This window comes from Schistocerca americana, chromosome 2, assembly GCF_021461395.2.
Source record: "Schistocerca americana isolate TAMUIC-IGC-003095 chromosome 2, iqSchAmer2.1, whole genome shotgun sequence".
NCBI lineage: Eukaryota > Metazoa > Arthropoda > Insecta > Orthoptera > Acrididae > Schistocerca > Schistocerca americana.
In genome coordinates this window covers 302,840,824-302,985,002 of record NC_060120.1, presented here as the reverse complement: position 1 = coordinate 302,985,002, position 144,179 = coordinate 302,840,824, and the positions used below count along the sequence as shown (strand labels likewise).

Here is a 144,179-nt window from a genome sequence, read left to right as displayed (position 1 = left end):
TGTGTAGGAAGCTAATAAAATAGTGTATGTTACTAAAGGTGAAACACGTGTCTTGAAGATTTATTTATGAAGAGTTATGTGAACGGATTAATAATATATTTGACAAGATTATTGATTTAGACAGCGTTGGCCAACACTTTGAATCTAAAAAGTTTATTTAATATGTGATTCTGATATCGATTAGATCAAGATAACGTGTGTCGATATAATTTTCTGAGGAAAAACAAACGAAATTTAAATTGGGAAAAAGTTACGAAAACCAATTGGCCCAAGTGATGTAATTCTTTGCATACGACTCAACGGATGTTTTACAGTTTCGTTCAAGAACCATCCTATGACAATTTAAAAGAATATGAATCATTTTTGAAAGTGGGTTGTAACTGACGTAGGTGACGAAGTCTGCACATGGTCATACATATATCAAACGAAAACCTAATACGTCGTTACACCGCACCGTGGCGACCTTAGAAACAGGACTTGTGTGCAACTAAGGCACACAGGTACGAAACAAAACATCAAGAGTCCTTCGGAAGTCAACGCGAGTTTTCGTGGAGCCTTCACCAGCCAGCGGCGACTTCGTGGGTGTGGGCATCTGACGGAGTGCAGCCAAGCAGTACGGTCACGCAGTTGTTCCACGGGAAGGCGCGTCTGTTGGGCAGCAGCTGAACGCTGCAAAACCCGACAACCTTTTTTCTCCCTAAACTAATAGGCCCAGTACGTCAGCTGCGGGGCGTTCCTCCGGCTGGTATTAGAGGTGTTGCTGAGGGCTTCGCCTGTCTACGGCGGTGCCGGGCGTGGTTGCAGCCAGCGACGTTTCCGGTGTTCGACTCAGCGTCCTGCCAGTTGCGGAAACGGGGTCGCAGCATCTCAGCGGCTGCATCGACGGCTGTTACATCTGCAGCCCATAGCAGCACACTGATCATCGAGAACTACAAATTACAATATTAGTGTCCGGTGAGTTTGTTTCAAGTTGGAAGTGGAGTGTTGTACATAGGGAGTGTGCTTTTATAGGATTGTTGATTACAAATCTGCGTGTGTAAATAGTTAATATCTTACAATAATGTCGGGAAGTGAAATGTCAGACGAAGAGCAATCTATGTCCGATAGGAGCATGAGAGCCCTTTTTAGGGCGATCGCTAAATTAAAACAATCTAACGAGGAATCTACTGCTAGATTAAAAGAGGAATTGAAACAATCTAACGAAGAATCTACTGCTAGATTAAAAGAGGAATTAAAACAGTCTAACGAGGAATCTACTGCTAGACTTAAAGGGGAGCTAACAAAATCAACAGACAGGTTGCAGGAATATCTTAATGAAACCAGTCGAGAATTAAGTGATAAAATAGAGTCTTCTAAAGTTGAAATGCAGGAAAAACTAGTAGGACTTAGTAATAAGATTGCTGATAATTGTAAAAGGTTGGAAGAACATATCCAGGAATCGCGCGAGGAAAAAGCTCGCATGCGACACGATATTACTGACTTAACCGACAGACTAGATAGTGTCAATATCTCAGTTGTAAATGAAATACAGAAAAATAACGATATGTTACGAGATGAATTTTATATGCAAACAGAAACTGTTCGCAGAGAATTATTGAAATCTATTAAAGAGGTCTCTACCAAACCTGTAGAGATTTCTTCAATAGATAATGTAGAATTAGAGACATTAACTCATCAAGTAGAAAAGGACCATACCGAAATCGAAAACATGAAATTTTTAATTACTGAGATATGCAGCAATCTTGAGACTGCCAAAGATAGTAATATTGACGAAGGTACAGAGCGTTCACATCGTGAACACAGTGAAGAGTCGATATTAGCTAATCGCGTATCCAATACAGAAATGCGGATACAGGAAATTACGAAACGGTTATCGGAATTAGATAATAACGAGGACATTTCAGGTAGCAGAGGTAATAACATAATCAGAGACAACAGTCGCATCGAATTTGCTAGCACGGATGGCAACAATATGAATAAGGCAGTCACGGCAAGCCAATCCGATGCAACTCCGTCTCTGCCAGCTAAACAAAATCCGACTATTTCTCTCGCAGAATGTCTGGATGACATAACAACAAATTCAAATGTAGCAAGTCGATTTCCTGTATTCAAACCAGGAGGCGAACTGCACCCTATAATCTTTATAAAAGCTTTTGAAACATCATTATCTCCTAAATGGAGTAATGAAAAACGCATTCAATTTGTAATAGGACATTTAGAAGCAGAAGCTGCGGAGTGGGCAGTACTGCATAGAAATGAATTCAGGGATTGGGATGATTTTGTTAAGCAGTTTAAACAAAATTATTGGTCAAGACGAAAACAACAACACTTAACTTTAGAGTTGATAGCCCCTCCTCCATATTCTAAACGGTGGAGAGGTTATAGGAATTATTTTGAATGGAATTTAAACCGTGCTAAATTAATTGAAAGTCATCTAATGCGAGTACTAATTAGTGGATTACCGTATTACATAAAGGAAAGAAAAATGTTATTCTACGAATTATACAAAACCTTAATAATGGGGACGAAGCAGTTAACACCCGGGGTGTGTGGTTATATTTTAACGACTTGTTGTGTTGGAAAGCACAGAGGGAACACCAGAGATGGAAAATCTGCATTCCGAAAACTGTTGTGGACGAGTTAATTACTTATATTCATGAAGGTTACGGGCATTTTGGAATTCATAAATGTATTAAACATCTAATGAAGTATTATTATTTCAAAAATATGTCCCGTATTGTGAGAAGTATTATTAGGGCTTGTGAAACCTGTCAAAAGGTTAAAGTTAATAACAAATCCAAGCGTTATAAATTATATGCTGTAATTCCTCGAGGTTTGTGGGATCTACTATCATTAGATTTTTTCGGCCCTCTGCCTCGGAGTTCAGGAGGATTAACATATGTGTTTGTTGTAATGGAATGTTGGTCCAAACATGTGAAACTGTATACTTTGAAACGAGCGAATACAGCAAGCGTTATACGCTGCCTCACCCGAAATTACTTTGTTAACTGGGGCATTCCTAAACGACTTATGTCTGACAACGGTAGTGCCTTTATTAGTCAAAGATTTCAAGATATGATAAGACAATATGGAATCAAACATATATTAATTTCGAAATATCACCCTCAAAGTAATTTAGTAGAAAGAGTCATGAAAGAATTAGGACGATTATGTAGAACTTATTGTGCACATAAACATACTCGGTGGGCCAAACTAATGCCTGAATTCGAAAAGATATTAAATGAATTGCCTCACCTAACGACGGGATTATCACCTATAGAAATTTTAGGCAAACGAATTATAGGTGAGCCTTTACTAGCTGCTTTACCTTGGCCACCAGTAAATGAGATACAACAAGATATTCCAGACGAAAAAGTTTGCGAACAGATTGTAAAAAATGCCGAACGGAGAATTAAAAGTTATAATCAACAGGCTGTAGAACCCTCATTTCAGGTGGGAGATCTTGTGCTAGTACGATCTCATCCTAAAAGTTCTAAGATCGATAAGGAATGTAGAAAATTCTTCTTTATCTTTGAAGGTCCATATGTTGTACGTAAGATTGTACATCCCAAAGCATTACTTCTTATAGAACCTTCATCAGGTGTAATTAAAGGATTATATAGTGTTGATCAAATGAAACCCTTCATTCCTAAATAAGTTAATATTTAGTATATGTTATACACGGAAGAGCGTTCACAGTTTATTCATGTGAAGTTTTTCGTGATAGTTACGTGTTATTTTAAATAAATGACAGAAAGCTTAAACATGTGTTCTACAATAATCTACTGGTACTTCAAAAAGAGAAAGATAACCCAAAGGGGGATTTATATGGAAGAAACTTTGCTCTTAGGTCAAAAGGAATTTTGCATATTTTAAATTTACTCGGATAGTAGGAACCAAAGGGGATGGTTAATAGTTTTAGGGACCATGGGCGTCCAGAGCTATATGGCTCACGAGAACATAGCAGAGTGCCTTTAATAGAGGTTTGCAATAGTGTTAATATAGAACACACCAAACGGGGCTCTCTCGCTTGTTTCTCCTAAATAAATGGCCATTACCCAACAAGGTGTCCGAAGGTAAAGAAAGCCGTGCCGAGATTCTAAAGAGAGTTTTGCTGGATTTCTTCTTGACCTCAGGCATAAATAAGGCATTAGGGAAGAGAATGACGTAAAGTAAATAGTACTATTAGTTATTGTGAGAAACTTATTAGTAATATACATTCTTGAAAAGAATAACTCTAGTAAATAAATGAAACTGAAACTAATCTATCACAATTTGAACGCTCTGTCCTAATGTACAACGTTAAAGAGCGTACTAAATTAGTATTTATTAGCAACTATTAACTGAAGAGGAGCAATCTCCCTATATTCGGTTACGAATTACCATAAGAGCACAATTAAGAGTAAATGACAAATAGTCACAACGATATCGTATTAAAAGGATTAAATCTATCTAATAGCAAGGACTCTAGGTTACGTAAAATGTGAGGAAAATGTATTAACAGTTAAATATTGTATATTGAACAGTTTTAATTCCGGTTAAAACCTGACAAACTGAGCTTGTGGGTGGGGTATGTAGTGGGACGAAATTAAGCGTCACCCATCCACCAAAGTCAGCCCAGTTTGCAGGTGACTATAAGTTTAATTTAGTTTTTTGTTTATGTGTTTTCTTATTATTTGTAATAAATGTGAATTATCTAAAAGTTTGTATTTTTTTATGTGTTTCATGTACGGAGAGGTCGGCGCAACGAACGGGGACAGCATCTTCGTTGCCGCGACCAGAGAGGAAATTGCTGGCCGCTATACGTCGCGGGTCGACAGCCAAGGAGCAACAGAAGATCCTGGAACCGAGTTGTTGCGTCGTGCTTCTAAAAATTAAAAATGAAGTTTTATACTCTTTTTGTACAACAATGACATCATGTAGATCTTAATCTTATTGAAATGTTAGTCACTGTCTGTCAACGCTCAAGTTCACATCTGTATGTGTAGGAAGCTAATAAAATAGTGTATGTTACTAAAGGTGAAACACGTGTCTTGAAGATTTATTTATGAAGAGTTATGTGAACGGATTAATAATATATTTGACAAGATTATTGATTTAGACAGCGTTGGCCAACACTTTGAATCTAAAAAGTTTATTTAATATGTGATTCTGATATCGATTAGATCAAGATAACGTGTGTCGATATAATTTTCTGAGGAAAAACAAACGAAATTTAAATTGGGAAAAAGTTACGAAAACCAATTGGCCCAAGTGATGTAATTCTTTGCATACGACTCAACGGATGTTTTACAGTTTCGTTCAAGAACCATCCTATGACAATTTAAAAGAATATGAATCATTTTTGAAAGTGGGTTGTAACTGACGTAGGTGACGAAGTCTGCACATGGTCATACATATATCAAACGAAAACCTAATACGTCGTTACACCGCACATGCTGGATCGCACAAAGTAATATTTGGTTGAAATTCATGATTTTCTGTTTTTGTGTTCTAAAAGTACGAAAGCAAGATAGATTAAGTAAGTGATTAGATAAAGCTAGGATGTTTAGATTTAGGTAGAATGGAGAGACGCTATAATAACAAAGACGTGAGAAGTTTCCAAAAGGTAGCTATAAAATATAGCGGTAGTGTCTCTCCAAATGGCAAGTTCAGAGCTCATCTATTACGTGCAGTGCAACTAAAATAATTCTCTCGCCAAAAGTATTTAACCTAGCCACATCAGAATTTTATTATGGATACTTACCTGTGTGCTAATGGCACAATTAAATTGAGAGCTTCATCGGCCTTCAGCTAATGAAGCAATTAATTATTTAGTAACTTCAAGTGGTGCTCTACTAGCCCCAGCGGCTAGTCAGGAAGGTAAATTTGGTTGGCTGCGCCTTTGGCGGTCCGCATCGCTGCTATATAAATAAGAGCGCTGCGAGCTAGTCAGGCCCCCAGTTCTCTTCTAGATTCATATCAGCGCGCACTCTTGTGTCGGAAGCCCCGTCGCGTCTGTGCAGTTGCAACGAACAGCCTTGGATGACATATTACGTAACTCAGTATGCTCGTAACGAGTTCGCGTTGTGGTAAAGTTTTAATTGTGGAAGGACTTCAGTGAAGTATTCTCAATCTGCGTATGTCGTATTTTCACATGTCGTCGTAGGACAGACCTTCTACCATTACTAGTGTGGCGTTTGATGAGTATTAACATCAAATTTTGGCGAGCATTCATTTTGAACATTTACATTGATAACGATTATTGAACAGTTTCGTTATCTAGGGATAGTAGGATCCACACAATAGACTCTGAACAGCTCTGATAGTACTAGAGCTGATAGTAGCATTGCTTGGGTAAACTTCTGTCTGGAACTTTACGCCTTATCGTTTTCAGAATGTAGTGAATATTGTTATAGTAAACTGCATTTTCTATGAATCCCAGACATCATCCTAAATCCTCAGTGTAATGAACTTCAATGGTCAATAACTTTATTTCTCCATCAGAATGGGCACATTGAACGGTAATTACAGGCACCACGTTTTTTGCTAATCACTTTCTGGTTGCCAACGTTGTAGTCAGAGAGCCTGTGTTGAGAACGGCAACAACAGAAAAATTTCCACCTGCCGCCCCACAACACGTTGCCGATGCGACCATATCCGCCTCGCTACGGCGGACCTCTCCACCCGCCTCTCCCCGCCCATTTCGACGGAACTACGTGTGGGAGTGAACCACTGCTTCTACCTATGCAGGCATCAACCGTCAGGATAGACCTTGCGCAGTATATCGACAGCAGCAACCACAAAAATGTTTTATCTGTAATGGAGAATCATTATCTTCGTTCATCTGTTGCTGTACAGGCATCTAGGGCTAGCAGAAATGGGGACTGTCGACTACCGAGCAATCTGACAGATGTCTCTACGGTCACAGTGCCATGATTCCTTGCGAGTTAAGGGTACTCGTTTCTGACCACTACCGATGTATCCAAATGGTGTCTCTACAGTCACGCCACCATGATCCTTTGCAAGTTCAGGCTGCTCATTTCTGCTATTCAGCTTGGGAAGGTGGGAGACGCCAATTCAAAACAGCGACCCGTTGAAGATTAGTCACAAACACGTTTTTGCGAGATCTTCGTCAAAGATTTTGTCAAAATACTTTACCAAACTACTCCACTGGAGCTACACTATCTTAAAATTTTTCGTAAAGTTGCTCAGAAATGGTGCTGAACAGTTAGTCATCTGTACAACAGCAATTAATTTAATGTTGGGGACGAGATCATTTCTTGGAAAGAAAGAAAAATGGATAAATTGTGGACGACACCATGGACAGCGAGTAGAACACAAAATATACACCAAAATTCGCTCTACGAGCAACAGTGCAAGGACATAAAGAACTACGAAATCATTTGAGAATGGGCGAATAAACATTTCAATTTGCCCATATGAAAGTTGTCCCCACATTTGCAAACAAGATACCCATTTAATAAATGTCATTTCTTAATTTCATTCATTATAATCGAAGTTTTCGGAAGGCCTGCAACTGTCATTCATGAGTTAAATAATGCAAGACTGCACGATGTGTTACGAGGAGTTATTCTCATTATGAAGAGCAAATATTTACATAGGTATTTTGTGTTATGTTTATATGGGCGTTGTATTGCCTCTCACACCTTACCGTTGTCTTGTTTCTGGTCTGCAATCGGGGAACAGACAGATTTATCACAAAAAATACATATGCAGATATTTTTACTTGATTATGAGAATAAACGCTTTAAATGCGTCGTGCTAAGCATGAAAAAATACGTAACTGGTTACAGTGCTTGTTTCCTCTTTCAAACCGCGAATGCCATTTCTGCCAATGATCGTCTCGTGGTTAGATTAAGATTTTTAGCAACAGACGAAAGCTGTTCCAAAAACATGACCTGAAATGTAAATCACTTAACGAGGAATTTGTGAAGGTTAGATTAGGTTATTTAGCGTACAAATAAATACATTTCTTTCACTTATGTGGCCTACAATGTATTGATAACACTTGACGTTCCACATCCCTACAATTTAATTTCTTTATTCAATCTTCCTCTGTGCACCCACTTTGTATACTGTTGACTGCTGCATTTATTTCTTCACAATATTGTAATTACGTATTGGGGTTTTTGTAATGTGTGCTTTGTGTTGTGAAGACGTTGACTTGGCTCCCTGACTTCACGAGCTGAACAGTAGCGAGAAATGGGCACCCTGAACTCACAAAGGATCACAGTACCATGACAGTAGAGACATGTGGGATTACTCGGTAGTCGAGCGTCCCCATTTCTGTTATTCCCGGACGCTTGTATCAGTTGCCTGCTGCCGCTTGTCTCTTGAGTACTGAACATCGCAGTTACACGTTTTGTATCTGTGCAGTATGTAACAGTGAGAATAAAGTGTGGAATTCTTCGCCAAAGTATCTGTACATCACTTTACTGCACCTCAGCTACGGAGGATTCCCACAAGCGTTCCTCGCCCTTTGAAGTAAAATATGACTTGATCGTAGGCCAGGAGTCTACAATTCTGTCAATTACAAGAAGTAGCATCCGGTACAAACGTGTCATAATACTTACTTAAACTCTATCTCCACAAACTCTCAAAAATCTTTCAGTCACTGAACATTTGATACAGAGAGCCCAAATTTACCGCAGAGTTTGAGAACTAACGTCTCTACATCGTAATGAAATGTTTTAGGACCATATTTTACAGTATTATTTATGACATGACAGTTGCAATTAGCTCTCAAAACTGATGGATTTTCGTTTCCCAGTAAGACAAAAACCCAATGGTTTTTGTCATTGTTGACTGGAGCTGTCAGCACTATTTTAGATGCAGTATTACTCTGTGGAAACAGGGTATGGTGCAGTTTTATTTGGTGATCCAGTGACGTGTAGTTAGGCTCTGTCGTACACTGTGATAAACAGATGCAATGGCAGCATCTATTGCAGCATCTTTTTCAGGCATATGATTCTTCGCAAAGAAAATTGTAATTGTTTTATTTTTATGACACAACTATTACAACTGTATGTGTTTTTGTGTCTTATGGTAATCCAATACTGCTTTCCTTTCCTCAAATTTTATCAAAAAAAGTTCAAATGGCTCTAAGCACTATGGGACTTAATATCTGAGGTTGTCAGTTCCCTAGACTTAGTACTACTTAAAACTAACTAACCTAAGAACATCACACACATCTATGCCTGAGGCAGGATTCGAACCTGCGACCATAGCAGCAGCGCGGTTCCGGACTGAAGCGCCTAGAACCGTTCGGCCACAACAGCCAACTTCATATTTTATCAAAACGTAGTGGTGCAAATCACAAACAACTGCGTAAAGTCGTTTTCTTTTATCAACCATGTAAGAAACCTTCGTTTTCTAACCAGTCTTTGATAAAAGCCGTATATCTTTAACTTTCTTCTTCAGCACAGACGAAATTGACGAACAGCTATCATCATTAGAGGAAGGACGAAACATTTTTTCGAAACGCCGATCCTTTCCAGTTCTGAAATGCTCAAATTGAACGTGAAATGCGCTGGCAATAATCTCTAATTTAACAGATAAATGTGTATTTTGCATCGTGTATAGTGATTGGGAGAGCAAATTCACACATCATTCTTTCTCTTCATTCGCTTAATTAGCAGATTCGGTACAGGCGGAGAAAAAGTGTGTCCTGAGTCCCTTTATTGTATCCACAAACAAAGTTGACACTTAGCACGTGGTGGTTGCTGGGAGCGACCATAAAGGCATTTGCCATACACAGTAGCTCCCGTCAGACACCGCGCCGAGTGTCAACCTTGTTTGCGCGTATGATACTCGGGATCCTGGTCAATATTAAAATTCCGTGACAATCTACCCAAAAACAGCATGGTTAGCAATGCTAGTCAGGAGCCTCTAATCTGCACTACGCTGTTTTACAGTACTGAAAATAATAGTACTGGTTAATATTATGTGTGCATGATTGTGTAGTGTTTTTAAAACAGTGAAAATATAAATAATGATTTAAATAAAGCTATGTGTATTTTCACATTATTAAAAAATACATTTCTTTTATGTATGACGAAGTAGATCAATTGCTGTTTCATTCCACTGCAGTCTGCTGTACATTTTTAAGAATGTTGACTATAATACAGTTTTTTATCCATATGGAGGTTGCAGGGAATGAAGGAAGAAAGCCCAGCTCCCCACATAGGCCACCACGGAGTAAGCAGTCATGTGCGGGGAGCAAGTCCCACCTGACTCCATTGGTGCAAAAGCCTAAGTCACACATAAAGATATACATCACATAAATGTTGTGCATTTTCAAAATTGGAATCGTCTTCAGCACTGACACACTTACTAAACATCATAACTGCAACAATTACATACATGTATCACAAGGAAAGGAACCAGTATGAAATAACCTAGAATGAACACAACTGTATTTGTTGTGGTATCACAGTCCCTTAGAATTTTTAAATGACTTCATATTCGTCATTCGGTGTATTGTGTATTACAATACCCAACATGACAGTTTTGACCTTAGGTCGCTTCCACGCAGTTTCAGATGCTGAAAACACAGCAGTAGTCAACATTAATAAATAGAATAAAAATGTGAGCCACTATAGTTAACACTGTGCTACAGTAGTTCAACGTTAATTACCGACAAATGCAGAAAGCATGTATCTAGTTTCATGAGTTTTTACCCCATTGCCATGTATCGATGATGTTTATAACAAAGGCCGATATGACCATAGAGGTTAGCGTTTTTACTCTTTTTTATTAATATTGACTACTGCTGTGTGAAGAGCACTTGTAACAACTTGAACAAGACCTAATGTCGAAATTACAATAGTGAATATTGTAATTAAAGTTACAGTCAATGACAAATATTAATTCATTTAAAACGAGTTAGAGTGAAGTACAACAAGGTAACACAGCAAGCAACAGTGGCTACCCTGCGAAGTACTGTCAGCTAGGAAACGTTCGTAAAAATAAATTACTACCAACAGAAGCCTTCCGAATAATACCAATTCAGGACCAGATAGCTAATCGACCAACTTACAGTTAACATATGTTATTTTTGTCGACAGACACTCTTCGCACTACGTTGTTGTCAAAGTTCGCTAAAAATCATTTCAGAAGTACCCTCACACCATACGATGTAGGCAACTAAGTGTATCAATCGCATAACCCAAACATCACAGTCTCAGAGATATTTGGTTGAATGAAGGCTAGTAAAATCTAGTTCATTTAGTGTTTTTGCGATAATGTTTATGTATTCAGACACAGTGATGTGCTCATTCCCTCCTGCCAAATGGCACAGTATTTGGTTTCGAGCTTCCACCTCCAAGCGCTATTTGGATCATACATTCTCAGCTGATGCATCACCACAGTATTTCACTTTATGTCATAGAACAAAGGAGCATCTACCAAAACTTCCTTGTATCCGAAGGTTTAAGCTTTATAATTTTATAGTAAGATGCATTTTACATTGTACTGTGAGCTGTTATAATTTGTAATTTCGATGTACACATAGACTGTACAAATTAGAATCTGGAACAGCAAGCAACTGTGTGATGGTACAAACTGGTAATAGTATTGTAATCTTCATATTAACTGAAAACAAGAGTAAGAACACTCGAGTCACTTGGCAAGTTTCATTAATGGCCAGCATGGGTCAGTGTTTTTTCTGTTTTAAGATGGATGTGCTCATAGTCGTTATTCATTAAAGGGAAGCTGGATAAACTTTTTAACCGTTCCAAATGCCAATAATGTGAGTGAATATTGTGATTCACATGAACATTTTGAAGAACATGCCGTATATCACAAATATGTTAAAAAGTTGTTGAAATGAATTAGTTTTTAATGTAGAACAGTTGTTTAATATTTTTCTGTTTGTATATGCAGAACTGAGGCTTACATAGCCCACCATTAAAAACTGACTTGTCTAAACAGATGTGTTTCGTATCTACATGAATAGAGTAAAGTACGGCAGATAATTTGAGTGTCTTGACTAATGATTATTATGTTGGTCACATAATTATTCAAAAATCAAAGTGAATGATATATGCTAGTGATTATAATGTGGATTCATGATGCAAACTTCATGAGTATTTGGAAACTGGAAGCGCTATTACTAGTTGGGGAAAGTCAATTTATTTGCGATCAATGGCAAAATTTTCTGACAGATACTTACTTCTAATTTCCGTACTAAAGTGAAGTCAGTGGAACGAGTTTTGGAGAAGATCATTTTGTTTGAGATACTTCAATATGCTTGATTTCAGAATATGTTCTAGGACTCTACAACAGATGGACATCTATGACATTAAATACTAGTTCTGAGGATCATTTTTGCTATCCTTTGTATAGAAAGCGGAGAAGTATGTACATGCTTCCATACTTCCAGTCACTGAGAGGTATGCAATATATACACACCAAAAAAGGTTTTGCATGAACTCGGTTGCGAGAGTTCCAGAACCTGTACAGAAAATTAGAATAGAGATCAACATAAACATCATTTCCGCCCTTTTTATTGCTCATGAAAACCACACATTGCATGTCCTACCACCATACAGCGAGACTCTCAGAGGTAGTGGTCCAGATTGCTGTACACACCAGTACCTCTAATACCCAGTAGAATGTCCTCTTGCATAGATGCATGCCTGTATTCGTCGTGACATACTATCCACAAGTTTATCAAGGCACTGTTGGTCCAGATTGTCCCACTCCTCAATGGCGATTCAGCGTAGATCCCTCAGAGTGGTTGGTGGGTCACGTCGTCCAGAAACAATCTATCCTAGTCATGTGCGATAGGGTTCGTAACTGGAGAACATACTGGCCACTCTAGTCGAGCGATGATACTGAAGGAAGTCATTCACAAGATGTTCATGATGGGGGTGTGAATTGTCATCCATGAAGACGAATGTCTCCCCAATATGCTGCTGACATAATTGCACTATCAGTCAGAGGATGGCATTCACGTATCGTACAGCCATTATGGCGCCTTCCATGACTACCAGAGGCGTACATCAGCCCCACTCAATTGCACCCCAACACAGCAGGGAACCTCCACCTTGCTGCACTCGCTGGACAGTGTGTCTAAGGAGTTCAGCCTGACCGGGTTGGTTCCATTCACGTCTCAAACGATTATCTGGTTGAAGGCATGTGTGACACTCATCGGTGAAGAGAACATGACGCCAATTCTGAGTGGTCCATTCAGCATGTTGTTGGGGCCATCTATACCACACTGCAGAGTGTCGTGGTTGCAAAGATGGACCTCGCTATGGACGTCGAGAGTGAAGTTCCGCATCAAGCAGTCTATTGTGTACTGTTTGAGTCGTAACATGACGTCCTGTGGCTGCACGAAAAAGCATTATTCAACATGGTAGCGTGGCTGTCAGGTTCCTCCGAGCCATAATCCATAAGTAGTGGTCATCCACTGCAGTTTTAGCACTTGGGGAGGCTGAGTGAGGCATGTCATCAACAGTTCCTGTCTCTCTATGTCGGAACAACATCACTTTGGTTCACTTCGAGACGCCTGGACACTTCCCTTGTTGAGAGCCCTTCCTGGCACAAAATAACACTGCGGACGCTATCGAACGGTTGTATTGTCCTTCTAGGCATGGTTGGACTACAGACAACGTGAGGTGCATACTGCCTTCCTGGTGGATTGACTGGAACTGATCGGCTGTCGGACCACCTCCGTCTAATAGGCGCTGTTTATGCATGGTTGTTTACATCTTTGCGTGGGCTTAGTGACATCTCTGAACAGTGAAAGGGACTGTGTGTGTGATACAATATCCACAGTCAATGTCTATCTTCAGCAATTCTGGGAACCAGGGTGATGCAAAAACTTTTTTTGATTTGTGTATTATGGTTAAAATAGGAACTGACTGAGATGAACATTTCGTCTGGCCTATGAGTGTGGTTTTGCCTGTTTCTCAATGAGAATGACACTTATGTTTATTGTCAGTGAACCAGGGCAGTATGTATGCACCTTCCTTAAAAATAAGAACGTTTTGCAATGTGTTTCAAAATTTCTGGCTTTGCTTTGCAGCTCTCATTTTCAGTTGCTGTCATCTATGCATTTTCAAACACTAGCTCTGATACCATTGGCACCCTTAACCTGTGACAAAAATTTCTTTGAGTTTTAGGAGCGCTCTTCCGACAGGATTCTGCCACAATAGTCGTTGAAGGATTCACATGTAGTCTTCTTGACAGCGAATTTCCCTTTTCATGATCTGCTCTACCTAGGTACATATATATCCATTATTCTTTGAGATATGATATGTCTGCTTCTTTAACTTATTGAACATGTAAATCTTCCGACCTGTTTTAACTGACCTTTTTACTTCATTAATAATGGATTCTACAGCTGTGTTATGGCCTCTGATACCAGTTTTAATATGAACTTCTTCAATTACATCAGCTTTATTTGTTGCCATTAGTTTTCATATATTTCCATCATGGGTAACATGCTGAATTATCTGCTTCAGTTAGTTTCCAGAGAGTACTTTTTACGTTAACACTCGAATATTTATTTTTGAGGGAGTCGATAACACTGAAAACTTTTTTGAAGATGTAAGATGAGGTTTGATTTTATCTAACTTTCTTTGGAAGTCTTTTCTTAGGAACTTTACGCTGCTGATAAGTAAGTATGGAAACATAAGTTACCTGTGACTGAGAGACAAAAGCAGTTAACAGTCTCTGCAATTTTAGGGCTAAGTTTTACATTCAAAGAAATTTCTTCATTTCCTTGATTCGTTTTTCCTGTCTTGTGTTGTATAAAAAGGCAAGGTACTGAAATATATATTTGTTGTCAAATGGGATTCAGAAACACATGTTATATTTTTTATTTTTATTTCACACTTCTAGTTCCATTAGACCAAACTGAGGAGCTAACCCAAAGGCATGGAATGCGTCAGTACATGAAATTACAACAAAAAGTAATAATAGCTAAAATAAAATGTTTATGAACGCAAAAAAGATATGCGATAAATTTAAGGAAACGCAATCAACTGTGTAACGTAGGATTCAGCTTAATTTTTCAAGGAACTCCTCGACAGAATTGAAGGAGTGACTCAAGAGAAAACTTTTCAGTTTCAATTTGAAAGCACATGGATTACTGCTACGATTTTTGAGTTATTGTTGTAGCTTATTGAAAATAGATGCAGCAGTGTACTGCACACCTTTCTGCACAAGAGTCAAGGAAGTGTGATCCTAATGCAGATCTGATTTTGGCCTTGAATTAATGGAGTGAAAGTTGCTAATTATTGGGAGCAGGCTGACATTGTTAACAAGGAACGACACTAATATATATATATATATATATATATATATATATATATATATATATATATATATATATATATATATATAGACTGCAAATAGAGCAGAACCTCAATGGGAATATCCACTGCCTAGTATTAATAAAGAGTCTTTGTTCAACTACTTTTGTAACATATATATTCATATAATGGAAAATCCAGAATGGAATGTAACAATATTATGAGAAGGAAAGTTCGCATATAGGCACAACAACATTGTGAGAGTCTATTTGTCGTGCCTATCTGCAACTCAGTATGTCCGCTATGTGGTGAGTAGCAACTTTCCTTCTCATAGTCTTATATGAATGTCCCTTATCTTACCAAAATTTCTCTTTCCTGAAAGATAATATAACATTTGGACAAAAATAGCCTTTACAAATGCCTCAGAGAGTTTACATAAATAGAGAAAGAATTCAGACAATTGATACACATGTATTGAGCATCATGAGTATCCTATCAGAGTACATCAGTTCCAGACAGTATCTCAGACTGAATTACATAAGTTTCTGGTGGCAACTCCTTCTACTCCTCTACTTACACGTAAATTCAATCTTTAGATTATTGTATAATTAGAATTAACACTGTGATAAACAGTTTTTGTAATACTAAGTCATTTTATGGTAACAAACTTAAATAAATTTAAATGTGCATCATTAACTGAATTTTCTATCTATGCCTGGTAGGTAATGATAGCAATATGAAATGGGAAACACTTCCTACTGTTCTGCAAAATTATATTCCTTTCGTTATGAACTAGATTTCAGCTTCTTAGGGTATTGTCCAGGATTTGAGGTTGGTTCATAAGCAAATACATATAATGAGGAAGTGTTTCCTAATTAATATTATTAAATGTATTCAATAGACTTATTTCTTACAAACATGAGCTACACAATCTGATTTCAATAGAAAACAAGCGTTAAATGAAGTAATAATTGTACCATGTCATATGCCACAAGGCAACAAAAACATTTAGTTCAAGAGGGGACACTGACTTTGCTGTTATTTAGTTCTTGTTGTGTCATTTATTGTGTCCTCAACACCGGTATCAAAATTTTTGTCCAAAATATAGACAGTCTGTCAAAGTGCCTGTACTTATTTGGATATAAAACCATAAAATTTCAATTTTTGATGGTTTAAATACTCCTGTGATGATAAAAATTCTAAGGCCAGAAAATTAGAGGACACATAAATTTTTGTTCCCTTAATAATAAAAGATACTTTTTTACTACATAGTGACATATGTCATTATGTTCAAAATGCAAATCTGAAATACCCTCTATAAATGCCTCAGAGAGATTACATTAATAGAAAAAGAAGTCAGAGCATGGAGAGGATTAATCAAATTTGAAGATGGCAATCAAATGTCAAAAAGAGTAATGTGAACATTGTAATTATTATGTGATCTTGATGTAAGAAAATATTATATCAGTAACAACAGTTACAATATACATGCCTCCATCTGGTAGTTTTGAATTGTATATACGAAATAACTTTATGCATTATTAAATATTTTGACTTTCAAGTGGAATGAGGTAATATTAAATTGAGATTTCGTTTTTAATTTTTTAGAGCATAAATATTCCATAATTGCATCTGAACCAGCTGTCATTTCATATAACCTAGCTCCCCTCAATACTTTGTAACTGGGTTAATGGGAACCAGCAGCAGTGATACTGATGAAATTTTTAAAAATGCATTAACACTGCAAAGTGATAATGTAATTCCCATATTTATTACCTCTCAGATCACAATGGTCAATTGCCAACGTTCAGTGTCAGAGTGCATGACATAAATAAAAATCAGAAAACTCCAAGGGTAATAACTGAAAAAAGAATTCAGTAATTCAAGAAGAATTTGCTGAATATTTACAGGAAAGATGTCCACAACACCTGCATTGTGAATCTAAAATGTAACTTGTTCTGTAACAGAGTCATAGGCTAACTTGAAAACTGCTTTCCTAAGAAATTAACTGTTGGAAGCAGTTCAAATGCACCTAAACTGATGATCACAAATGGATCAGAATTTCATTGGGAACTTGGAGAAGAATCTATTTGGCACCAAGGGACATGGACGACGACAAGGTAACTCATCATTGAGTAAAAGACTGTTCATTGCACAAAAGCATGTAATCAGAATAATTGCTGGAGCTCATCCAAGATCATCCTGCAGACACTTATTTAAAGAGCTAGGGATCTTCACTGTAGCCTCACAATATATATATATATATATATATATATATATATATATATATATATATACGTATGAAATTTGTTATTAACAATCCGAACGAATTCAAAAGTAATAGCAGTGTACATGGCTACAGCACTAGGAGAAAAGGATGATCTTCACTACTCAAGGTTAAATCTAACTTTGGTTCAGAAGGGGGTTAAATTATGCTGCCACAAAAGTCTTTGGTTACTTACCTAATAGCATCGAAAGCCTGACAGATAGCCATATAGCATTTAAAAGGAAATTAAAAGAATTTCTTAATGGCAACTCCTTCTACTCATTAGATGAATTTTTGGATATAGTAAGTGGGTAATTTCCCCAACACCCCAAAAAAATATTAAAAATATTAAGTGTCATGTAATATTTTGTGTAATGTAATATCTTGTATAGACACCTTTTATTAACCTTACACATTCCACATCATTACAAAGTGTTGTATTCATCACCTATGGAACAAGTACTAATCTAATCTAATCTCTGAAACAAGGTTAAATCACATTACAAACTGTGCTGCAAAATTCTAAACAAAGTCATCAGAGAATTAAAATGCATGCAGTTTCAAGAAAAGTAAACTCCTCCATCATTTAAAAAAGCTATTTTGAACATAGTACACAATGAGATAGGAAAAACAAATCAATAAAATGAATAAATTTCTTTAAAGGTAGAAAATAACCTTATCAAAGATAGCCCTAAAATTACAGGAACTTTTATAACTTTTTCTGACAGTATCAAACAATTTAAGTTTGAACACTTCTTTAGCAGACAGCCTACAATTCCTAAGAAAAATCTTACAAAACTAACAAGATAAAATTCAACTACATCCATTACTCCAAAAGGAATTTGCAGCGCTATCAACCCTCATAAAAATAAATGCTCGAATGATCATGATGAAATCAGAAGTAAAATAATGAAATGCTGCTCTCCTGAGCTCAGTGATATATCGAATTATTTGTTTCATGAATCACTCCATAGCAGCACTTTCCCAGAGAGAATTAAACATTTATTTTAAGTCGCTTCATAAAAAGGGACAAAACATTCGAAACGTTAATACAGAGTTCGTCAGCAGTGTCATAACTGCGAGTATTTTCAAATGTTTTCAAAAAATGATGTGCAATGGAATAATTAGGTGCTGGCAAAAGATGTTTCTGCAATACACCATGTGACATAATGGAATTGCATGATATAAATTTAAAATAGTGATACAGTCATGTTTGTTCCTATAACACAAATTACTTTTCTCATTTTCAACAGTTTCATAAAGTAGTTGTTGATGAATCTGTCAACAGTTACAGTGCTTATATTGGGCGACTAATTTCAAGCCTTATAGGTTCATTTACTTATTTATTTAGTGCCTGTATTATCACATTCATGATATTGGACTTGTCAAAGGACAGACCAGTATAAAATATTTCATATTTACATTGTGTACAAAATCTTATCATTGGTATCAACACATCTTTGCAACAAAAACATTATTCTGCTTACATACAGATAGAAGAAAAGTTTGCAAAACCCTTTGGTTGACTTTACTAATACTATTAAATACCAGTACTTTAATACATATGTCACAAAAGATAGGTGCATAATTATATACATGCATGAATGAAAGAAGTTTGGTTTTATCTAGGTATAGTTGATAATTATGAATTTTAGTTTAGAAAGTTATGAAGTAGATCTACAGATTCGAGCAAAATTCCAGTTATTTGTTAATGCTGTAGAAGCTGTTGTTTATTAGTAGATTTTTTAGTTCTTTTTTGAATGTATACCTGTTTTGTATTTTTTTGATGCCATCTGCCAGCGCACTGTACGGAATTTTTGGTTTGTAAACAGCACTGCCCTGATATATTGATTTTCTTTGCACAGACCTATGATAAGCATCCCTGTTCCTTGGTTGATAATGTTGGATCTCACTATTCAAAGGTGAAACTTGATGGTTTTTAATGAAGCATATGCTTTCAAATATAAATATAGATGGTAAAGTCAAGATTTTTAATTCTTTAAAGATACCTCTACATGGTGCTCTGTAAGCAACATCACTTATTAATCTTAAAGTTTTCTTTTGGAGCTTAAAAGACTGCTTTTCAAAAGAGACACTTCCCTAGAACACTATTCCATTCTTCAGTGGACTATGCATGTATGCATAACAAGCACTTAACACTGTTTCAGTATGACAGCAATCTTTGAGCACTCTTAATATGTAACAGTACTTACTTGATTTTTGTTAAGCATTTATACATGTTTTCCCATCTTAGAAGCTCATCCACCCATAATCTTAAACATTTTGTGTGATTCTTTTGCTGAATTTGGCTATTCGATAATGTGCATTTTACATTGGTCCTATTTTTGTTCCTTATTTGGATTGAAGTTCATCCATACAGTTTTCGTGTCATTGACGACTAGATAGTTATCTTTAAACCATTTTTCTGCCACTTCTGCTGTTTTGTCGATTTTTTGCCGCATCTTGTAATCATTCTGTCCTTTTATAATGAAGCTGGTGTCATCAGCGAATAATATGGTATCAGCAGTTGAAAACTGTTGAGGTAGGTCATTAATAAAAATCAAGAATAACAATGGTCTCAATACTGAGCCCTGGGGCACCTCATAATTAACTTTTTTATATTGAGAATGGTACACATTTCCACCCTGAGTACTTTCTACTCTTCGTTTCCTTGACTTGAACTGCTCATAGGAAATACCACAGACACCATAATTATACAGTTTTAACAGCAGTAGATTATGATTTATGAGATCAAATGCTTTGGAAAGGTCCAAAAACAACTCACAGATCAGTTCTTTGTCCTCAATAGCTTTGTAAACAAGTTTTAGGAAACTGAAGAGAGCTGTTTGTGTAGGTTTGCCTTTTCTGAAACCATTTTATACATTTACAAGAATTTTATTTTTGTTTATGAAGTCTGACAATCCGTCATATATTATTTTATCAGTTATTTTCGAAAATACAGATAGTAATGATAGAGGTCTGGAATTTTTAATGTCAAACTTGTCAGCTCGTTTGTAGACTGGTATTATTGTTGACTGCTTAAATTTACTTGGAAACACACCAGTTTCAAAGGAGTCATTGTTTATGTCCACAAGTGGAGAGACAACATTATAAGTACTATTATTTAATAATTTTGTCAAGGATAACATCAAATCTGCAGGTCATTTTATTCTTTAGTTTGTTGATAGCCGATTGTACTTCTTTGGGTGTTACGGGATATAGGTAGATTTTCCTTTCATTTATTGGAGTTGTGACCATTATCTCTGGATTATATTTAGTGGTGATCAGGTTTTGGGCTACATTAATGTAATGATCATTAAGTATATTAGCTATTAGAAGTGGATCATCAATAATTTCACTTTTGTGTTTTATGATGATTTTATTACTTGCACTTTCATGTTTGCCTGTATGATTATTAATAACTTTCGACATAGATTTCATTTTGTTGTTATCCTTTCTGATATATGAATCATTGTGCTTCCTTTTTGCACTAATTATAGCTTCCCTGTGCTTGGCATATGGTTTCAAGACAGTATTTTGCTTTCCACACTTACAGTATATAGCATTCTAAGACTTTCTGATGTCTCTTTGGTTTCACTTGTTATCCATGAATTTGATTTTTTGTTTATTTTCATTCTCTTCAGAGGCAATGAAATATCATAGCAGTATTTATAATTTGACAAGAACTTGTTGGATTTTATAACTATAGAACTATTGCTTTCCATGTCCCAGTCTACATTTTTAACATTAGATTAAAGACCATAATGCTGCCATCATTAATTCATCTTCTCTCAATATGTCTCCTGTTGTCACTTAAGTGCTTGATGATCAAAGAAACCTGTATCCACTACCTCAGATTTAAAGCCACATTTTGATTTGTCAGTGAATATGTGGTCTATAATACTTTCACTTTATCTGCTGTATCTGGTGGTATCTTCCACACACAAGTCCATATTGTATGTTTTTAGTAGATTAACAAGTTTTTGCCCTTTTTTACCGTTGTCCTTGAAATTAATATTGTAATCCCAAAGACTGACTGTTTAGATAGTTTAGAAGATTTTCCAAATTTTCAGAAAATAATTCAAAATTGCCAGATTTGGACCTATATATACATACAATTATAATTTTACTATCTGTTAGTTCACATAAACAATATTCAAAATATTTTTCAACAAAGCAGACATTTTGAAGCCTGATTTCCTTTGATTTAATACCTGTTCTTACATATATACATGTTCCACCCCCTCTGTATATTTTCCTGCAAAAGCTGCTGACCAACTGGAAGTCTGAAATCCTAACTGCACATTTTTGTAGTTCTTGTAGCCACTGTTCAGTTATACACAAGCTAGAAATCTCCTTCAATGAACCATTCAAAAGGACATCTAGCCCATAAAAGTTATTGATTAAGCCCTGTACATTAATAATTTTTCAGTTCTATGAGAGGTATGTTTCTTGCTTGGTTACTTCTTTGAAGAGTAGCGTCTAGTCTTTTCGTTTCTGACCTGCTTTTCACCTCCTGGGGCCCTGGACTTCTTCTTGGTTGTTTTCTTCTGCAGTGGATTGAGCCATAAAAGATCGTTCATATGTCGTTTGGATGTTACCTTCTGCCTGGTGCTTTGTCGTGATCTGTTGTTTTTAATTTCTGTCCACTCTGGTACGGCTTCTTCCTCAAACATTTTACATGGTGATATTGTCTTCTGTGCTGTTTCCCTGCCATTCGTTCGTACCACTGTACGCATATTTACTGTTAACCTTTTGCTTCTCCTTCTGTTATTTTGTATACTGTGGTGATACTGTCTTCTGTGTTGCTTCCTTGTTACTTATTCGTTCCATGGTATTCATATTTACTGTTAAATTTTTAGTTTAGTCTTCTGTTATTTTCTTATAGTGTAAGCATATAGTTTTGTTGAGTGACTGATCTGCCTGTTGCAAGGAGTTAACAGAGATCAGTGACGGTGTGGTGGGATGAATCATGGCTGAATAATAAGGGTTCCTGCATAGTTTTCCCTTCCCTTTCAGCACCAAATGTAGCCCATGCTTTGTATAATCAGGCCTCCTTAAAAAGCGATTTACATCCAGTAACTTAGCGTGACTGTACTGGGAAACATATTCCACCGAGAACGTGTTTATTTTTATATTTTGTCGTTCCAGTCCGCCCTGTCATATCTGTAAGATACTGTACACAGGATCACTTTAGTGTTCGTAGATTTTGTGAGTACCATGTTCACAGTGCGTTGTTAATCCTTGATGTCTGATACTACATCATCTGTCCAAGTTAGAACAATAACACAGTCAAATTTACTGAAGTCCTTTACCTTTTTTATCAATGTTACTAACAACATTTTTCAACTGTGCGTTTGGTTTTACAACAGACATCGCAAAATATCTTGGTGGAAGCGCCTGATTTAATAAACTAGCGCAATGTTGTCCATGACTATCATATAGAAATAAAATCTTGTGTCTTGTATCTACACGCTTTCCAGTATTTAAACTTTCTTGTAGCTGTCGTTATTTATTTTACGGGAGTTACTAAACACACTTCTTGCCGATGGAAGAGCACTTTGTTTACTTGTGGAGTTTTCGTAATTTATCGTAGATAACACATCACAGCCGTTGTTGTGCACTAAATTTACACTGCTTTCACACTTTTTTTATTTCCAACACTCTGTGAACTTTTTATGCACATATCTTTTGTCAACTTATCCGAATAAGTCGAGTTTTCTGTCGTCGTTTCCTCCTTCAACATCAGCTCACGTTTTTCTAATGTAAGTTTCCTAATATCCACTTTCAGTTCACTGATCATGAGTTGTAATTTAGTAACACAGTCATTTAGTTTCAATATTTCATGTTTATATTGTACACAAAGTTTAGTTTTACCAACAAAATTGGCCCTTTTTTGACGATATACACGCTAGGCTTTTACACTGGCCGCCATCTTTAACTGTGTCTCACACCTTTTCTACTGAGGCTGCTTTAAAAGGGCCAGATCTTAATAATAATCAAATTGCAACACAGACATGTTTGCAGAATGAATATCACAATCCACCTGTGCTTCTTAGCAAGCTAAAATAAAACTCAGCCACAGTAGGACAGGTTTGAAAATGAGTTTGTAAGGCTGAGTTTACAAGCGCAACAAAAGTGCCGCCACAGGTAAATAGTAGCATACTGCAGTTGCAATGCAGCTGCATGTGTGAATTCCCATTTCTTAGAGGGGCAACTTAAGAGACGCAACTTTTGTCATGCGACAAAAAGTTGAACTTGGTTGTACTTTGTTGCGCCACTTTCCTTCCAACACTCCTCCCAGGTGGCAGTGTTTCAGAACGTGAGCATTCTGTCGCAGTTAACATGAAGTAATAACTGCTGTGCTTCATTTGATTTCAGTGTCTTTTCGTTTTATTACTGAAAAAATTGAAAACAGTCATCGGCAGGTATACTTTCCTAGCTTCTAGAATTACAAGAACAGCAACCTGTATTTGATTCTCTCTCTCTCTCTCTCTCTCTCTCTCTCTCTCTCTCTCTCTCCCTGTGTGTGTGTGTGTGTGTATGTGTGTGTGTGTGTGTGTGTGTGTGTGTGTGTGTGTGGGCAATATTTGCAAACTAATGACACCCCCAAAATCTTAAGAGATTTTTAGATGAATTAGTAAACAAACTTAATGTATGTAACCAAAAAAGGGAGTCTTATAAACTCCATGATTTGTGAGACCAAGCACTGGATAAATTGTGGATTGTATGCAGGAAATAGCTATCTTGCTTGACGTGGCAGCTATTAAACTAAAAAATTTGTTATTCGAAATGAACTCATAGTACAAAGATGTTCCTCCTATATCAAAGATACCAACCACTTCCTATGTCATCTGAAATCCGTGCCTGTACCACTCCCACCACACATGCTGTTGGCCACCATTGATGCTATCTACCTCTATACCAGCATTCCCCACACACATGGTCTGACTTGCTGAACATATCCTCAGACAGTGCCCAACTGATTCCAAACCTATGACATCCTTCCTACACCCCTTAATCAATTTTATAATTACCAACAACTACTTCACCTTTGAGGGCAGACATACAAATAGACCAGGGGTACAGCCAAGGGAAACCATGATGGCTCCTTCCTAGGTCAGTCTTTTGATGGGTTGCTTGCAGGGGGCTTTACCAAGGTCCATAAGCCTCCAGCCCCTGGTTTTGTTTCGATACATTGATGATATCTTTACCATATGGACTCATGACCTGCTAAAATTCCTGGAATCTCTGATTACCTTCCCCCATTTAAATTTCACATGCTCTTATTCCGAATCCTGTGCCTCTTTCCTTGATGTTAATCTCGTCCTCACTGAAGGCCAGTTACACACTTCTGTCCACACTAAACCTACTATCAAACAACAGTACTGTACTTATATTTTGACAGTTGCTACCCTTTCCATGTCAAACGTTCACTCCCAGAAAGCCTTGGAATTTGAGGCCAATATATTTGTTCGGAGGCAGACTCTTTACAGCAATACACCATCATTCTCACCTCAGTCTTCACTGGATGTAATTACCCAAACGTCTGGAATTTATTAATCAGCTACTTTGACAAGACCATGACTTCCTAATATGATCCCCTGAAATGAGATCCATCCCCTCTGAGATTTTGCCCATATTTTGAAATACTTTGCAGCTTACAAGGTTTTATTTATTTATTTTATCCATCTTTCAGAATTAACATGCAATCGATGTTGTCAGAAAAATTACAGCTATTTATATGTTATTTTTTACATAACAAAATATTACATGGTAAAAATATAGCAGTGTTGTACCATGTTAGCTTATCACTGCCTCTACACATATATCTATACATAAAATACACAACAGTAAACCTTAATTTATCAGCATTAACATGCAATCGATGTCGTCAGAAGAATTATAACTATTTGTACACTATGTTTCATATAACAAAATATTACATGGTAAAAAATATAGCAGCGTTGTACCCTATTAGCTTATAGCTGCCTCTACACCCATATTTATACATAACAGTAAGCCTTAATTTATCAATAAATTAGGTCAACTTTACAACTATTCTGAAATTCTTCTATACTGTAGAAAGTATTTTCCTTCATCCACACATTGGTTTTAGTTTTGAAAATATTAAGTGAAACCAATTGAGCCTGTACAGATAAAGTGTTGAATAATTTTATGCCTATGTATTCATAGCTAGATTGGGTTTTCTTAAACCTGGTTTTGGGTATATCAGTCATATTTGTTTGTCAAGTATTGTGTTGATGAACAGATTTCCTTATAGTGTAGTGGTTTAAATTTTCTTTTATGTTTAATAGACAACAATATATGTAAAAAGATGGGACTTTGAGAATTTTTAAGCCTTTAAAATAAGGTCTACACTTCCGACTGGGGAAGACCTAGAACGACGAGGAGACCTGCAATGGACGAGGCAATTCTTCGTGCAGTTGATGATAACCCTAATGTCAGCGTCAGAGAAGTTGCTGCTGTACAAGGTAACGTTGACCACGTCACTGTATGGAGAGTGCTACGGGAGAACCAGTTGTTTCCGTACCATGTACAGCGTGTGCAGGCACTATCAGCAGCTCAGGGTTGGGTTGTTTGGGGAAGGAGACCAGACAGCGAGGTCATTGGTCTCATCGGATTAGGGAAGGACGGGGAAGGAAGTCGGCCGTGCCCTTTGAAAGGAACCATCCCGGCATTTGCCTGGAGCGATTTAGGGAAAACACGGAAAGCCTAAATCAGGATGGCCGGACGCAGGATTGAACCGTCGTCCTCCCAAATGCGAGTCCAGTGTCTAACCACTGCACCACCTTGCTCGGTTATATCAGCAGCTGATTGGCCTCCACGAGTACACTTCTGCGAATGGTTCATCCAACAATGTGTCAATCCTCATTTCAGTGCAAATGTTCTCTTTACGGATGAGGCTTCATTCCAACGTGATCAAATTGTAAATTTTCACAATCAACTTGTGTGGGCTGACGAGAATCCGCACGCAATTGTGAAATCACGTCATCAACACAGCTTTTCTGTGAACATTTGGGCAGGCACTGTTGGTGATATCTTGATTGCGCACCCTGTTCTTCCACCTACGCTCAATGGAGCACATTATCATGATTTCATATGGGATACTCTACTTGTGCTGCTAGAACATGTGCCTTTACAAGTACGACACAACATGTGGTTCATGCACGATGGAGATCCTGCACATTTCAGTTGAAGTGTTCGTATGCTTCTCAACAACAGATTCGGTGACTGATGGATTGGTAGAGGCGGACCAATTCCATGGCCTCCACGCTCTCCTGACCTCAACCCTCTTGACTTTCATTTATGGTACCCCGGTACCAAATGTAGAGACTCATCGTGCTCGTATTGTGAACGCCTGTGATACAATACGCCATTCTGCAGGGCTGCATCAGCGCATTAGGGATTCCATGCGACGGAGGGTGGATGCATGTATCCTCGCTAACGGAGGACATTTTTAACATTTCCTGTAACAAAGTGTTTGAAGTCACGCTGGTACATTCTGTTGCTGTGTGTTTCCATTCCATGATTAATGTGATTTGAAGAGAAGTAATAAAATGAGCTCTAACATGGAAAGTAAGCGTTTCCGGACACATGTCCACATAACATATTTTCTTTCTTTGTGTGTGAGGAATGTGTCCTGAAAGTTTGGCCGTACCTTTTTGTAACACCCTGTATAAATATTAGATGGCCAAGCACTGAGCCCTGAGGAACACCTCATTTTATACTTAGAGTCTGTGACTTTTGGCCATTATGCTTTACAACTTGTTTTCTATTGCTGAGGTATGATTCAATTAGTGTGAGTTTCAAGTGTTTGATTCCATAGCAACATAGTTTATCTAATAATAATTTGTGGTTAACTGAGTCAAAAGTCTTACTCACGTAAATTAGAATGGCTTCCGCAGATAATTCTGACTTGAATGAGCTTAGTACAAAAGAGATAAGGTTTTCAACTGCTTTGACTGTTGTTAAGTTTGACGTAATCCATACTGAGAATCATTTAATATATTATTGTCTGATAGGTGTATGCATATTTGCTGCAGTATGAAATACTCTATTATTTTTAAGAGAATAGGCAGAAGTGAAATTGGTCTATAATTATTGATACAGGAATTGTCACCCTTTTTGTAAAATGGTATGACAACTGTCTTTTTGAGACATTCTGGAAAGGTTGCATCATTGAAAGTAGCAACAGTATCATGCCTACCAAAGTAAAGCATTTCAGTTCCAGCAAACACAGTCTCGGGGTTTCTTGACTGTATAACACTATTTATACTTTCATTGAGGTTTGGGCTTTTTCCATAAACACACTTTTCCAACAGTTCGGGTTCTGAAAGTAGGTTCTACCACCTCCATCACCGCATCAGGCAGACTATGCTTATGAGAGTACACTTTACCAATTAGCAATTCTTTGTTGTACTCACACCAACTGTTTTCTCCTTTGGGACACAAGTAATGATGGGAACTTTCATCAACTGAAAAAGCGAAAGACTCTCTTTCTCACTTTCATTGCAATGGGCAGGTGTACCAGCAAGGTTAAGTTCATACACTTGGTTATTATTTTATTGTTTATGGTAAAACACCTACCTTTGTCTTCCCAAAATTTCTCCTTTTCTTAGAAGCTTCAAAGGATTTCTAGTCACTTTACGTTTACCTATGATTCTCCTTCAATAAAACAGAGACTTCAATGAACAGAATTTACTATTAACAATTTCAGGATTACAAAAGAGTAAATAAACATGAAACATATGACAATTGAGTGAATGATATATATTTAAAAGTATCACAGGTTAGCCACAACACTTATTTTGTAACACTTATGTGTGATCTGAGGTTTTCCCGGTATATGGAAATCTTGAAAATTGCTCAGATATTCAGCTGAGCGTCGTCGTCCAAAAGACAAGACATTTTGGCAAGCTGACTTCTTGCCATCTTCAGGATTTCCTGGAGTTCTATTTATTTATTTATTTAATTTATTTTCTTTGCAACACCCTCACAGATGGTGGTGGCTGTTTAAGACTCAACTCCTTCTCAGTCTGGGGTTAGTTGGGGCACCATTTATTTATTTCATGGGGGAGTCCTACCTACTTGGGTTGGTAGTGCTATTCTGCCTCTTGCCATTTTGTTAGCAGTCTTTGCATAATTCTGTGTGGTGGAATTCTTCATTCTGGTATTCACCTTACAACTGGGGGAAATCAACAAAACCCCAGTCAGGATGGCGCTGGATTTTCTGTTCATGGCAAATTTCTCTTTTTGTTTTGTAGCTGTTACTGTCTTTTCGATAGACAGTCAGATTTCATGCAAATTTCTAAAGTTGGAGATCTGTTCTGTTGGTTGTTCTAGTGGTATGTGGACGTTATTCTGTTACTTATTGAGCTTGGTTCTTGGTTCTAGATTATTCGTACAATTGGGATTTGCTATACTGGCTGAATATGTATTTATATTACGATTTGGTTTCTTGGCTAACTCTATTCCTAAGCTCTGTAAGTGGGAAGATTGGTCAGGCCAGCTATGATGAGTCATTGCACTTCACTTCACTATTTTGTGGGGATGGGAGTTGTGTGTAGCACTTCATTTCACTGAATTCTTCTCTTTCTAACTTTTAAATTAGCTCCTTATTGTTGGGGAACGTCCTTTGAAGTGAGTGTGCAATAAAGTCTGTGGGGGTAAGGGCATCTGTATTTGGTTATTTTAAAGTCATAGATTGCCTACAGATCAGGTCTTTCATTATCCCTTCCCTATCTCCCCTGTTCAGTCCATATTTGACACTTTCGGGTGTTATCTTATCCAGGATTGGTCAGTATTGGTGTCCTCATAGGCTAGTTTGTTTGCCATGGTGTAGTGTAGCTTTCCTTCTAGCCTTAAGTTTTGGCAGTTGAATGCAGCAATACTGGCATATTGTGCTTTGGAAGCTATTCATACTCAAGAATTGGTCTTACGAAAGTTCTATAAGTGTGTAGCACTGCTTCTGGGCTAGCACCCTCGAATTTAGTACTGATTAGTTTCACTAGTTTCATCCTTCGTTTGGACTTTATTATCTCGTCTACGTGGTGTTTCCATGTCAGTGTGGAGTCGAGTGTCATCCCTAAGTATTTGGAACTCTGGACAGGGTCCACATTCTTCTGCCGTATAGTTATGGAGAGGTCATTAGGCTTTAGCCTGGCACATTGTGTTAAATTTTGATGTCTGAATAGCAGCAGCTGGATTTTTGATGGACTGGGTTTGATATGCCATTTGGCCATCCATTGTTCTAGCTATGGGATGTATGATGCCGTTAGCTTTTCAGTTCCTCTTCCGAATGTGCTGTGCACCAGCAGGCAGTGTCATCTGCCTAGAGGACGAAATGCTCGTTCCTCCTGTTAGAACATGGGATGTCTGCCGTGTACAGGCTGTAAAGCGTGGGTGAGAGAACTGCTCCCTGCGCTACTCCTACTGTGGGACAGAATTTGTCGATACCGCCACTGTTCTGTTGGTTATTATAGAGTTTGTGAGGTGTATAAAGTGTGGAGGGAAATTTTGCATGGCCATTTTGAATGCCAGTCCGCAGTGCCACACCTTGTCAAATGCTCGTTCGATGTTTAGGAATAGTGCCAGTATGCAATATGCTGTTTAGGCTTTCTCATGTGGTGCTGATTAGTCTAATGATAGGGTCCATTGTCGAGTGTTCTTGCCAGAATCCGGCTTGCTCAGGTGAAAGAATTTTAAATTTGTTGATAAATTTGTGGATTTGTTGTTTATGATTATTTCGAATGTCTTGTTTATTACTGGGAGGAGCGAAATTTGGCAGTAGGAGAGGGTTGATTCAATGGCTTGCCAGGTTTGTGAATCATGATAAGTTTTAGTGCTATTCCTAGTTTAAGCACTGTGTTGAAGAGGCGGCTTAAGGTTGGAAGAAGGATGTGGGGCGGAGTAGTTGTAACCATTTCCTGGTGATTTGGCCCTGCCAGGTGCTACGTTCTCAAGATCTTCTTAGATTTTTATAGCGAACGCGCCATTGAATAGAGGATCAGTGGGGTGGATATGGACCTCCTTTAGGATCTCACTGAACACTTGCGCTTTTTGGTGGGCGTTGGCTGCAAGGCCTTGTGGGGTGACGAGAGTTGCGCTGGGAGGTTGCTGCCAGGAACTCCTGTTATTTGTTTGAATGTGCTCCAAAATTTTTCTGGCTCTCTGTGGTTTAGTTTGTCACATTCCCTTTGCCAGCAATCCCCGTCCAGCATTTCAGGTTTTCTTCAACAGAAGAGTTGAGCCTATTCCACTCAGTCTTTAAGGTAGGGTCACCTGACCTTTTAAATTGCCTCAGTAGTTGTCTCTTTAGTTTTATAGTGGATAAGATGTTTTGCGGCATTGCCTCTCTTTTGTTCCTGATTGTATTGGTGGGGACAGCTTCCTCGATATACAGTTCATATGCTGAAACTATTTGGTCATTAAAGTTGTGTAAGTCATCCACCGAGCTAATGTTCGTGGTGGGGAATTGTCCCTTTAGACTGTTGACGAATTTTTCCCACTTTGTTTTCTTATAGATTTTGATAGTTTTTGGGGTGTCAAATTTGAATTTTTTGGAGCCGAGAGCCGTTGTGTCAAATAGAAGGGGAATATGGTGACTCCCAATGCTTGGGCCAACTCTGCAGGCGGTACAGTAATTCCCCAGGATGTCACTGCAAAAGATGTGGTCCGGTATGGAGGAGTCTACATGACTGATGTAGACGGGGGAGTCATTATGCAGCCACACTAATGGCGATTCATCAGTGTCCTGCCTTTTGCTGTTGTGATTGTCGCCTAAGACTTGGCCTCTGACGTTGAAGTCGCCCATTATGATGCATTTGCCGTGGAATACTATATGGCTTATGAGTTCTGTGGGGAGAGGGTCGTTGGGGGGGGGGTGAATAAAAGGTCGCTACAGTTACTGTGCCGAGTTTTCGCGTGTCTATCCTTATGGCCACGATGTGAAGATGGTTGAAGTACTCTTGGGAGATCAAGATGTACTGCTGGAATATCCTTGTGGTGAAAGATTGCGGCTTCTCCAAGGATCGAACTAGTCTGCTGCGATCTGTGGCATATCATATTTTTTTAGTTGTTGGATATTCTGGCCTGCTCTGACCTCTGTGATTCCTAAGATGTCGACCCATTCTTCGTCCACCAGGCCCTGTATCAGAGGCTGTTTCCTGTTGAACCTGCAAACGTTTACGAGTGCAACAGTGACTGACGCTAGTCACCATCTTGTTGCACAGTTCCTAGGCTGGAGGGGGAGGCGACTGTGGGTGTTACTCTTGGTTTGATTTTGACGAGTAGTATGTGGGATTTGTTGTTTGGGACACTGACAGCCATTTTACTTCCGAAGAATTGCTCGGGAACTGAGGTCATGGCTTTTGTGATTAGCTCCTGTCTGTCTGGAAGGATGTTGTGGAGAGCAGTTGTGATTGCTCGCACCATGTCCTCCACGTGAATAAGTTCTTCAGTAGAGGTTTCTGGGAATTTCAACTTTAGTGCCTCTGCCTTGGGGGTATCAACACATTTGATTAGTTCTGTGGTTTGTAGTGATAACAGCTGCTTTGGCCATTGGGGGCATGCATGGGATACTGATAGGTGTTTGCCCCCGCAGTTCGCGCACTTTTCTTCTTCAGCTTGGCATTCTTTGGCGTCTGGCACATTTGCTGCATTTTAGTTGGTTGTTGCAGGCGTCTGTGGAGTGGTCATTCTCTTAGCAACGATTGCACTGGGTGGGTTGGGCTACTCTGTGTGTACATAGTTGTGTAGACGCCCCAGTGGTCCACATCGCCTACGGTGGACGGGATGGCCGAGCGGTGACCTCTCCAGTTGTCAGGATGCTAGGAAATGACTGTGGGCGCGTCAGAGACGCCAAAGAAACATTATTAATTCATAACATCCTTATTCCTGCCGAGTACAACGTGGCTTGGTGATATCAACGACCTTCCCCGAGTCCTCGCTGACTCGCAGCGATGACACCAGCTCTGGGCACTTTGACATGCGTAATCATCTTTAATGCCCTTGTACGTGGTTCAATTGGTGGCATTTTAGCAACAGATGCACCTCGCGACGTAGAAACATTTACAGCTGTTGTACCCATTGAAAACAAGTTTCCACTAAGTTCAACTGTAAGCTGTGAAAGATTAATTTTGGCATGGTGTTTATCGTGGAAGTCCAGTCCGAGAATCACAGAATACCCTTGTCCCACAGTTGGCAACACTTCCATTTGCTCTCCGAACTCTGCAGTTCCAATCTTAAAAACGAGCTGTGTTGTACCCAATGATTGCAACCCATTATTCCCTACTCCACGTAATCTATACCTAGGAGTACCTAGTCTTCTCCTACCCACGAGGCCTAGACTAGCAGGACTGATGACCATAGATGTTAAGTCCCATAGTGCTCAGAGCCATTTGAACCTAGACTAGCAACAGATACATGTGGCCCTGTATCAATCAAAAACTTACATCTGTTATTCCTTACAACACCCATCAAGCAACAATCCGTCTCTGTACTAGTTTTCACCATACTTCTGTTTACCGGGAATGTCTTCCGATGGACGAAACACTCCCGTTCCCGTTTAACGCCTTTTCCTGTTTATTCCCGTTACCATTCTGCTTACTACGACACTCATTCGCCTTGTGACCGTAGCGTTTACAAGCATAGCACTGCGGCTGTCTGCATTGAGACTCCACGTGACCTTTCCTCCCACAACGGTAACAATTCCTCTCCGACGCAAAGATACGTTTATCATTGCGAACCATTGTTGCAATGTCCATCTCCTGCTGATACGTTGCAATACGCAGTGCTGCAGTTAAATCGTCTGGATTCTCCTTCCTAACCCTACGAGAAAATTCTGCAGGAATTCCCCTGAGGAATACATCGAGGGCTCTGTTTTCTGCCTCTAGTAGTAACACACAATTCGCATCAGGATTACCTGATAATTCATAAGTCTGCGAATTAATTTTCCGTATCCTATCTGAAAAAGACTCCACTGTCTCAATGACCTTTTGTTTCAAATTAGCTAACTTCTCCCTAAAAAATCTTGTACTATTCTGCTTACGATATCTTTGTCGTAACCCATTTGCCAATTCTTCAAACGTGTTCGCCTTACTAAGCGTCTCATGGTACATCACGAACATCTTGGCTTCCCCCGCAAGTCGCAAATTTGCCATACGTAACGTAGTTACGTCCGACCAATTGCTCATTGCAGCTGTGGCCAAAACATCGTTAATGAATGCTGTGACATCCTCTGTTGTTTTACCCTAGGAAGGCGTGATCAAGTTAGCTACTGAAGGATATATTGCAAGGTTGGACATTGCTACTGACTTGCACTCACTTGAACCCGTTTGCGACTCTTGCGCCGAACGCAAGGTCTCCATTTGCGTCATTAATTCTACATGACGTAACTTATGCTGCGCATTCTCTTCTAACAATTTTAAGATTTGCTCCGTCAGAGCAGCTGTACTCACTTCAGTAGTAACGGATCTTGTTTCCGGCATGATTTGGGCAAATTACCAACAACTTACTCTATACTGAATTTACTCCTCAGAACAATAACTACACCAGCTATTCAACTCCTTTGTCACAGTTGAGCACTACACACAAGAAGACAAACAAGACTCACAATGCACAACTAAACAAAATTAATTCTTCCGCCTTGTTATTGCCCAGCGACACTCTCTACAACTGTGCGCTGCGTGACCAAACCGTCTACAAATTGAACATTCTACTGGTACAAACTTCGTGCATGGCTCCCCATGCCCCGTTTAATTACACACAGTACATCTGACTGGTACCAAGTACGTTTCCCAACTGTTTCCCTTAAACCCAGATAAATCTGCTGTTTCCGCAGGTCTCACAAAGTGCACTCCCAACAAAGAACGTGCATCCATAGTTATTAACAAAAATCGCCTCGTGCACTTACCACTACACCAAATCTGTAGGCGGTGGGCGCGAGGACTTCTGACACTAAATCTGTAGGCAGTGGGCGCGACCACTTCTGACACCAAATCTGTAGGCGCCCCAGTGGTCCCGGTCGCCTACGGTGGACTGGATGGCCGAATGGTGACCTCTCCAGTTGTCAGGATGCTAGGAAATGACTGTTGGCGCATCAGAGACGCCAAAGAAACATTATTAATTCATAACATCTTTATTCCTGCCGAGTACAATATGGCTTGGTGATATCAACGACCTTCCCCGAGGCCTCGCTGACTCGCAGTGAAGTCACAAGCTCCGGGCCGCACGTCTTGCTAGCGCAGCGCCGCGTGCTGTGACGTATTGGAGGAATGTCCTTACTTCATACTTCAGCCGCGTGTGGCTGGTGGCATCTGGCTGGCCGGCCGGCTCGACGGCGGACAGCAGGTGGCCTCGGGTTGGGCACGAGAGGCGTTCTCGTAGTGCAGAGTGTACTCTATCCCACCCTGTCTTCTTCCCTGCTCTTCCTGGTGGCTCGTCCGCTGTGGATGGGCGGAACGGGCTGCAGTCCCCCAGCATCGTCGGCTCACCCCGTTGTGATGGCAGATGCACAGGGCCTAGGCCCCGCACGATCTCGACGACGGGTCGCTGATGTGGTCAGCATTGGCGACGAGCGAGTCTGCCGCGATGTCTGCTAATCCTGGGTCGATGATTGACAGTGGCAGCAGAGAGGACCAGAGCTGGTACTGTCCCGTCACGTCTGCTGCTGAATGGGCCGCCCTTACTGCAACATCTCCTTTGTAAAGATTAACATGTCGATCACCGAGCTGAGCGCTACGCAGCGACCCAGTACACATCTAACTGCAAGGCTAACTGTGAGTGCAAGTGCCTTGTTGCTATCAAAGCTGGCGTATTTAAAGGAAGCACGAGCGATGTCCTGACGTCATGCTCGTTTGTAATGAACGCACTCGTTCCACTTATACTGCTGATTCATGTGTCGTACTCGCCCCTTAGGTGTTCTTGCGACAGAGTTACGTGTTGTTACGGCAGACTTACGCGAAGTTGTGAACTGCAGTACAGCTGATGCTATACCTCTGTCTTGCACTCTATGACAGTCTTCATCTAACACAAACCCGCGTGCTAAGCAATTCTCTCTCGCCTGTTGTGTGTAACCAGGCCATTGCCCCTTCGTGACGACACATTCCATACATGTGCAATCCTCTTACCTCTTGGCTAACCTACTGCGTCTGGCTCTTGGCATAGACAACGAAACTTTGTCAATATTCCACGTTTCCAACTCTTTACTATTCCGCAACACTACAGTAGTTAAACCTGAAGTGGGGAAGGATCAGATCGTCATGCGTGTATTGATCGTGTATAAATACTAGTATCATACTTTTTGGCTTGTTATCGCTTCAGCCAATGACTCTGGTCGCTTTGATAACGGAGTAGCCTTGGAGTTTCCATTCTTCCGTAACTTCGGCGCCCGAAACTTCGCCATCGACGTTTTTGATGACGACAGTTAGGATTGGAGAGCTTGTTTCCCTGGGTAGCCTAGCCTGGTTAGGACTTCGTGGTGGTAGCAGCCTTATGTGCGCCCCTGGAAACTATTTTTGAGGAATTTCCACTGTAGGTATTCCTTGAGGTCACTGTGAGCGTTTTTTATAATAGCATCACCCTTTCGTGTCGTAATGACATCGGTTATTTCTCCACCAAGAGCCGTCCTTTTTAGCGCAGATGCTACCTTGGTTCTGGAGGTACCTTTTGGGAGGTTGTGTAGCACTACACTCGTGCATTCCTGGTTAGAGTTTTGGGTTGGGATTGTCTTTGTGTTGGTTGGAGTTGGTGGTCTGTTTTGGTATTTCCAGTTGTGGGAGATCTATAGGGTTCCTTCTTCGGATGGATGGATGGAGTTGCTGCTGGCGACTTCGGCATATGACGCTTTTCTTACGCCATGTGTGGCGGAGAGAATGGGTGGAGCTATGTCCTCGACTTCATCCCTTTCATTAGTGGGGACGTTGGGATTGCTAATGTTTTCAGCTTGGGTTGTCAGTGCCCGAGTTTTAGGGCCCTTGGGTTTGGAAGGCCTTTTGGTCTTGGACTACATGTCTTCAGTGTAGGGACACGTGTTTGAGTGGTGGATGAAGTTGTCTACCTATCTCCACCTGACTGTGGAGAATAGGCTGGTACCCTACTCTGTGCCTTTGCCTCGATGAATCCGGGCTTGTCTGACCACAGTCAGGGCCCTGACTCGCTAGATTCATTACCTATCAGTCCCTGAATATGGCTGTCTAGAGATGTCACCTACTTCTATGTTCGTCCTAATTTCAGCAGTTATGCTTGTTGGAACTTGTAGGCAGGGCTGCTTTTTAGAGTTTACAGCAATGGCTGCATGGCTGTCGCGATGTGCCAACTTGCACCCTCATGCAGCGACACTGAGACTGGCAGTGGTAGCGGCAGAAGCAGCAACAGCTCACAAAGGCAGTAATGGCAGCCACTGCACACATCCTCTGGTAGATGGGCAGGAACTACAGGGGCAGCAGCTGAAGCAATAGTGTGGCAACACACACACTCTAGCGGTAGTTCTGGAGCTACCTACACAGCTGCAATGGGGATGACAGCGAGCGGAGTGCATAGCCTTCACCTTCATGTGAACACAAGAATGATCTGTTTGATCGATCTGATTGATCTCTGATGGATTATGGCTTTATATGAAGTTTACTCCCCTCCCGCAGCCTCTGTCTTGGCACTTCCGCATGGTCCATAGTCTGGTGGGGGTAGCTTGGCGCCAGGTGATGGGGGAAGCACAGCGCCCCATGACAGATCGTGGACCAGAGTTCTTTAGTGGCCATGGCTGCATGCAGAACACTGCCGTTGTGGTGACAATACATATTCTTCTTCAGGTGTCCTGCAGGAGCCGATTTTCATGTAGACTGTTGTTGTGTTTTAATCGTGTTCAAGGCTGGATCCCAGGCCTTGCTTAACTGAAAACTGCTGTCATTATTTATCAGTTCGTCATGCAGCCTGATCTCCACTGCCTCTTTGAGGATACAGTTCCAGAAGGTGTTTGACAGCTGTAACATCTTTGTGCCATCATAGTTCACGAATGTCCATGTGAGATGCAGTGCTCTGCCACGATGGACTTGGTCGGCTGTGCATTGTCTGTGTGACGGTTATGACCACTGCATCTCTCCTGTACCATCCTGATGGTCCGGCCTACATATATTTTTCTGCACTGGCAAGGGATGCAGTAAACGCCCAGTTTCTGCATTCCTTAGTCATCCTTGCCAGATCCTAATTGTGGGGTCCTGCCCACTCATCTCTTATAGGGTGCCTAAAGGATGCTGCTTTCTCGGACAGCTATACAACAATTCAAGCAAATCATATTAATGGTGTTTATTACATTAAAGTAGACTGAAAATACTTGACTTTGGTTTACAAGAACATGTTGCAAGCGATTGGCGTCATGCAAACAATCAATTTCTTTCGCTGTTTACAATCTCCATGCAAGTAATGGATATGGATCACAATTCCGGGTCTACTAGTGTCTGTCTTCTACTGTCCGCCAAGGCTGGCAGGAATGGCACTTATATTCTTTTCGTATAGAGGCCACGCCTGTCGTGGTGCGGGCCTAGTCAGCGAGCTATTGGCTAACGTCATCTCACAGCCTTCTCTGCTCTTGCATTCTTCAGCTTCATGCTGTCGTTTGTAATTACACCGGAACACTAAGAACGTCTTCATTTTGGCCACAGTGGGTACACCCATGCAGAACGTATTTCAAAAATATTTTAAAATAGTGGTTGTCTTCTGAACTGAGTAAAATATATGTCAGTTGAAAGGGAGAAGTTTGTAGATTTTTAAAATCCAAAAAAAGTATAAGTTGAACATTTCATTGTTTGAACCTTCCTGGAGCCCCTTAAGTGATTACTCTAGGAATATACTACAATCCCTTACGTATCGCTCACATATGGATCATGAGGATAAGATTAGAATAATATTTCACACACAGAGGCATTCAAACAATCATTCTTCCTGCGCTCGATTCGTGAACAGAACAGGAAGAACTCTAATAACTGGTACAATGGGACGTACCTTCTGCCATGCACCTCGCGGTGGTTTGCAGAGTGTAGATGCAGACGCGGGAGGACGTCTTACTCGTTGACTGGGTGGTACATGTGGGATCATAGCCGCCTCAACTGCCGCAGCTCCAACTGATGACGCGAAGTTTTCCAGCCAGTCAGTTTCGTAGCACTTTACTCAGTCTGGTCGCTCCGTGGATCCTACCACGGGTCACGTCATATGTAATCTGTGGAAGAACGATAGATCTTATCGGAGGTGCTGGCGGTTCGACTTAAATGTGAAGATCATATGTTTACGTAAGCACTAAACGAATGTTATCGGCGCTGATGTTGAGAGATGTTGCTGATTACTGGGCGTGATAGTGTTGTGTGTGAGAGATTCATTTCATACGTTTGCAGCATGTGTTGTGTTAAAGAGACAAATAATTTTTGAAGATGAGGACGTACACACAAGCTCTTACGTTAGGTATTCGGAATTATGATGTACGGTCGTTCAGTTTTCTCCGTAGTGTTCAGCATTTTGCTGTTCACGGAATTCACAGCTGCTACAATAACAGAGTACATCACGAAGATATATGCGGCGTCGAGAGCTGAAGTGTGCAATTTAGTTGACTGTTGCCATGCTTCTTGGGAATATGCAAATATTGATCGTGAGTATACCCCTCAGTGTACTTTTTTTGTCAACAGTTCTGTGCGATGTATGTATTCGTAATGCAACTGATATTGTTTCATTTATCTTCGCATGTAGGGACCAGATAGGTGATTTTTGTTCACATTGAGCCCCCCCCCCTCTCCCGACACACACACACACACACACACACTCTCTCTCTCTCTCTCTCTCTCTCTCTCTCTCTCTCTCTCTCTCTCTCTCTTCCTGCCCCATTTATTTTGATGACTCATGCCACGCTTTGTGTTAAACTTGCATGATGTAGCAATTTACGTTTCCCACGTTAACATGGAGTTTTTTTTATTAAAATAATGAGATCTGCCGGCATCGCATTCACGCACATTTTTACACCAGAGATCGTAGGTAAACCGAACCACTTACACAAGTGAAATACACTTAATGCGCCCCTTTATTGAAACAACTTTGTGTTGTAGCAACCCGCCCCAGCAGATTCGAAGCAGTTATGGTGTAGAATACGATACAATCCGACTTGTACGACCAATGACGCTATCAGTCATATGGCGAGGCGACTGTGCTGTTATGTAGTTACGTTTGTAGTAACTATTAAGCTACCTGGACCTCATAGAGAATATGGGGGTTTCGAACGGGTATGTTCTTCGTAATGCTGTCTTCAAATTGAGAATATCAGACCACATTACGATAACAGTACTGTTCTTCAGCAGCATAACGCGACATGTAAACGTAAAAGAATACTGTAGTCACACATTCATTGGCTTCGCCAACCAACAGCAGCCAACTTCCGACCTAACATAGACCTTGGGATACGCATCAGATCAGCCTACCAGCACAGCATTTGTTTAGTACTAATGGTGATGGTTGTCAAAGTAGAACAGTTATATTGAAAGCATCAGTTCAGTGAATTATAACATAACCATGTGTACAAAGTCTGAAAAAAATTTATTTTAGAGTTCTTTTATTCAAATGATCACACCTGTCATCCCTGAATAGTGACCACGCCTCCTGTGACACCCTCTATAGCTCAAATGAATTCCACTGCACCATAAAACTGCAACTTCTTCCAAAAACTTGGCAAAACTAGCTCAGACAAAGTCCTCAATACCACAAAACTACAATTTGCTGCAAATACTGATATAAGAAAGTTCATTTGACCTATACTGCTAGAATAAAGCCCGTTATACAAATAATAATAACAATAATAACTTGCTGACTAACTCTTATTGAAAACCTGACTTAACTGAAAGAGCCAGAATAAACTCTGTGATACCTTACAATCTAAATTAATCCCTAACTGTAATGAAAAGCAAAATCACAGATCCATAAAAAATTCCGTTAACATCAGTTTCCATATACCGTCAAAACGCAGTCATGTTCAAAGATTAAACATACATACCATTCCTCTTACAAATGAAGTCTACAAAAGGGGTTACAGGCCACTTCTGTGCGGGACTGAGTGGTGACAGTTGGTGATGGCAAGAATGCTGGCCAATGGGAACTGAGGTAAATTAAGTTAACAAGTGAATCACGCTACTAGAATCCATGCAGCTATACTGCAATGCGATAGTGTGAAAGCCATGCCGCTTCACAGCGTGTGGAAGCTGGAGACCAGCTGGCAGGTCCTGATGTCTGACCCCTGGAATGCTGAAGCCCGTAACCAGCTAGCAGCATGCAATTGTTAGGCGTGTTGGGCTGCATGCAGGCAGTGCCTGTAGTGCAGGAGACAACTGGAACACTTGCAGAAGATGCCAGCCCTATGGTGGGAAGTCCTGTCTATACAAGTGGCAGCGCAGATGCCGTGGTGCCTGTACCAGCGTAGAAGGGAGAGAGGCTGTATCACCCTGCTCATGACTTCCTGCTCTCTGGGCAGGTGTCGAGCTGCTGCTGGAGTGAGCCTGGAAGGGGTCTATCGCTGAAAGGGCACCAAGTCCTGGAAGGACGCATGGTGCCAGAAGTTGGTGTGGCAGTGGCTGCTGTCCAGGATCATAGATGCTGCTTGCTGCCCCACAGTGAGGCAGTGCCTGTTGTAGCCCCCTCCTTGTTTTGGGTCTGCTAGGCTTTGAATATCTCTACTAAAAATTGACGTTTGTATATATACAGAGTAGTGGCTCATTTGTTGGCTGATGCACTGCTTCCACTCATTTTCCTGACAGCATTTCTACAGCCAATTGGTGAAGAAATCACTTGGCCCATCCTATAAGACTCCTGTCTTACTGCTGTGTTGGCAGGTTTGGGGTGGTGGGCCTGGTCTGTCTCACAATGCGTAAACAGCTTTGTTGCTGTAACCAGCATGCTGACATCCTGCACTCACTGATTTCCCATGGCTTCTGCAGTGTTGCACTGCTACACTTCCACAGAACCGTAAAAAAATAGTTAGTTACTTCGTGTGTGTGTGTGTGTGTGTGTGTGAGAGAGAGAGAGAGAGAGAGAGAGAGAGAGAGAGAGAGAGAGAGAGAGAGAGAGATCACTGACTTTGGTAAGTAACTATTTTTTGATGGCATATATAGAATTCTTGGAAATACAGAAGCGTCCAATCCCGGCCGTCTGCTTTGACCCATGACGTCACAAATATGGCGGAAACAAAAACAAACACACACACTTTCCACAAGAAGCCTAATGACACTAACGGGACAAGTGCGGGAAATGGGGTGTTTTGGGTGGGGGGCAAACTAAATATAAACAAATTTAGACACCTTGTGTAGCTACAACGTGTAAGTGAAGACAGCCATGCATGAATACCCACCCACCTCCCCAGGTGTCGTAACCCCTGCAACCCATAGAAGATAAAGATGCTTCAGTAGCTGATAAGTGTTTTTTGTCTTTAAAAAAAAAAAAAATCTCACGGGATAGAATGAACAGATCAGAAAGATAAATATAATAAACTAAAACAGAAATTGGAGGAAACAGATAATTAAAATAAGTAATAAGTGTTTTTAAATTTAAAAAAATAATCTTACGAGATAGAACGAACAGATCAGAAAAGTAAATAAAATAAGATAAAACAGAACTGGAGACAGCCACACTCAAACCAAACTCCGCGCCGTCATGACGTCACACACGACAACACCCTTACGTCACGAGTCAAAGCCGACGCGTGGGATCGGACGCTTCTGTTGACCCGAATTCTTGAGCCAAACCTCCGTCCCCCACCCCACTGAAAGGATTGCCAAACACTGTCACGGTGACAATGATACATATTCATCCCTTGACTGAGACACAGCAATGTTCTTTAACTTTCTGAATTCCCTGCAAACATGGCACCTGACATTCTTGGCCAGCAGACCATACAACTGGAGGAACTTTATTGTTGTCACAATACTGTCACCCATTATGTAAGCAACAACCTACTAGCAAATTTCTTCATCGCACCATAACTAATAACAAATACAAAACAAATCCATAGCGAATAACTATTGACACTATGGTAACTCAGTACAAAGCTCCAAACACCCATTTCTGTAATACAAAACACTCTTTTCAAACACAATCCATTTTCGATATGCCACACAACAGTGCTGTCACATAACAAAACACAGTTACATCATGAGCCAAATCCGGCAAATGGTACCACACATTTCGGTTGACGCCACTCTACAGAGAATCTTACTTTTGCTGATAAACTGAACTGTTCATTCATTAATTCATTCTCTCGGTGTGTTCTTCAGGGATGTGGAAGAAGTCAGATTGTACCATAACAAGCAGAAACGGTCATAGCAGAATACTTTTGTGAAGTATACTAACAAATATTTGTGACAAATGCTAATCTACTTACAGTGATAATTATAGGAATTGCTACTAGATTACTTTATGTAGTGTATGTATACATAAATATTTATTAGCATAACAGCTATTTTGAATTAAACCACAAATCTTCCTTTTACACTAATCAGCTGCTGTTGTTATTTAATCTTAAAACAAAGGCCATTATTTTTCAAAAACATATGAAAATTGTGTGGGCTTGGCAACTGATTGTAATAAATAAGTGCCATAATACCATTTATATAAGTACCATATGTAAATGTTACTGGAAAGAAAAATGTCTTATGAAACTGATAAAATTGCTTTTGCATCTGTGTGCTGTAACTTCTTGTGTAGAAGAGGCTCTCAGTATTTTACTTGGATGTTGTCAGCCCTATGTCAAATTTTGCTAGCCATCGCCATGATCTAAGAATTTGAGTTACATTGAATTCAGTAAATATTTGTTAAACTGCATCTAGTATGTTTCACAGTGATTATTGGTTTGAGCTGACTACTTCACTTTTCTTGGGTATGTTTATGAAATGATTACAGAAGTGTTCATTAATCTTTGGCCATAGGAACTGATCCTCTGTCTCCTCCCCCATCCCTTCTTCTTTCCCTCTCAGCCTAAGTCCCCTCTCCCCCACCCCTGCCGACACCACCCACCTCAGAGTTGTGTGTGTGTGTGTGTGTGTGTGTGTGTGTGTGTGTGTGTGTGTGTGTGTGTTCCATTATCATTATATGATTGTTTTACATATGCTGTCATCTGTCATTTAGTAATGTTTGTAATCATCGTACCTTACAGTAGATACTTTTCTGTATTTGAATTTTCAGAGTTGACAACTACATTGAAAAGCAGAGTGTATGGTCAGCATATTGCCATTGATTATATTACAAGTGCATTGAGAGGCCACATTAAGGGGAACAATGAGAAACCTTTGGTTATGAGTTTTCATGGTTTGCCAGGAGTAGGAAAGAATTTCATTGCTAATTTCATCAAGAAAAACTTATTTAAATATGGTGAGGAGGATTCCCACATCTATATGTTCTCTGGAAGACTCCACTTCAGATTTGAAAAAGATGTAGAATTATACCAGGTAATAATCAGTAAAATAAATAATTCAATGTTTTTCTGTAAGAGTTATTTATTTTTCATTGTCACTTGTGCAGAGAATGCTGAACAGCTGTATTACTTGACTGACACAAAGATGTTCTTTGACATTATAGTGTAAATTTGATGATGTACTAGTTATGTAGATATAATAGGTTTGACAAAAAAGAAACAATACTGTTGGTATTAGTAACGAACTAATTGTTATTGCATGTCGAGCTTCATGATCTTGAATTGTGCTCTTGCTGTGGGGAGTTTCATGAATATTGACGGGCTTAGTGACAACAGATTAGCAATGTACTAGATGCACACAGAAATAGAGTAAACAAATGCAGATGGATAAAATATTCTTAGTTTTCAAGCCACGTCAGTTACAACAAAATTCTCAAACTTTCTGTGGCTAGCTCTGCCATCATCGTCAGGATTAAAACTACTGACTGCCGGGGCTGGCGCTATTTCCCACTTAAATACGGCATAATGCATATCACTTCAGGCAGGGGGAGTTATCTTCTTAGTCTCTGATGTTATTGAATTTAGCATATGTTAAAATTCAGGAGTAAGTAAGAAACACACATTTTTTGTTTTCCCCAAAAAAATTCCTGCCCTGAGATACAGACCTTCGAAGATGACACTGTGAACACCATTCTCAAGATGTGAATGTTGGAAAAATTTGTAAAATGCTGTATCTCTGTAACAGTTCTAGCTATTTTGTTAGAGTTTTTTTTTTTATTTGGAAGATAATTGCTTTATGATAACAATGGTATCCTCCATTTGGACATATCTGTCGAAATTCTTTTACTGTCGCCTTTTGAATTTTTTTTTATAATTTAAAGAATTTTTTTTTCTAAAATGCCAGTCCAGAAAAGTTAGATTATTTTCTGCTGATTAGTACCACGTAGTACTATATTCTCTGTAAAGGAGAGCTTCCACTTTTAAGTTGAACAGTTTTTATTTTAAAAGAAATCAATTTTTTTTTTTTTTTTTTAACTTTCAAGTGTAATGTATATCTTCACTGAAGTTGTTTCTTACTAATTTCTTTGTTACAATGTTTATTTCTATTGTCTTTGTTGTAGTTATTTCTTATCACTTTCATTGTTGCAGGTATTTCTTAGACTTTGTAGTTTCTTGTCAGTTTCTTTGCCGTAGTTGTTCATTGCAGGTTTCTGTATTGTAATTGTTCAGTGCTAATTTGTTTACTGAAGAGGCTTCTAAGAAATCTGAGACCATCCAGTAAGATCTGTGTTTTCGTGAGGAATTTGCCAGTTGACAGTTGCGATGTGTTTTGTGAAAAGGACTATTCGAAATGTCTTCTGACTGGGGCCACAGGAGAGTGAAGTGTGCTGACTGCTTGCCATAAAAGAGCTATATATAAGCCAAACAGAAAAACAGACTTTGTTTAGGTTAGGAAAAAGTGTTTTCATTTGAAGATTCTGTTACGAAGTGAAGATGTTTCCAGTGACAACTTTTTGTGTTCTAAATGTTTCGTCAGAGTAACAACAATGATAGTATATGAACAAGGTGAAGCCTCTGATGTTGCAGTGTTGCAGATGATGCAGATTTTGCATCAGAGGAGGGAGAATTAAATATCCTGAATCAGTCAACTACAGAGGTAGGTGTTACTCCTGTTAAGAAAGTGTGGTCAGTGAAGTTGAGTCATAAGCTCTATGCATCAAGAAAATGCAGAGAAATTACTAACGCTATGGATGAATATACTACAGCAAAACTGACCACACTCTTCAAAGTAGAAATTCCATCTTCAGAAGAAAATCAGCGAAAGCCCTCTTGCACCTCTTACCAGGAATTTTTCACAAATTTCAATTCGGCTGTTGTTGAATATTGTGCATCCTACAGAGAAAATGTGCAAGTTTTAACTATTATTCCAGAGACATTTTCAAAGAAAACAATTTTGAACCACATTCCATCAATATCAAAGTATACAGTAGACAAATCAAGAAATGTGAGGTCTGTAAAAGGAATATTTGGAAGACGAGATCCCTATTATGGTCACCCTGTAGAAGCAGCTCAAGTTCAAATAGTGCAGTCATTTTATCTGGAAGATAAATGGGACTGTTCTCACCAGAGTGCCAACAAAAAAGACACTGTAACTGTAACAGTAGAAGGTCAAAAAGTTGCGAAAGTGAAGAAGTACATGACTTGCAGTATTAAAGAAACTTTTGCAATTTATAAGAGCAACTGTACAACTTCACATATTGGAAGGTCAAAATTTTATGCACTACGACCTAAGTGGGTAGTTCCACACCCACCTAGAGATGTCTGTTTATGTCTGTTTATGTGTGTTCAGTACGAATTTTGAACTTTGTGCGGTAACTGTGAAGAACCTACTGGAGCACGTGACATATGACACCTTGGTTGGACATGTGAAGTCATTAGTAGACTGTGATGTAAAGCGAGAGACTTGTTTGTCTCAAGAATGTCGTGACTGCCCTGGAAAGGGAGGATTGTCTTCACAGACACTTTGCCTGGAATATGTAGCAGATAACTCCGCAGAAATTACATATGCGACATTGGAGGAAAATAAACGAATTAAGAAACGTGTTGCCTTTGACAGTTTCATTATGAACTTGGTAAATGGTCAGTGAAAGCAGTACTACACCAGCATCTGAAGAAATTGCAACAACACCACATTGCAGAAGTAAAAGGTTATGTGCAGGCAGGAGAACAATGTTTAGTGCTTCACTGTGATTTTGCTGAGAACTGGTCTGTAATTCTCCTACAAGAAGTAGAAGGGCATCATTGTAGTAATGACCAGGTTTCAATTTTTACAGGAATGACAGATTTTCAAAACAAGACCACAAGGGTTGCAGTTATAAGTGATGACACAGGACGTGTCTCAGCATGTGCTTTGCTAGCAATGCACAAAATCCTTCAACTGCAAAAAGGAGCAGAGAAGATAATCTTTATTTCTGATGGTGCTCCTAGTCATTTTAAGAATCATTACCAGCTGTTTGAATTGAGTAAGTTGCTTGTGCCGACTGACTGGGTATACAGTGCCACTGGTCATGGGAAGGGGCCTCGGGATGGTGCAGAGGCCTCCTGAGGCATCTTCCTACAAAACATAAGCTTTCCAGACCAAATACAGCTGTGGCTCAGAATGCTGAGGATTTTACTAGAGTCATAAAATCTTACACATCCACAGCCCTCATTCTTTTGTCCAAAGAGGAAATCGAAAAATTCCGTGAGCCAAAAAGAGAACAATGGTCCAAACAAACTACTCCTGTGAAAGGAATTCAGAAGACATTTTTGGACTCAAAGTGATGGACGAACTCATATTGCACACACTTTAAAGAGCAAGAAACAAGAAATTTTACTCATTCGGTCAATACCTCAGAAACAGCAGGATAATATTCAGATTCACAACCGTAGAATGGGGATGTTTGTGGTGTGTGTGTGTGTGTGTGTGTGTGTGTGTGTGTGTGTGTGTGTGTATGATAGTGACTGGTGGATTGCAGAGATTATAGACACCAGTTTGAGTTAAACGAAATTGTAGTGAACTTTATGCCACCACATGGACTAGCTGCTTGATATAGGTTTCCAGCTGAAGGACAGCAACAACGCCATCAGTGCTCACTTTCTATTCATAATGTTTTGAAGATTGTAAGTACTCCAGTTCCTATTGGTTCAATAGGAAGGTATCACTCTATATGAAAGGAAGATATTGAAGCAATGGAACAAATTTTTAGTTCATTGACTGGCTAATTTCGGTACTAAACAGAGTGCACAGAAATTGTATAAATTGAAACCTTTCAGTCTTTGGACCTTTCACATACATTTTGGAAATGCTTGAAAAATGAGTCTCTTACTCATCTTTCAAAACCAAAATTATGTTACATAAGGCCAGGTTTTGATTTTTATGAGCCTGTTATGCAATAATGTGGTAGTTGTTTATAAAACCTGGTCAACCTAAAAGTGGAAGCTCTCTTTTTCAGGGAATGTAGAACTATATGGTACTAATCAGCTGAAAAAAATCAAAATTTTATGGATTGGCATTTTTGAAAACAAAAAATTCCATAAATTATTTTAAAAAATTCATAATGCTATAGTAAAATAACTTTGACAGATAAATCCAAATGGAGGATTTCTTTGTAATGATAAAGCAATTACCTTTCAAAAAAAAGTCTAGAATTGTTCCAGAGATACAGCATTTTAAAATTTTTTCCAAAATTTGCATCTTCAAAATGGTATGCGCAGTGTCTTCTTTGGAGGGCTGTATCTTGGAGCAGAAATTTTTTTTGAGAAAACAAAAAAATATGTGTTCCTTACTTAGTCCTTTATTTGAACATATGCTAAATTCAATAACATCCGAGACTACGAAGGTAAGATTTTTTCTTAGCGCAGCTGAATTGATATGGACTATGCCATACCAACAATTACGGTTGCTGGTACCAATCAGAGGGGGCCAAAATGACACGTGCGTGGAAGGCGAGTTGGGCAGCTCATAGCAGCTGTGGCCCACTGCAGGTCTGAGCGATGTCAAGTGGCACGAGGGGCCGGCACTACGTTTGAAACTGCTGCTCCTGCCTCCTTACAAGCGTTAAGCATCAGCTGTTGCTTGCTTTCGACATCCAAAGACCGCCCCCACACCTGACTCATTGTGTAGCCCTGGTCTCTGTTGAAGTTGTTGCTGTTCATTCTAATCTCAGCTGCCTCTTTTGTAACACAGTCAGAGTATGTTGATGCATGAGTCAAGACTATTGTGCTCTCAAACTGCATTTTGTGTGCGTTTTCGAAGCAGTGCTCAGCTATGACCAACTTGTCAAGCTATCTTTGCTTAAAATGTCTCTTGCTCGGTACAATACTCTGCAACTGTGTGAATTTTCTGGCCTATATAGATGCTGCTGCACTCGCAAGGGACACTGTACTCACCGGGCACACGAAGACCTATGTTGTCTTTAACAGGGCGCAACATATCTTGTATCTTGGGGGTGGGCTGGAACACTGGTCTCAATCCATGTCTCTGCAGTATAAGTCCTAAGTTGCTGCTCATTGTCCCACAGTATGGCAGGAAAGCCACTGGCTTGGCTTCTTCTGCTGATCCACAAGGCATCCTTCTTTGGTGTCACCCGAAAGCATTTGCAATTTCTCTTTCACTTTAGCCATTCTCCCTGAACATGTGCCTCAAGTGCTGCAATTCAGACTATAGGTGGTTGTCGTCAGAAATAACTTTGGCTCTGTGTACTAATGTGTTCAGGACCACTTTCTTGTGCACAGAGTGGTGAAAACTACCAGTGTTCAAATATCGATCAGTGTGTGTTGGTTTCCTGTACACCGAATGACCAGGGTGGCCTCCTGCCTTCTGCTCAACTAAAACATCTAAGAATGGTCGCTTGAAATCCTTCTCCATCTCGAATATAAATTTAATGTTGGGATGGACACCGTTCATGTCATCCATGAACTGCTGCAGTGTACTTTTACCAAGAGGGCATATCAGGAAGTCCTTCAACAGAAGTAGGACACACACACACACACACACACACACACACACACACACACACACACACACATTGCCACTGTTGTCTCTGGGAACTAAGGCCCGACTGCATCAGAGAAGCGAGCAGCAGTGTAGCTGGGGTGGATTGTGGGGGATGGTTGGTTGGTTGTTTTGGGGAAGGAGACCAGATAGCGAGGTCATCGGTCTCATCGGATTAGGGAAGGACTGGGAAGGAAGTCGGCCATGCCCTTTGAAAGGAACCATCCCGGCATTTGCCTGGAGTGATTTAGGGAAATCACGGAAAACCTAAATCAGGATGGCCGGACGCGGGACTGAACCATCGTCCTCCCGAATGCGAGTCCAGTGTCTAACCGCTGTGCCACCTCGCTCGGTCATTGTGGGGGAGGGAGTAGCAGGGTAGGATGGGGAAAGATGGTATTGCAATGGAACCATCTAGGGACATGGTGGGTACATTAGGAGCGGCTTCAAGAGGCTGTACTGGAGTGGCGAGGGGGCGGAGGGGGGGGGGGGGGGAGAGGTGAAAGGAGAGGAGAGAAGTGGGAAGGAGACAGTGTAGATGTGTTGGTGGAATGGAAGGTATGTGAGGTAGTGGAATGGGAGCAGAGAAAGGACAGGCAGGTGGAGAATAGGAGTAGCTAAAGTTGAGACCAGGGGCATTATGGGAATGAAGGATATGTTTCAGGGAGAGTTTGCACCTGTTCAATTCAGAAAAAGCTGGTGCTGGTGAGAAAAATACAGATAGCACAGGCTAAGATGCAGTTGTTGAAGTTGGTCTCATATTATTGTGTGTCATGCTTGGCAACTAGGCGATGCAGTTGTTTATTGGCCACAGCTTGGTGGTTGCCATTCATGCAGACAGACAACTTGTTAATCATCATGCTCACATAGAAAGCAACACATTGATTGCAGCTCAGTTTATAGGTCACATGACAGCTTTCATTGTTAGCCGTGCCTTTGATCGAGTAGGATGAGTAACAACAGGAGTGGTCCTTTGTGGTTGGATGGTGGGTATGTGGGAGGAGGTAGATGATTGCAGAGACAAGGCACAGGAGAGTAGTTTCTGACAAGGTTGGGAACATTATTTCCTTTTTGTGAGACCCTACCTATATTTGGAGGAGGACTGCTTTTCACCACAGATGCGCTGACCACAGGTGGCTCGGCTGTAAGTAAAGTACTTCTAGGTATGGAATGAGTGGCAACTGTTGAAGTGGAAATATTGGTTGTGGTTGGTAGATTTGATGTGGGCAGAGGTATTGGTGTCACCATCCTTGAGGTGTTGGTCAAAATCAAGAAGGATGGTTTGTTGGGTTGAGGAGGACCAGGTGAAGTAAATGGTGGAGAAGGTGTTGAGTATCTGGAGGAATGTTGATAGGGTATCTAATCCCTTGGTCCAGATCACAAAGATGCCATCAATGAATCTGAAACAGGTGAGGGGTCTGGGATTCTGGGTGGTTAGCGAGTGTTTTTCTAGATGCCTCCTGAATTGGTTGGCATAGGATGGTGTTATACAGGTGCCCATTGCTGTGCCCCAGATTTGTTTGTAGGCGATGCTGTCAAAGGAGAAGTAATTGTGGGTGAAGATATGGTTGGTAATTGTGACCAAAGAGAAGGTTTGGTTTAGAGTCAGTTGGTTGTTGGTAAAGGTAGTGTTCAGTGGCAGCAAGCTATGGGCGTTGGGGATATTGGTGTAGAGGAATGTGCATAAACAGTTATGAGCAGGGTATCATGCTATAAAGGAGCAGGAACTGTGAAAAGTTGATGAAGGAAATGATTAATTTCTGTTATATAGGAGGATAGGTTACAGTAATAGACTGGAAGTGTTGGTCCATGAGAGCAGGGGTTCTCTCAGTGGGGGCACAGTAACTGTCCACAGTGGGTCATCATGAGTGGTTGGTTTTACGTATGTACATTAGGAAGCATGTAGATGGTAGGAGTGTGGGGAGTGGTAGGGATGAGGAGATGGGCAGACTCAGGAGTGAGGTTCCGGGAAGGACCTAAGGATTTCTGAAGAGACTGAAGATTCTGTTGGTTTTGTGAAATGGGATTATTGTGGCAGGGTTTGTAGGTGGACGAATTTGTCAGCTGGCATTTGAAAACCATAGTGATGGAACATGTGTTGACGTATACGATTATGAGGTCAGAATCAGTTTTTAGGTGGTGGATTGCAGTTCTTTCTGCAGATGTAAAGTTGGTAACCATATTGAGGGATTTGGGGCACGATGGTAAGTTTTGAGGTTCAGTAATTCTGGAATGTGAACGGGGTGTGGTTTGAGGCAGTGAGGGTTGATAACAGTTGGAAGGAGAGGTGAACTGAGTTAGGCAGGGTTCAATATTGATTTTGGGTTGAGTGTGATTGGTTGGGTTGTTGGTGACAGTGTTTCCACTGTAGGGACCGGGAGAAGGAGACAAGGTCCTAAACAAGTCCAGCATACTATATTGTACATAGTACTGCTGCAGGTAAAAAAAGTACATTGTTAATATTCAAGAATCTTCAAACCATTTTGTACTAAAGAAATTCTTATGAATTTAAGAGATTCACAGTGAATGATTACTCCTCAAGCCACATTAACTGTTATGTAGTTCATTATAGGAAACACTATTAGTTTCACACCATTACAAGTGCATTCTCGGGTGATGCAATGATTAGCCCTCAAACACCAGGAAGTTATGATGTTCCCATCGAAAATATTGATCCATTATAGCCTGTTGTCAATAGTAAAATTGGTATTAAGCCCCAAAAGCTGAATGTTAGACTGAATGGATGGGATGGTTAGGCCATTAAGCAAGTGTGAAAACAGTGACTGTTTGTTATGCTGGTGCTACGGCCTGGTAATTGGCGGTGTTGTACTAGAAGCTCATCTTGGCAAACGTTCATACCAAGTTTGATACCATGAATCGGGTGATTCCCAAGGATTTTTTCCGAGGTGCCTTAATAAAAATCATGAAATAAGTAAAAGCATCCCATAATATGTGTTTGCTCTGGCAGAAATAGAACCAGTAAGGGAAACATCCATAACACAGCTGTTGTACGTCGTGTGCAGCTAAATTGTTCAAGACTCCATCAACCACAAGCAAACCATAACAGCTGCGCTGCAGATGTTTCCTGTAGTGGTTACACATCTTCTGGGGCAAACACACATTATATGATGCTTTTACTTATTTCATGCTTTTTATTAGAAAAAAAAAAGCCTTGGGAATCATATGGTCTACGATATCAAACATGGGATGAATTTTTGCCGAGATGAGCTTCCAGTACAACACCACCAATCACCATTCCGTAGCACTGGCATAACAAACAGTCATCATTTTCACAGTTGCTTAATGGTCTTGTCACCCCTGTGTGTTCAGTTTGACATTCACCTTCTGGTGCTTAATTCCAATTTTAATATTGACAACAGCCTATTATGGATCAACATTTTCCATTTGCAACAGAACTGTGGGACATCACAGCTTTCTGATAGTTTGAGGTCTCATCATTGCATCACCTGAGGATGCACCTGTAGTTGTGTGAAACCAGCAGTGTTTCCAATAAAGAACTACATAGCAACTAAAGTGGCTTGAAGAGTCTTCATTCACTGTGAATCCCTTCAATTCCAGATTGCTTTTTTAGTACAAAATGGTTTGAAGATTCTGAAATATTAACAAAGTTTGGCTCGATTCCTGGCCGGGTTGGGGATTTTCTGTGCTCGGGATCTGGGTGTTTGTGCTGTCCTCATCATTTCATCATCATTCGTGAAAGTGACTAGATTGGACTGTGTGAAGATTGGGATTTCATAGGGGCGTTGATGACAGCACAGTTGAGTGCCCCACAAACTAATCACCATAAACAATAACATTCAGCACGATTGAATGTGGGAGTGGGGCAAAAGATAGGGCCTTTGAAAGGGACTGATACTTCTGTGAGACTAAGGCTGTTGGAGGAAAGGCCGATAAATGTTTCATGTCTGTTTAGGTTCTGGGTTCTGTATTGTGGTGATAGGGAAGAAGTTTTGGAAGATGTGGTAATGTAGTACATCTTTGAGGCAGGGTTTGTTGTTCTATGAGAGGATGCGGGCAAGGTTGCACATGCTGCTCTATTTCCTGGAGGACAAGACTTTATTGGAGAGGAGTTATTGCAAAAAGGTTAGGGTCTGACTTACATGGTTTTGCAGGACTAGTTTGGTGAGGGCTTTGGACTGAGTAAATTGAACAGATAGAGGTCTTTGTGGAAAGAGAGGTTGCAGTCGGAGATGGATAATTTGACTGTCAAGCCATTTGGGAGGATTCCTTGAGGTAGGCAACAATGCAGGAACAGTATATGGGGCTGGGTTCTGGCTAGGGGCAGGAAAACTTTTCTGTATTGGTGAAGATGCGTCCTAAAGTCCATAAACCCACCCATCCAGGATGCCCCAGAGTGGCCAATTACTGTGCCTCCACAGAGAGAATTGCTGCTGTTATGCACCAACCTCCTCTGTATATACCTTTGAAAGCAGTCATGTGATTTACAAACTAAGGTGCAACCACTGTGCCGCTTTCTACATAGGCTTCATGACTTTATAAAAAAAGTCAACCATTTCCTCCCCCGACTCTCCACAGTTCCTTCTTCTTTACCATATGGTGACCTGCTTGTCACTGGTGATGCCACAGCCCTCTGCACTAACATCCCCAGTGCCCGTAGCCTTGCCACTATTGAACACTACTTTTACCATCACCCAACTGACTCCAAAACTACAACCTCCTCCTTGATCACCATGACCAACCATATCCTCACTCACAATTACTTCTTCTTTGAAAGCACCACCTATAAACAAATCCATGGTACAGCATTGGCACCCACGTGGCAACATTATGAGCCAATCTGGGGCTTCTAGACGAATCCTTGCTAACAACCCAGAATCCCAAACTCTTCACCTGATTCAAATTAATTGATGACATCTTTGTGATTGGGACTGAAGGTGAGGACACTATACATGTATCCTCCAGAATCTCAATACCTTCTCCTCCATTTGCTTCACCTGGTCCTCCACACACCAACGCACCACCTTCTTCAATATTGACCTCCACCTTAAGGATGGTAACATCAGTACCTCTATCCATATCAGACCTACCAACCACCAGCAATACATCCACTTCAATGGCTGCCAACCATTCCAAACCAAGAAGCCCCTTTCATACAGCCTAGCGAGTGTGATCGTCACATGGTTAGTGATGAGCAGTCCCTCTCCAAATATACCAAGGGTCTCACTGAAGCTTTCACAGAGGGAAATTACCCTCCTAATCTCATACAGAAACAGATCCCCCATGCCTTGTTTCTCCAGTCACCTACCACCTCCCACATACCTACTGTCTGGCCACAAGTGAGCACTCCTCTCATGACCCTATAAGTATCTTTTTGTCTTTAACTGCTACTGATGCTGAGGCATATCCATTCCAACCATCGATCCCATATAACCATCAACTTCACTATGTCTAGCTATATCATACAGTAGTAGATGGTTTACAAGCTGCTGCTACAGCTGATGGTAATAGGGCTCGACCCAGCCCCACTGAAATGGGTCGCTTCATCCATTAGGGTCGCTTCATCCAGTCCCTGGGCCGTAGCATCGGTTCACATCGGTGCACCACGTACCTAACCAACCACTGGGTATGGCTGTCTGTCTGATGGACACTACGTGTTAGTCTTTTATTTGCAAGGCAGTTGCTGCCACTTTGCAGAGGCAGCACTCAGCCGCCTCTTGTACTCACACTGCTGGACCCAAGCGCACTGTTGTATGCTATGCTGGTATAAAAACTGCTGTCTGGGAGACTAAGCTGCTGTCATCAATCACTGTACGAGTTCTTACTACACAGAAAATGCCACCACAACTATTGGGGAGCTAGTTGTACACAACCCACTGTCCTGCACCCACTATCATGAGACAACCATCGTAGCATTTAGTGGAGTCCACACCTCCAACACTATTACGTACTGAAAGTGCCACTCTGTGGCCCTGGAGCAGCTATTGCCATTTAGTGGTAATTTATTATTCGCATCTATTGTGTCCCTTGTTAGGCTTCTATATGCAATCTCGTTTCCGATGCCCTACTCACCGTCATTTGCTACACTGCGAGTGGCGGCACTCATGTCATATGTGGCCTGGCCAACCGCAATGGTAACACGACCTCCCCATTTATCCCAGACTCATGTCACTGCATATATTTCTTCCAACTCGTGTGGTTCATGTGGCTCCCACTAGGGTTTTAGGAAACTCTGCCCATATTTTTCTTGATACAGTGGGCGGCAATTCACCAAAATTTTATCCAGTGCTCTTTGTTCTGCCTCTTGCAGCTGTACCCTATCATTGCTTTCATTAAACTCATACATATTGACTTTAAGCTTTCTAATCCTGTTCATGAAATTTTCAGTGGACTCATCATGTTTTTGTGACACATTCTTTAATTGCTCCCTGTAATACCCACAGTTATTCTCCCCCCCTTAATACCCACAGCTATCCCCCCCCCCCCCCTTTCCCTCATATCACTGTACCAAGTCTCTCCTCAGAATTGGAAATGTCTAAGTGTCCCTCAGTTCCTTGTGATACATCATGTACATTTTGGCATCTCCCATCAAACATATCTTGCCCATATGCAACAACTGCTCCTCTGACCAACATCCCGACATCCTGGCACAACTTCTGTTAATAAGTTGTCTATAAATGTTAACATATCCTCTCCAGCCTTACCTGAAAACGGAGAAAGTAGGGTAGCAGTACTACCGCCTAGGATGGGTACTGACATAGCAGATGAGGACCTAGTCTCTCTTCATGCATCTGACTGCTTATGCATCTCTGCATTGTGTGCCTGAATTTGTACCACCTTATTCGGCAAAGTCGGAAAGGATTCTGTAATGGTAACCCACTCTACTGCTGGTTCAACCATTGCAAAGTCCATCCTCAATAAAAGGAAAAATATTATATGAAAGAAACCAACACCTTTATCACATTTCTTGACACCGAACGCCACTATAATTCCTGTATCTGGCTGCCAACCATGAGCATTCTCTCCATTCACTGGCATATTGTCCACAAGTCATTGCAGATGATTGGGCACATGGACCACAGTGCCCCACACATTGCACTGCATACACCTAATTGGGTGCAAACTGCCATCTGTTCCTATATCGTGCCACCTGAGGTCACTGATTGAGTACCGTTCCAACAGTTGAACCAACCATCCAGCCCTCTCTTCCAGGTGAGTGGACATTGCATAACCAACACAATAACATGGGAAAAACTAAATAATAGTTTCGTACAAATGCATGCTCTCGTAGTGGTATCCATCAATAAAATGTTCTCAGGTTTCAAGCTGTGTCAAGTTGTTAACTAGCCACGAGCTTTCAGCAAAGATCTCCTGTGCCATTGTCAAGTGGTTGACTGCCATGTGGATGCTGTTGTCATGTGTATATAGCTGCGCTGTTGCCAGTGACGTCTCTGGTGCTCAGTCCCGCACCATCTATAGTAATGTTTTGGTGGCATGACGACCACTCCGACTTCATCTCCTCAATCGCAGAGTTCCATGTCGAACTCAGCTGCAATCCTCTTTTGATCTTTGTTTATTGCAATATCCCAGAAGCCATTAGTCCATTTAATAATAGAAGTCTTGTTGAAAGCAATTCAGTGCCTATTTTCCAATGCATATTCTGCTACAACTGCTTTTTAGAGATAGCTTAGGCAGAAACACCTTACATGTTCTACGCAGCACTGTTCAATAGTGCAGATAGTCTGACATAAAACTGCCCACACCCACATAGCATTTTGTACATGGGGGGCCTGAAGACTGTAGATTTTATGTCTCTTCAAGAGCCCTCTTATCTTCTCTGTTATTTAGCCACAAAATGGTAAAAATGCACTCTTCTTTGTGTCCTGTTCAGAGACCTTCTGTTTTCATGGCTTAAATGAAACTGCTTGTGCAATTTGTCTGTTGTTGGAACCATTTCTCTTGAAAACTGGACATAAGTCGCTTAGTTCCCTCAGCAGGTTTTTGGCATTGATACAGTTTCAGCTTGATGTATTAAGGTTCTCAGAACAGACCGTTTCTGCTGGGTGGTGGTAGCTGGTGCAGATACTGATCTGTGTGGTTGGAGTTCTGATAAACGCTATGACCAAGATGCCCCTTGGATTTAAGGCAGACAAGGACTTCCAGCAATGGCAAGGAACCATCCTTTTCTACTTCCATCATGAATGTTACATGGTAGTCGATGTTGATGTGTTCCAGGAACTCTTCCAACTTCTAATGTCTGTGAGGCCACATGACGAAGCTATCAGTGATGTAGCGATAAAAAAAAAACAAGGCTTTGCAAGAGTCATGACCAAGGCAATGTCCTTGAAATGCTTCATCAAGAGGTTGGCTACAGCTGACATTAATGAACTCTCCGTCACGACACCTTTCGTCTGGTTCAAATATTTTCCACCATGTAAAAAATATGATGACATCAGGTTATGTTTAAATAAATTTACAATGGTGTCCTCAAAGATCCGGGACAGCAAGTTTAGAGTCTGTGATGGGCACATATGTGAATAGGGAAAAAACATCAAAACTAACACTAATATCTCCTTCTCCAAGGAGTAGATGTTTAATGCGATAGGTGATGTCTTCTGTATTCTTTATATAGTGCCCACAGTGCCCTACATGGGTCAAGAAGAGGCTGGCCAAATGCTTTGCAAGTCTATAGGTTGGTGATCCCTGGTGCTTACTATAGGTCTTAAATGTGTGTCCTTATATACCTTTGGCAGATTGTAGACTGTGAATGGTCTGTGTGCCTGAGGGAGGAGATTCTTGACAATACACTCTTCCAGTGATGACCATTTGAGAAACATTGAAGTCTTCCTTACTTGTCTGGATGTTTGGTCCCAAGGCAGTTTTTAGTATGTGTCATCCTCCAGCATCCGTCAGATTTTCGCATTGTAGTCAGTTTGTTCCATTGGAATGGCAGCATTGCCCTTGTAAGCTGGCAGGATGACAATGAGAGGATTGTTGTGGAGAGCACAGAGGCCATCTTGTTCAGTTCCAGTCATGTTTTGTGCTGGCAGTTTGGATTAAAAAAAAAAAAAATACAGCTCGTATCTCTACGAATTTCTTGTGCTGTTTCACTGGGAAATGTGTGAATTGCTTGTTCAACACCACTTAATATGTCAGCAAAAGGGATGCTTTGTGGTGAAGGAGCAAAGTTAAGTCCCTTCTTGCTTAGATGACAAACACATAGAAGTTTCTTCCTGTCATGTTGATCACAGTATGTTACACAGTTTTTCATTCTGCCCCATGTCGTTGTTGTGAAAGCCAGCTGAATTTGCCTTTCTGCTCTGATGATGTCAGTAACAGGTGAATGGCTGAAAGCTCATGACCATTTGAGTCCAGCAGTTTCCTGGTAAAGTGTATTCTCTCCTGCAGCAGGGTGAAACTGGCACAGTGAAATATTACTCTGGTTACTGCAGTGTCAATGTAATGGTTAATGATGACAAATCATGGGATAGTTTATTTCCACTCACTACGTTGAAATGAGGCTACCAATTATTGCTCTGTGATGCCACTCATTGTTATTAGCGCTTCTTCTGACACCAAATGTAATGGTGTTGGCAATTCAGACATCCATAGTAGTCAAGAAGGTTGCATGTGCACCAGAATGGCATTTGTGAAACTGTGGCTTGCATTCTATTAATACCACAGTGAACATGGAGTCAGGAGAGCTCATTCAGGATAAACATTCTTTTTTCAGTATTTCTTGCACACCGGCAGCATATGTGGTCTTTCAGTAGCAGTGTGCTACCTCAGCACATCTCGCTGCACAGCAGCGGGTGTGTACATTAGACAGCAGTTTGCTGTGGCCACACTCTGGTGAGGAAAACCCTGTCCTACCGGATATGCCACGCTATGTACAAGCACATGGTGCAGAGCAGTGCAGAATGGAGCAGAGTGTTCATATGTGCACAGTAATGATCAGGTGTGTGCATACGCATGTCATTAAAATTGGAAAACAAGGAACACCGCAGATCCATGCAGTTTGATGTCTACACTGTCTGTGCTGCGCTGCACCAAACCTCTTTTCTTAGTTTCGCGCAGTCGGTTTGGGTGTAACTGAGGACATCACCTGGCAAAAAGCAAGCTCATGCTGGTCTCCATCTAGTTACAAACAGCTGATGAGCCACACTGATGCCTGGTGCTGAGCCCAGAGTCAGTGTTGGACATTTAAACCCTAGGCATGGCCTCCATCTGGTGGCACTGACTTGAGTTCTCAAGTAATTCAGTTGTAGCTGGGGGCTTACAGACTGCTGGCTAGCTGATACCACTGCTTGGTGAGGTGGATCTGCTGGATCCCACATCGGACTGACGGCTGGTGTAAAGACAGTTACTGTGTTGGCTAAAGTCAGAAGTCCAGGACATGGTCAAAATACAAGTACAAATGATGCTAATAGCTGATCAATGAGCATTTATAGTTGGTCTGGCCAGCAATGTTTTGATGGGAGCCTGCCTCCTGTCATGCAGGTAACTATGGAAGTGTAATGTTGTGCTGTGGCTTTTGGAAACCCCGTCCGCTGCTGTGACAAAGTGCTGTATTGAAGAATGCTGCAACAGCAGTGTTCTGTTGCCCAGCACCAGGATTTTGAAGGCAGGTCATCTGCACACCTGTTGAGGGGTTGTGAGGTCTGGTATGTGGTTGATTGCTGCAACAGTGCATTGTAATGCATACCCAGAAGCAGATCACAATTTAATAATGATCAAGAGTGGGATGAAATTGAAGTTAATCATTAGGAAGAATCAGTGTGGAAAGAAGTAGAAAACTGTAGTGCTAAGGCATTATTAGGTGTGTTTGAAGTCGATTAAGGCTGTAGATATTGCTATAATGAATACCACTGTAGGTGATTCACAGGTTGAGTCTAAAAGGACTTTACATCTTTGGAATGATATAGAAATTTTTCGAGATAACCTACAGAATTGGTAGATGTTTCATTTTGTAGCAAACAACCTCAGTTTTGATTCACGTAATGCATCAGTACCCCATTCTGCCCCTAGGAGCACCAGCATAGTGCACAGTTAAAATGGCTTCCTTCACTGGTGCGGAGTGTGCTTCTTGTATATTTTGGTTTCATGAAATGAACTCTACAACAACTGTTCATGGTAAATTTTGCACCAGATGTGCTAAAGAACCTCCAAGCAGGCCTACAATTTACTCTTGGCACAAGAACTTTGTTGAGACAGGTTGTTCACAGATTACCACGTTGTATGCGTGTTGATGATTACGTCGGACATGTTAAGGAGAGCTTTGTCTGCAGTCCACAAAAATCAATGTGACGTGCATCTCGTGAGACCAGCAATGCACAAAAGACTGTTTGGTGAGTGCTGCATAGATCTTGCAACCATAAAGGTTCACAGTGGCACATCACATTAGTAATGCATATAAGGTTGCTCTTGGGGAATTCTGCGTGGAAATGTTTCATTGGATAGGGATGAAGAGACATTCCTCAGTGCATTACCGATGCAAAGAAGGTTGCTTGTGGGGCATTCTATGCAGAAATGTTGCATCGGAGAGTAGGCAACAAGACATTCTTCAGATATGAGTCAATTTCATATCATTTGCATGGTGACCACCCACAACTGCAGAATATGGGACAGCAAACATCCACATGCAACCCTGGAACATGTTTGTGACAGCCCCAGAGTTAATGTGTATTGCGCCCTTAGCAGACTGAAAGTGTATGGCCCTTTCTTCTTCATGGACAAAACTGTCACTGGTATTGTATATCTGGATATGCTTGAAAACTTTTTAACTCCACAGATTGATGAAGGTGACTGAGCAAGACGGTGCACCACCTCATTTCACAGAAGTTTGAGGTTTCCTCGATAGCTTCCCAGGTCGATGGATTGGTCGTGAAAGCCCAGTTGCATGGCCACATTGCTCCCCAGACATGACACCTTTGGATTTCTTTCTGTGGGGCTTGTTGAAAGACCATGTGTGTGTTCCTCCCCCTACCAAAGAATTTAGCCAACCTGAAAAATTGAGTCTACGCTGCCATTGCACAAGTTACACTCAATTTGTTGCAAAAAGTCTGGGAAGAATTTGATTACTAGTGAGACATTTGCCACATCACAAATGGTAGTCACGTTGAACCAAAATGACACTTGACTTTTTTATGCGAAACTTGAGCTTTTTTGTTTTGTAAAGCCTCTTTGCCAGTTTTGTAATGGCCTTGTCACTTCTGCTGTGGAGGCAGAGTTGCCACTGTTATTAAGGTAGGCCAAGTTTGTTAGTTTGTGAAATGGCTTCTGGCACAGTACATTGCTAAGACAATTTCTCCCTGCGACGGTTACACACCTATGCACCAGGGTCAGGTAACTGATTAGGAGAACGGAGGTTCTACAACACTCCAGCAAATTAGTAACAAAGCTATACAAATGAGTTAACAAGGTTTACTTATCTTGGTGACTAGATGGGTAATGAATTCTGCAATACTGCTTGTAATATAACACAAAAAATGTCCTCTATGGCTAGGTGCAAATATTCATAGGTAAACTTCACAGTATGTAGCAAATGCAATTTACAACTGTATGTTCACTATATGACATTCCCTATCTAACTCAGCCCTGGATGATGATCTATAATCGAAGTGGGCAAGAGCTGCTCTTCTATCTTCAGAGTAGGCTTCATCCTCAGTGCCGCCTGTGGAACTTGCGCAAGTGGCAAGTCCCTATGGCACTGGCACCAGCTCGCATCTTTGTGCATGTGGTGCTTTTGCCCTAGCTGTGTCTTGTTCAGACGACACAGCAGTTCGTTACAAAATGACACATCTACCGATTCTGTAAATTATCTCAATAAATTTCTACGTCATTCCAAAGCTATAAATTCCTCTTTGACTCATCTTGTAGTTGAAGAGGAATGAACATCTCTGGACAGGGCAATCACAGAAGCTGAGATACATATGTAGGCACAAAGAAAGCAACTGTGAAGAAACTTTGGGTAACAGAAGTAACACTTCAGTTGCTTGATGATGTATGGAAACACAAAAATATTCAGAAAAAAGGGTATAAGACAGGGATGCAATCTTTTTCCATTACTATTCATTGAAGAAGCAATGACAGAAAGAAAAGAAAGGTTCAAGAGTGGGACTGAAATTCAGGGTGAAAGGATATCAGTGATAATGTTCACTGATGACACAGTTATCCTCAGTGACAGTGAAGAAAAATTATAGGACCTGCTGAAGAGAATGAACAGTCCAATACAGGGGTTGGCAACCATGAAATCCTCACTATCTACTATTGCCCACCAACATATCAAAGGGGTGTGCTTCTTTTAAAAATGCAATTACTGTTACATTTTTAACTTTAGGGTACTGTAAAACAAGTATTTAACAATAATAGTTTCTTTCAAAACAAAAGAATTTTATTTCATAATATTTTACTAATATATTTTTATTTGCATAACACAAGAGTTATCTTATATGTAATGTGGAACTTTAGTAGATATTCTGTTAACAATGTCCTTGAGATTAGGTGTATAACTTGTTACACATTATCAAGTACAGGAGTCCAGGTGTCCCTCAATCAACCTTGTTTTGTGCTTATTTTCAATAAACTTTGTATTTCAAAATACGGTCTCACAAATGTAAGTAGAAACAAACAAGATGTTTATCCTAAGTGCTACATTAACTGATGTAGGGTATTTTTCCTAAGGGCTGGGTTCTGCAACACTTTCAAGATACAAATTATTTTTGAAAGATGTTATTTAAAGTTCAACAGCTGCCCTATCTGTGAAGAAACATTTTCAAAGGAAACAGATATACCAGTAATTCAAGGTTAGGCCAAGGGAAATATACAAACTGGGTTACCACTGAAATCTTTTTATAATCAGTAAACTGGCCATTGAAATCATCCCTCAAATTGGAGATCGTTGTTGCATGACATTCTCTATCATAAGGTATCCACTTTCCTCTGCTTGGGTGTTCTGAGTTGAAAAGTATCTTAATTTACGTCTTTTATGGCAACACTCCCATAAATGCAATTTAGCAGTAAAATAATTTACTTCAGATATCACATCAGCAGTATGTTTGTCATTACCTTGAAATTTCAAATTTATCTCAGTAAGTTTTTCTGTTAGATCAATTAAGAAAGCAAACTTTATACACCAGAGAGGATCTTCAATATGAGCTAACAGAATATTCTCTTCTAGTTCTTGTAAAACAGTTTGATAACCAGTAAAAGACTGTGAAAAGGTTGAAGTACTATTGCTTTACTAAGCCAACACACTTCAGTCTGGAGTAGTAAATCTCCATTGTGCAGTTCCAGTTCATCTGCTATATCTTTGAAAAGTCTTCTTTGAAGAGAGTGAGACCTAATTTCATTGACTATCTTCACAACAGTTTTCATAGTTTCATTCAAATTTAAAAACTTTCTACAATGAACTGCTAGTATAAAATATAGTGATACATTAAAAACTGTGGGAAACTTTCATCTCTTCAGCACTGAGCAAGAAAGCCAGTTTTAGAACCTCTTAAGGCTCGAGTGCCATCTGTGGTAATGTTTACAAACTTTTGGATAGGTATTCTCTCTCAGACAGGATGAATTGCTTCTTGGAAAATGCATATATTCATTGTACAAAAACTGGTAACTGAGCAGTGCTTGTTGCATCATCAGACTCATCTAATAGTATTGTAAAATAAAACACTCATCCAAGTCTGTCCTCAATTCAGAAGAAACATCATTAGATATTGTTTAAACTTATCTTGTGACTGTTCTTGACAAAAGTTGAAGGTATTCAACGGCAACCACTATTTCAAGACTCATTTTTACAATTTTGAAACAGCTCATCAGCAGCTTCTCGAAATGCTTCTTTTATGAATTCACTGTCTTCAAAGGGTTTCGTCCTTTTTGCCAGTACATTTGAAACACGATAAGAAGCAAGAATGGCAGCAACACTTTTATCCAGCAGTTTTGTGAACTGATTTTGCTGAAAACTTAATTGATTTGTATGATGGAAACTTGGCATTCACACAGTTTTGAAATGTCTCCCATGTTTATCTTTTTCACAAATACAATAGCAGCTTGACACAATAAACAAATGCCGTGCCTTTCTTTCTGATACAAAAAAATTCATGTTCCTATTCTGAATGAAAATGATAAATTTTATGTTTCTTTGATACACCACTCATTATGCCTGAAATCGTTGCGCTGCATATTATATCCTTGATATAAGATTGCATTTGAAGATCTTATTCACAAAATCTCCCTGATGACCAAACATGATCTTTGAGATAACATTCACTTTGTTGTGGTGAATTGTGACAACATTCTCACAAAGTGTGTCATCGTGTATACATGCTCAGTGCTGACAGCAAACACAAATTATTTACAGCATTCTACCTCTCTCCGTTCCACACACTATTACAGTGCAAAAGTTGGTAGTGCACCACAACAGCATGTAACTCACGGACTTGTGGCCAACATCTCTAACTGGTTTTTGCAGATTGCCTGTAACTGCAATGTTGTCTTTCTGGATGGTTGGAGAGACAACACTGCGGTTACAGGTGATCTGCAAAAACCAGTTATAGATGTTGGCCACTGATGCAGTGTGTATGTGGATGGTGTGAACCTTCTTGGCACCAGCTAAGGCCTGAAGATAGTGCATTGAAGTGCCAAAACTGGAGCCATACTATAAATGGCGTCATAAGGACAGCTGTAGGTGTTTCATTTTCTTACATAGTGGATGGCCGAAGTCCCCCAGACCTTCGATCACAAGGATGGACATACAAAAACTTCAGATGAGTAGGGTAGCAGCAAGTACTCTTGATGTATGGTTACTTTAGGCCTGTAACATTGTCTTATTGTAATAGTAGCTTTATAAGATGAATCCCCAGATCCCCATGTACCGCAAGCAACTACCTTTTGCTGTAGCTGAGCAAACGTTGTCTGGCATTATGTTCTTGCTTCTCTGCCTTCCATGATTCACTTTTGTTGCACTGTCCTTCATCTACAGAGACTGCTATATTGATCCACTGCACCTTCAAAACAGGAAACTTAGTTTGCTGCAGTAGTTTATTTCAGTCAAAGGGTTGATATACTGATGAGCTCACTGTGACTGTAAAGATTTAGCAAACTTACCTGACATTTATTTTTGTGTTTTTATGTTACTCTGTAAATGCTGTAAGTTATTCACAAAGCTACTATCACTTAACTGGCATCATGTGATGAGATAAATTTGTAAAATAATGCCCAGGATGGAATAATAACAATATGAGAAGGTTAGATTGCTACTCAGCATATAGACAGGTTGTGTCACAGGCAGGCATAGTGAAAAAGACTGTTAAATTATTAAAGCTTTCAGACAGTCCTTCTGCAATAGAAAATACACCCACAGTCACCCAACCACAAAAAACACACACACACACACACACACACACACACACACACACACACACACACACACACACAGATATGGCCACTGTATTGGATAACATCAGATAACAAATAAATCACACTCTCTGCCAGGATTTCAGTTATATGTCATTGTGCTCTGAAATGAGGAATATCCTCCCCACCATCCTCCTCAGTCCCTACTCCAGCCCTATTCCCAACCCCTTGCCTCATGCTCATATCCCTGTAATAACCTAGATGTGAGATCTGTCCTACGCATCCTCCCATTACTACCTCCACACCTGTCATAGGCATCTCCTACTCTGTCAAAGGCAGGCCCATATGTGAAAGCAGCCATGTGATCTACCATTTAAGCTGCAAACACTGTGCTGCTTTCTATGTGGGCATAATAGTTAATGGTCTATCTGTCCACGTGAGTGGCCACCACCAAACTTTAGCCAAGAGACAGCTGGACCACTAAGTTGCAGAACATGCCATCCAACATGAAGTGCTTCTCTTTAATGACTGCTTCACAGCCTGTGCCATCTGGATTCCTTCTACCAATACAAACTTTCCTAAATTGCCCTGCTCCCACTCCAGTGCTGTGCACATCTATACCCCCAGCACACCTACAAGTCCTTTCCCCTATTCACCTACAACCACACCATACTCCACAAGCCACAGAATGGTGTATGGTACTTTTGTACCACTAACTGAGCCATCCAACCTTGTTCTACTCGAGTATAGTGCATGAGAAGAATGATGGTTGGTAAGGCTTTGTATTGGCTCTAATTTCTTGAATTTTCTTCTCGTTACCATTATGCAATATGTAATATGTTGTCCAACTCTTCCTGGAAAGTTCTCCCTCAAAATTGTAATAGTAAATCTCTCTGTGAAGCACAATGCCTCTCCTGTAATGTGTGGCAATGGAGTTTGTTGAGCACCTCCGTAATGCTCTTGTGCCAGCTGAACAATCTCGTGACAAAATGCACTGCTCTTTGTTGGATCTTCTCTATCTCTTCCATCAGTCCTGTCCAGTAGGGATCCCAGGTAGATGAATAACACTCAAGAAATGGTTGAACAAGTGCCTTATAAGCTACTTCCTTTGTGGATGAGTTACATTTCCTTAAGATTCTTCCTATGAATCTGCACCAGCTATTTGTTTTATGTGGTCATTCGAACACTTAAGATTGCTTTGGATAGTTACTCCTAGATGTTTTACGGTAGATACTGTTTTCAGCAGTTTGTCATTAATAGTGTAACTGTACAGTAGTGGATTTCTTTTCCTGTTTATGCCAATATGTTACATTTATTTACATTCAGGGTCAGCTACCAGAGCCTGCACAATTCATCAATTCTCGGGAAGTCACTCTGCAAATCATTACTATCTTTCGGTGTTGCTACTTTGTTATAGACAACTGCATCATCTGTGAACACCCTCAAAGCCTATCATACTTCCTTCAAATACTCCAGAAATTGCCTTTACATCTGTCGATTTTGTACCTTAAGAGCATATACAGGGCCTCCGAGGTCCTTGTATGTCTTCATTTTTTTAAAAATTCTGTAATTTTTTGTTTGATTTCAAACTGCTTTCCAGTACTCTTTCACTAACACTGTGACATTCCTCCTATCAAGTCTGAACAAGAAATATTTTTAAGTTTTTTGTATAATTCAATACGTTTACCCATACACCTTGAATGCATATGCGGGGCTTCAGAAGCCCTCACACATTTATAAATGTTCTTTAGCCTATATTGTCTTCAACATTTGTTTGGGAGCAGTTATTAATTCAACAATAACTGTAGTGGTACTTCCAGCAACAGGAGTGCCAATAGCAGCAGTAGCTGTAGTAGTAATAGTATAACTAAAAAATAATACACACTACTTTCACATATTGGCGATGTCGGTGTATTATTGATCTTTTTGCTATCAAATGTTTTATTATTGCATAGTATTGTTATCCTGTGCTGCTCTTGTCAGCCTCATTGTTACTGTAGTTTGTTTGTTGCTGCAAGGCCCATATTGTTAAGAGTATGACTCGTTTAGTGCTGCACAAGCTGCTGTTCGAGAGACATGCCTTTTGCTATGGCTTCAACATACAAAGCAAGAGAGTCAGTATGTGCAAATGCAGCTAATTTTGAAAGTGTTGTGGCTCGGTGGTTTGAAGAAGATGATTCTTACGAGGAAGGAAATATTTTTGAAGATGCAAGTAGTGAAGAATCAGCGAATGAACCTACAGATGTGAATACTGAGGCAGATGACAGCCCTTCCGATAATATTACTTCATCAGAGTCTGAAAATGAAGAGCCACTACAAAAAGGTATAGGAGACAACACATACATTAGTCGGAATGCAACGATTTGGAAATTAGATCCTCCTGCAACTTTTCGTACGCCTGTCCATAATATCGTATAGCAGGTACCTGGTCCTGCCCGTGGTTTGAAAACCTGTAAACATAAGGATGCCTGGGACTATTTCATCTCCAAGGAAATACTAGAGGAAATCACCAACTGCACAAATATTTAAGGCAGAAGAGTGGCTGCTTTACGTGGTAAAACATGGAAAAACATTTCACTTGCTGAAATGGAGGGTTTTCTTGGTCTTTTACTGCTTTCTGGTGTTGCGAAGAGTTGGGAGAGTTGGGATGTCCTTATTAGAGAATTATTCTTGGATGAAAAGGCAAATCCTACATATAAGGCCACTGTATCAGTAAATAGAGTCGAGGATATAAGGAGAATGATTAGATTTGATGACAGGCATACCCGTGAAGCTCGATCTGCAGATGGCAAACTTGCAGCTGTTCGCTACGTATGGGAACTATTTCTTGACAAGTGTAGAAATAGAATGATTCCCAATGATTCACTCACAGTTGACGAACAGGTAGTCCCATTCCGTGGAAGATGCATCTTCACACTCTAAACCAGCCAAGTATGGCATAAAATATTTTGTTTGTGTGATGCTACATCTGCATATGCTTTAGACGGAATTGTTTACATGGGAAGGAAGCCCCATGAATCTATTCAGAAAAATCTTGGATAGAATCTGGTGAAAGATCTTGCTAAAAGCATTGAAGGATCATCAAAAAATATTACTGTTGACAACTTCTTTACTAGTGTGCAGCTGGCAGAAGAGATGCTTCAGAAGCAAATTACAGTGGTGGGAATAATCAAACAAAATGAACCAGAAATTCCTAATGAGATGAAACCATCTGCCTCAAGAGCGATTCATTCCTCTTTGTTTGCATTTAGAGGTGACATTACAATGGTGTTATGTTTCCAAAAAGAAAAAGTATGTAGTTCTCATGTAGTTCTCATTAGCACAATGCATCACGACAGAAACATTGATGAAACTTATGCAAAAAAGAAACCAGATATAATAAAGTTCTATAACTCTACGAAGGGTGGAGAAGATCAAATGGTCCAGAAAATTCGTTATTACACTTGCAAGAGACAAACAAAAAGATGGTCATTTGCATTATGGATGAATATGATGGACGTAGCAAGCAATGAACAGGGAAATTTTATTTTTCGCCCAACATCTGACATACCATAGTGGAAGAAGCGATAAAAGGCGTTTGTTCCTAAGAGATTTAGCAGAGGAAATCGTAAGACCACTACTGGAACTTCGTATTCAGATCCCTAATCTTCCAAAGAAAATCGTTGATGCCATGCAAAGATGTGGTGTTCAAAAGATGTCATATTGCCGAAAGAGAAGAAGATACAATTATTGTCCATATAATAAACATAGGAAAAGTGCTATGACATGGATTAAGTGTAAAACCAACATCTGTAAGGAACACAGTGGCGTTCTTTGTGCTTCTTGTTTGTCACATGTTGAAAACTAAGAAAAATGCAATTTTATGTGATCAATGAATAATAACTTTTTGTCAAAATATTGCCTATATACATAATATTGTGAATAATGAGTATGTTTTAATTGACGAAATTGGTTGTAATAAATGTTATAAAATGAAAGCTGCAACTTATAAGTGAATTAATAAAATTATTTGTATATGTTGTATGTAAATGGATGTAACTAATAAAAATTCACTCTTAAGAGTTTTTTTCAAAAATTAATAAAATGTTAATCAGGCCCACCAGATCCTGTTACGGTATCTTAGGAATCTTTCAATATGACAATAATTTGACAGAAATGAAATTAACTCCAAAGAATGATTATACGAAAAGAGGAAAATTTTTAATTAGGGCAGGGCCTTGGAGGCCCTGCATATGCATTCATGTGTGTTTTCGGCACCATGCATCCTGGGGTTAAGAGCGACATGTTGAGCTCTATCTGCATCTGCAAGTAAGTCTTGAATCCAGTCACAAATGAGCTCCAATGCTTGATAAGCTCATTTTTTTTGTCCCCCCTCCCCCCCCCCCCCACTAAACGGCAGAGTGGGTCAAGTGCCTTTCTGAAGTCAAGGAACATGGCATCAACTTGAGTGCCATTGTCTACGGCACTGTGAATCTCATGGAGGAACAAAGTGAGCTGAGTTTCGCAGGATCTCTGTTTGTGGAATCGACGTTGATTTTTATAGAGGAGATTTTCATTCTCCAAGAACATCATAATTCTTGAATTAAAGCTTGTTCCATAATTCTACAATAGATTGATGTCAACGATGTAGGTCTATAATTGTGTACATCTGTCCTACTGTCCCTTGTAAAAATGGGAATGACCTGGGCATTCTTCCATTTGCTAGGTATCCTTCATTGCTCAAGTGATGTATGATAAATCACTGCTAGAAGGGGAGCAAGTCCTTTTGCATAATTTTTGTAGACTCTTATAGGTATCTCATCTGGTCCTGACATCTTTCCAGTAATAAGCAATTTTCGTTGTTTTTCTATTCCGCAATTGAGTATCTAAATATCTGCCATTTCAATGTTCATACAATGATTGAAAGAAGGGACTGTTTTGCAATCTTCAGCGGTGAAACAATTTCAGAAGGCCGAATTCAATATTTCGGCCTTCTCTCTTATCTTCCATTTCAGTGCCAGTGTGGCCACTAAGTGAGTGAATAGATGATTTTGACCCACTTACTGATTTTACATAAGACCGAAGCCTCTTAGGGTTTGTACTCAGATCAGCTGACAAAGTTTTACTTTCAAAGTCATTGAACACTTCTGTCATTTATGCTTTGTTTAGCTTTTGTTTGTCAGCTAGGCTTTTACTTCTCTTGAATCAGAGATGAATTTCTCTTTGTTTACATAGCACTTTTCTAACGTGACTATTAAACCATGGTGGGTCTTTCCCATCCCTTAAGACCTTACTCTGAACATATGTGTCGAGGTCATGTTGCTCAATTCCTTTCAATTTTTTCCGTTTGTTTTCTACATCTTTGTCCTCATCACCGAATATTTGATGCTGACATCTCAGATACTCCGAAATTTGTATCCTGTGACTCTTGCTAAGCAAAAATATTTTTCTGCCTTTCTTAACATTCTTTGTAAGACCCATTGTCATAGATACTGTCATAGCCTTATGATCACAGATACCTTCCTCTGCGTTAACTGATTTGATAAGTTCAGGTCTGGTTGTTTCCAGGAGGTGTAAGAAATTACCCTCACAAGTTAGTTCTGTAACTATCTGCTCAAAGTAATTTTGGGACTGGACATCAAGAACAATGTCACATGAATCAGTCTTTGGCACCAGTTTTGGTGCTCATTTTCTGATAGTCCTTTTTTTTTTGCCTATCTGTGAATGACACCCAAACCTCCAGATCTCAGACACTCAGATCTGTACCAAACACTGATTTAGTTCATGCTGTGTGCTGTCATCCAGTAGCAGATGTGTAAATGGTGATTAAAACTAACACCAGAACTATGAAGTATAGGAAAACCTTATCTGTGAGCTGCGAATGTCAAGATTATTGATAGATGAGTTGGTAGAGCGTCACATCATTGTACTAAAGGTCCCGAGTTCGAAACATACTAATGGCAATTTTTTTTAACAGTTTACGCATGAAATTGCTGTATGGGAGTTTATGCGTGAAATTGTTATATGGGAGAACATTTTTTCTGACATCAGAAAGGACGTTTCGGAGTTTGTAGCACGGTTCTTTTGGCAGTCTGCTTTCACGTCATTGGTTGAAAGTAGCAAACCTATAGCATACATTTGTATAGATAACACCACATCTGTGTGTACAAATGTACTGTACAGGTTTGCTACTTTCAACTAATGAATCGAAAGCAGACTTGCAGAAGAAAAGTGCTACAAACTCCGATGCGTCCTTTTAGATGTCAGAAAAATGCTCTCCCGTATAACAATTTCATGTGTAAACTGTTGAAAAAAATTCGCCATTGGTGTGTTTTGAACTCGGGACCTTTAGTACAAAGATCTGATGCTCTACCAACTCACCTACCAGAGATCTTCCCATTTGCAGCTCACAGATGCGCTTTTCCTATACTCTGTAGTGCTGGTGTTACTTTAATTTACAGATGTTCTGCTGGACGACAGCACACAGCACAAACTAAATTGGTGTTTTGATTGATACTCTATCGGCACACATCATTTGGTACCGATCTGAGTGTCTGACATCTAGATGTTTGGGTGTCAGCTTCTCCTTTAGATGGTGAGTACCAATTATCCTTTTCATAATATATGGATATGGATGATATGATTGCTCAACAGAAATTAGGAAAACAATTGCAATGGCAAAAGAAGGATTCAAGAGGAAACAGAAATTACTTTGTGGACCACTAGGCAAAGATCTGAGGAAAAGACTTGCCAAATGTTACATCTGGAGGGTTGCACTGTATGGTGCGGACACCTGGACATTGAGGAAGGAAGATGAAAGAAGATTGAGGCACTAGAGGTATGGATATGGATAAGAATGGAATAAGTGAAATGGGAAGACCCAGTAAGGAATGAAGAAGTATTAAGAAGAGTTGGGGAAGAAAGAAACATGCTGAAAGTCATCTGAAAAAGAAAACGGAACTGGATTGGACATTGTTTGAGGAGAGACTGTTTATTGAAGGAAGGAATAGAAGGAATGGTGGAGGGAAGAAAGGGAAGAGGAAAAAGAAGATATCAAATGCTGGACAATATCAAAGGAGACAAATATTCAGAAATGAAAAGACTGACTGTGGACAGACAAAAGTGGAAGAGACTTAACCCATGACAAGACCTGCATTAAGGCAGAACACCATACTACTACTACTACTACTAGTTTTCATAATATTGTTACATTCCGACCTGGATTTTCCAATGTTTGATAAACTTTAGTAAGCGATACTAATTCTGGGATCTTTTCGTGGATGTTCCTACAGTTTTCTAAAATCGTATTAACCTTTTCTAACTCTGATCTGTGCAGGGATGAACACTCTCTGAGGCTATTGTGGCTAATTTATCAGGAAAATCTTTTTTGATCCCAAGGAAGGGTTTCTCTGATCTAAAAAAGCCCCTTGTGCACACCACATCTACTTTGTTATCTTAGTAGCTGCTTCCTGTGTGTAGTGCACACCTGACATATTAAGATGCATACTACAATTCTGCTCCCGATAGCAGAATTCAAGAAATTCACATCCACTACCATCGCAGAGTCATCTGAACCTCTGGTTTAGATCTTCCACTTTGCTCCAAACCAGAGGACTGCAATCAATCCTGGGTGTACGGTGCTACAACTAAACAGCTTAGCCTGCACCTCACATGCAGTGCTGGTTGCCTCCACCAAATCAGCCATCTACTGAAAGGAGCCGAGGATGCCCTCAGAACTCAAGTAGCAGGTGTCATTCATGCCACATGTGCCACTATGTGCAGCCGGTTGCACCCAGTGCAGTCGATAGCCGATGACAGGGCCTCCTCTGCATCACAGATGAGTCCTCCCAGCAAGCATACCAAGTGCACACTGGCAGTCCATTTCTCTCCTCCTCCTCACCCCTTCTCCCTCACCTTCTCCTGAGCACAGCTTCCTGATGCTTACCCTGTCCCCACCCACCCTGCTGGGCAGCATTAGCATCTTCCTCCACCTGTACACTACTGTCCCTCCCTCTCCCTGCCTCATGACTCCTGTTACCTCCACCACCCATCCCTGATTGTTGTCCTGTCAGACACAGTTGCAGTCAGGCTCTAGCACCCTGAAACAGTGACCATGTGTGTGGGATTGTGCTTGTATGGATGTGTCTGTTTTCTACTGCAGGAGGAGGACCTTGTTCAAAAGCTTTAATATTTTAGCAGTCTCTTTAATTGCACTTCTCTGTGACTCTATGGTAACTAGCAATATATCCTTTCCATATTATAGATACAGAAAAAAACATTTTGTGTTTTTTTTTTTAGTGGAAGGTGAGAATTTTGAGTAACAGTTAACTTCTGTTTTCCATGTAGTGTTTTATTCAAAAGTACAGTTATTTATGATGTTTGCTGTACATAACATGGAGTTCGGTTTAATATCAGAAATTACAGTTTCCTTGACAGTAAATTAATAGCTAATTACTCTTACAGACAAGTGAAAAGAAATTCTCTGAATAATTCCATGTGTTGTGAGAGTTATGTAGAAGAAAATCCAAATTTGTAGGCATTGGTCTTCACGATGACCTTTTGATAAAAACAACTCCCTACGTATAGGTATAGAACATTTTGATTCCTAAGTGTACTATATTGGGTTTTATAGTATAAACATGATATTCTACAGGAGCAGTTAGCATCTTGGGTCAGAGGCAATGTGAGCAACTGTGCTGCATCACTATTTATTTTTGATGAAGTGGACAAAATACCACCAGGAGTATTAGATGGTATCAAACCTTACTTAGATTATCACAACAACATTGATGGAGTTGACTTCAGGTAAATTTTCTGTGCCATAGTAAGTAACACACTAAACTTCCTGTGGCTCAAGTTATATATAAATAAGTGAACATGGTTGTCAAAGTAATATAGTATACTATGTATTATGATGCACAGCATCTCTGATAGCAAGTAACATTTTTGTGTCTTGATTATTTTTGGAGTGCAGGAAATTGCTCAGTAGTATATGTGTCACATATAGTGTTCCACATACTGTTGCAGACGAATGTGAAGAAAATGTTAAGATCTCTCTGCCTTTCAACAAGGGGAGGCCACTGAATATGGTTAGTTTGACTGGAAGAGAATAATTTGGTTTGAGTGCCTTCTATCAACTTGATTCTAGTATCAGGTTAGGTTTATGTAGAAAGTTGTTTATCTGATACTTCAACTCTCTCCATTGATGTGGGGATTGACTTCTAATTGTACAGCCTTCAGTGTGTGGTGTTCTGTTGTTTATGTAGTTATTACTGTTGAACAATGAAAGAAGGCAATTTATGGAATGGCCCTTCTAAACCTCCGATGGTTCAAAGGCCCAGGCCCATGTAAAAATGAGCTGCGTGAAATTTAGACTCAGTAGGATAAGGGGATGGGGAATCTCTGACACTTCAAAATCAGAAAATCCACAAAAATAAAACCATCACCTTTGAAAAATATTGCTTCTGCATGTTACACATAGTTTGGGCAGACCGGCTAGTGGAAGTGTTTACCTTCTGGTGACAGTAGGCTGTGCAGGCGAACCTCACCGAGCATATTGTGCCACGTGTTGTGCCAAGTGCTTAGCTGTTAGCCGTCAGTGCCAGCCATGTGTTGAGCTCTTCCTCTGCTCATCTCCACATTCCTCTTCGTCACCAACCACATGCCATTGATTTCTTTATTTGGCCCTCGTTACAATCTGCTGGAAAGGACTGCCCATCGGTTTCAGCACTGGGCCGTCTTTTTCAGTAAATATTATTATGACATTTGTTACCACTCCACCATGGCTACCAGTGGGGCCTGATTCATAGTTCTGTCAGCAGGAGGCTCTTGTGTTCGCATTAGATTATACCCCACAGCGAACTCTGTCAGGCTTTCCATTGACAGCACATGAATCCACAACCACCAAGGCGACTGATCTGTTTTTGTGGTGTACCATATTGGCGATCCGGTTGGGTTGGCCAGAGCAGGTCTCTTTGTGCAGGGATTGGGTGCAGCATATGATTTTCCTCCTACGTGATCAGCTCAACGTTGTCCAGGGGGTTGTCATGCTTGCCACAGAGAAGAAATGCTGTCTTGTCTTCAATTAACCAGCATTGCATCCTTGCCTACTCCAGTTGCTGCATGTGTCTCACAGGGGTATGACTCATATGAAGACACCGATGTGATGTCAGGTCTACTGGCCAATGATTGATTGTGACAATGAACATCTGGTGCATTCTTGGAGGGCTTGTGCACAGAACCAGACTGCACTGGCATGCTAGTTCTCTGCTTGGCCAGTGTTGATCCACCATTGAGACAGAGTGCACGTCAATTTTGCTGGCTCCTTTTTTGACCAGCATGTTGCTGTAGGTAGTCGATTAGTTATCCAATTTTCCGTACATAGCCAAGCTGTCCTCCGTGTCATCAACTGCCACAGTTTGCACATTGTTGGTAATTTTTGCCAACAAAGGTCAGCAGTTTGTCTCATGGAAGTTTGATGACTTTCATGGCATGTAATCTGGTTTTTAACCTTGATGGCTACCAGGTGTTGTGATGGGCCTGCAAAAATCGGAAGTTATTTGTGGTGGGTGCTGGTAGGGAGCAGCTGACCCACCACGCAAATAAACTATGCCCATACCCCATTTTGACATCACTGCCATGGTGTGCTGGTGTGCTAGGTGGCAGTTTCAGTCACAAAATTGTTCTTGGTGAGGGCTCCCACTTAAAGCGGTGTGATTCCCCATTGTGGCCCCTTCCTGCACTCCGCCATCCTGGATTTTAATCCACCCTCCTCCTCCTCCACCGCACCCCACCTTCCTTTGCCAGAAGAGGTGGCATAGCCTCCATTGCAGTCAGTGTACACCCCCAGTCCCCTCGCTGCCACAGCTTCCCTGCCTTTCTACTCTTCTGTCAGAACCATAGGCTTTGGCATTGCCTCCTTTGATGGCTGGTCTGCTGTCGGGTTCTCCAGGGGCCTCTTGGGTTCTGTGCTGGAGGTCGCACTCAAGGCTGTTAATTTCTGGCGCTGTGTGGTTTTTTTCAGGGAGAGGGTTTAGTAACCCCGTCAGACATCAAGATAGAGGCAGATGAGCTGGTGAGCTGGCATGGGTAGCACAGTAGCATAGTGCGGAAATCTGCCATGAAAGGCACATGCGACGCATAGTACGGGCAGACATGTTGGCGGAGGTGTTTAGGTGTGAGTGGCAGTAGGCTGTGCAGGCCAGTGCTTACTCAAGGTTCGTCCACCATGAACCTCACCTGGTATATCATGTCATGTGTTGTGCCATGTGCTTTGCCATTAGCTGTCTGCACCAACCGTGTGCTGAGTTCTTCCCTTGTTCATCTCTAAGTGGGGCCCAACACTCTGCTTCCAATAGATTGACTCGCGTGATGAATTCATTTCTCTCTTGCATGGTTCTGTTTCCTGGGTATAATGGAGCACTCTCATGAAATGTAATGAAGCGGCCTTGTCATGCGTGTTCAGACACTAAACAACCCAACTCAGACCGCCACACTAGTGTGTCACCTTTGAGGGAACGAAGCAGGGTTGATGCTCAATGTCATGGCCTACAGTTTGTATACTGGAGAAAATTATTTACTCATGTGGCACTCTCATGAAATAACAGGAAGCAAACTACTGTCTGTGAAATAAATATTAATTGTTCTTTTCCACAGGTTGTGGGTGTGTAAATTAACCATGTGTCACATTGCCACTCTACTTGTGTGGAGAGTGTTGGTTTATTGGGAAAAAGAATGAATTCTGATACAGTAATTGAAAACTGCATTCAAAAATTAGATAGGTGGTATCAACAATGGAGGCAAGTACAAAAACATGGTGAAAGACAATTGACATTTTAAGCCAAAAAGAAACAGACTTTGTTCAAAAAGTTGAAGACTTTTTTTACACAGGCCAAGCTTATCCTTTAAATATCGTTACTATTTAGAAGAAAAACGGTTTTTGATCAACCAGCGGTTGAAATGACAGCCCCAGGCTTCATGAATGAAATTGATTGTCACCTCTTGAGAAAGAGAGAACAACATTTCAGTGAGCAGAGGTAGCTGGGAAGTGACGAGAGCAAATTAAGGTCATTTATTTATGGATATATAACAACTGTAAATGCATTGAAAATAAAAGAAAAGAAAAATTGACTACTCATTTAGTGTTGATAATTTTAATCATATTTTGTTCATAGTTTTTTTTCTCAGACCAACTTGTTGAATTGTGACATCAAGATCAAATAGCTTTGAATTGGAGTTACTTTATTTCAAGGAACATTCACAAATATTGACTGATAACACTGTCTCAAAAATTCCATCACCGCAATTAAAAAAGAAAAGAGGATGTAAAGCAGTAATGACTCCCACACTTGCTGCTGACTTTGATAAATGTGGGATTGGTGACAGAGAAGCAATTCACATACCGACCATTTTGCAGGCAGCAAGCATTCTGCTCACAAGCCCTGGGAGGAAACATATGAGAAAAGGTCAATTTAAAGATAAGAAATTCCAGTAATGACTCCCACACTTGCTGCCGACTTTGATAAATGTGGGATGGTGACAGAGAAGCATTTCATATCATGGTAGCTACAATCAAAGTGCTAGATCAAGGTACTGACCATTTCACAGTCAGCAGGCATTCTGTTCAAAAGCCTTGGGAGGAAACACATGAGAAAGGGATACTAAAATCTAGAACCAATTTAAGGATAAATTGCATACTGTTAGCATAGTAAACTACTACCAGCAATAGCAGGTAACAATATGAGAAATATTTCATATGATTCTTCCAGGTTGGATATGGGTGCTAATGACCTTTCTGTCATGCCCCCACATCACATCATCATCATCCAAATTGTGGCAGATTCTTGGCATGCCTTCATTGCAGTCTGTGACTAGAGTGGAACTGTTTACAGCTGTGTATGTAACTCTCATTGAATGTGGTCTTCAGTCTTATATTGAAGCATTAGTTGTTGACACAACAGCATCAATTATGTGAACTTTTAGAGGTATGCAGGTTTTGATTGAATTATTTTTTTTTAGAAAAATACCTTTTGTTCATACCTCGTGGGTAAAACCAGTCTCAAGTGTTTCTGAGGAAAAAATTGGCCGTAGAAACACAGGTCCAACTATCACAATCTTTCAAAGCATTGAAAGTACTTTGTGCTGAATTGACAATAGTTTCCTCAAAAATTGATGTTTTCTGAAATTTTACATCCAGCATGGTTTAAAAGATACAGAGAAAATTTTTTTATATCTACATCGATATTCCGCAAGCCACTGTACGGTGCATGGCAGAGGATACCCTGTACCCTCTATTAGTCATTTTCTTTCCTGTTCTACTCGCAAATAGAGCAAGGGATAAATGACTGTCTGTATCCCTCCGTATGAGCCCTTACACTTTTTTTTTTGTCCTTGTGCACAATGTGTGTTGGCAGCAGTAGAATTACTTGGCAGTCAGCTTCAGATGCCAGTTCTCTATGTTTTCTCAATAGTGTTTCTCAAGAAGGACTTCACCTTCCCTCCAGGGATTCCCATTTGAGTTCCCGAAGCATCTCCATAACTTTTTCATGTTGTTCTAACTACTGGTAACAAATCTAGCAGCCCACCTCTAAATTGCTTTGATGTCTTCCTTCAATCCAACCTGGTATGGATCCCACTTACTCACACAGTATTCAAGAATAGGTCTCACCGGCATCCTATATGTAGTCTCCTTTACAGGTGAACCGCTCTTTCCTAAAATTTTCCCAACAAACTGAAGTTGATAATTCGCCATCCCTACCGCAGTTCTCACATGTGCGTTCCATTTTAGTGTAAAATACAGGGCTATTACAAATGATTGAAGCGATTTCATAAATTCACTGTAGCTCCATTCATTGACATATGGTCACGACACACTACAGATATGTAGAAAAACTCATAAAGTTTTGTTCGGCTGAAGCCGCACTTCAGGTTTCTGCCGCCAGAGCGCTCGAGAGCGCAGTGAGACAAAATGGCGACAGGAGTCGAGAAAGTGTATGTCGTGCTTGAAATGCACTCACATCAGTCAGTCATAACAGTGCAACGACACTTCAGGACGAAGTTCAACAAAGATCCACCGACTGCTAACTCCATTCGGCGATGGTATGCGCAGTTTAAAGCTTCTGGATGCCTCTGTAAGGGGAAATCAACGGGTCGGCCTGCAGTGAGCAAAGAAATGGTTGAACGCGTGCGGGCAAGTTTCACGCGTAGCTCGCGGAAGTCGACGAATAAAGCAAGCAGGGAGCTAAACGTACCACAGCCGACGGTTTGGAAAATCTTACGGAAAAGGCTAAAGCAGAAGCCTTACCGTTTACAATTGCTACAAGCCCTGACACCCGATGACAAAGTCAAACGCTTTGAATTTTCGGCGTGGTTGCAACAGCTCATGGAAGAGGATGCGTCCAGTGCGAAACTTGTTTTCAGTGATGCAGCAACATTTTTTCTTAATGGTGAAGTGAACAGACACAATGTGTGAATCTGGGCGGTAGAGAATCCTCACGCATTCGTGCAGCAAATTCGCAATTCACCAAAAGTTAACGTGTTTTGTGCAATCTCACAGTTTAAAGTTTACGGCCCCTTTTTCTTCTGCGAAAAAAAGCATTACAGGACACGTGTATCTGGACATGCTGGAAAATTGGCTCATGCCACAACTAGAGACCGACAGCGCCGACTTCATCTTTCAACAGGATGGTGCTCCACCGCACTTCCATCATGATGTTCGGCATTTCTTAAACAGGAGATTGGAAAACCGATGGATCGGTTGTGGTGGAGATCGTGATCAGCAATTCATGTCATGGCCTCCACGCTCTCCCGACTTAACCCCATGCGATTTCTTTCTGTGGGGTTATGTGAAAGATTCAGTGTTTAAACCTCTTCTACCAAGAAACGTGCCAGAACTGCGAGCTCGCGTCAACGGTGCTTTCGAACTCATTGATGGGGACATGCTGCGCCAAGTGGGGGAGGAACTTGATTATCGGCTTGATGTCTGCCGAATCACTAAAGGGGCACATATCGAACCTTTGTGAATGCCTAAAAAAACTTTTTGACTTTTTGTATGTGTGTGCAAAGCATTGTGAAAATATCTCCAATAATAAAGTTATTGTAGAGCTGTGAAATCGCTTCAATCATTTGTAATAACCCTGTATGTAACAATAATGGTATAATAATAACAATAATGGAAATTCCCCCCCCCCCCCCCCCCCCCCCCCTCATTAACCATGGACCTTGCTGTTGGTGGGGAGGCTTGTGTGCCTCAACGATACAGATAGCCGTACCGTAGGTGCAACCACAACGGAGGGGTATCTGTTGAGAGGCCAGACAAATGTGTGGTTCCTGAAGAGGTGCAGCAACCTTTTCAGTAGTTGCAGGGGCAACAGTCTGGATGATTGACTGATCTGGCTTTGTAACACTAACCAAACCAGCCTTGCTGTGCTGGTACTGCGAATGGCTGAAAGCAAGGGGAAACTACAGCCGTAATTTTTCCTGAGGGTGTGCAGCTTTACTTTATGGTTAAATGATGATGGCGTCCTCTTGGGTAAAATTTTCTGGAGGTAAAATAGTTCCCCATTCGGATCTCCGGGCGGGGACTACTCAAGAGGATGTTGTTATCAGGAGAAAGAAAACTGGCGTTCTATGGATCGGAGGGTGGAATGTCAGATCCCTTAATCGGGTAGGTAGGTTAGAAAATGTAAAAAGGGAAATGGATAGGTTAAAGTTAGATATAGTGGGAATTAGTGAAGTTCGGTGGCAGGAGGAACAAGACTTTTGGTCAGGTGAATACGGGGTTATAAATACAAAATCAAATAGGGGTAATGCAGGAGTAGGTTTAATAATGAAGAAAAAATAAGAGTCCGGGTAAGCTACTACTAACAGCATAGTGAACGCATTATTGTGGCCAAGATAGACACGAAGCCACGCCTACTACAGTAGTACAAGTTTATATGCCAACTAGCTCTGCAGATGACGAAGAAATTGATGAAATGTATGATGAGATAAAAGAAATTATTCAGATAGTGAAGGGAGACAAAAATTTAATAGTCATGGGTGACTGGAATTCGATAGTAAGAAAAAGAGAGAAAAGGAAACTTAGTAGATGAATATGGATTGGGTGTAAGAAATGAAAGACGAAGCTGCCTGGTAAAATTTTGCACAGAGCGTAACTTAATCATAGCTAACACTTGGTTCAAGAATCATGAAAGAAGGTTATATACATGGAAGAAGCCTGGAGATCCTAGAAGGTATCAGATAGCTTATATAATGGTAAAACAGAGATTTAGGAATCAGGTTTTAAATTGTAAGACATTTCCAGTGGCAGATGTGGACTCTGACCGCAATCTGTTGGTTATGAACTGTAGATTAAAACTGAAGAAACTGCAAAAAGGTGGGAATTTAAGGAGATGGCACCTGGACAAACTGACTAAACCAGAGGTTGTACAGAGTTTCAGGGAGAGCTTAAGAGAACAATTGACGGGAATGGGGGAATGAAATACAGTAGAAGAAGAATAGATAGCTCTGAGGGATGAAGTAGTGAAGGCAGCAGAGGATCAAGTAGGTAAAAAGACGAGGGCTAGTAGAAATCCTTGGGTGACAGAAGAAATACTGAATTTAATTGATGAAAGGAGAAAATATAAAAATGCAGTAAATGAAGCAGGCAAAAAGGAGTACAAATGTCTCAAAAATGAGGTCGACAGGAAGTGCAAAATGGCTAAGCGGGGATGGCTAGAGGACAAATGTAAGGATGTAGAGACTTATCTCACCAGGGGTAAGATAGATACTGCCTACAGGAAAATTAGAGAGACCTTTGGAGAAAAGAGAACCACTTGTTTGAATAACAAGAGCTCAGATGGAAACCCAGTTCTAAGCAAAGAAGGGAAAGCAGAAAGGTGGAAGGAGTATATAGAGGGTCTATACAAGGGCGTTGTTCTTGAGGACAGTATTATGGAAATGGAAGAGGATGTAGATGAAGATGAAATGGGAGATATGATACTGCGTGAAGAGTTTGACAGAGCACTGAAACACCTCAGTCGAAACATGGCACTTGAGTAGACAACATTCCATTAGAACTACCGATAGCCTTGGGAGAGTCAGCCCTGACAAAACTCTACCATCTGCTGAGTAAGATGTATGAGACAGGCAAAATACCCTCAGACTTCAAGAAGAATATAATAATTCCAATCCCAAAGAAAACCGGTGTTGACAGATGTGAAAATTACCGAACTATCAGTTTAATAAGTCACAGCTGCAAAATACTGACACGAATTCTTTACAGATGAATGGAAAAACTGGTAGAAGCTGACCTCGGGGAAGATCAGTTTGGATTCCATAGAAATATTGGAACACATGGGGCAATACTGACCCTATGACTTATCTTAGAAGATAGATTAATGAAAGGCAAACCTACACTTCTAGCATTTGTAGACTTACATAAAGCTTTTGACAATGTTGACTGGAATACTCTCTTTCAAATTCTGAAGGTGACAAGGGTAAAATATAGGGAACGAACGGCTATTTACAATTTGTACAGAAACCAGATGGCAGTTATAAGAGTCGAGGGGCATGAAAGGGAAGCAGTGGTTGGGAAGGGAGTGAGACAGGGTTGTAGCCTATCCCCGATGTTATTCAATCTGTATATTGAGCAAGCAGTAAAGGAAATAAAAGAAAAATTCAGAGTAGGTATTAAAATCCATGGAGAAGAAATAAAATTGTAATTCTGTCGGAGACAGGAAAGGACTTGGAAGAGCAGTTGAATGGAATGGTCAGTGTCTTGAAAGGAGGATATAAGATGAACATCAACAAAAGCAAAACGAGGATAATGGAATGTAGTCGAATTAAGTCGGGTGATGCTGAGGGAATTAGATTAGGAAATAAGACGCTTAAAGTAGTAAAGGAGTTTTGCTATTTGGGGAGCAAAATAACTGATGATGGTCGAAGTAGAGAGGATATAAAATGTAGACTGGCAATGGCAAGGAAAGCATTCCTGAAGAAGAGAAATTTGTTAACATCGAGTATAGATTTAAGTGTCAGGAAGTCATTTCTGAAAGTATTTGTATGGAGTGTAGCCATGTATGGAAGTGAAACATGGATGATAAATAGTTTAGACAATAAGAGAATGCCCCTTGGCTCTTATAACTACCCTCTGGTTTCTGTACAAATTGTAAATAGCCTTTCATTCCCTGTATTTGATCCCTGTCACCTTCAGAATTTGAAAGAGAGTTTTGCAGTCAACGCTGTCAAAAGCTTTCTCTGAATCTACAAATGCTAGAAACGTAGGTTTGCCTTTCCTTAATCCATCTTTTAAGATAAGTCGTAGGATCAGTATTGCCTCACATGTTCCAACATTTCTACAGAATCCAAACTGATCTTCCCCAAGGTCAGCTTCTACCAGTTTTTCCATTGGTCTGTAAAGAATTTGTGTTAGTATTTTGCAACCATGACTTACTGAACTCATAGTTCAGTAATTTTCACACCTGTCAACACCTACTGTCTTAGGGATTGGAATTATTATATTCTTCTTGGAGTCTGAGGGTATTTCGCTCGTCACATACATCTTGCTCACCAGATGGTAGAGTTTTGTCATGGCTGGCTCTCCCAAGGCTGTCAGTAGTTCTAATGGAATGTTGTCTACTCCTTTTGTTGTCTTTCAGTGCTCTGTAAAATTCTTCACGCAATATCATATATCCCATTTCATCTTCATCTGTGTCCTCTTCCATTTCCATAATATTGTCAAATTCTTCATGCAGTATCATATCTCCCATTTCATCTTCATCTGCATCCTCATCCATTTCCATAATATTGCCCTCAAGTACATCGCCCTTGTATAGATCCTCTATATACTCCTTCCTCCTTTCTGCTTTCCCTTCTTTGCTTAGAACAGGTTTTCCATCTGAGCTCTTGATATTTATACACATGGTTCTCTTTTCTCCCAAGGTCTCTTTAATTTTCCTGTTTTTGTTTATATGCAATGTTAGTTTGGTACATACGGTCCAATTGTAAACATTTCGGAAGGTTTCATTTGCTTCCTCTAACTGGAGTTCCTGTGTTTTTTTCAGTGACTATAATAATGCTTTCATCAACAGAGTGAACTTTTTTCCCTGTGTTATACTATCTGGGAAGTCTATGATATATACTAAGAGCAGAAATGGACCCAATACACTACCCTGAGGAACACCTATGTTATATGTTTCTTATCTGACAATTGTTTTACTAAACAATACCAGAGAAGGAAAGTTGCTACTCACCATGTAGCGGAGATGCTGAGTCGGGATAGGCACAACAAAAAGATTCACATAATTATAGCTTTCGCCCATTAAGGCCTTTGTCAGCAGTGGACACACATACACACATGCGTACATACAAACACTCACGCAACGCAACTTGCACACACGTCTGCAGTCCCAGAGAACTGAAACCACACTGCGTGTAGCAGCACCAGTGCATGATGGGAGTGGCGACTGGGTGGAAGTAATGAGGAGGCTGGGGCGGGGAGGGGGAGGGATAGCATGGTGGGAGTGGCAGACGGTGAAGTGTTGCAGTTTAGACGGAGGGCAGGAGAGATTGTGCGGAGGGGGTAGGGGGGTATGTGGTGGAAACGAGAGAAATAAAAAGAAATTAAAAGACTGGATGTGGTGGTGAAATGACAGCTGTGTAGTGCTGGAATGGGAACAGGGAGGGAACTGGATGGGTGAGGACAGTGACTAACGAAGGTTGAGGCCAGGAGGGTTACGGGAACGTAGGATGTATTGCAGGGAAAGTTCCCACCTGCGCAATTCAGAAAAGCTGGTGTTGGTGGGAAGGGTCCATATGGCACAGGCTGTGAAGCAGTCATTGAGATGAGGGATATCGTGTTTGGCAGCGTGTTCAGCAACAGGGTGGTCCACCTGCTTTTTGGCCACAGTTTGTCGGTGGCCGTTCATGCGGACAGACAGCTTGTTGGTTGTGATGCCTACGTAGAGTGCAGCACAGTGATTGCAGCTTAGCTTGTAAATCACATGACTGGTTTCACAGGTAGCCCTGCCTTTGATGGGATAGGCGATGTTAGTGACTGGGCTGGAGTCAGTGATGGTAGGAAGATGTATGGGACAGGTCTTGCATCTAGGTCTATTACAGGGGTATGAGTCATGAGGTAAGGGATTGGGAGCAGGGGTTGTGTAAGGGTGGATGAGTATATTGTGTAGGTTTGGTGGATGGCGGAATACCACAGTAGTAGGGGTGGGAAGGATAGTGGGCAGGACATTTCTCATTTCAGGGTGCGACAAGAAGTAATCGAAACCCTGGTGGAGAATGTAATTCAGTTGCTCCAGTCCTGGATGGTACTGAGTTACAAGGGGCATGCTCCTCTGTGGCCAGACTGTGGGACTTTGGGAGGTGGTGGGAGACTGGAAAGATAAGGCACGGAAGATTTGTTTTTGTACAAGGATGGGAGGATAATTATGGTCAGTGAAGGCTTCAGTGAGACCCTCGGTATATTTTGAGAGGGATGGCTCGTCACTGCAGATGCGACGACCACGGGTGGCTAGGCTGTACGGAAGGGACTTCTTGGTATGGAATGGATGGCAGCTGTCGGAATGGAGGTATTGCTGGTGGTTAGTAGGTTTGATATGGATGGAGGTAGTGATGTAGCCATTCTGAGGTAGAGATCAACATCTAGGAAGGTAGCTTGTTGGGTTGAGTAGGATGATGTGAAGCAAATGGGGGAGAAGTTGCTGAGGTTCTGGAGGAATGTGAATAAGGTGTCCTCACCTTCAATCCAAATAGCAAAGATGTCATAAGTGAATCTGAACCAGGTGAGGGGTTTAGGATTCTGGGACTGATGACCTCAGAAGTTAAGTCGCATAGTGCTCAGAGCCATTTAGGATTCTGGGTTTTTAGGAAGGATTTCTCTAGATGGCTCATGAATAGATTAGCATAGGATGGTGCCATGCAAGTGCCCATAGCCGTACTGCAGATTTGTTTGTAGGCAATGCCTTTGAAGGAGAAGTAATTGTGGGTGAGGATACGGTTGGTCATGGAGACAGGAAGGAGGTTACTGGTTTGGAATCCATAGGGCGTCGAATTTTTTTGTTTTGCTGTGTCTATCATGACTCAGCATCTCCACTGTACGGTGAGTAGCAACTTTCCTTCTCTGGTATTGTTACATTCCATCCTGCATTTTCCATTGTTTGATTTAATTATTTTACTAAAAACGTATCATCAGCATCCACTCATTTGCTATCCCTCATTCATCTTGTGCTTCTAGTTTGTTTATAGTATTGTATGATCAGCAGTATAAAAAGTCTTGGGCAAGTCTAAGAATATTCCTATAATACACTCATCCTGAAGATTAGACGGGTAGATCATATAACTAATGAGGAGGTATTGAATAGGATTGGGGAGAAGAGAAGTTTGTGGCACAACTTGACTAGAAGAAGGGATCGGTTGGTAGGACATGTTCTGAGGCATCAAGGGATCAGCAATTTAGTACTGGAGGGCAGCGTGGAGGGTAAAAATCGTAGAGGGAGACCAAGAGATGAATGCACTAAACAGATTCAGAAGGATGTAGGTTGGAGTAGGTACTGGGAGATGAAGAAGCTTGCACAGGATAGAGTAGCATGGAGAGGTGCATCAAACCAGTCTCAGGACTGATGACCACAACAACAACAACAACACACTCATCCTTGTTAAAAGCTACAAGTATCACTTCTGTGAACTCTGCAATGGCCAATATTGGGCTTCTGAAACTTAACTGTGTTTTGTTAAATAGGTTGTATTTATTCTTGTAACCCATTAGTCTATCTTTGATGATTAATTCTGCTATTTTTGACCATACAGACAGTAGTGAAACTGGTCTGTGGTTTTCAGTACTTGTCACGTTACCTTTCTTTAGCAAGGGCACAGCCTATGTGTACTTTTGGTACTCTCAGAAAATACATGATCTGAAGGACTCATTTACTATATTTCTCAATGGGGCTTGCATGTTCTCTGTGCATGCCTTCAGAACAGAGAGGTATGATGATTTCTTATTTTTTAATTTCTGTTTTACTGTTCAGGTTTCAAGCTCTGTTCTGGGAAGCATCATTTTACTTGCTGTGTAAGAAATTGCAGGTGCTGCATGTGTTTTAGGACAATTTAATTGCTACTTCTCTACAAAACTAGAGAAATATTCATGTACATAATTCAGCAGTTCCTGCAGATTTGCTGTTATTCTACCCCCATCTTTGATCTCTATCTTATTATACTTGTCTTGTCTGCCTTTTCCAGTTTCTGGTTTTATGACATCCCACTCTATTTTGCTTTTATTTTCTACACTATATGTTATATTGTCATTGAATGATTTTTTTGTAGCAAGTGTTTTTTTTAGTGCCCTTAATAGTATTCTAGCAACTGTGGATTATTGTAGTGCTTTTGTGAAGAATCCAGAAATTTATGTCTCGGAGGAATTTCTAATACCCGCATTTATGCACGTATTTTCTTTAGCTGCTGCTGTTGAAATGGCTTCTTGAATACTTTACAATTTTCTCTGTCAGTATCTTGAAACTGTATTAATTAAAATGGATAAGATTACAATTTTCTCTCTGAACATCTTGAATCCATGTTAATTAAAATGGATAAGATTAAGGGCTAATAATATAATTTCAAAGTAAATAATTCTGGAATATAAGTGATAGCAGTTAATAAAGAAGAGAAAGCCCAAGTCCAAATTTGCATACGTAGCAAACTATCGGAGCAAGTTGACGGAAATAAGATCAGTGGGAATGGAAAGAGCAAAGCATAAGTCAGAAGCAGAACTGATGATGCAGAAACTGCCTTCAGCAGGAGGGAGAGGAAGAAGTAGAAAATAACTTCAAAAACCACCAGTCTTGAAACCAGTAAATGGTTACTAAAAGCCTATATTTGGACTGTGGCACATTATGGCTGTGAAATGTAGAGCCTGGAGACTTAGGAAGAGAAGAAACTAATTTCCTTTCATATGTGGTATTATAGGTGCAAGCTCAAAATAAAGTCGATTGACATGATTGGAAATCAAATGGTGCTTAACAGTGGGTGAGAAACGAAGGCTGTGAAATCAGTTGTCAAAAGAACAATGCAACTCATAGGCCATATAATGAAACATGAGATACTCCTGAATGTAATAATAGAGGGATATGTTAATGAAAAGAGACGAAAAAAGATCACAGGTAAGGCACATAGACCAAATTATTAAAGGTGTGGGACATAAGAGCTATGGAGAAGTAAGAAGTTGTTGGAAAGACATGAAGAGTGGATCTCTGATGTCAGCTTAATTGTTGCCAGGAGTCATAACCATTGGTATAGAATCACCATTCATAATACTCAGCAATGTATTATACAACAAAACAAGAACAGTTGCCCTTTGTGCCATTATAAAGGGTGCCTCATACAGGACACAACTTTTTAAATGCCCACAGTTTCTGTTTTAGTTAGTTGGCAGCACTGATTTTTGCAGAGTTATCATTTGTTTTCTTTGTGGTTAGTAATGGAGTGCTTCACACATAACAGCATGTTGTCATAGTGAAAACTTATTACAAATGCAGTGATTACTGTGCAGATACTGTTTGCAAACTGCATAGAACATTTGATCAACGTAATGCACTGAATAAGTTGACTGTGAAGAGACTGACTGCTGAATTTGAGAAAACCATTTCAGTTGTCATCACTAAATGCTCGGGGCATCTTCATGTTAATCAGTCTGTAGAAAACATCACCATTGTGAGTGATAATGTTGCTCTATGTACAGTGATACCTATTCTCCAACATTCACAGTAATTAAAAAATCTAATCACAAGCGGTGACAGAACACACACATAAAAGACTGTTGTAATTGTCAAGCTTTGGGAGCCAATGGCTCCTTCTTCATGCAGAAGGCTTGAAGGGGAAAGAAGAGGGGTGAAGGAAAAGAACTGGAGAGGTCTAGGAAAAGGGGTAGATTTCAGGAAAGTCAACCAGAACCGTGGGTCAGGGGAGACTTACCATGTGGCATGTGAAGGAAAGACTGACTCTTGAGGACTGCATTGGATGAGATTTGAAAATTTGAGAGCTTAAAGGAGGAAGACAGGGTAATATGCAGCCAGAGATTACTGCTTAAACATCATGCATGAGTTAATAACAGTGAAAAGCTAAGTGCATTGTACGTAACAGAGGTGGGAGGGGTCAGTGAAAAATAGATGGGAAAAACAATGAAAGATGTAGAAAACTAAAACAGAGTGAAGCAAAGAGTAGTTACAGTGAAGAAATGCTGAGAAGGAACAAATTAACATAAATTAAGGCTAGTTGGATGGCAAGTATGAAGGACATGTTGTAGTGCTAGTTCCCATCTGTGGATTTCTGAGAAATTGGTGTCTGGGGGAAAAATCCAGATGGTGCGTGTGGTGAAACAGGTATAGAGGTCCCGAATGTCATGTTGTAGAGCATGCTCTGCAATAGGATATTGTGAGTTGCCAGTATACACTCCCTACCTATGCCCTTTCATCTTAACTGATAATTTGGTGGTAGTCATGCCAGTGAAGAAGGTCAAACAATGTTTATGTAACAGCTGGTATATGACTTGTGTTGTTTCACAGGTGGCTCTCCCTTTGATAGTATATGTTTCGCCAGTTACCGAGCTGTTACAGGTGGTAGTAGGAAGGTGCATAGGGCAAGTCTTGCAGTGGGGACTGTCACAGGGGTAGGAGCCATAGGGTAGGGAGATAGATGCAGAAGGAACATAGGGTCTGACAAGAATACTGCGGAGATTGGGAGGGTGACGGAAAACTATTCTAGATGTGGTGGGCAAAATTTCAGACAGAATGAATATGACACATTTCAAGAAATGGGGATCTTTTTGTTGTAGGGTGATAAATGTGCCCAGCTGCTAGATGGCATATGAGAACAACATTCCTCATCTCTTTAAGGATGAGCACATTTAAGTGCAGTGGAAGTTATTGCAAATAATAAGGAAAACATTCCATTGCAAAAATGTTCTAGTACATTTGTAGCACTGCTGATGGAGGTAGTGTTACTAGTAATATTACAATTTATTTTTCCCAGAAACATTTGATACATTGAAGTGATATGCATGCTGTAATGGACAAATATTTAACCTGGCACACACTACAGAAACATTTGCTACTAAAAGCTAGCTCTCTCTCTCTCTCTCTCTCTCTCTCTCTCTCTCACGCACACACGCACGCGCATACACACACACACACACACACACACACACACACACACACACACACACACACACACACACTCTTTCTGTCTATGTCTGTCTTCCTGCCTTACTGTCTGTCTGTGCCTACATATCCATCCACCCTTTGTTAGGTTTACTTTGCCGTAGTGGCCTAAATATGATGGAACTGAGATAGAGAAAACAGAACCTGAGACATTCTTATGCTTGCTTACCGTTTGGACACAATAAGGTGATCCTTCATGCAGTGGTTGTTGAATACAGTGGGAGGTGTGGCTTGCCTCCTGCTATCTGGGTTTAGTGCTTACATGGGAGCATGGCTGGCATGAGCAGATGTATGTGAGCGCTTGGAGACAAATGGATATCTTACAAATAGTGCCAATTTTCTCCACTACTGGCAGCAGTAGTAAAAAGGGTCAGCTTATTGTGGTCAAATAGTACTAAGGGACTTTGTAGGAATTTCATGTACCTGCTAAGAGAGACCATGCAATTTAGATAAAACATGTAGACATTATAATTATTTAGCTTCTCCTGCCTTATTTATTGACGGGACATATCATGTGTACTGTCACTTCGTAGTGTTCTGTGGGCACAATATTTTGGCAAGCAATCCTGTCACCAGTAACAAGTGCATTGAAGAACTGACTTCCTGGGGACATGTGGGTGATCTTAGTTCCACCCACGCGCGCGCACGCAGGCGCGCGCGCGCTCGCCCACACACACACACACACACACACACACATTAAGGCGTGCATCAGCCAAGTCGGTGGCAAAGTTTGTGGCAGCAGCTGCAGATTTGGTAAACACAACATAGCTGATGATGTTCCACCAATTTCAGAAGTCATCTCTTTGTCTTTGCTGAAGCCTTCCAAATAAGAACCGAAAACCAACTGTTAAACTGTGACCGCAGCTACATTCACAACAAATCCTTGAAACATGATCTCGGTATAATTAAGGAGGAGAATGAGGTACTCAGGAAACACAACAAGATGGCATCCGAGGCAGGTGGAGCAGGGCTGCTGTCACCGATAAGTTCTGTGCAGCTGTCACTGCAAACGCCACTGCCGACTTAACTGCCTCAACGCTTTGTGTAGTACACCTATGTGGCCTGTTCTGTTAGTGTTGTTATTTTGTGTGATCTCTTTCAATGTCAGTCAGATTTATCTAATGTTTTTCCAGTAAATGGATTCCACCTCTAATGTGCAATACCATAATGTCTACAAAATATGTCTATATGCGTATAATAACCTCTTCATTGGAATCATAGTGTCTTTCACCCATCAGCTTTTTTATACGTGAGTGTAGCTCAAAGTCAGAAGATTCTAACTGGGCGAATAGAATGGATGTACACCCAATTTGTACTTAAAATCTCCCAGTTTTCCCATTTTTGCAGGCTTCTTTTGTTCAATATAATTGCCTTTTTTATGTACAGCATAAATTTAATATCAAATTGTATTGTATTGATAACCCAATGCCTTCTTTGAGGCTCATTTCTTGACTAGAATATTTTGCTATTTTACAGGAATTCAGTTTTCATATTCATCTCTGACACTGGAAGTAAAGCAATTCTAAACAAGATGATAGATCTATATAATAATGGGAGTAAACGTGAGGAACTTAGCTTAAGTGATTTTGAAGAATTAATACGAGTTGGTTCCTTCAATGAAAAAGGTAAACTATTGCATTTATCATAAAAATTTAACAAATTTGGAAAAGTCTTTTATGTTCCATTGTTCCTGATTTCACGTTTAAAAATGTGAAGATAACTTTAAATATAGTGTAATTTTATCTACATGCATTTTTACGTATGATAGTCTTTTGTGTCTTAGATAACAGAGTTAACATATCATTAAAACCACACTTATTAAGTGCTGCTGATCGATTGGAAGCTTCATTTGCAAAAATGTCAGAATACGTGTTTCTGCTTTGTGCCTCATAAATTTACTCAAATATAGTTTTGATATTGATTATTCTAGCTTTACTTACGGCGTGGACATATTATTGATGTAGCGTCAATTTTTGTAACACATTTAGCAGCAATTTGACTTTCTTGTTGGCTCCTGACAAGTGACGTTCTTTTCAGAAATTATGGAGGTCACTCTCATTGAAATATCAATAAAACAGGGCAATAAAAAAATTAAAAATTGAAAAATACCCTGACACAAAAAAACCTCTAAAAGTATTGCCCCTTCCTTTAAGTGTAATATAAGGGGTAATATTTTGATAGCCAAGCATCGTCACATCGGAGGGATGGTTAAGGAAAAAAAATTATTGCTGGGTATAAGCCTCTTCTGGTTTACAGATGATCAAAATTGTGCTTTCCAGAGATCGGATCACAACTGGTCAGTCACTAAAATGAACTAGCTCTTTTTCATGACTCAGCACTCACCACTCATTCACAAAAATAAGTGCCTTTTTAATTCAGGTCACTTAACCTGTATTTTTATCAGATTTGGTTCTATTTTGAAAGAACATGTAAAGAAGAGTAATAATTTTGTGTTATGTCCCTAGTAGTTGTCAGATATAAGTGTTTTAAATTTCATCTGCTGTAAAAATTATAAATATCACAACAAAATCGCAAATTTTTTTATGAAGTAGAAAAATTTTAAGAATGACGACTGATTCTTGTTGTATTTTGATACGTTCATTGGAAAAAATTTATAAAAATTATAACAACTGTAATTGAAGTGTATCTGCAGTCATCACACAGTCAGTATTACCATATATGTTTCCATAAAGGAAAAATTAATCAGTATTGTCTTTGATCAATAAAATTTGACCCATTTTAGTCAATGTGAGTCTCTTTGTCTTCTTAGTGCACATTTGTCCTGCTTTTGAAAATATTCATTCACAGGCCACTGATGTTGCTGTGATACATAACATTATTAGAACCAGTTGATACAGCACTAGCCACAGCAATTTTCTTGTTTCCCACCAGTTTAAGGGACTGCTGCTTATAGGCAAATTTCCCTCCACTTAATATTTGTCCAGTTCAACAATTGCCGCACTTTCTGAGTTGTGACTTGCTTGAAGCTGAGTAATAGTTTCACTGAACTCCTCCTAGTTTGAAGTAGTCTCATGTGTCACAGTGGTAACTAGTTGAGAAATGAACTCTGTTTTTTCTTGTTGAACAACCAATGCTTTCATTTCTGCAATATCCTTCATGTAGCTGTTCTGAAATGTTTTGTCTTCTGAACTGGGGGTCCAGTAATGTTGCCTGACTAATCAACTCATTGCTGAAGATAACCACAAAGCACTCTGATAACCCGTTAAGCAAATTATCAACCAATGACTCTATTTTTTGCGGATATTCTTTATTTCTATCTCTAAAAGATTTTAGATGCTATTCCAGTAATGTTGACAAGATTTTCATTTTTAAAAGTGAGAATGTTTTCTCTGAGGACACTTCTTTGGTTGCCTCATCTAAAACTTTCAAAATCCTCAAAGCCTGTGGCTCCCAGTCTGTACCTTTTAAGTTTAAGGTGATCAATTTTTCACCTAAAATTGTATGGTGAGAAATTATGGGTCCTTTACTTAAAGTAAATCTTTGCAACATTTCATAAGTGTAGTTCCATCTGGTTCAGACATTTTGTTGCAGTTTCAGTTGATCTTTTTAAAAGTTTCTTGCATTTCAGAAAGTTTGCTTAAAGCAAAAGGTCTCTCCTTAAGAGAGATAACAATTCACTTGACCTTGTCAATGGTTTTCCGTATGGACTTCTGAATTGTGTGTTGCACATTGAGGTTTAAAGAATGTGCAAAGTGTGGGATGTGGAAGTTTCAAAAGCATGGCAGTTAATTTCATATTTGACACATCTTCTGTTATTACGGAAGTGATTTTAAAATTGATATTGTATTTGGGATAACAGACTTTACTCAGTTTGAGAGATTTTCTGCAGTGTGCCTGTCTTCGAAAAGTGTGCACTCTAAAAGACATGACTTTAGTTCACTCTTCTCATCTATGAAATGTGCAGTGAGTGCATAGAAACTAATGATATTTGCCCTCATCCATGTATCAGACGAAAGGCAGACTGCCTTTGGAGTGGTCAAGTCATTTTTAATTCTATCAAATAACTCATTATGCAAACTGGGCATTAGAGAGTTTGACAATGTTTTTTTTAGTTTGTAAATTGTAATTTGGGCAAAGCATAAAAAGATGTCAGTGAGGACTGTTCACGAGAAATGATTTCTCGAATTTCTGCATCGACTGATGGCGATCTTGATCGGCTTCCTGAGCCACATCGTTCCAGAGGTATTGTAGGATGCTTTGATGTTAGATATCTCCTCAGGTTTGATGATGAGCGAGAAGTCATGGCAATTATCTGTTGTTAGCAGCAGCATTTTCCTTTTTCTTCCATTTCGGTAAAATGATACCAAACATCACTCGTAATTCTTATAGGCGAAGGCAATGTGGATGACATATTGTTGTGCAGCACTGAAAAGTACACTGCTAAAATTAAAATATTTACTATTAACATAGCCATTTTAAATTGTAAAAGCTTATAGCGAGAACAAATATACATGCAGCACATTCTGTAATCAGAAGTTGTAGAGTAGGTTATAAAGTGATGTGATCTGCAGAATGTAGACCAACAATAGTTAAGCTTACATCTTATACAAAAAGGTCTGAAACAGTTATAGTGATTAAGAAACTAGTGAAGGCAAGACTGATAATATGCAAGGATTTCACTGCTGAAAGATAAAAATTTTGAATAATATGATATCTGAATGTGAGCTACATAGCATGTGAACAAGAGGTGTCAGGATGATGGTGTAGGCAAAGGCTGGAAAAAAGTATTGCAGATGAATTCTAAAGCCTGTGCTTTAGGAGCTACGAACTTTTCTATTCATGCAGCCACTAATTCTACCAGTGTGCCAGTATTGTTACTGTAGAACATAGTTGGCCATCACTTTCAACTCGTTTTGATGAACTCTGCCAAATATTTCAGAATATTGACGTCTGTGTCTTTCTTCTAATGAATGTGGACACCTGGCTTGAGCCAAGCATACTCTCCAGTTCCCTAAGTATAGACTCCCGAGATGAGCAGGTGCAGCAGTGGCTTACAAATGCTTTAACTTATTGCCAACCATGCTACTCACATCCATTACTAATGAAGACAAACAAGTCAAGTATATGTTCATAAATATCATACCCCTTAAGAAAATTTGCCTAATGTGCGTCCTCTACAGATCTCCAGAAGTAGGCGGGATAGAATGTTTCAAATGTGACCTTTTAAAATTTGATCCAACTTTGGAGCATACAAATAATACAAGGAACACTAACATAAATATTCTGCCCTTTCACTGTGAAGTTCAAGTGTGTAGTTTCTCCTTCAAATTAAAAGTATTCCAGCTTGCTAATGCAGCCTGTAGTCCGGTCCCCATACATATATTTGCCACAAGCAAAGAAATTTGTTCCTGTAATGCCAGCTTACAACATAATATTCATATGCACGGAATAAACTGTGCCAACATACAGAGACTTTAAATGTATCAGTATGCCTGAACTTGCAGCGGAGGCACAAGAAATATTTGAGAGATGACTTCCATACAATACCCGGATGTGAAAGACCAACTCCATGGATTTACTACCAAAGTAACTCTATTACACAATAAATATGCTCCTTCAAAGATCAGAACCTGAAGAGAAAACCTGCACCTTGACTAACAAAAAAGTGAAAACAGTTCATGAATCTCAGAGACACTGCACATTGGGCTTACAGATAACCTGCTGTCCTTATCGAAAAGCTTCTGTGATCGAGGGAAGAGTAGGCAAAGTAGAAGCTGCAGCTGATCCCATTGTCCCAACCAAGGAACTGACCAAGTACTTGACTTTAATGATAACCTTTTTTGAACTGTAAACAAAACACAGACTTACTGATTACTTTGTGGAGGTAAATGATAGTAGTAGCAAAAAATTCTTTCTTGAGCTGACAACGTTGTCAAAAAACCCTTCAGCTCAGCATTTACTGTACAGGATGGAGTCACAGTCCAAATGGTCAAGCTTATTGTTGACCCATTACTGCTCATAATAACTACTGCTCCCTAGACCGCTAGCTCTTGCCTAGAGATCTAAATTCTAAGAAGAGTAGCTGGGGACATTCTGTCTGAGGGGAGAGTGAATGAAAACATCAGAAAAGAACTGAGAATGAAAAACATAACTGAGCGGATTAAAGAATACAGAAACAACTGGATAGATTATGTCACAAGAATGGAAGACGACATATTACCAAAACTAGTGATAATTATTACCCAGTGGGCAGAAGAACTTTAGGAAGAGTGAGGAAAATCAACAATTTCAACCAAGAGGGTGTAACAGGCAAAGCTTTATATATGCAGAGGAAAGAAGAGATATCATTTTAAAAATATTATGATTTTTTAAGTAACTGATTTTAATAAGTTTTATAATTACATATAAAACTATGGTCTGATGTAAGAGGGGTCCTGAAGGCATTAACTTGTTCAGGTTAAATGAATAAATAAAAAATTAAACATAATATACAGGTTGTCCCAGAATGAATGGTCAATTTCAAGGTTATAACAGGAACGATCATTTGAATCAAAATACTTCATGTGGACATACACCCTATTGTAAATAGTTTCCAAGACAGATATTTAATGGACATTATTACTTATTTTCTTTATTATTGAGTACCTTGTCGTCATTTACAATGTACCATAGTAGTTTAGATTAAGTCAAGACGAATAATTTGATGCAGGACACGTGGTCTATCAAGTCAGGAAATTGTCGCAAACTTGCTTATCTACACCTTGACACATGCACGTTGCACAAGATTTTCAGCATTCTCTTGTTCTCTTCACACAACCTGTAACTCCTTGGAAAAAATGAATAGGACCTGTTTGAAGGAAATTTAATATAGTTTAATTTTATACTGCAAGAAGTTTTCTCTAGAGGCTGTGGATTTCATGTTGTTTGAGAAAAATGTACAAAACTAATTTTAACTATGTTCCATCTCAGAAAACATTTGGAATAGAACATATGTCCATATTTAGTTTTTTGCTTCAAATGATCATTCCTGCCATATCTCTGAATATTGACCATTTCTCCTGAGACAACGTTTATATATGAGCTGTCATGTATGTTTGAAAAATTGTGTGTTATACATACTGTTATATTTAGTATTCTCTACACCCAGAGTAATTAAAACCTTCATAAAGACTACCAACTTACCAACAAAAACAACTATAAATGCAACAGACATAGAAGAAGACAAAATAATACACCTAACAAGCTCAGGCAATAAGAAAACAGAAGAGCAACAACACAAGAAGACGACAACTGGAACAAATCAAATAAGAACACAAAGAATAAAGAGCTGAACTCGGATGGAGAGGTGTTTGGTCAAGAAAGCAAGTTGCAAGCTGTATCACTTTGCCAAGAGCACAGAGAATGGAGTGACTACTCAAGTCGCCGTGTGGTCTGCTCCATGTAATCTTGTCTGCAGGAACTAGTTTAGTTGCCTTGGTGGGGAGCAGTGAGCTAGTTTGCAGTCCGATCTGTAAGAGTGGTGGGGAGTTCTAAGCTAGAGAACTACCTTTCAATCTCATTCCTGAGAGTGTTGGGGAGAAGTGAGCTAGTGAGATGACCCAGGGTCTGATCAACAAGAGTGGTGGGGAGCCTGAGCTGTTGGGAGGGGAGTGATGTCTGGACTGCTTTGGGATACGCACTGACCCCACTGGGGCTGACGATTGCAGCTTTTATAATCTCTGGCAACACATTCAGAGTGTGGCGCTAAGTCAGAGGATAAGAAAGAACAAGTCACTCAAAAGTATGTAAACATTTATTGAGATTCTGAAATCTCAGATATTCTTTTGAACTCAAGAGCAGAAACATCATGCTGGAAGTGTTTTCCGCATTAATGTTTTGTACTGAAGCACTTTCGTCTCGTCTCCCCCCCGGTAGCTGCACGGTCAACACAGCATATTCTGAAACAAAAGGGACTCAGGTTTGATTTCCAGTAGGGTCAAGGAATTTTATTTCACTCAGAGACTGGGCAAAGTGTTGTGTTTACTTTCATATCATCATAATTAGTATTACTGTTGAGATTGCTGAATGGGTACTGCCACGAGGCAATAAATTGAAAAAAAAAAATGGTGCTTTCTTTACTTTGTGTTTTCATGGAAGAGAAATGCTTTATGTACCAGCAAGGAATGCAAATTCACATGTGCTTATGGTGTATGCATTTTTTGTAGCTTGGGAAACATTTTCTTAAGGATGTGAGGAGGGGTGCCATTGTAGCAGCCTAGAGTAGAATTTTCATCCCGCTCATTACAGCCACCAGAGATGCGTTTTGAAATCAGTTGAGCTACCATTCACTTTTTCCAAATCATCCGTCATCCACTCTTTAGAAAGAATCAATTCAGGAACAGACTGTCCATTTCTATTCTGCTTGGTGTTATTCTTCCAGTCCTGCGCATCCTGCATTCACACATCACAACAGCTAGTGAAGTTACAATTACTTGTTATATAAAATATGAAAACAAATACGTCTTTAATTAGCCTAACATTGTTAATGAGTAGAGTTAGCTATTTATTTTATATCACATTTTTACATAATTACTTAAGTACTTAGTTTCATGCATTAATTTATCTTATGAGGCCTTGTTCTGCAATGGTTTGATGATAGTGTGCTAACTCACACTTCATTAAACCAAGAGTGCGTGCAGGCATGACCAAGTACAGTGACCTGAAGGGCAGTCGCGTGAGGGCAGGCATCGTTTGATGGGTGTGTCTATATTGCAAATTTTTCAGAGTAAGTTCATTTGGACTTGGACTCAGTGATTAGATATTGTTGTTTTGATATTTATCTACGTTGCCTAGGTAGCTTAGCTGTATTTAAGTGTCATACTTTATCATTTCTAGATTTTATTTTATTTATTTTTTAGTGCCCCAATGCGGTGATATTTAGATCAAGATATTACTACTTATATTAAACTTAAAGGGTGCAATGCATAAAATATATATATATATATATATATATATATATATATATATTTTGTAGAGGTTTTTGTCTTTTTTTTCTTAAATTTTTAATTTAAGTTTTATTTCATGATTTTTATACTTTATGTTTCAGTAGCAGACACAGTACAATCGACACTCTGTCCCCACGTTCACACAGATACTTTGCAGAGATTAGTATATGGATTAGTATGTAATTAGAACATGTTTAGCTAATGTAGATAACATGAGCAATAAGCAGCGGGGATGATTCTGAATCAATCACAAGAAAGTGGGCTGTCATTGCACTGTTTTGCAGTAGTTTGCATAAACTGTTTGGCAAAAATCATTTGATTTAGTACTGAGAGTAGACCTCAAAATACAACTACAAAAAAGTCTTTGAGAGCATATATTTATCTTTTACAGTTGAGTCACAGTCACCCTTTTTGTGCTTTGTAGGTGCTGAAACGGCCAACTTCAAAAAACAAAAATCATCATTGTTGGTCAACTGTAAAAGATAAACATATATTCTCATGGATTTTTATTTGGATCTTTTTGAGCTCTATAATTCGGTACTATGTAACTTGGTGTAGCTCTTTACGTATTACGTAGTGGATATAAAGAGAGCATACTGGTGGAAAACTTTTTATTTACTTTAGCTGATGAAATTTAAATGGCTGCACAGACTTTCTTGGAATGTAGCTAAGAACCACTCTGATTAAACCAGCTTTTAAATTAAAATTAGCCCTTTCATTTGGGAGCTACAAAGCCACAGACAGATACACACATTAAACTTATAAGCCCTGTGTTTGCATTGGGGACTAAAAAACAGAAAAAGTAAAATACAATAAATTGAAGTGAGGAAAAGGTAGGAAAAAAGAAAATGGGCACAGACAAGTATAATGGTAAACAGAGAAATAAATGAAGATTTATTATTTATTTATTTAATTTTGCAGGAAGCAATACAGCCATTACAATTGCATAAGTTAGAGATTACAATTAAAATTTTTAAGTGTGTATTATTTGAGCTATTGGACCATTAATTTTGAGGTTGTCACTCTTTAAGGCCTTAATATTTGTTGGCTAGAAAATCTTAATTTTTGTGAGGTTTTCCTGCAGTTTATTTTGATGTGAAGAGTATTTAGAACATCCCAAAATGATATGGTTAAGATCTGTCTTCTTCTGGATGTTTGCTGCATGTGAGACAGTCTATCACTCCAATGCTATAGAGGTATGCAGGGAAACATGCGTGTTCGTATCTTATTCTAATAATTGATATCACATATCTCCTTGGGAGATTTTTCTGGCTGTGCTATGGTTTTCTTGGTATAATGCTTTGCAATGAAGGGAACGAAAAGCCTTTTTTCCGCTGCAATATTTGCCATCGCAGTTTACATAGTACGAATGCCTCTCTTCATGAAACATGGAGAAAATCAGAACACTGGAGCTGTGTACATAGCGGGTTCCCTTCTTTGATACTGTCTTTCGTAAGACCAACTACTGCTTCATTATGCTAGATACTTGAGTGCTCATTTACCCCTATTAGGCAAACTGGTTTTTTTTATTTTTATTTTTTGTTTTCATTATTAATTCCACCACATCTTAAATACAGCTGTTATTAGCTTTCCACTTTTGATGCTATAAATACACCAAAGAACTTCTGTTGTCAGTTAGAGTTAATGTTTTGTTCCTTTTTTCAGTTCAAAAATTAATTGCTTTTTTAATCACTATTACTTCTGCAGTGTAAATATTACTCAGTTGTGGTAATGGGAACTTCTTGTCTGTCTGCAACCTAAGGCAATAATATGCACAATAAACTCCCTCATGTGCTTTGGATCCAACAGTATATGAAAAAATCTGGCCATTGGCTTACCAGTTAATGTAGTACATCACTGTTAGCTCTAAACTCTTGACCCATTCTGACTGTCAGATAAAAAAACTTCAGGTTGAAGGACAGGATGCTTAATTATGATGAATCTTTGAAAAAGAAAATTTTTAGTATGTAGTTATGTGTAGATCTCTTTGGCTTCTATTAGAAAGGCAGTAGTTGGTGATTACTTCATTTCTCTTAGGCACTGCTTAATAGCCCAAAATTTAAGTACATTTAGCTTTTATTATATAGTACCAGTACACATTTTGGGGTATTTAAACATACAAAAATTCCATAGCCCATTGTGTGTTAGACCATAAGATAAGATGATGAGAATCGTTCAGTTGGACTCCCTCTACACATGACTTACAGTGCATAAGACATTCAGAGCTTTTTCTGTTTTTGTAACAAAATGATTATCATGTTCAATTCAAGATAGTGCGCTATCCAGAAGAAGCCCCAGCACCTTTGCTGATGTTCATACTTAAAAGATCCTGTGCTTACCATATTCATTGGTTATCTTTGAAGATTTTGTATAAAGAAAATCACAGAACATTTTGAATGAACAAACTTAGAACTTTCCTCAGGGACCATTCAGGTAGTAGATCAGCTGCATATTTATCCATAAGCAGCACAGTTATAGGCTGATATATGCTGCATACATGCAGATATCATCTGTGTATTGTACCACATGTATAGTGGGGCCAAAAATGTTTTCCACATCTGCTGCAAATAAGCCTTATAAGAGGGGACTTGGAATAGTATATTGAAGTATTCCTTTCCACACTGAGAAGGGTAAGTGTAAACTGTTGTCTTGCTTCCAAATGTAAACAGTTCTATGGTGTAAATAATTTTGAAGAAAACGAAGACAAATATGTGGTACATATAAGTGGTCTAACTTTTGCAAAAGCAAGAAAACATCAACTGTCATGTGCTCTTGATATATCCAAGAATAAAGCTTTAAAATAACCTTTCTCATCAAAGGTTTTTTTGGTGTCCACCATCAGGATACTTAAATTGTCAGTGGTTCTCTCCGTTTCTGAAAGTCATATCGTGACATATGCAAAATATTATTATGTCCCAACCACCATGTGAAACATAATTTGAGCCGGCTGGTGTGGCCGAGCGGTTCTGGGTGCTTTAGTCTGGAACTGCGTGTCCGCTACAGTCGCAGGTTCGAATCCTGCCTCGGGCATGGATGTGTCTGATGTCCTTAGATTAGTTAGGTTTAAGTAGATCTAAGTTCTAGGGGACTGATGACCTCAGATGTTAAGTCCCATAGTGCTCAGAGCCATTTGAACCATTTTTGAGAATGCATTCAGATGTCTTTGCTAAGCATGATGATAAGGCAACTGGGCTATAGGCATTTGCTATTGAAGTATCTTTACTGGGCTTTAATACAGGTACAATAATTTGTGTGGTCTGTTCTTGAGGAATTTCGCTTTGTGTCCAAATTGCATTAAAGACCTACAAGAGTTCAGTTTTTGCTGCTGTCGCTAAGGTTGGTATCGTAGGGCATTTTATTTAATCAATTCCAGGTGTAAGTAGAACATTTAAATAATACTTCTAATTCTTGGATTGTAATTGGTTTTGTAAATAATTCACTATATGCCTGTGATTTTTTGTGAATGCTGTTTTTAGACTGCAGTTTTTTATCTTTTTGGTGGTAGCAGTGCAATAATATCCACAAAGTCTTCAATCCAGTAGTTTATAAATTTTGGTGGTAGAGTTTATTGCTGATTCTGCTTATCATTGCCCATACTTCTGAGAGAGGGGTATTTATTGCAATCCTTTTACAGTATTTTTCCAAGAAAATTTCTTTTGGACTTTGAGAAATTATTTAGCATTTGCATCCTCTTTCTTATAGTTGCAAAAATTTTCCCATGTACTGTTGCACATGTAGTGTGTAGTTTCCATATCATGGGGGAATTCTGAGTGTTAACGTGTAGTTGCTCAATGTCAATTAGAATTTGCTATGTAGGTGCTCAGTGTAAATTATTATTTGCTGATTTACATTGAGCAACTACAAGTTAACACTCAGAATTACCCCATGATATGGATTGAAATTTCAAATTTCTTGTTGCCTTCTTCTGAGGAATGTAGGCTGATGTGACTGCATTGAGCATATTTATGAATTTAATACAGTCATTACCGCATCCTTCTGACAGGTCAGATGAACTAAATTCTCGAAAGACCATTGGTAACTCTTCCAGTTTGCTTTCCTTACATTCCATCTCAATTTTAGTTTGTGGATAACATCAATTAGGGAATTGTTTTCTGATACTTCAATTGGAAAGTGATCAGAGCCTTTTGGATGTATGTTAACTTTCCATTCAAATGTATCTGCTAGTGATGCTGAACAAACAGATAAGTCAACAGCCAGTTTTGTCCGATGGGGCATAATAAGCAATGTCGGAGATCCATAACGTAGTTTAATGTAAAAGAACATAAACATATAAAACATAGTTCAATATAAATAAATTAAATTCATCTATTGGATCCAAAATGGCTTTTCTGTAGGTGTCATTGATTTCACAGCCCCTTGATGCATTATGAGCATTCAAGTCTCCTCACATTGTAAATGGTGGCTCTAACTTATTAAGTAATGAGCTGTTGCCATTTTTCGGGGTGCACTCAGCCTCGTGATGCCAATTGAGGAAGTACTCGACTGAGTAGTAGCGGCTTCGGTCAAGAATACCATCATAACGACTGGGAGAGCGGTGTGCTGACACCACGCCCCTCGTATCCGCATCCTCCTTTGAGGATGACATGGCGGTCGGATGGTCCCGGTAGGCCACTTGTGGCTTGACGACCGAGTGCTTAAAAAAAAAAAAAAAATAAATAATAATAATAATAATCTGTCATTGTCATTTTAGATCCTGACAGACAGTACACTGGGGTTATAGTTAAAACTTGCGATGATAAACATGCTTTTGCTGCTACTGCCTGGCAGTTATGTATACTGGTAAGATCTATATACTGTGCAGCAAAAGCCACAGAGGATCTACTGTAATTTCTGTCTTGGCGGAGTACATCATATCCTTTAAACTTAATATTTATTTTTGGTTTGATCTCAACATTTTTCAGAAAAAGCTCATGCTCTGAAGCATCCTTGTTTGAGATTGCTGAGTGGGAGTTCCACTGTAAAATTTTCATTAACTGTATTATTTTCTTAACTTTATTAGATAAAATGCTAGCAGTTGCTTGTTATATAGCTGATAAGCCTGTGATGCCATGTTTGGTGGTAGGGCTTGTCTTCCTCAAGGCCGTGTGTTGGCACCACTGCTGTATAATATCTACACTAGTGACCAACCTGTCGGAACAGACACAAGATCTTTCATAATGCCGATGACACAGTGGTTGCAGCCTGAGGAATAACGTTTGAGGAGGTAGAAATGAAACTGATTGAAACCTTCAGAGATCTGGCAGAATACTATGACAATAACAACCTAAAGCCTATCCCATCCAAAACAAAGGTCTGTTTATTTCACTTGAAGAATAGACAAGCTGGGGAAAAAACTGGAAGTAACTTGGAACAGGAAATCAACTGCAACACTGGGACACCCCTACATACCTCGAAGTAAAGCTCGAGCGCACACTTACTTTCAAAGACCATTGGGAAAACAAGAAGCTCAAAGTCTGCAGCAGAAATAATATTATTCACAGGCTCACTAATAGCACACAGGGAGCTCAAAAAAATTTTCTACATACATGTACTCTGTTTGTATGTTTCTCTGTGGCAGAATATACTGCATCAATCTGGCAAAACTCTGCACACACCAGCCGTGTTGATACCGCTCTTAATGAGACAGGCCGCATGTTGCTTGCCTACAGCCATATCCGGTTGACCAAATCTGCATTTTTATAGGCATTACACCTCTGGATATCACTCAAAGAACAGTGACAGAGGTTGAGAAAAAGAAATAGGAAAATTATTCCAGGCATCCCATGTTTGGAAGTGAAGCATCATGCCCTAGACTGAAGTCAAGCAAAAGAGATTTATTCGAACAACTGAAGCCATTAAATCATCACCTTCCGCTTGCTGAATGGCACTGTAATGAAACAAGGCAACTGGAAGTAATAACCAAAACCTAGAGGAAGAACCCACTGCTGGTTTCCAACTACCCTACGAGACATGGAAGACTTTGAACAGATTGCGAAGTAGAGTTATGCGATGCAAACAAAACTTGATGTGGTGGGGCCACATTATTAGAGATGCAACCTGTGAACATGGAAAACTTCAAGATAGTGAACATCTCTTGGCTCACCTGAAGCTGCGTGAAGCCTGCACACTAGAGGACCTGGTTTCAGCAAATCTCCCAACAATCAAGACTGTCGAATTTTAGGCCTCAAAATCAATTAGTCTTGTACAAAGTCTAATGTACATATTGTATTGTATTCTGCAAGTATGTAGCTGTAGATGTATTATGTTGAATATGTAAATAACTGTACTGTACTGAGATAGACATGAAATTAATAAGTCCAAGAGCAGATTCCCAAGTTTTTCAATAACTTGTATCTACTTGGCACATCTGAAAAAGAAGTACTGACTGTGTTTTCTTCCTTCTGATTAGGAAGTTTGACACTGTGGGGAATATAGATTTGCTGCAGCTGTTCCTAATGGTAGTCCACTTTGACAATGTACAGCTGAGGATCTTGATGCAGTAGAAGTCACTGGAGGTTTTATTTGTTGCTGAGGCTGCTTTTACATTGTGATCCTGTGTTGTGTGTTAGGAGGACTGGGTAAGCTTCCTCGTCTTCCCTCTGCCACTGAACCATCGCAACTTCAGTGTATGGCCTGCGAGTTACTAGATTCTTAACTTAAGTATATAGAACATTGAGCTCGGCAGAAGTTGTCTTTATATGTTTCTGCTTCTTGTATTCTGGGCATCTCTTATGTATTAAGTTATGATTCCCTTTACAATGAACACAAAGATAGGATTTGGATATAGCACTCATCTGCTGAGTGATTGTCGCCAAAATTTTTAGTTTTCTGAGAACAACGTTGACTACTAATTTGCTCAAGTTGTAGACAGCTGAAACATTGTCTAACCGTTGCTACATATGAATTGGATAGATTCCTATTCACTATAAAGTTGACACATTGAGTTGCAGACAGGCTCAACGAAAAGACAGTACACAAGAGCTTTTGGCAAAAGCCTTCTTCACAAAAGAAAAACACTCATTCACACAAACCTGAGCAGTGAGAGATAGTTGCCATGTGTGAGGTTGGCTTGCGTGTGTGAGTGTTTTATTTTCTGAAGATCAGTTTGGCCAAAAGCTCATGTTACAGTCTTTTCGTCGTGCCTGTCTGCAATTCAGTGTGTCATCTGTATGGTGAGTAGCAATCTATCCTTATAATAATATTTTTGATAATCCAACTGTCACTTTCCACTGCTTGTTGTTGCTACATGTAGTTGGACTTGATTCTTCATCCTGTATATGCCTATGTATTCCGGCAGGTTCTGGGAATCATTAGGTCAAAGCACAGGTTTTGTATTAGAAGGATGACCAAGAATTACCATTTGAAACATGCTTACTCATCCTTCTGATGCTGAGAACTTGTATTAGTGATTCTACGGCTTGTGTTAATTCATCATCATCATCAGATCAGATCAGACCAGTTACACTGTGCAGGGTTAATCTGTGAGTCAGAGTGGAGGTTAATAACTGTCAACTATTAAACAGCAGAAATTGCGTCAAGTTGCTTTCAGCTTGCATGGAAGTTAAGTCTATTCTAATCACATTTCTCCCTATAGATCTGATATCTGTTATGTTGCTTTGGCAGTCTGCTTTCACTTGAAACACAATTCTTCCCAATGCCATCAGATGCAAGTAGCCATCATTTCCAGCCATTCTCTCTACATGTCTGTGAAAAGGACCTGATGATTTGACTTTGTATCACTTACCCTTGTGTGCCTGTAAGTGCCCGTTTGTGTGTGTGCATGTGCATGTTGGGGACACTCAGCAATAGGATTATCAACATTTGATTGTACTTGAATTTCATATACAGAAATTGTGTGTCTGTTACTCTGTGACTAAATGAGCACTGCTGACCACAGGATGTGTTAAGGTCATTATTACATCAATTTTGGAGGACTTTTCATTAAGCAAAGCAGTATAACTGGTTTCTGGTTCCAGTGTTCCAAGTTATTGTAGTGCAGTACCTGTGGGGTCCCTTCATCAGTTTTATTCAGTAATTTCTTTGTTTTTGCATGCTGCTTGTCTTTCTTGTAGCTGTCTCAACAGATAAAGTTTCTATCGCTTGTGCCCTGACCCGCAGTGTCGGCAGGTTTGGCGTTGTTACAATCGGATTTGGCATGGTTAGTTTGAACGGGTGGCCGGATGCCCTTCCTGCCGCCACCCTTTCCCCCCTCCGGGACGGAATCAGCGTACCCCAGCTGTCTGCGTCTAGTGTAAATCACGAAATAGTGTGATCGTGTTTCAAATGTCTGCGAGTCGTGTAACTGAGGCGGAACGTGGGGACCAGCTTGATACTCACCTAGGGGGATGTGGCAAACCGCCTAAAACCACATCCAGGCTGGCCGGCACACCAGCCCTTGTCTTTAATCCGCCGGGCAGAATCGATCCGGGGCCTGCACGCCTACCCGAGTCCAGGAAGCAGCGCGTTAGCACTCTCGGCTAACCTGGCAGGTTTCAACAGATAAAGTTTGCTTTTCAATATACAGTTTGTGGCATAGAAATTCACATTCAAGGGCTCAGTCGTTTCATGGTTAATTCCCGCCAGGGGCCTCACAGTTCTTTTGTGAGTTCGTACGTGCTCACACGGGGCCCCAAGCTATTGCGGACATTCTTCCTTCCCGAACTGCATTTCTTTCCTTGTGCCCCTCCCTCCCCATCCTTGCTCCTTCCCTTCTGCCCCCTCCTTCCCCTCTCTCTTTAGGTGTTCTTCCTAATGCTGACCTGGTTTACTGTATTCCTTTAGGTTTTTGTTCCCTTTGCCTTTTCATCCTTCCATTTAGGTATTTTTGGTCCCCATTTGGGATTTGTCCACCACTTCCACTATTCTCTCCATAACGTGAGCCACTTGAAGAAAAACCCCTCTCTAGGATCTGTGGCATGGACTTCTCTTCCCCCTCCTTCCCCACTGTACCTCCCTCCACCCGCCTCCTACCCCGCTAGGTCACCAGCATGTGTAGCCACTCCAAGTGGTGGGGCTGTTATGTAACCATCTGGCTGAGCTGCCTGACAACAAGATATTGTATTTCTGATACCTGAGCTGTTACCTCCCCATTTATGCTTAGGAGTGGTTGCTTATTGTTCTGGAGCATTGGAACTCCTGGCAGTGGCTGCTGTGCCAGACAGCCCTTGCTGTAGCTGGGTGGTACATATGGGAAGAGTCCCTGATCGGAGTGGGTGGTATGAGGGTGGATGCATTGTGTATGAAACGTATTAAGCTCCAAAAAAACTGGTAGTTCTTACATGGCCATCTTTTTATTTGGTAATGGATCATTTAATATTGCTTCTTATGACCCTTCCCCTGCCTACACCCTGGGAAGAGAGCCAGGCTCACTGGCATGGTGTGCACTAGAACTGACAGGGACACCATCACCACCACCAAGCTGTTATTTTTTGTGTAAAATATCGAGGACAAGTTTTGTGGAGTCTTTCAGTAAGATGTGATTGGGGTTGCGGTTGATCAGAACTTCTTTTACCACCTTGTCTGCAGCCATTCTAGCTTGTGACTATCTTGGCGACATCCAAGTGTCTGTTACTCATTTTTCATAGTGACCTTATCCTTCAAACTAATGAGCAACACCCAGCCAAACTAGAATGACTGGGCAGTCATTTTGTTTGGCATGTTCAGAAAGTTTGTGAGGACAGTCACATCGATACTGGTGCCTTTATTCTGGCATTTGAGAAGGTCAAGGTTATGTGTTATCAGTGTTATGTGAAGCCATATATCCCGCGACCACTGCAGTGTTTTCGGTGCTTGCATTGAGAGCATGTCTTCCCACTATGTGGCGGACCATCTATGCAGTGAAAGTAACACCCACTCCATGAAGGGAGTCCCTGTGTTCCGCTGCCCGTGTGTGTTAATCGTCACAATCATTACTCTCCACACTCACCAGATTCCCCAGTTTATAAGAAGATACAGGAGTATAAGTTCCTTATCATTTATCTTACACTGAGGCTTGTCAGAAATATGACCACCTTCACACCATGTTGATGACATCTAACGCCCTTTCCCTCTCCTCTGTCCTTCGTACCACAGACTTGCCCCCTGTCCCCAAAATTGAACAGTGAGAATCTCTTGTAAAATTTTTCAGTGAGGAAACTTCAAAAAATGTAAGCAACTCTCGCTCATCTAGAGTGTAACCTATTCTAAATGATTCAGTAACTAAGTTATATCTTCTTTTCTTGTGTAATACCCTTTCGTTATTTACGATAGCAAATGTATTCTTCCAGAAAGAAGAGTCAGTAGCTCAAAGAATTCATAGCATCCTAAACAAATTATTTACAGATTTGATTGTGAGATTTATCAGCCTGTGCGCATGCGCACTACCTACTTCTGGTAGACAGCTGGAATTGAAATTTAAAAAAAAAAAAAAAAAAAAAAAAAGAAAAGGAAATGAGTGTATGGCATTGTGAGCTGGGAGTCCCCCATTTGGGGAAGTTCAGCTGCCAAGGACAAGTACTTATTGCATTCAACGCCACTTTGGGCGACTTGAGTGTCGGAAATGGGGATGAAATGACGACGAGGGCAACACAACACCCAGTCCCTGAGTGGAAAAAATCTCCTGCCTAGCCGGGAATCGAAACCGGGCCCCTTGGCATGGCATTCTGACGCGAAGCTCGAAAAATCTGTAGTTACAAAATTTTCTGAAGATGTCAGTAGATTTTTCATCAGCTCATGTAGTTAAGAAAAAAAATTCCACTATGATGACTTCTTAAAAAGCTTCGAAGTTATAGATGCTGGATCTAGGAAAAGGAAATCATTATTCTCAGTTGTGAAGCTGAGAGAGTTATTTCCTGATGTTCTGAATGATTGTGAAAAAAAAACTGTAAAATTTGAGTTTTCAAGACACCAGTTTGGTGACTTTGGAATGGTTGAAGAAGAGAGAGATGCTACTGATGCTGCTTGGTATAAAATATCTGCTACATGTGGTACATCAGGCATTAAAGAAGTATCCATCACTAAGCAAGCTTATGCCTTCATTACTGATTATTCCTCATAGTAACACTGCCTGTAAATAGAGTTCTTAGTATTGTTAGGAAAAAAGTTCTGAATTTCGATCTAGTTTGAATACAGGAACCTTGAGTGCTTTGATCACCAGTAAAATGAACCATCTATCTTCAGGAAGAGCATGTTACCAAAATAAGCACAGCCATTGCCACCGCCATGCATGATCATTGTTGTCATGCTTGCAAGATCTTAATCAGCATCCATCCTCTGCTGTAGTTTCCTCCCTAGAACCTTCTGTTTCTTTGTCACATGTGTGGGATACATCCACACACTCCCATGTTGTCAGCAGTTGTCTTCTATTCCAGACCTTGCCCTTGCAGGTGGCCTTTGTACAGATTCATCAGTTCTTGCAGAACACCTCATGAGCCATTTTGTGATGGCATATGCATCAGCCTCCTAGCCCGCCGTGTTCTTTGTCTGGAAACAGCGGTCTGAAGTTCCCCCCTTACATTTTACCCCTTGTCATATAGAATCCTACAATGAACCTTTTACTGAATGGAACGTTCTCTCTCTCCCTCTCTCTCTTTCTCCTTGCCCCCGATTCAGCCCCTCACCCCTATTCCATCCGCAACCAGTTGCTTCAGTGCCTCAATACTCCACAATCTTCTCCAGCTGTTTAACTGTGTTTGGCACCAAGGCCTTTTCCTCTCTCATTCGAGAGACAGTATTGTGATCCTCTTCTTCAGCTCAGTAAGGATCCATTATCTCTTCATAGTTATCAGCCCATCAGTCTGACCAATGTTCCCTACAAGTTACTTGAACAGACGGTGTTTCTTCAGCTCAGTTGGGTCCTTAAATCTCAGCAGCTTTTATCTCCTTATTAGTGTGACTTTCAGGAGGGACAGTCTTTGATTGATCATCTGCTTCAATTGGAAACTGCAGTCCGGCAAACCTTTTCTTGCTTCTGCCGTCTCGTTGTGGTTTTCTTTGATCGTCGTAGGGCCTACAACACAGCTTGGTGCCATCACATCCTACTTATGCTCCATGAATGGCGTCTTTGGGACCCCCTCCCACGTTTTGCCAGTTCCTGTCCCACCGGCTGTTCAGAGTTCTGGTTGGCACTGCTCTCAGTTCTCTGCAGACCCAGGAGAATGTGTTCCACAGAGCTTCATATTAAGTGTCCTTTTTTTCTCCTTAGTGTTCATGACTTGTGGCCTCTGCCAAACTGTTGGTCACCACTGCTCTATATGTGGATGATTTCTGTATTTGGGCTAGCTCCCACTTGATGGCCTCAGCAGAACAACTGCTCCAGGGTGCCATCTGACACACTTCTGCATCGACACTCTTATCTGGTTTACAATTCTCTTTCATTAAGTCGAGGGCAGTGCATTTCTGCCTCCATACTACAGTCCATCCTGATCTAGAGCTCTACCTTGATGCCCAACACCTGACCGTGGTCTCTTCAGTTCCATTTCCTTTTTGACTGCAAGCTTACTTGTTTGCCTCATATCCACCTTTTGAAGGTTGGCTGTTTTGATAAAACTCCATGTCCTTTGCTTCCATGCCTACACCTCTTGGGGTGCAAATCGTTAGACCCTTCTCTGCCTTTATCAGGCTTTACTTCTTCTCGTCTGAATTATGGTTGTTAAGTTTATGGATCAGCTGCTGTTTCCAACACTGCTCCTTTTGGACCCCGTTCACCATTGTCGTATCTTTATAGCCACAAGTTCCTTTTGCTCTAGCACCGTCAATAGCCTTTTGGTTTACGCTGGGATCCCTCCATTTTCAGTTTGGTGGTACTATCTCCTGGCTTCCTATGCCTTGACTATCCACTCTTCCCCTGCTCACCCCTCCTATTCTATTCTGTTTGCGGCTTCAGGACATCACCCACCTCCTGACCCCCCACCCCCCCCCCCACCCCTCCACCCCCCACCCACCCCTCAGGTGGGTTTTTTTCTTGGACTCCACCATGTTTCTCACCACCATGAAATTTCCATCTCCCCTCCTTGTCCTCTTGCCCACATTCTCTCCCTAGCAACCTACCCCCCCCCCCTTTCCCCTCAACTTGGCTGGTTCTTTGGCACTGGATTTGGATGGATCTCTTCCGGGATCTGAAAGCCTCCATCACTCCAATGGTGTTTCGTTGTTTATTACACCCACTCTTATGGGAGTTTCAGGATGCCACTGGTTTTTATGGCGATGGCTCTAAATCCGCCGAACATATGGGATATACCCTCTTGTCTTCTGTTGGCACAGAACACCATCACTTGCCTGCCATGTGTGGGATGTTTACTGCAGAATTTATGGCCATCTGTCGGGTCCTCTGCTTTATTGAACAGTCCTCCCTCACCCGAGTTCTGTTATGTACAGACTCAATAATGGCGTTTCGGCTCTCACTCTGTGTTTTTCCCACAAATGCTTGGTCTTTGCCATCCACGACCTTCTCGCTAATCTCGGCAATGCTGCTTGGTCAGTTTATTTTCTTTGGGTTCCCAGCCACATGGGTATCCTGGGTAATGAACTTGCCAATCATCTGGCTGGAGGCCGGCCACCTAGGGGCAGATTTGCAGATTTTCATCTAATCCCTTTTTGCCCAATTGTGGGCCAACTCTTGGAGGGGGGGGGGGGGGGGCTACCTTTTCTGTCTAATAAACTTTGTGCAATCGAGGAGACTTCCACCACGCGGCGTTCTTCCCTCTGCCTCTCTCAGTGGGAATCTACCATCTTCTGCCATCTTTTTATCGGCAATACTAAGTTGACCCATGGGTTTTTTACTCCGCAGTGAGCTTCCTCCCCTTTGTAGTTGCAGTGTCACTCTCATAGTGTTCCACATTTTGCTGGACTACTCCTGTCTTTTGGGTCGTTGCACTAAATACACCTTCCTGGTTGTTAGTGGGTGACCCTTGCATGGTTATGTCTGTCTTCAGTTTTCTTCGCAAAAATTGTTTGTCCTTCCAGTTTTAAGTACGGAATTTTCCTCCCGAATTGGTGTCCCTTGGTTAGCATTGGCACTGGATATGGAGACCTTGGCCTTGCCTACACACTGGCCCGTTTCTCCCACCATTTTTCCTTATGTTTTGTCTGGTCTTTTGAGCAATTTTGTTTCCTCTTTTCTTGTGTCTCATTCCCCTGGTGTTGTCCCTGTTTTGTTATGATCATGCTATGGTGTGGAGATCTGGAAGGGATCAGTGACTATGGTGGTGCCCCAACGTGTGTAGCATTTCTGGGGTGCCCCTGCTCCCCTCTCCCTCATGTTGTCTACTCTTCCTGCTTCCCCAACATTCCTTTCACCTCTTTGTTTTCCTGTTTTCTCTTCCACTTGACTGGACTCTGCTGTTCATGTTGTTCCTTCCTTGGTTTTTGCCACCTTATCTCAGGGGACTGATGACCTCGCAGTTTGGTCCCCTCCCCCAATCAATCAACCAACCAACCAAAAATTCTGGTTAATTAGAGTACAGATTCACTTGTATTTGTGTACAATGTTGCCTGTCCACTGCCCATAATTTGAATTTTGACTATTTGTGGGAAACACCATAAAAACACTACTGCACTGTGCAATAAGTGTTAAAATTTGAAAATTTATTTCACAAAAAGAGAAAATATGGATTGATGAGAGGTTCTATTTCTATTTTACCTTGGTAGGTCAGAGATCAATAAATGAAGATTTTAAATAAAGTAAGGGAAAATGGAAGTCTTTGGAAGAGAATCAAAAGAGTCCAGTTGACAGAGCTTGGTACTGAGAACACATGACATCTTGTGCAACATGTACCACAACTGCAAGTATGTTCAGCAACATCATACTAATGCAAACATTTCCAAACTTTGGAGAGAAAAACTAGTTGTATGAAGCAACATCCAGTTCTGACTTTGTTGAGACACAGTTGCTCAAGAAACTACTTACCAGCATTTTCTCTCTACTGTATTTCATGTTGCTTTTTATGAAGAAATGTTCAGTTCAAACAACTGGCTAATACTGAGATACTGTATGTTATTAGTAACCCTAGGAAGGTAAGTATAATGTTTGATGTGCTAAAGCATAGTTAAGAGTTTTGATTTTGGTATCTTTTGTATAGTTTGAATCTTTCCTAAATTAAATGAGGATATATCTCTCATTGTTAAATGTGTTTTTCTTTTAGGAGGCCTTCAGAAAAGCGACGTGGTAAGCCGTTGTGTTATTGATCACTACATTCCTTTCCTACCACTGGAGGTGCAACATGTGAAAAACTGCATTAAAGATGCATTTCATAGAAAAGGTGCTCAGCAAGTTTCAGATGATGACATTCAGTAAGTCCGATGTGGTATTTAAAGAAAGATATCTGTGAACCTTCATCACTGTTTGGTTGACAACTTGTATGATAATATCAGCAGCTTTTTAGATGTCAGTGTGTGAGAATATTACTTTAAATGATTAATGGAAAATCTCATATAAAGATATGAAAAAAATACTAACAAAGAGATAGAGGGGCAGGCCAGTACTTAGCTCAGTACAGCCGATAGATACACAAAACAGAACAGAAAATTTACGCTTCTAACTTTCAGAACTTTGTTCCTTCATCAGGGAGGAGAGAGGGAAAAGAAAGGGAAGAAGGGAAAGTGGATTCAGGATCCTTGCTACCCTCCCTGTTTTCCTTTCCCTGTTGCTTCATAACCTGGGTTGTGAGTAACTTAATCCACTTTCCCTTCTTCCCTTTCTTTCCCCTCTCTCCTCCCTGATGAAGGAACAAAGTTCTGAAAGTTAGGAATGTAAATTTTCTGTTCTGTTTTGTGTATCTATCGGCTGTACTGAGCTGAGGTAAGTACTGGCCAGCCCCTCTCTCTCTTTGTTAGAATATTACTTTATCGGACATGTATCTGTTTACAGCAAGGGTGCAGAAACTGGTTGTAAGAGAGGATCAACAGTTGTGAATGTTAAAGGGTTATTAAACTTTGTCAATGATGGCCTTGCTAATTTGTTTCTTTGCATTTTACTTAAACTGACATAGGTAAATCAAAGGAAATAAATGTAAAGCTGAATCGTTTTCTTCATGGGGTACCACAACCATATATTTGTTGAATATATGGCTGTAATGTTTCCACCTTGCTTGCTGCTTATTCACCTTATTGAAACTTGAACAATTGGATAGTTTTGGCATTAAAGACATTTTTCGAGTGCAATCTACAAAAAACAGAACAAAGATAGACCAATTTTATGTTTGGCTTACTGACAGACAAAAACATTTTACGAAGGACAGACCAAAAAATTCAATACTTACAGGTGTCAACATGTAGTAATACACTGAAAAAAAAAAAAAAAAAGGTATAGGCATGTGTATTCAAATACAGAGATATGTAAACAGGCAGAATATGGCGCTGCAGTCTGCAATGCCTATATAAGACAAGTGACTGACGACTGACGCAGTTGTTAGAGTGGTTACTGCTGTTACGATGACAGGTTATCAAGATTTAAGTGAGTTTGAACGTGATGTTACAGTCAGTGCATGAGCGATGGGACACAGCATCTCCGAAGTAGTGAAGAAGTGGGGATTTTCCTGTACGACCATTTAACAAGTGTACCGTGAATATCAGGAATCCGGTAAAACATCATATCTCCGTGGCCGTAAAAAGATCCTGCAAGAACGGGACCAACAACAACTGAAGAGAATCGTTCAATGTGACAGAAGTGTAACCCTTCCCCAGATTGCTGTAGACTTCAAGGCTGGGCCGTCAACAAGTGTCAGTGTGTGAACATTCAACAATACATCATCAATATGAGCTTTTGGAGGTGAAGGCCCACTTGTGTACCCTTGATGACTGCATGACACAAAGTTTTACACCCACCTGGGCCCGTCAACACCCACATTGCACTGTTTATGGCTGGAGACATGTTGCCTGGTCAGACGAGTCTCGTTTCAAATTGTATCAAGTGGATGGATGTGTACAAGTATGGAGACAACCTCATGAATCCATGGATCCTGCATGTCGGCAGGGGACTGTTCAGGCTGGTGGAGGCTCTGTAATGGTATGGGGTCTGTGCAGTTGGAGTGATATGGGACCCCTGATATGTCTAGATACGACTCTGACAGGTGACACATACGTAAGCATCGTGTCTGATCACCTGCACCCATTCATGTCTATTGTGTATTCCGACATACTTCGGCAATTCCAGCAGGACAACGTGACACCCCACACATCCAGAATTGCTACAGAGTGGCTCCAGGAACACTCTTCTGAGTTTAAACACTTCCGCTGGCTACCAAACTCCCCAGACATGAACATTATTGGGCACATCTGGGATGCCTTGCAACGTGCTATTCAGAAGAGATCTCCAACTCGTCGTACTCTTACAGATTTATGAACAGCCCTGAAGGATTCTTGGTGTTAATTCCCTCCAGCACTACTTCAGACATTAGTCGAGTCCATGCCATATCATGTTGTGGCACTTCTGTGTGCTCGTAGGGGCCCTACTGGTGGCCCTACACAATATTAGGTAGATGTACCAGTTTCTGTGGCTCTCCTGTGTATTACCAGATTATTAAGCAGTGGACGTAACAATTCCGAGAACAAGGACATATGTTGCTGACATCAAAATTAACAATGGAAGTCTACTGAGTTGGTTAAAAAATGCCCTACAGTGAAGGGATAATCTGTATTGGAGCTGAGGTCCTCTTATGTTAAAAACGCTTCCATTATCTTATGCTCACGTCCCATCTGGCAGAATTATATTTTTGAATATTTTATGCCAAAGATGCAATAAAAAATTCCTTTCTCCTTTTCCTAAATTTCACCCCACTCTGCAGGCGCATTTGCTGCTTTGGAATGCTGTTTCTACTGGATATTTTTGATACACTTTTGTCCTTTTAATATGCCTATAATAACACAGATGAGGTATGTATATTTCTCTGATATATCTCTTGATGTATAGTCACACTGATTTAAGTAGCTGTATCGGTTTCCCTTGTAGACAGAACTGACAGTCAGTGTCTAACAATGAAAGGGAGCATGTGCAGTACTTAAAATGTGGCATTAGTTTTGAGGATGATTGTTACCACATTCAGGAAACTTTCTGTTTTTAATTTTGATGTTCCCATGTTATGTGCTCGCTCTTGGAACTGTTATATGAGCTCTTTAACAACTGTATATCACAACATTTTGGCACCTGCAAGTACAAAAATTTTTAAGTTGTTCTTTGGAAAATGTTTTTTGTATGTCAGTGAGCCAAGCATATACTTGCTGTAACTTTGTTATATTTGTAGACTGAACTTTGTCTTTCAGCAAATGTGTTTATGACAATGGTATTCTTAGAGTTTGTCACTACATCAGCAATAAAAAAAAAGATGTTTGTCACAATCATATAATGGTTTTGATGCTTGATTTAATTATTGATTATCATTGATAACAGTGAAGGTGTAAAGAGTTCAGAGTACTACAAGAGAGGGTGAGGAGTTAACAAGATGTGAGACTGCATTGGTAGCTTGGGAATAAATAAACACAAATCTTTATACTGACCTCAGTCTTGGTGACATGACAAATTGCTTTGTGGAGTGGTTGGACAGTGACAGTTTGTTTGTCATCAACTGATAGCATTAAAATGTGCTGTCCATCTTGATACAAAATGTCTGAAATAATAAAGGGGGTGCTTCACAGGTATTTTAAACGTACTTAGAAAATTTTTTAATTAATTAAATTTAAAAGTGCTAAGTGACAGGATTTACTCTACTGTAAGACAACATGTTTGGTCAAATTTATGATTGGTATAGCGTATTTTGAATGTAGCTTTCAAGAATGTAGCTTCCAACATGACTGTTTTCAGATAAACATCACAATTTGACACATTATTCCACATAGTATTATTGTGTGCTAAGTGTGTTTTGTATTTACTGACATGTTGGTGTTTCCTAAAGAGGAAGCTGGCCAAGATGCTCTTGTTTGACAACAAATGAGGGCTGGCAATGTGCTGTCTACTCATCCAGTTTGTTGCTTGAAGTTAGGTGCTGGAACTGCAAACTAAAAGCTGGGAACTTTCACATTAGCGATCTTGGTATGATGCTGGGAATTCAGTTTATCTGTTGAAAATCAAATAGAGAAATTCTGTTGATTCTGACAATGTCATCTGCTCCCTTGCTATCAGAGCCAGTTTAGAGGCTTTAGTCTAGGCCATCCACCCAGGGGACATATGCCTGCATCAGATGCAAGTGATTGGGGAAGTACTCTCTGACTGCTCCTGGTGCCAGTATTTGTACTCTTCAGTGTTAATCACTGACAAATGCAACAACCAGTCTGAAACATATACTGCGGATGAAATTTTCTTGGCTTCTGTCCAAGTGGCTGTGTTGAAATTCCATGATGTTTTGATGAGTGTCCCTCTTTTCAACTTCTGATGAAGACTTCCCTGTGCCATTCATCTGTGCTTACATAAGTTCACTACCTGACAAAAAATGACGTACCCAACAGACTTGGTCGAATTTCACTTAACTTTGCACAGCAACACACGATTGAGAATTATATAAACATTTAGGGTTCCAATATGACAGGTAGTCAAGTGAAAATGAGACAGATGGAAGAAAGTGAGTTAACAGTTTACTCACTGTTTATTATTTCATTTTAATCACCACAGCTGTTAATACATGTATCCCACTGTTAGCCAGGATGGTCATTGTCTTCATGGAAAAATGTTTGCAGTTGCTTACGGAACTATAGTTGTACAAGGCGTACACCTTTACATCCTAAGCAAACTGATGATTTACTTTCTTCCTGGCTCCAAAAATATGTAAAATGCATGGGGAGAGATAACGACTCTTTCAAGGATGTGAAATGACTTCCCAACTAAACTTCTGCAGCATACTCAAAACAATCTTGACAACATGTGGGGAGGCTGGGAAGCCCTTTCCTCCATACAGTCCTGATCCCCACCATATAGATGGTCTGGTGTCGCACCCTTGTACTTCTATTCCTCATATGAATGTGTCAAATGGCCAGTGGTACATGTGTTCAACCTCCACTGTATATTGACTTGAACACTGTCATGATCAGTGGACCAATGAAAATTGAACATTAAACATTGTGTTGATTGAGTATTTGCCTGCTTGGTAGGTACCTTCATAATTGTAACTGAGAAACACAAAATTGTAACATTTTGCAGTATTAATTTATGAGCACTTTATGGAGTTTGAAAGAGCCCGTATCGTGAATCTCCATTTGGCCGGCTGGTCAAATTGTGCAATATCGATATTTGTGCAGCATTAAGATGTGACAGCAGCCCAGTATTGGACCTCATGGGATCATGAAAGAAGGCATATTCATCTTCAAGGATCTGATCTACCAAAAGGGAGGGTTACCATATTGTGCACCTAGCGCATTCTGATCCCTTCACATCTGCACCTGCCACAAGAAACCTAGTAACAGAAATTTTGCATCATTCTGTGTCATCCTACTCCACTGGTCAGAGACTACCAAGAGCTGGCCTAGGGAATTACTGTTCCATGCATAGGCTGCCATTAACATCACAAGACAAACAGCTGCATTTGGAGTGGTGCTGTGACCAGGAAGGATGCAGTGCTGATGAATGGCATTGCATTGTGTTCTGTGATGAATTGTGGTTCTGCAATACCCCGAGTGACCATCACGTGTGAGTATGGTGGCGATTTGTGGAGAGGTCCCTTTCTTCTAATGTTTTCGAGAGGCACAGTGTTGTTACTCCTTGCATCATTGTATGGGGAACCATCAAGTATGGCTACAGGTCACAAGTGGTACTGATTGTAGGAACTCTGACAGCACAGTGGTACCTCAAGGACATCCTGCACCCTCATTTAATACCTCTCATTTGGCAGTATCTTGCTGCAATTTTTCTACAGGACAGTGCTTGTTCACACCTGGCATATGTCTCTATGAACTATCTGTGTGATGTTGAGATACCAACAGTTGTCTGCTAGCTTTCCTCAGGAGAGGAGCTTTGTGACACCCTACCCAATTGGAACAGAACACATCCAGGCCCCAGGGCAGTGGTTCCCAACCACTGAATACAGTAACATATTAGCACCATCCTCTCTCCCCCCCCCCCCCACCCTCCCCCCCCCCCACCCCACCCCACCTCACCCCTCCTCCTCACCAACATTTATATGCGCTCGAGGCTAACTAAATTTTAGAACGAGAAATAATTTTTCTGTAAGCATCGATTCAACACGTGCCCTGCAGAAATACTGAGCCATGCTGCCTCCATAGTCATCCACAACTGAGAAAGGGTTGCCGGTGCAGGATTTTGTGCATTCTCGATTGTGTCCCATGAATGTTCGATGGGATTCATGTCGGGTGATGTGGGTGGCCAGATCATTCATTCAAATTGTCCAGAATGTTCTTCACACCAATCGCAAACATTTGTGATGGCCCAATGAAATGGTGCATTGTGATCATAAAAAATCCATTCATGTTTTGGAACCTGAAGTCCACGAATGGCTACAAATGTTTTCCAAGTACCCGAACATAACCATTTCCAGTTAGATCATCAGTTCAGTTGGACCAGAGGATCCATTCCGTCCCATCTAAACAAGCCCACAGCATTGTGGAACTACCACCAGCTTGTACATGCCTCGTTGAAAACTTGGGTCCATGGCTTCGTGGGGCCTTGCACCACACTCAAACCATACCATCAGCTCTCACCAACTAGCACTGGGACTCAGCTGACCAGAGCAAGATTTTCCTATCATCTATGGTCCAACCGACGTCATGAGTCCAGGAGAGGCACTGCAGGCGATGTTGTGCTGTTAGGAAAGGCACTCGCATCAGTCATCTGCTATCACAGCCCATTATGTCAAATTTTTCTGCACTGTGCTAATGGATATGTTCATTGTATGTAGCACTGACAGCTCTATGCAAACACCTCTGCTCTTGGTCATTAAGTGATGGTCTTCAGTCACTGCTGCATTGTTCATGGTGGGTGGTAATGCCTGGTATTCTCAGCACACACTTGACACTGCAGATATCAGAATATTGAATTCCCTAATGATTTTTGAAATGGAGTGGGCCTTCCGTCTAGCTCCAAGTACCATTCTGCATCCAAAATCTGTTAATTCCCCTCATGTAGCCATAATGACAACTCCGCCAATCCTCTGTCCTTTTATATGTGGTATACATGATATTAGTGCCATCTGTATATGTGATATGTGCATATCACTATCCTATAACTTTTATCACATCACTGTATGTAACAGTTTCGCTGTCAGAAATGCATGGTACAAAGAATGTGTGTACTGTGTGGATCACGTGAGGAAGATGTTGTTCATACATTCTTTTCACAAGCTGTTGCCTTCCATCACATTATGTCACTCGTTAACACTAGTATCTGAAAAAAATAGTTATTGGTAACTTATGTAATCAATATTACTGTCTTACAGAATAATGATAATAGTAATGATCTTTTAAAAACAATGTAGTTTCATTACCAAAATGCTGCCATGTTCTTTGTAAAGTTGACTTGATACTGTAATCACCAAAATGACATCACATACACTCTCAACATTTCCTCCGCCCCTTGCTGTTTTGGATTGTGCTTCTGGTGGCAGATCTTCATGAGAAGTATCCCTTGTTTGCAACCAAAAGTTTTTTAACCTCTGAAATCACTCTCAGAGTCAGTAATCAGTGGCCAGCAGCACATGCGTCCAACCCCCACTGTATATTAACTTAAACACTGTCATGACCAGTGAGCCAGTGGCAATTGAACATTGTTTGTGTTGATTGATTATTCCCCTGCTTGGTAGGTAACTTTGTAATTATAAATGATCAGCACAAAATTGTGATGCTTTGCAGTATTAATTTATTTTGTTAACCAGTTTTTGTTTGTTTGTAAAGCCCCCAATAGATATTATTTGGCCATTTTCATCCTTTAAATTATGTGTCAGTTGCAGACCTCCACAGGACATTAGTCAAATGTTGGTTGCTCATCATTTCATCTGGTTTTAGCCATAATCATCTGCCAGAAATACAGTGACACAGCTGTTGAATAACTCCCAACTGTGTGAGTGCAAAGCGTAATATCCTAAAATCTTGTGTAGGCTTGTTATATCACGAATTCTGCTTCAAAATGCGAGTCACCTTAACTGTTAATCTCAAGTATTTCCAAAACTGTTTAAGATATCATAATTGTGTTTACATCCAGGTGCATTGTAAAAATGTTCTCAGTAAATGAAGTAAACTATGGCAGTATTAAATAAGGTTATAGTGAAATCACCTTTCTTTCCTCAAAGGACCGTTTTGTAATTTCCACTGCTAGTATTAGTGGTCTAAAACCGATTCATTTAACAACATTAACATATTGCCCTCTGGAATTTGATGGACAGCTTTAAAGAAATTACAGTGCCTAAAATTTAATTTTTCTCTGTTTTGAATGTCAGGACTGATTGCTGTTTCATCAAGAAGTTTATGATGTAATGTGGAACTAATTTCTCACATTGTTAATGATTTCTTTGTATTGGTGTCTACAGCCTATACAAAATTCTTAAGTGGCACAAATCTCCTTTATTTGGCTTCAAGTATTGGGCAGAAGTGTGTGTGTGTGTGTGTGTGTGTGTCACACAGTTAACTGATTTATGCCTCCATTAACAGTTTCAATTTATCAGTACATACAGATAAATTCAGAAAAAAAATGCATGCGAAGTTCAAATTACAGTTGTAGCTGTACAGTCATTATTTGAACGCTGCTTTGCCAACATCTGTGTGTAAGTAGTAGAGTACAGAAATGTACTGTTTACTGCTAATTGAATTTCAAAATGTGTAAAGGTAGCTGATACAATTGTGGATGTAATACAGATGTAATTTGGAATTTTAAGTGGATTTTTCAATATTATGTCTACACATTGATGACTTGAAAATTACCATAGAGGCTGAAATCAGCTGATTGTGTGAGGTGTTTAGGTTTTTTTCTAGTAATAAACAGACGTTGCTTCAATTTTTGAAACAGAGGAATCATACACTACTTATTTAATTTTGGAGAGTAAGATGATGTCGCATTCATGTCCCTTTCAGATCTACAGTACCAGCAGCAGATGTGAGAACAGTTCTGTAACTCATGCTGATACGAGAAGAGACTACACATCATTTACTGAGGACTTCCCAACAGTTCATCTGTGTGAAATCAGAATTACATTCTTAAATAGTTTCAAGAATATCTGAGGTTAATGGTTGAGGAAACACACCGTTTATGTTAGTGGGTTTCTAATTTACACTGCTACTTCCAGACTGAATAGTAGCAGATTAGAAATTGTGGCTGTGTGTTTGAAATATTAATTTCATTGAAACTATTAAATTGAAAATGGTTATTTTGGTGGATGTGGAATACCTTCTACATCGCAGAACATCGTGAAAGTATTTCGTATTTAATATTTTCAGAACTGTTGCAATTTGGAACTTTTTGATGTGTGAAACAGACAGCTGGTGTCAAATGCTCAGTCAAACAGTGTGTTACACACTGTGAATTGGTGTAAAAACATGCAGCTCAGATGTAAAATGCAAAATAAATTAATTGCACATGTACCTGATATTTTTCATGCAATTGTAGTTCATTGTGTCTCATAGAACAAATTTAAATTCTTGATAGTAGACTAAGGTAAAATTTAAACCCTATTCTCTCTCAGTATTTCGTATTGTACTTTAGCATAGTTTCTGCCTGATATTGACTATGGTGATTTGTTTTATTCTAGTCTATTCCATTCCATTGTGTTTGGAGGCATTGTTTTTAAAGTTAATTTACGTATTTTCCTTTTTGCAGAGAAGTCCTGCAGGATGTGACTTTTGGCCCAGAGAAAATGAAGTTGTTTTCAAAATCTGGTTGTAAAAGAATAGTGCAAAAGGTATCAGTTGTTTTAGAGAAGAAGAGACGGAAGTATGGAGACCTGTAACAGGAACGATGCCAATTTTTTAGAAGTATTTTGTTGTGAACTATTGTCTATATATTGCAAGACTTGCTTATTAATTGTTTATAATTTAACATAATTATTGAGACATGTTAATTGAACAAAAAGTCTATGAACTTTGATATTCTATTTTTTCTGTTAAAATAAATTTCACAAAAACATGCTTTCAGCATGTTAATAGTTAATGATGTATTTTTAATATTACCTTGAATTATACTTTCGTGAGTTTGCAGTTTCAGGTGAGTATTATTTCTAAACTCATTCCCTGCTGTATTTCTGTAAAAATTATGAGTCAAATACGAATGTTATTTGAGACAGAAAAGTGTATCCATTTATCACAGTGCCGGCTTAATTTCATGCAGGTACTGTAGCACTAACTAACTGCAGGAACCATATCCATCAATTCATACTCACATCTTTGTAACTGTATTATTTCATTTCCATTTTTATTTCATTAGTTTAAGCATTAGCAGATGCTATGAGCTTTTATTTTTGAATCATCATTTGGCCAACATGATAACATAACTCAAGACAATAAAACTACATGTCCTAGTTGATGTGTATTGGATACATTCGCATTGTGAGACACAGCTGCTATGTAATGACAAATAATTAAATATTGCCCCATGTTATTTGCGGCGCCCTTCCCAAATGTTAACCCACTGAGGTTGCCATGACATAATGTGTCAAGACTGTCAGCTTGTAGAGGTCACCGCTATCTCAATTTGACCTCAGGTTGTGCAGAGCCAGTTTGCTGGTCACCCTAAGTTTTTTTTTAAAGTTGCCCAAACAGGCTGGATAAGAGTTTCTACCTTCGTTACATCTTACATGAACAGAACACAGTACATGCACCTGTAAGTTTAATTATCTTTTTTAGACTGACTGTGCATGAAATGAAATTTTTACAAAATATACTTACAATTACCTCCCAAATATTTGGCACTGTATTTATGACATTTGTGGGGAAAAATAAGGTAAGTAATCACTATTCCAGGCTTTTATCATCGTTTAGTTTATTGCCAAGTGGAACTGAGAGTTTCCTGCCAATTTGGGCATTTTGTAGTACAGGCTCTCTCAAAACTGAGAGGCAGAATGTAGGGCCATATTTTGCGTCTGACTCATTATCCCATTGTTGAATACCGGGTACAGGTGGAAGAAATAATGAGAAAGTTAAGTTTTATCCTACTGTCATTCACTTTTAGGAAAAAGGAATATTTTGTAGCTGAATGCTTTCACTTCATCCTTTCTGGTGAATTCAACAAGACACAACACTGATAATTTTGAAGTTTGGATATCATAAATTTGAACGGATAATTGTGTAGGATTCTGTTCTGACATTGCTACTGCGAGGATTGGATATAAAATGAGGTTGAAGCCATTTTAATGAATTATTAACAATTTCTCACTCATAGCTGATTTATTTGAATAGTAAAGAATCACAAAAGCTGTGCTTTTTTTTTTCTGTGGGCTCTGGTACAAAAGAGTTTTTCCATCACTGTTCCAAATAAAGGGATCTGAGGATACAGTGAAAATTATGAAATCTATTTGTATCTGTATGGTTTCTTGAAAATAACTGTCTTATCGGCACACAGGTTATGTTACATAACTTGCTTAAATAAAAGTGTAGTGTACATATTTTATAATGTTCTAGGCGCTACAGTCTGGAATCGAGCGACCGCTACGGTTGCAGGTTTGAATCCTGCCTCGTGCATGGATGTGTGTGATGTCCTTAGGTTAGTTAGGTTTAAATAGTTCTAAGTTCTAGGCAACTGATGACCTCAGAAGTTATGTCACCTAGTGCTCAGAGACATTTTTTGTTGTATGAGATCTGTTTTTTGTTATGGCTTAATTTGTGTACACTAGTATTCAAAAATACTGTCCATTAAAGACAGCTGTCAAGTTACCAGTTGCAATCCAGAGTGTAGTTTTAAGTTCTCACAAAATAATTAACAAAACATAATGTGTGTGCCCTTTTTTCAAAGTATCAGTCTCCATAATTCTTAATTGGTAGAAGCTGAAGACCTTGGACTGGTAGTGTTCTGTCTCCAGTCATGGCAGTCCTAGTAATCAATCAATGTCTGTACATGAAGTACATAAAAAAGGTGATAATATTTTGCACTTTTTATTATAATGTTCAGTCAAGATTAATGGTTTTAGTTTTATTAACTAGTTCCAGGTATTGCTGTCATCACATTCTGTTAAAATAAAATACAGAGTATTAAGAACAAGCTACTTACTGCTGCCACCTAGGAGTGGCAGATACTTGCTTTTAAAATACGTGTTACACATTGTTGTCAGGAATAAAAACACTGACGGCTGGGGCTGGCATGGTTTTCCAATTATGTAGCCATGACTGCAGCCTCTGGCACCAATCAGAGAGGGCCAAAATGACGCATGCACAGAAGGCGAGATGGGTAGCTCATAGCATCTCCGGCCCACTGCAGGACTGATTGATGTCAGTCAGCACAAGTGGCTGGCATCATGTTTGAAACTGCTGTTCCTGCCTCCCTACAAGTGTCAAGCTTTTGGCATTGCTTCCTTTCAACATCCAAAACCCTCATCCACACCCTACAAAGTGTGTACCTCTGGTCTCCTGTTAAAATTGTTGCTATTCATACTAATCCCAGATGCCTCTTTTGTAACAGAATCCCCAGTATGTTAATGCATGAGCCAAATCTCTCGTTTTTTCTAACTGTGTTTTCATCGATTTTCCAGGCAATGCTCAGCTTTGGCTGGCTTGTCAAGCTCCCTCTGTTTAATATGTCACTTCTACCTTGCACTCGGTATAATGCTCTGCAACTGTGCAAATTGTCTGACCCATATGGATGCTGCCACATTTGCAACGGACACCATACACACCAGGTACATGAAGAGCTACGTCGTCTTTAAGAGGGCGCAACATATCTGAAATCTTGGGGGCATGCAGAACACTGGTCTCAGGCCATGTTTCTGTAGCACCTGTCCTAACCTGCTGCTTGTTGCCCCACAGTATGGTAGGAAAGCATCCAACTTGACATCTTCTGTCGATTCACAAGGTGTCCTCCTTCGGTGGTACCTGAAAGCATTTGCAATGTCTCTCTCGCTGTGATCATTCTCTCTGAACACGTCTCAGTTGCTGCAATTCAGACTGTAGGTGGTCGTCAGAAATAACTTGTGCTCTATGTATTAATGTATTCAGGACCGCTTTCTTGTGAATTGGGTTGGATTGATGTGGGGGAAGAGACCAAACAGCGAGCTCATCAGTCTCATCGGATTAGGGAAGACTGGGGAAGGAAGTCAGCTGTGCCCTGTCAAAGGAACCATCCCGTCATTTGCCTAAACCGATTTAGGGAAATCATGGAAAACCTAAATCAGGGTGGCTGGACGTGGGATTTTCTTGTGAACAGAGTGGTGAAAACTATCAACATTCAAGTATCGATCAGTGTATGTCGTTTTCCTGTACACTGAAGGACTATGCCAGCCTCCTGCCTTCTGCTCAATTAAAACATCCAAGATCAGTATCTTGCCATCCTTCTCCATCTTGATGGTAAATTTAATGTTGGAATGGACACCGTTCATGTGATCAATGAACCGTTGCAGTGTATTTTCACCGTGAGGGCATATCAGGAAGGTTTCATTGGATGCAATGCTTTCGAGCTCAGAGCCTATTCCTGAAAGTGCTCCATGAAGAAATTTGTGACTGCCTGAGACAGTGGTGAGCGGATTGCTATGCCATCTGTCATTTCATAATACCCACCATGGTCCAAGAAGTATGTTGTCATCAGAACATGACGAAACAACATGATGATTGCAGGTGAAACTGTTGCTGCGAAAGATCTAACGTGTTTTGTACTGGCACCTTTGTAAAAAGTGACACAATGTCCAGACTAACCATTACCTCTTTTTGGTCTATTTTCATTTTCTTGAGTGTTTCAGCAAAGTTTAAAACATGGTGTTCACAATATGCCAGTTTTGGTGCTAATAATCCTGAAAGATGTTTTGCTTCCCCGTCTTCCTGATGATGGCCTGTTTCATATCACGACTAGGCTCCCAGTATGCGTCATCTCCTAAAAAATGTAACACCTTCAGGTAGTAATCTTCAGTGTTTAGAATGACAGGTGCCTCCCATATTTAAACTGTTTGTGCACTCTATTTTTGAGGCAGATGCCTACCTTTTGCCTAAAAATTATGAAGAAATCACTGAGAAAGCCTCACTCAGGCTGTGCAGTTACCAGACCAGTCCATTGAAGTATAAAATCTGAGTTTGGCATGCCTCTTTCTCACACCCCTGGAATTAGTCAAATTGCTGAATAATTTGGTGTTTTTCTTTAAGGAATAATTTTCCTTTGTGAGCCAGTTTTTTCACTCAAATTAATTTTGTGCTTCATTGGGATTAGTTGTTTTTATCCTATTGGGCATTATCAAGCAACACTATGTACAACTTTTATTTGCTTCTATTTCATAACACATTATGACTCATACACTGGTGAAGAAGAATCAACATATTGTCATTGATGTATATCTTGCAATCACATATGCAAAGTTCCATCAATGTCTTCTAGCACTGGTTGTTACAGGCATGGTTACAGCTAATCAACATCTGTGGCAGCCACAAGAATTCTTGTTTATTACCATCAAGACTCTAAGGATAATAATATGAACCCTGGAATATGAAATAATCATTTTATGGCATAAAATATGCTTTACATGTGAAATGGTGGATACAACTTTTTCCTGCAGATCTTATAACAGGTGTACTGAACATTGGCAAAGCAGCAACTGAAAAGTGCCAAAGTGTATTTCTTAACACGATACTTTTTGTTTGATTTTAGATTTTCTCAGCATGGAAAGATTTTGAATATTTCTCAGTTATTCAGTCTGGTGGCATCATCCAGAAGTAGCAATATTTCAGGAAGCTGACTTCTTGATATTTTCATGCTTTCCTAATGATGGATTATCTTCTGCTGGATGCCACCTTTATATCCTCTTCCCCTGCTGGAGGCCCCTAGCTAGTTGTCTATAGCTGTGAACGTGGTATAGTGGTGGGGAAAGCACATTGCTGTGGCACAATCTGGTGTCCTCAGACCTGCTGCCTCCAGCGCTAGACTGGGTCTGCCGGAGCAGTAACAACACTTCCTCATCCTCTGCAGTTGCTGTAACAAGAGTGGATTTCCACTCTGACTGCTGCTGTGTTTTGACCTTGCTCAAGGCTACATCCTAGGCCTTGCATAACAGGCTGTATGTAATTAAAAATTGCTGTCTTTATTAGTTTTGTCACATTGCCAGATCTCTACAGCCTCTTTCAGAATACAGTCTAAGAAGGTGTTGGTATGTTGCAACAACTGCTGTCATAATTCGTGATGCGTATGGGAGATGCAGACCTCTGCAACAGTGGACTTTGTCAGTTCTTTGTTGTCAGTGTTGCATTTGCACTCAGTGCATCTCTCATGGACAGTCTCGCCTACATAAATTGTTATGCACTGGTGGGAGGTGGGCTATGCTCCCAGTTTTTGGAGTCCTAGATTGCCCTTGACTCACCTCAACAAGACTTTTGTCTTGGTCCGTGGGTGGAACACACAGTTGATGTTATGTTTCCAGAGTATTCTTCCTATTTTCTCTGTTGTGTTCCCAACTTTTGGGATAATTGCTGCCACAACAGGTGGCTCTTCATCCTTAGCAGGCTGTTTCCTCAGCATCTTAGGTCTTGTGGCACATTGTTTCCAGCAGTTGTTGTCACTGTTCATATGGAACACCCTTCTATAGGTGGTGAAATTCGGCTGCTAGCCTGTCTTGGTCCAAGATTTCACATGTTCTGTGCACTAGTGCTGTTTGGACACCTTGTTGTGAAGGAACATGACAGCTGTAGGCATGCTATACGAATCTGTTTGTGTGTTGCAAGAGGTCTCGTAGATGTGTCACCCATTCAGCCAGATTATGAATGCCTCAACTACATATTGAAAAAAGCACGAGGACTTGTGCACTTAAGACTCCAGGGCTGCTTCTGGAAATGCCTCCATAAACACATTGGCCACCAGTGCTGACAGTGGGCAGACTATCACCACTTCACCTGTTTGCTCATAGTAATTTCCATAGAATAGAAAGTAGGTTGACATAAGGACAAACTCAAACAGTTTCATTAGTGCTGGCCTAAACTTGTCTACTGTAAGGCCTAGGTAGTCACAAAGTCCATGTTGAGTTCAGTCAAGAATGGTCTAAGATTCTCAAAATCAGGAGTATATTGCGTCTCCTGCCGGTTTGGGAAAATGTATGTAGGCCACAATGTCCAGACAGGAGAGATGCAAGGACCATAAATACCACACAGACAACAAATATCCGACAAAGTCCATTGTGGCAGAGCAGTGCTTTTCCCACAGACATGTCATGAATTATGACACCAAATTGCTACAATGGTCCAACACTTACTGGGATTGTTTACTAAAAGAGGCTGTAGAGCTCCAACTAGATGATGATATAATAAATAAAGACAGTGGTTTTCGGTCAAACAGGGCCTTGACCCAGCCTTGAGTGTGGGCAGAGCACAGCAGCAGAGTGCATGAATATCTGCTCCCATCACTGTAATTAAAGAGGACAAAGGCTTGTTGTTGCCACAGTGGCACACACTCACCTCTGTTGCTGGCGACAGTGGGACTGAGGACAAAGGATCATGCTCCAGTGATACACTTCTGCCACTTTTATGCCAATTCACAGACAGCTAGAGCCTGCTGGAGGGGGTGTTTAAAGACAGCATCCTGTGGAAGACAATCAGTCATCAAGAACTCCTGAAGATGGGGAAAAGCCGGCTTGCCGGATGATGACACCTGGCTAAACACCCGAGAAATATTAAAAATATTTGTTTTACTAATGTGAAAGTTCACCAGCATCATATACAGAATACAATCTTTCTGAATTTGTTCCAACATTTTATCTACCTCCATGAGAAATTTTAACATTTAATGAAGCTCAGTCTGTCGCTTCTACCCATGAGCAGCTCAATGAAGCACGTTCCATCCTTTCAACTCTTGTATATGTTCCCTGTTGATTTCGAATTTTGTCTGTATGTTCCAAGATGTTTACTATTCTCTATGTACTGACTGTACTCTCCAGCAACTAGCTGATATGCTGAGTTGGTCGACAAACAAAGACAAAAACATAATTAGTCAGTAATTCTTTAAGACACAGTATTGACCAAAAATATTACCCAGATGTTGAGACAAATTGCACACCTTTCCTCTCTCGTCCCATCAGGATGCTTCAAATATTCTGCTGTGAGTAGGCCTTCTGAAGGAAATAGTATTACAAGAAACAAGAGCATTTCTTACTTTTACTTAACTACACAGAAAAGAATAATATTTTTCAGAGGAAGAAATAAACAGTTTATAAATAAGCATTTACATAATGTGGCAACATTCTCATGTGTGCAATATTAATTAGATGGTGTACATGTGTTATCACTTTTTTTTTTTTTTTTTTTTTTTTTTTTTTTTTTTTTTTTTTTTTTTTTTTTTTTTTTTGCAATGTTGAAGAAAGCTGTTACATAATCTAAAGCTTTATTTTTAAATCACTGTTTTTTTGTAACAACATGTATGGAAGTGCACCACTGTGCTAGAGTCAAAACTAAGTTTTTCTCTGTTTTTTTACAACTGCGGCATTGAAATGACAGATTTCACCTGGGAAAGGTGAAATTTCCTTAAAACTATGTATCCCTATTCAGAAACAGTAATTACAGGGCAACTAACTGGATGCCCTTGAGTGTACGTCATTTAGTGAATTGAGTGGATTCTTTGAAGTCAACGAGATTGTTGCTCATGAAGGGATTCAAACATATAATCATAGACCCATAATACCACTATAAAGTCAGAGAGTAATGGAAGAGTAATGGAAGGAAAAACAGAACTTCAAGTATACTAGAGGAATGATCACTAGAGGAGCACATTGATAAATTATTTTTAGTTGTCTCTTGCATCTGGATAACCCAGAGGCTTTCCCTTTCCAAACATGGTCCTGTGTGGTAGTCAAAATAGCAAGTTCTATCATCAGATTGTTAAAAAATCAACAGAGAGTTGAGACATTCCACTAATCTTGCTGACTACAAATTGTTGAAGTGGTTTCTTGCAAATTGCATCTAGGAAATAAGTTATTTTAACAGCAGTAGTGAAAATATTTTGGTGGCCCAGTGACTTGTACTGCTCTCCTGTAATGCAAGGCCTCTTATGTCTGCACTGTTGATCCTTGGTCCCTCGTCTGGCGCATCAGAGTGTAGAACGTATATGAGGCATTTATCAGCTGCAACAGAACACACGCAACTGTGAGAGATGTTTATGAGGAATACAGCAATATTTAAGTTCATTTGTTGTGGTTTTCAGTCTGACGACTGAATTAGTATAGGTTTCCACACTAGTCTGTTCTGTGCAAATCTATTCATCTGTGCATAACTACTACAACCTACATTCACTGTTTACAGTAGTCAACCCTTGGTCTCCCTCAGCAATATTTACCCCATCCTTTCTTCCATTAGCAAATTAACTATTCTTTGATGTGTCAGTATATGTCTTCTAAACCCTTATCTTCATTTAGTCAAGCTGTATCATTCCATTTAAAAAGTTCATTGAATGGTGTCATAAAACAAAGAAACACAAACGTACTAACAAAATACTTTTATTCGGCAACAAAGTAATGTCTACTTACTGTAACATGGTTGAAGGTAATCTGGATGTGAGCAGTTGTATACCAACACTGAATTAGGGGAAGCATTTATTTACGTATGATAGTTACATCGATAACTGTGGCAGTGCATCGCCTCCACACACATCGCATGGTGGCTTGTGGTGGAGTATACATGTTGATTAGATGTAGATGATTTAATGCATTGGTTGCATGTAGCAAAAACTTATATTGAAGTTTGAAATTGCTGCTTGCTGGTTTCCACAACTGCTCACTCCCATTTAAATCATATGCTGAACGTAAGCAGCAGCAGAAATGTTCCAGGTTGTCAGGCCAATCGAGACGACTGCTTTAGCTGCCTAATTATCATGGCTGAGGGCTGGTTGTACCACTGTGACCATGAGACAAAGGAGCAAAGCAAGCTATGGAAACATGTTGATTCACCAGGGCTTAAAAATGCGAGGACCTAACCATTATGATACAAGGTGACGCTTAATGTTTTTTTTGGGGACTGCCAAGGTGGGCTACTAACAGATGATGCGTTTAAGGGCCAAACAATCACAGAAGCACACTACTGAAATCTAAGGAAGAGGGAAGCTGTCCAAAGGACTGTTTTTGCTCCGTGACAACAGTGCAACTCATTCTGCAAAGGGCAGTCACACATATGCTGCTTCTGTGGGGCTTTCAAATTTTGCTCCCCCCTCCCCCATAACGATATTTTGGTAACAAGACACCCAGTGACTTCTTGGATGAAGAAACCATTGAATGGCATGTGTTTTCAGAATGAAGATACGATGGTTTTCAAGAGGAAGCATTTCCAGGACAGCCAAACTGCAGACTTCTGCACTCAAGGTCTCTGTCATGTCATCTGTCATTCAGAAAATGTGTTGCATTGAAGAATGAATATGTGGACAGAACTAACATCATCACCAACTCTCATGGTGGCAACTTGATTTTTTTTTTCACACGTACACTATCAAGACATAGTCAACAACTTGGCCTTTTGTTGTATGGACAAAGGTAATAGGTGAAGCAAACATAAATTTCCTGGGCTTATCTCCATGGCAACATCTCAACAACCAGGAAGACAGATTTCATAAAAGAATAAATTTTCCTAAGGAATTAGGGGAATGATACATTCTTATTAGAGAAATCAACAACCTATTCCTTGAAAAAATGTTTTACAAGGCATGGCACATGCGATTAATCACAAACAGTCAGATAGTGGAAATTCGCAGTTCACCAAACAGAAGATGCTTCATGTGCCTGCATTGATTAGACAGAATTTGTAGTGATTGTGCATCAAGGTGTAGAACTACTTAACTCTTATAGTGCTTACACTTAGGCATAATATCTTTGACATTGTTTATTCCTTGTTTTATTTAATTATTCTGTTATTGATTTTTCACATTGATGCACTCTCAGATTGCATTGAATGAACATGCTATGGAATGAATTTTGCCATAAAGTTAATTTATCATGAATCAGAACATTTTTGGTGACCTTGATGTGATTGTATGTGACAGCCAACATAAACTAATGTAGTATTCATACTGTGTCATTTCAAACATCAAGTGCAAATGGACTGTGCATCATCCACGAACTGCATTGTTGACATACTTTGAATATCAAGAGCTGATCAACAATGCCTTGCGCCATCTGTGTACCAAGGTTTCACGTCAGACCCAGCACCATCCCTCGACGAGCCCCTCAGCACTTCGGTTAATTGAGTCACTGTCAGACCACCACCTTTTAGGCAGCGGAATCCCATTCTATGGTTTGCGTAACTATAAGAGTCACAGCTGATGAAACTAAAAGCTGCTTTACAATATACGTGTGACTCTCACAAGAAAGTCATTGTCTACTGCAGCACTCCATGTGATAGAACGTCCAACCACAAAAAAGCGTTTAAACGGGAAGTGTCTGTCACGTTGTCTACTTAACACATTTGCAGTGTTTGTTAACAATGTCCAGCATGTGAATTGTTGCTTTAGTTTACTTTTGAGTCTTTCGGGTATTTTATGTCTCTTTCTAAGGGCACTACATTTATTTGTACTTTAGATGGTCACTATTGTTCTGGGTAACCACATGTGCCAGAACAAAGATGCAGAATGCAAGAGCAGAGAAGGCGGTGAGGAAATGTCGGCCAGCGGTGCGTGGAATTGGACCGTGCCGTGCCAAGAGTGACACCTGGAAGAAGTAAATATAAATGCCACCGCTCCTAGCCATGGCTGCTCAGATCAGACCAGTCTGCAACGGACATTTGTGCTACACTATCAGATTGTTGTGATCCGTACAAAGTGCATACTTGGACTTTGTGTATAGCAAGAACTTTACTGTTTTCATGTCGCCTCTCACCAGCGACATTTGCTGTAATTAAAGTTAAGTATTGTCAATTTGCTTTCTAGAAATAAAACTACTACTGTTATTTGTTTGAACTGTTGTATAGCATCCTGAGAACACATCATCCTTTAGGCACCCTGTAAGCAACAAGTGGGCAAGACCCCACAACTGGCAATGAGGATGGGATAAACAAACTACGCGCCTGCCGGCCACAAACTTCTGTTTTTTGTTGCTGGCACATTGATTCTCTCTTGTCTGTACTTTGCAGGGGTGCATATTGCTTTTAACTATTTCTTGTCATTATTACTAATAAGTGTTTTCAGGTGGGCATTGCCGAAAATTTCTTTGATTTTGTCGTTTGCCTTGTATATTTCTTTTGCATATGTTTCTTCCAACATGCCCACCAATCTTGTCCCACCCTCTGCTCAGGTGCCTCAGCTGCAAGTGTTAGATGCCACACAGCTAATGCAGATGTTTCGGTCTCAGATGAACCAGATTTCTACCCTGCTCAACACAGTGCAGCAGCTACTCGCCAGCGGTGTGCACCCTACGGAATAAGCACTGCCTACTACAGCTGCTATAACACCTTTTCAACAGTTTTTTGAACAGGAAGAGGAACGGCTTGAGTGGCTCTCACAGTTTGAGGTGCAAGTCGGTGCCCACAATATACCAGGAACTGTGAAACTTTCTTATCTATTATCAATGGTAGGAAGAGCAGTGTTCCGCCTCATTCAAAAACTTTTTCCTAATGCCCCTCTGATTGAACTGTCTTATGACCAAGTAGTAACATCACTAACAAACTATTATGATCAGCAAGTGAATGTGGTAGCAGCTTGGTATCAATTCTTCGATTGCAAAATGGTCCAAACAGACTTATCACAAGTGGGTAACAGATTTGCAAGGTATGAGAATGACATGCAAATTTAAATGTGCTTGCAGTGCTTTATATTCAGACATTATGTTGTGTGATGCGATTGTGTACAATGTTCCTCATGTCGAAATCGGAGAACAAATTTTGAAACAGTCCGATCCATCATTTCAGCAGGTAGTGCAAATATTGGATTAGTAAGATTCCGGTGCCTTGTCGGCTCATATGTTTGAGCAGCCAGCTATTTGCGGGTTGAGTCCCTTAGTTGTGATCACCCCATTCCGCACCGGCAGCTTGCGCTAGCCAAGCCGAGTAAACAACCTTCCTTGCCGCAAAAGCAGTTCGCTAAACAGGCAGCTACACAGGTGAACATAATTAAGTCTTGCCCTAAGTGTTATACATAGCACAAATGCCAAGACACCCCCTCCTGACAAGCTCAGTGTTATGCCTGTGGTAGGAAAGGACATGTGCAATCCATATGTTTGCTACAGGACAAACAAAAGAATTCAGTCCACTCACAAAAATATAGTCACAAGGTCCATGTCATGCATGCAGTATATTCCAAGTCTGCAACTAGCAAGCATGCAGATTCATCAGATATATGTCAGTCAAACAAACTTTTTCTTCATTTACTTATTTGTGGGAAACGTGGGAAATTTCAGTTGGACATGGGTGCTTCTGTCACATTGCTCAGTCGTCGCACATATGGCCTGTTAGGCTCCCCATGCCTGTCTAAAACTAGCACACAACTCACAGCTTATAATGGACAAGACATTCCCATTCTCAGAACGTGTACTTTGTCTACTATGTATTGCTCGCATATGCAAACAGTGACTTTTACAGTGCTACAGTCACGCAAGTCTTGATTCTTTTGATTTATTTGGCTTTAACATTCAGGATAATGTGTTGTCAGTGTCTGCATTCAATGCGAAAGACAGTGTAGCGAGGTTGCTAAAAGAATTACTGAAACTCTTTTCCTCCGAATAAAGCTCGTTCACTGGTGGGGAGCGCCAAAAGATGATCTCGGTTTGAGGAAGGCTGGCATGTACCAGATTCCGTATCAATGTGGCAAGTCGTATATTGGTCAGACAATGTGTACCGTCGAGGATCGATGCCGTGAACATCAGAGGCACACTCGACTGATGTATCCAAGCAAGTCGGTGGTCGCTGAACATTGTTTGTCGGAAAATCACGCTATGGAGTATGAACGCACGAGGATTCTGGTACAGATGTCGAGATACTGGGCCATCGAAACTCGCACCACTGACAACCTCATAAACCGTGACTGTGGCTATAATCTTAGCAAGGCTTGGGAACCAGTGATTGGGTTAATCAAGAGTAAATCAAGCAAACGTGTAGTTGTGACGACCACAGCGGACAGAGCCATCACTCCGACGTCATCTCAGACGCCATAGCAATCTGTTCCATCACACGACCATGGCACAGGGCGCGGACAGCGGAGGGAGCGCGCCGCGGGCTGAGAGTATTTAAATCGGCTGCCGCCGTGACCGAATCCAGTTCCCTCTGAGCAGCCATAGTGTACGGATCTCCGTGCCTGCACATTCACAGGAGCTCAGTCCGTCAGTTCACCTGATGATGGCGACATGTATGATCGTCGAAATATTGTGCCCGTTGGACACTGTAGGCCGGCAGTACACCCGTGGATGTTTTGATTATCAAATATGCTGGAAGAAACTCAAGAATCACATCTTTTCTGAAGGTTTAGACCAAGCTCACATTTTTGTTGCACGTATTACACTGAAAGACAATGCTCAGCTGAAATTTTGCCAGGCCAGAACTGTTCCCATTGCATTATGGGACGAAGTTGTGGCTGAACTTAAAGAATTGCTAGCCAGAGGGCAAGTCCACTGGTTTTGTTCTCCAAACCTTCAGGTCGCATTTGTGTCTTTGTTGACTTTAAATCTACAGTCAACCCACAAACTGTGATTGATACTTATCCATTGCCATGATCAGAGGATCTCATGGACAGATTAGGCACTGGGCGCTATTTTTCAAAAATTGATTTGCGTGACGCGTATCTTCAAATACCGCTCCAAGAAGAATCTCAAACAGTGTGTGTAGTAAATACTCATTTGGGCCTGTTTAAATATTTGCTTTTGCCTTTTGGCAGTGCTTCTGCACCCGCCATTTCCCAACGGTATTTGGAACAGCTGACTGCACAAGTGCCAAACCGTTCAAACTATTTGGACGACATTGTAGTAGCAAGTTGTACACCTGAAGATCGTGTTGCAAATTTCTGAGCTTTGTTTCATATGTTGTCTGATGCAGGACTAAAGTGTAGACTGGACAAGTGTGAGTTTTTTAAACCTGAGTTGTGCAGTATCTTGGTCATGTCATAAACAGTCAAGGTGTACATCCCCTTCAGTCGCAATTGTTAGCCATACGAGATTTGCCAGTTCCTCACAATATCACAGAATTGCAGTCAGTTTCAGGGAAAATTAACTGTTATATTTGGTTCATGCCGAATGCTGCACAAATTGCAGCTCCATTGCATCCCTTTTGTTTGAACAGATGAGTGCCAAGTAGTTTTTCAAAAACTTAAAGATGCATTGCTCAGTGATTGTTACTTAATTCACTTTGATCCTGACAAACCAGAGGTATTGCAAGTTACGGAATCGGTGCAGCACTTTCGCACATTATTGGTGGCAAAGACAGACCTACTGCTTTAGCATCAAAAGTGTTGTCCAAAGCTCAGTGTAACTATTCACAAACTGAAAAAGAGGCTTTGGCTATTGTGTATGGTGTCACCAATTTCACCACTATTTGTATGTCAGAAAACTACTTAGTAGCAGATCACAAGCCTTAGCAGTCATTGTTTTATCTAACGAAACTGGTTTCTTTATGAGCTGTTAAAAACTTGCAAAGATGGGTTTTGTTGTTGTCTCAATACCAGTATGAGATTTTGTGTCGTCCGACAGCTCAACATGATAATGCAGACGCACTTTCACCTCTTCCGATTGGCCCTGATATGTACTTTGATGCTTCTACTGCATCTTATTGTCACATTGCTGCTCAGGATTCTGAATTGCTTCAGTTTTTACCACTGAACTATAAGAAAATTGCACACGCCATGGATGCTGATTCAGAATTTGAACATTCTGCTAAAAATTCGCATATCTTCGCCTCATTGCACAGCATAAGGAACTCTGTAGTGCACCAGTACTTTGCACATTGGCATAGCCTTGCTATACAGCAAGATGTCATTCTTGTTCAGAATGACAGTGGACAGTCACGTGTGTTGATCCCCCAAGCTTTGCAAAAAGAAGGGTTCCAGTTACTTCACCAGGGACACTGGGGGATTGTTCGTACGAAACAGTTAGTGCATCGACATTGTACTTGTCATCATATGGACGCTCAAATTGAATAAATGATGCCACAGTATTACACATGTGCGGAAAATCAGTCCGCTCTGCTGAAAGAAATTCTCTGCTCGGCCTAAGTCGCAATCGACATGGCAATGTGTGGACATAGACTTTGCGGGACCTTTTTGAAACACTCATTGGTTGATTGTGGTTGACTCATATAGCAAGTTAACTTTTGCGGTGTCCCTGAACTCGACAACGTTAATTGAAACATTCTGTGAGCGGAGTGGCATACTGCATCAAACTAGTGCATCGTGCCATTCACAGCCCAACAGTGAAGCAGAACCTTTTGTCTGAACATTCAAGCAGCAGATGGACAAACTTCACTCCCCACACACCGTGGATCAAGCATTGCAACTGTTTCTCATCTCATATCGCTTGCACCCGTGAGATGGACCATCGCCGGGGGAATTGCTTCACAGCTGCCACCATCGCACACTGCTCCACCCTCTTCAGCATCTGGCGCCACAGGAAGGCCGCAAGTATTGCTTCACATCATATGATATTATGTCTTACAGAATTTTTAGCGGCAGCAGACAGTGGGTACGAGACGAGATCGTCCGTCGTCTTGGCGCTTGCACGTATCTTCTATCAGGTCCAGATGGCTTTCAGCGCCGCCATCAAAATCAACTTTGCCTCTGTCATGTACACAATGATCTTTCAGTCTCTTCCCCCAGATTCATGGGTCCAGAGGGCAGTGCGACTGCAGCAGTCGCCAGAGGGTGTCATCACGACACCGCTGGACTACCCCATGGAGACGGACGCTTCGTCTCCTCCACGTCCTCTCGTCCTACCAATGGAGCTGGACCCACCCATATCACAGCAGTTGCCGCCTTCTTCGTCTGGATGTGTTGACACCCCTGCAGTAACAGCTTCTGGCCCACCGAGGCACCTACACTCCTGCATTCTCGCGGTGGTCGCACTCCATTACTTGACGCTGGTCCGTTGTTTGGGGGGGGGAGGAATGTTCTGGCATAACCACAAGCGCTGGAACGAAGATGCGGAACAGAAGAGCATAGAAGGCAGTGAGGAAACATCGGCCAGTGGTGTGTGGAATAGGACCACGCTGCACCAAGAGCGACACCTGGAAAAAGTGAATATAAACGCCACTCCTGTTAGCCTCGGCCGCTCAGATCGGGCCAGTCTGCAATGGACATTTGTGCTACGCTATCTGATTGTCGTGATCCGTATGAGGAGCTTACTTGGACTTTGTGTACAGCAAGAACTTTACTGATTTCTTGTCGCCTCTCACTAGTGACATTTGCTGTAATTAAAATTAAGTATTGTCAATTTGCTTTCTAGAAATAAAACTACTAATTTTATTTGTTTGAATTGTTGTATAGCATTCCAAGAATGCAACCGTATAAGCAACCAACGAGTGGGCAAGACCCCACAGCTATAATGCTGCATTTAATTGTTTTCACACAGTTTATATGAAACTATAAGTCGCTCACATGTGTAAACACCCGCATTGTAAAAGCCACTTAAATACTTTCAGAAGACAAGGCTCAAAAGGATGGAAGAAGATGTCACCTTGGTCTTATTACCATAGCTGCAGCTTTCATTATAAAGTAAAAATCAGAAGAAAGGTGCTGCAAAAATAGAAGCTGCTGCGTTTGACTGTGGCTTCAAAGAAGGGATGAGGAAAAGGACTGTTATTCCTTATTGATAAAGGAGTTGAGGCTGGAGGATCCACTACAGTTTAAAATTTTGTTTCGACAAGCTGTCATCATCCACTTCGCCTGAGAGAAGCAATTTCGCCAAGCAGAAAGCAAGACTTTAATTTTGTGTTTATAGTTTTTCATATGACTGTTTGTTCAACAATATTAGGTGACAGATGTCATATTTTATTACTTTCCAGGTGAACAGTTACATTGCGATTTCTGGTGACTGGCGAATCTTACAAGAACTTGTCGTTTGCACATTCTATTTCAGTTTCGAGTCTGTCTAAATCGATAATAGGTGTATGGTGTGAAATCTGCAACTCTTTGAGGGATAAATATTTGAAGGTACTTGTTTCCTGTATTTCTGAATAAAAAAAGTGAGAACTTTCACTTCACTTCTTCTTTCTTATGAGCTCCAACAGCTGAAGAGGAATGGCTTAGAATAGCAGCAACTTTTGATAAATTGTGTAACCGAGATAAAGCTTCAAATAATACTTACCGAAAATTGCAGTTATTTCACGTGTTAACTTTTGTGATGTGAACAACCTGCTGTATTATATTTCACTGAGCAGGAAACTTCACGCCATTTGTCAGCTGTGCTCCCCACTTGGTCATCTGCCCATGGGCGAAGCACTTACATATGCATGAGAATAGGATCCATCCTATTCCGCTGTCTGGTGATCATAAGCATGAATCTTGTGCAAGTGGCCTCATCTACATGGTAGGTGCCGGCAGAAAGGTTGCATCATGGGTAATCTTGCAAGCTCATATGTCTCATGTGGAACAGGCTTAAGTACAGTTATTTTGTCACTGCACTTAATGAAGACATGACTGTTGAGGTGCAGGCCTTACCACCGATACATGACTCGGAAGATTGCCGTGGTCACGCTGTCTATCACAGTCTGAGGCAAAATGCTTTGAGAAGTTGCTGTGAACAGAGGAGTTAGGAGACCACTACGAACACTAGCAAGCAGTGATGTTAATGAAGACATTCTAAGGAACATCCGGCTGTCATGTCTCCTGCTGGATGCACAGAAGATCCTCACAGCATGCGCCAGAGAGCTTAATGCATCAGCGCAGGCTATATGGTGGAGATGTACCGGACTGCAGTGGTAGCGACTGTTGGCTTTCCAGCAAATTCTCTTATAGCACCACTATAGATGCAGATCGCAGAGCTCACTGCATAACAGAATGAAGGTCTTCATTACTGGATGACTTGGCTGCTGGTAAACCTATCCACGAAATTCTTCTGTTTCTAACGTTTAATCCGGAACTGCTCTGGACATATTCAGAGGCAGAGGAGCAAAGATGTCCAGTGCAAATATGTTAGCAACAGAAGAGTTTTGTGGACCATGAACTGGCTCACTGCATAATTCACGGCACTGTGAACATGATATTCCTGTCATCAACCTCAATGATACTGCTCACCGCAGAATGTTTGGACCTCAGGCAAAGAAATGTATTCTGCCATGCAAGGTAGGAAACATGACAGGAAGTCAGTAATGATGGAGACTGGCTTTCTGTACAGCAGCTGTTCACTGTTGATCACCGATCTCTATACCAAACTCCAGTTCTTGGTGGATACGAGTGCAGATGTGTCTGTTTATCCATCCACACATCTGCCTCTTTGTAGCTTTGCCACCCGCTGATCTACAATAAAGGCATTGGTCATCTGACACGTGCACTAAACCTAGGCCAACGTCATAATTTTGAGTAGCAATTTATCAAAGCAAATGTGACACATCCCATATGAGAAGCCAGCTTCCTGGTGTTTTATGACCTGCTACCCGACCTCAGACATTGTCGACTACTTGATACTACCATCAATCTGGCCAGTCAAGTAAGTGTATGTTGTATGGACAGTACAGCTGTCCGGATGACCCTGGTAACTCCCATTCATAGAACTTCTTAAGCAGTTCCCGGAGATCAGAAGGCAGCTACTGACACTAGCATCAGTACGCCATTCAACAGTGCTTTACATTCTTATCTCACCCCTTGACACTCAAGAAGCTGAAAGTAGCTAATCTTGTACAGGACATCTGCCAACCACCAAGCAGCAGCTGGGCCTCACTGCTACACGTAGTGCCCAGAATGAACAATGGATGGCATCCTTAGGGTGATTATTGACAGCTAAAGGCAAGGACTATTACAGACTGCCACTCAGTATTGCACATCGAGGACTTTACTTTTAACACCTGTGGTGAGCATAACTTCTCCACCTTAGACTTGCTGAGTGCATATTATCAGGTACTGGTAGCACCACAAGATATTGCTAAAACCGCTGTCCCCAATCCATTTGGCCTCTTTGAGCTTACAAGGATGTCATTCAGGTTGTGTAATGCCATTCAAACTATCCAGTGTTTCATGGATGAAGTGATGAGAGACCGGGACATCTGTTATGTGTACATTGGTGATGTGTAAGCTATGTCCAGTTCTGAAG

At 40.4% G+C, this 144,179-nt stretch overlaps 1 protein-coding gene across 1 annotated transcript; it reads left to right on the top strand.

Moving 5' to 3' along the window:
• The first annotated feature begins 38,640 nt into the window (after nucleotides 1-38,640).
• On the top strand, nucleotides 38,641-125,026 carry LOC124595205 (torsin-1A-like). The gene is made up of 6 exons (XM_047133843.1): nucleotides 38,641-39,187; nucleotides 43,753-44,015; nucleotides 74,485-74,636; nucleotides 92,510-92,658; nucleotides 115,098-115,245; nucleotides 124,697-125,026. Exons 1-6 carry the CDS (start codon nucleotides 39,016-39,018, stop codon nucleotides 124,824-124,826), a joined length of 1,014 nt encoding a protein of 337 aa, XP_046989799.1. The 5' UTR covers nucleotides 38,641-39,015; the 3' UTR covers nucleotides 124,827-125,026.
• Nucleotides 125,027-144,179: the final 19,153 nt, after the last annotated feature.

Excerpts from the sequence above, each read along its gene's own strand:
- LOC124595205 (XM_047133843.1), top strand. The coding sequence starts at position 39,016 with ATGATGTACGGTCGTTCAGTTTTCTCCGTAGTGTTCAGCATTTTGCTG. Across the intron at positions 39,188-43,752 it reads GGAATATGCAAATATTGATC|AGTTGACAACTACATTGAAA; the intron begins GTGAGTATACCC and ends TTGAATTTTCAG. Across the intron at positions 92,659-115,097 it reads TGGTTCCTTCAATGAAAAAG|GAGGCCTTCAGAAAAGCGAC; the intron begins GTAAACTATTGC and ends TTTTTCTTTTAG.